At 37.8% G+C, this 144179-nt stretch overlaps 5 protein-coding genes, 1 long non-coding RNA gene and 1 pseudogene across 15 annotated transcripts; 2 read left to right on the forward strand and 5 right to left on the reverse strand.

Moving 5' to 3' along the window:
* Nucleotides 1–19813: 19813 nt before the first annotated feature.
* On the reverse strand, nucleotides 19814–25786 carry LOC137244453 (uncharacterized). The gene is made up of 5 exons (XM_067773441.1): nucleotides 24068–25786; nucleotides 23830–24008; nucleotides 23641–23774; nucleotides 21511–21899; nucleotides 19814–21451 (listed from the first exon to the last, which is right to left on the reverse strand). The coding sequence occupies exons 4-5, from the start codon at nucleotides 21656–21658 to the stop codon at nucleotides 21291–21293; spliced, it is 309 nt and encodes a 102-aa protein (XP_067629542.1). The 5' UTR covers nucleotides 21659–21899; nucleotides 23641–23774; nucleotides 23830–24008; nucleotides 24068–25786; the 3' UTR covers nucleotides 19814–21290.
* A 4245-nt stretch (nucleotides 25787–30031) lies between these two features.
* LOC137244452 (T-complex protein 1 subunit eta-like) lies at nucleotides 30032–31399 on the reverse strand. The gene is made up of 3 exons (XM_067773440.1): nucleotides 31273–31399; nucleotides 30875–31217; nucleotides 30032–30821 (listed from the first exon to the last, which is right to left on the reverse strand). The coding sequence occupies exons 1-2, from the start codon at nucleotides 31292–31294 to the stop codon at nucleotides 30904–30906; spliced, it is 336 nt and encodes a 111-aa protein (XP_067629541.1). The 5' UTR covers nucleotides 31295–31399; the 3' UTR covers nucleotides 30032–30821; nucleotides 30875–30903.
* On the reverse strand, nucleotides 31398–31970 carry LOC137244454 (uncharacterized). The gene is made up of 3 exons (XR_010951012.1): nucleotides 31842–31970; nucleotides 31551–31777; nucleotides 31398–31490 (listed from the first exon to the last, which is right to left on the reverse strand). It is a non-coding gene; the product is annotated as an uncharacterized lncRNA (long non-coding RNA).
* A 3696-nt stretch (nucleotides 31971–35666) lies between these two features.
* LOC137246035 (T-complex protein 1 subunit eta-like) lies at nucleotides 35667–103423 on the forward strand (annotated as a pseudogene).
* LOC137246713 (uncharacterized) lies at nucleotides 49108–50811 on the reverse strand. Of its 2 annotated transcripts, none has more exons than XR_010951661.1 (2): nucleotides 50358–50811; nucleotides 49108–50261 (listed from the first exon to the last, which is right to left on the reverse strand). XR_010951661.1 is itself a non-coding variant. In XM_067777720.1 (2 exons), exons 1-2 carry the CDS (start codon nucleotides 50503–50505, stop codon nucleotides 50138–50140), a joined length of 309 nt encoding a protein of 102 aa, XP_067633821.1. In that variant the 5' UTR covers nucleotides 50506–50811; the 3' UTR covers nucleotides 49108–50137. The 2 variants fall into 2 exon arrangements, 1 of the variants encoding a protein (XP_067633821.1); XM_067777720.1 differs by having other exon boundaries at nucleotides 49108–50298.
* LOC137244455 (T-complex protein 1 subunit eta-like) lies at nucleotides 59907–73517 on the reverse strand. 9 transcript variants are annotated; one of them, XR_010951013.1, is made up of 9 exons: nucleotides 72427–73517; nucleotides 72152–72361; nucleotides 71862–72090; nucleotides 71466–71805; nucleotides 71137–71412; nucleotides 70899–71063; nucleotides 70709–70843; nucleotides 61509–61833; nucleotides 59907–61447 (listed from the first exon to the last, which is right to left on the reverse strand). XR_010951013.1 is itself a non-coding variant. In XM_067773449.1 (8 exons), the coding sequence occupies exons 5-7, from the start codon at nucleotides 71282–71284 to the stop codon at nucleotides 70752–70754; spliced, it is 405 nt and encodes a 134-aa protein (XP_067629550.1). In that variant the 5' UTR covers nucleotides 71285–71412; nucleotides 71466–71805; nucleotides 71862–72090; nucleotides 72152–72361; nucleotides 72427–73517; the 3' UTR covers nucleotides 61853–63818; nucleotides 70709–70751. The 9 variants fall into 9 exon arrangements, 7 of the variants coding, with proteins under 7 accessions (XP_067629550.1, XP_067629545.1, XP_067629549.1 ...); XR_010951014.1 differs by having other exon boundaries at nucleotides 70899–71067; nucleotides 72427–73514; XM_067773449.1 differs by lacking the exons at nucleotides 59907–61447; nucleotides 61509–61833 and adding an exon at nucleotides 61853–63818.
* Nucleotides 85210–86514, forward strand: LOC137246714 (piggyBac transposable element-derived protein 3-like). Its single transcript, XM_067777721.1, has 3 exons — nucleotides 85210–85293; nucleotides 85484–85659; nucleotides 85749–86514. Exons 1-3 carry the CDS (start codon nucleotides 85280–85282, stop codon nucleotides 85991–85993), a joined length of 435 nt encoding a protein of 144 aa, XP_067633822.1. The 5' UTR covers nucleotides 85210–85279; the 3' UTR covers nucleotides 85994–86514.
* Nucleotides 103424–144179: the final 40756 nt, after the last annotated feature.

Below are 144179 nucleotides of genomic sequence, written 5' to 3' on the forward strand. Positions count from 1 at the left end.
AATCTTCAAATGAGCTAATAAGGCATCTAGATGTCGGGCCTCAACATCTAGGGTGGCGTCTCTAGCTTGGAGGACCACGTTTCTTTCATTAGTGGTAGTCAGTATTTTGAACCAAATTGAGGACAGCAAGATAAATTCGAACTTGTTGATGTACTAGAGAATGCCGGTAACATCTCCGTATGCTTGCGCAGTCAAATTTGGCTTTTGTCGGAAAAACTATGAAGAGAGCTCGGTACATTTTTTTTGAGGATGTCCTATCGTTGTGGACTGCTGCTGAAAATAGTGAAACATTTTTGTACAACTCCGAAGAAAGTAATTGCAGCCGTACAACATTCTGCAGCATCAACACCACATAAATTTAGACTGTGGGTTGCACAAGGCGAGTAATCAGCATTCGAGTTTTCGTCGAGAATGCGACGTAGTGCTCCATTGTAAGCTCCTTTCATATTGGCGCCGTTATCGTACCCTTGTGAACGACAATCTTTTAATGGAATTTCATGTTTACCTAGAGTATGGCAAATTAGATCAGCGATTTTCTGACCAGTTTTTTGGTTACAATTCACGAAAGCCAAAAACCGTTCTTGAATTGTAAAATTTGTTGCATTCGAACTGAAATGGAGTTAGCGCAAAATGAACGTATTCAATGTGACTAGCATCAGGCATAGCATCAACGATAATAGCAAAATACTTGGCTTTCTTGCTTTGATCTAATATAGTTTCCCTCACGTGCTTTGCACAAATTTCTATAAACTCGTTCTGAATGTCTGGGGAAAGATAGTGAACTTGTAAACGTTTGTGCTGCTGTTGTGAAATCCTAACTTTCTCCAAATGATTTCTAAGTATCGGATCATAATGGCTTATGAGATCTTAGATGCCCAAAAAATTTCCATTGTTTCTTTCACCAAGATATATACTTTCGCCTTTGAAAGCTAGGCCTCTTTCACCCAAAAATAAAATAGTGTCCAAAATTCTATAAAAAATTTCTTTCCACTTTTGAGTTTCAGTGATTAGCTGTTCATTGATAAGTGTATCGATTGCAGCCTCTTTTTGAATTAGATTTTGTAAAGATCGCCATTGAATATAACATTTAATGTGATCTTGAATTTTCGTGTGATGGCAGTTTATCGTATAGCTTCCTCCATACCAGGAATTTCGAATATCCGCACAACAAGATTTTATTTCGATTTGATGTATTGGTGCTTAACAGACGACATGGTAGGAAATAAAAAGCATTGCTACTGGCACTGCACACTAACCAGTCACGCTCCACTTTCTCTCCATTTGGCAAGATTCTGTTTAACAACGAGGTAGGAAATGCCTCCTCATAACAATCACGTGGAAAAATAAGTCGTATAAATAATCTGGACTTTGATGAGTTGGTGGTATTGTTGGAAGACTTTTTGAAGATGAACCTTCATCAGTGTCACCACGAAAACTTTACGATTTCGGATTCTTGTAAACATATATTTTTGTTTGATGTTTTTATTGTCTCCTCACTGTTCGAAGGCCCAGGCAAAAAATCATTATCAATATTCGTTGCTTTTGAAATTCGGCTTAAAATTTGCACATGGAACAACTAAAGACTCTCCTGAATTAAAAAAAAAATGTCTTGGTACCTCTAAATCGCGGGCCCCCGGAGAAACCACGGGCCCGGGGGAATCCCCCCATTCCCCCTCCCCTCTCATCGGGCCTGCGACCCGGTGTGTCTGCTTCTTATGGGAAAAAAAACTATAAGTCCGTGTTTTATTGTATACATTTTTTTATTCATCTACCGCACTTTTACGAATATGTTTATAAGTTTCGCTTTTATTCACTCCTAAAATAAACACACTTTTTATCACCGGCCTTAAATGAGCAAATATCCGGAAAAATAGTAACAAAGAATGGGACAACAAAAAATTAGGCTTCATCGCCATCTGGCGAGGAGAAATAATAAGTGGATTTATAACAGAGACAATATCCGGGTATCAATAGAGATGGGATTGTACCCGGTATTTATCATGTTTTTATTATACATTCATATATGTATACACTAGCCTTTACCCGCGGCCCCGTCCGCTAGGAGAAAATGACCCTGACGGATCCTGAAATGATCTCATAACGGTCCCCAAATTATCTTGAAATAGTCCAGAAAAAGTCAAGAAATGACCCCGACGGGATTCCGCAAACCGTCCAGAAAGTATCCCTCAAGGATCCCCAAATGACCCCGGAATACTCTCGAAAAAGTCCCAAAATAACCCCGACGGGATCCCGAAAACTATCCAGAAATTATGTCGGAATGGTCCTAAAATGATACCCCAATAGTCCCGAAATGACCCTGACGGGTACCCGGACGGATCACGACAATCGTCCATAAATTATACCGGAAGAGTCCCCAAATGATCCTGAGATAACCCTTACGGGATTCCCGAGCGATCCCGAAAGCTATCCAGAAATGACCTGACGGGATCCAGAAATGCTCCCGGAAGGGTGTCCCAAAATCGTCCCGAAATAGAAGGATCCCCAAATGAACGCGGAAAAGTCTCGAAATTACCCTGGCGGGATCCCGGACGCATCGCGAAAATCATCCAGAAATGATGCCAAAAGGGTCCCAAAATGATCCCGATATAGTGCCGAAATTATCCTAACGGGTACCCGGACGGATCCCGAAAATCATCCAGAAATTATACCGGAAGAGTCCCCAAATGATCCTCAAATAACCCTTAAGGGATCCCCGACCGATCCCGAAAGCTATCCAGAAATGACCTGACGGGATCCAGAAATGCTCCCGGAAGGGAGTCCCAAAATCGTCCCGAAATAGAAGGATCTCCAAATGAACGCGGAAAAGTCCCGAAATGACCCTGGCGGGATCCCGGGCGCATCGCGAAAATCATCCAGAAATGATGCCGGAAGGGTCCCAAAATCATCTCGAAAAAGTCCCGAAAATACCCTAACGGGATCCCGATAACTATCCAGAAATGATCCCGAAATAGTGCCGACGGGACGCCGGACGGATCCCGAAAAGCATCCAGAAGTGATCCAGAAAAAGTCCCGAAATTACCCAAACGGGATGCCGGGCGGATCCTCAAAACTACCCAGAAATGATCCCGTAAGGGTCCCAAAAAATATCGAAATAGTCCCGAACAAGTCCCGATATGACCCCGATGGGATCCCGAAAACCATCCAGAATTGATCTCTGATGGGTACGCAAATGATCCCGAAATAGTCCATAAATATTCCCGAAATTACCCCGACAGGATGCCGGACGGGTTCCGAAACCCTTGCAGAAATGATGGCGGAAGGGTCCCGGAATAGTCCCGAAAAAATCCCAAAATAACCCCGACGGGGATCCCGAAGAATATACAGAAATGATCCCGGATCTGTATGAGGCAGATACCAAAAATTATTGATTTAGGAGACAATTTACATTGAGTTATAACAATTTATAGATTTTGCACCAGAGAGGACAGGAGGAAGGGAGGGCGCAGGGTATCACTGCTCACTTTGTAAGCCCTCGACTTATTTGACCCATTGATTTTGTAATATTGGTGAAGGTCAGTATACGTAAAGTTATGTGTAAAAATTGATAAAAAGTAATTATTCGAAGGGGTCGTGGGACCGCCTCCCCCTTTCCATGTTCGAAAAAAATTCGCCATTAGATTATTGTCTCTGTCCCAAATTTCATCCGTGTAGCCGTTCTGGCATGATTCAGTCACAAAGACGAAAAAATACAATAATTAAATTACGAGTATAACTGTTCCTAGGGGGCGGGGGGAGGTCCCAAAAAATATAGCTAGTAAATCCTTCTAGACTATTGGCTATATGTGTCACCGAATCACGCCAGAACGGCTACACGGATTTTGATGAAATTTGGGATACAGACAATATTCTACTAGCGATATTTTTTCGAACATGGAAAGGGGGTGGGGGTCCCACGACCCCTTCGAACAATTACTTTTTAATAATTTTTACACATTATAACTTTACTTATACTGGCCTTCATAAATATTACAGACTCAATGGGTCAAATAAGTCGAGGGTTTACAAAGTGAGCAGTGAAACCCTCCGGCCCCCCTCCAATCCTTCTCTCACCCTCTGGTGTAAAATCTATAAATTGTTATAACTCAGTATAAATTTTCTCCAAAATCTATATTTTTTGGTATCTGGCACATACAGATTCAGATCTAAATAATTTTGGAAAACGATCAGTGGTCCGCTCCTTCTCCTCCCGCCATCCGCCCTCCTTCAATTGTTTTTATTAACACACTTTTATTAGCTTTACCTGTATGTTTGTATGTTTCTTTGTAACTCTTCATTCGCTCCAACGCGCCTGCTGCCTTATTAACATGGTTTTATAATTAGCTTCACCTTATCTGTAATCTCGTTAGGGTAATATCGAAACCCTTCCGGGATCATATTTTTTGGTATCTGGCACATACAGATTCAGATCTAAATAATTTTGGAAAAACGATCAGTGGTCCGCTCCTTCTCCTCCCGCCATCCGCCCTCCTTCAATTGTTTTTATTAACACACTTTTATTAGCTTTACCTGTATGTTTGTATGTTTCTATGTAACTCTTCATTCGCTCCAACGCGCCTGCTGCCTTATTAACATGGTTTTATAATTAGCTTCACCTTATTTGTAATCTCGTTAGGGTAATATCGAAACCCTTCCGGGATCATTTCTGAATGGTTTCCGGGACCGTCCGGGATCCCGCCGGGGTCATTTCGGGACTTTTTCGGGACTATTTCAGGATCATTTTGGAACCCTTCCGGGATCATTTCTGTATGGTTTTCGGGATCCGTCCGGGATCCAGTCGGGGTGATTTTGGGACATTTTCGGGACTATTCCGGGATCATTTCGGGGCTATTTCGCGATCATTTGGTGACCCTTCCGGCATCATTTCTGGATGGGTTTCGAGATCCTTCCGGAATCCCGTCGGGGTCATTTCGGAACTTTTTCTCGACTAAGACGGGATCATTTGGTGACCCCTTCGGCATCATTTCGGGACTATTTCGGGATCATTTAGGATGCCTTCCGGCATCAGTTCTAGATGGTTTTCGGGATCCGTCCGGGATCCCGTCGGGGTCATTTCTGGACTTTTTCTCGACTGATACGGGATCATTTGGGGACCCTTTCGGCATCATTTCTGGATGGTTTTCGGGATCCCCTCAGGGCCATTTCGGGACTATTAGGGGATCATTTGAGGACCTTTCCGGCATCATTTGTGGATAATTTTCGGGATCCCGTCAAGGTCATTTCGGGACTATTTTTGGATGATTTGGTGTACCTTTTGGCATCATTTCTAGATGGTTTTCGGGATCCATCCGGGATCCCGTTGGGGTCATTTCGGGACTTCTTTGCGACTAATACGGGATCATTTGGGGACCCTTTCGGCTTCATTTCTGGATGGTTTTCGGGATCCCCTCAGGGCCATTTCGGGACTATTAGGGGATCATTTGAGGACCTTTCCGGCATCATTTGTGGATAGTTTTCGGGATCCGTCCGGGATCCCGTCGGGGTTATTTTGGGAAATTTTCGGGACTATTCCGGGATCATTTCGGGACTATTTCGCGACCATTTAGGGACATTTCCGGCATCATTTCTGGATGGCTTTCGGGATCCGTCCGGGATCACGTCAAGGTCCTTTCGGACTTTTTCTCGACTAATACGGGAATATTTGAGGACCCTGTAAAGTGGCTCGTTTGGAAGCCACTCATTTTCGGGCAGGTAGCTCCACTCACCCAAACGCCTCTCTACTTTCCTTCTCTATTGAAATTAGTGCTCTCGGTTTAGGTTTATGTTTATTTAAAATTACACACTTTATTTAAATAATTTCTTTAATATGTATTTGTATAGTTCCTTTTATTAAACAGTTTAGTTTCACCCTTTTTAAACATATAGGTAATGTCTTTTATTTGTCACTTAACTTTAAATAGATTAATTTTAACTTTTAATAATTTTACTTCTGTTTTTGTGTGTGCGTCGCCAAGTCCAAATTTTTAATTATCATTCTGCCAGCCGATTTGCTCTGTGATCAAGTTGTTCCACACCCGTGGGTAGACAACGGGTGTTGCAGCAACTTGAACAAATTGTGACATTTTATTATTTTTATTTATATATTTATAATTATTTTTGGGGAAAAGAAGAATTGACAAAGTGATCAGTTTTGTCACATTCTTCTTTGGCCATAAACTTATAAAAATTGTTGCGATCAAACGAATATATATTTATATTAGGGTGTACCTCCCCTTTTTAATTCGTTGGTTCGGAACCATTTTTATTATTAATTGAAAAAAAGAACTTAGAACTAAAAGACTTGAATTTTAGTTACATTTTTGTTTAAAATATTCTGTTTGTTGTTTGTGTTTTTTTTGAATTTTTCTTTGTACAATATGTATATTTTAATATCAACTTAAGGTTTTTTTTTGTTTATAAAGTATTAATTTGTTACATGTAGAATATGTTTTTGTTTGTAGCTTGGTAAATACAATTTGTTCGATAATAGGCTAAGCTTTTGTTAAACGTTTTTTTTTGCTTGTACTATAATTTTGATAGGTTACTTTTTTCATTTGAATGTACAAAATTTTTGTGAAATTTTTTTTTTTTTGTTTTTAACAATTTTTGTTGAGCCTTCGTGGCTGCTTAAATGCTAGTACATACTAAAAAAAAATTTGGATTTATTTTTCAATCAAATTTAAAGTTTTATCGAAGTATTAAAGTAATGTTAATTTACTTTACTTAGGCGTTTTTTATGTACTACTTTTTCTTTGTTTTTAGCTTCATCGAAAATAGTTACGTTAGGTTCGTTAATTTTAGTTATTGTAAACGGACCTTGATAAATATTTTCGTGTTTATGATGTGGTTCTTTTTGTAAAAGTACTTTATCTCCGATTTTTACAATTAAAGGTCGTGCCATTTTATCGTACAGACTTTTACTTTGTAATTTATTTTTATTAATTAGATTTTGTGCCATTTTGTGCGTTTTCTGCATCCTAAATTTAACTTCTTTGGCATAGTTATCGACATTATAGATCGGGTCAATTTTTTCTTTACTTAATTCATTAGGCAAAGTTGCCTTTTTCCCAAAAACTAACTCGAAAGGCGAAAATTGGTTGTCGAAAACTGTGCTACTCGTAGTATTGTGTAGGAAAGTTAAGTATTTTAAATAAACATCCCAATCAGAAAAAGTATATTTTAGATATGCACGTAAGTATTCATTAAAAACCCTATGATTACGTTCAATCGTGCCAACAGTTTCGTGATGGTATGCAGTTGAAAAATTATGTTCAATATTTAGAAGTTTAGTTAATTCTTCGAATAATTCATTTTTAAATTCTGTACCTAAATCTGATTTTATGGCATTCATTGTGCCGTAAGTTAAAATGAATCCTTCAAAAATTGCTGAAGCTATTGTTTTTGCCGATTTGTCTGGCACAGCGACTGTTACCAGGTATTTAGTCATGTCGCAAATCATGGTAAGTGCGAACTTATTACCATATTTGGACTCAGGTAGGGGTCCAATTGTGTCAATTACTAGTATATCGAATGGTTTACAAGGAGTTGGTGTTAAAACAAGTTTTTCTTTTCTTTTAGGTTTAACCTTGTTTAAGAGACAATCTTTAGATTTTTTATATATTTCGAAATATCACGAGTCATGTTCTTCCAATAAAATTTTGTTCGCAATTTTGCGTAAAGCCTTTTCATTCCGCAATGTCCACCAGAAATGGGGTCATTATGATAAACTTTCATAAGTTTTAATTTTGTATCTTCATCTGTTACTGTCTCCACTGGATCTGTTAGTATAATTTCTAAAGATTTTAAAATTTTATTTCCAATATTTTTGAAATTTGTAATAGTATAATGTTCGAACAAAATATCGTTTTTAGGCCATTCAATCTGCTTAATTTTGCGTTTGCCGGCTTCTAATTCAAGCCTCGAAAGTAATTTCTCTAAAGTCATTATTTCGTTAACAAGCTCAAAACTAAGTAACTCGAGTTTCTTATGTTTAATATGCGCAAAAATTCTTGAACTTGTTGTTTTATTATTTTTATCGTAAGTAATTTCAGATTTTATTTGTGGAACTTTTTTCGAAAACTTAAATAAAAATTTGTCGTAGACATATAAAGTAAGTTGTCTTTCGTCGTTTTTATCTGTCTTAATATGAAGATTATTGTCGTTTTGCCGTTTTGTCATTGATCTTGTCTGAACTGCTGAAATTTGTTTGTTCAATTCCTTAATCTCATCGATTGTAATACGCGATAGTGCATCAGCACCAACGTTTGATTTGCCCTTTATATAAACTATAGTAAAGTTATATTCTGCTAGTTCTAATCTTATTCTTGAAAGTTTTGAAGATGGGTCTTTCATATTGAATAAGTATACTAGAGGTCTATGATCTGACTTTACAATGAAATGGGTGCCATAAACGTATGGTCGAAATTGCTTGATTTTAAAGTAAATAGCTAAAAGCTCTAATTCTATAATGGGTTTTTTCTGTTCTGCTTTATTAAATGTTTTAGAAGCGAAACAAATTGGTAAATCACTACCTTGCTGTGCTTGACTCAAAATAGCGCCACATCCAGTTATGGAAGCATCAACGGTAATAATGAATTGTTTAGTAAAATCTGGATATTGAAGTAAGGTGAAAGTAACGCTGCTTTCAAAGATAAAAATGCTCTTTCGCACTCAACATTCCATACAAATTTAACTCTTTTTCTGCTTAATCGGTTCAGAGGCGCTGCCAGAGACGCAAAATTAGGTATAAACCGTCTGTAATAGTTTGCAAACGCGACGAATCGTCGTACCGCGCCTTTATCAGTCGGTTTTGTATACTTTTTAATTGCGTTTATTTTAGAGTCGTCTGGCAACGAACCTTTGGCTGAACATTTGTGACTTAAAATGTAATTTCTGGTCGTAAAAAGTTGCATTTATTTGGGTTAAGTTTGAGATTGAAAGACCTACAAGTATCAAAAACTTTTGAAAGATTTTTAATGTGGTGTGCTTCACTACAACCTATGACGATAATATCATCGACGTACAAAAATGCGACGTTGGGTGGTATACCCGAAAAAGCTGTTGTCATCATTCGTGAGAATGAATTTGGTGCTATGTTTAAACCGAATGGAAGCACTTTCCATCTAAATGCGCCCCGGTCAGTGCTGAAAGACGTAATGTCACGAGAGTCAGGATGCAAGGGGATTTGATGAAATCCTGAAAAAAGATCTAATGTGGAAAAATACTTTGCTCTACCGAGATTGTCTAAAATATCGTCAACTCTAGCTAGTGGGAATTGATCAGCAATGAGTTTTTTGTTTACCGCGTGAAAATCTACGCACATACGATATGCTTTTTGACCATTGGTATCTTTCTTTGGGACTACAACCAAAGGACTATTGGAATTCGAATAACTGGGTTCAATCAAATCATTGTCTAATAATTTATTTACTTGGCGTTTTATTTCTTCACGTTGAGAGTATGGCAATCTATAGTTTTTAACATATACCGGCTCGTTGTCTGTCAATCTTAATTTTTGCTCGTAGAAGTTATTTAAAGTCATTTTGTCCGTGTCAAGAGCGGAAATGTCGGCATAATCAATGCAAAGGTCAAGTAATTTACTTGGAGCATGTTGAGGTATTTGATTTTTTAAAATCGAAATTAGTTTTTTCGTACGTTTGTCTTCTGTTTCTGTCTTGTTAATTGTATAAACATTATAATTTGAGAGTTTTTCAGCCCTAATACTTTTTCTTTTCACATACTTTATATCATCCGTGGTATTTATGACTTTAATTATTGGGTTACTGGAATTAACAATGCACCTAGCTGTGAAAACACCTTTTTCAATTTCTTGCGAGTCCACGAAAAGTGGTTCGGGTGAATCTCCTAAATCAAAAAGCCTGAATATTTCACATCTTGGAGGAATGATACAACTGTCGCTTTCTGTTCCGTGCAGGATTGATATCGCAACTTTTTCATTACCTACCCAAAAGGAAATACTATTTCTTTCATAATTAATAATGCATTTGTTAATTTTCAGAAAATCTTTACCCAGTATGCCATCGGATGGAATATTAAAGTCTTCATTTACTACATGTAAGGTATGTTTAATAGAAAAGTTAGAAAAATTTGCTGTAATTTTACCTAAAGTAGAAACTGAATTATAAGTGACACCGGTAATGTTAATAATGTCGTTCGTATTTAAGGATATATTTCTGTCTAAACATGATATCTTTATTAAAGAAATGTCCGCTTGAGTGTCTACTACGAAAGAACAAAATTTTTGTGACTCGTTAAGTTGTAATTCAATGAAATCAGAGTAATTTAAATTTAAACAATAGATGGCTATTGGTGAGGGAAGTTCGCTCACTCGCTTAATTCGTTCTCCCTCAGTGTTCGCCCCTGAGGGGCGCTGGCGTTTAAAGCGCGAACGTTTGCGTTTCAACCTCTACCGTTTGAAGATCTTGAATTGTTGCTTCTATTGTTACTATTATTTGTATTTGAATTGGAATTTGTATTTGGACGCGTATTATTACTGTTGTTATTCTGGTATCTATTTCCGTTATAATTCCTGTATCTTTGATTAATATTTCCGTTATAGTTGCTGTTGTATGCAAATGAATTATTGTTTCTATAACCAGTATAGCCGCGGTTTGGGTAAAAACCTCGATAACTACCACTTGAATTTCTGAATGTGTTCTTACCACGTGATCGAAAAGCTAAAACCTGACGTTCAGTTGCTTCGTTGTTTTGTTCTAAAATTAATTTTGCTACCACGTCTTTCGGATCTGTAAATGCCGTTGAGGCTAAAATGGTTTTTACTAAATTGGATTTTGCGTTTAAAGGACACACGTTAACAGTTTGTTCGACTGCCATTTCATGAGCTTTCGCCTGAGTGATCCCTTCAATAATAAGAGACCGCTCAAGTGAGTCAGCTAAATCTTCGACTTTTTTGGCAAAATCTGTATAATTGTTACCGTTAACGTGCAACGCTGCAATTCTCCCTGCTACAACTTTCGAGTTGTCTGGTTTGATCCTATTACGTAGAGCTGTTTTAATTTCTTTGACTGAAGTTACTTGTGTTGGTATTGCTTCACGGGCTTTACCCTCTAATTTTGATTTTAAGAACGCTATAAAAGTATCAGTTAAATCTGAAGTAGCGAATTGTTCAAGTAATGCGATTTTGTCTATAAAAGAATCAAGTGCTAGAGGATCACCACTGTAGTTTTCTCTAATTGAATTAGCACATGTGTTAATGAAAATTCTCTTTTCCTCAGGTGTCGCCATGATTTGATCGTTAAGATCAGGAGCTGAATTAGCAGAAGGTGAGGCCACGTTTGTACTATTTGGATCGTTAAGATCTGATTTTAAAGTAGAAGAAGTTGAAGTTAATATTTCACTATTTGAATCGTTAAGATTTGAAACTAAATTAGAAGTTAAATTTTTACTGGAAGAATCTTCGAAGCCTGGGAAATCTGCTGACAACGATAATTTATTTTCCTGTTTGGCGACTTTATCGGTCGAAGATGAAGTTAAACTTTCGTAGCTTGAGGCTGATTTATCGGAATCGGATTCTGAATCTGAAGTTTTTTGCACTTGCTTACCACTTCTAAGGTTGTACATATGAAATTATCAGAATAGCACAGATAATTCAGTTCAAACTTTGAAATTAATGAAGTACTTATTTGAACGTCTGAATTTATATTTAAGCTGAAATATTGAGGAAAAAGAAAAAAAAATTGTAAAATTGAACTGATTTACAGGTGAATAGTCGCTAAAGAAATATTTAAGAATTTATTTGTAGAATTAATGAAAACTGCAATATACTTGTATATAAAAATCTTTAAGAAGTAATTGAATTTAAACTTTGCACAAAAGTATATAGGTATAAGTTGGTAAAAATTTCAAAATTGTTGTAACTTGTTCAAAAAAATCCATTTATATTCACATACGCACCGGTTTGTAAAAAATTCATATATTTTCACGGATGCACCGCTTTATATAAAACAATTTTAATTGGTTTTTAACGGAACCACCGCATATTTCAAAAAAATTTTAATTGGTTTTTAACGGAACCACCGCATATTTCAAAAAATTTAAATTGGTTTTTAACGGAACCACCGCATATTTCAAAAAAAATTTTAATTGATTTTTTTTGTTTCAAACACCGTTTATATTGTAACGAATTTACTTGCAAATCCTCTTATTTGCAATCCTCTGCTAAGTTCGAATCACTAAACTGTTGAATAAATAACTCCAATTTGTAATAATGCAAAATGGCCTTTATTAAAGTACTTCACAATAACACTCAAACTGTGCAACGAATAGCTTGCTTAATAACCAAACTGATTGATAGCTCAAATGAAACTCTACTATTCAAAATAATACTGCTCTTGCTCGCTAGATAGCGTCTTAGTCGAAACTGCTTGACAACTCAAATCAAACTGAATTCCAGCGCCTCTACAATTGCCGCCTTTTATACTCTTGGATTTCAACGTTCGCATCTTCTAGGCTCTTCCAGAATCTACTAGTCCAGCAGCTCTCAAACTTCTCAGCTGTAACTACAATTGCACAATTTTATAGTTTTTATCATTGCATACTTTCAGGAGTATCTCAGATATATGCATGTGTTTGTGCATTGACTCCGCTGCTCGTATACGTACATGGTACATATGTATGTGTAGACGCAATTATTGTTTCGTTTATGTAGATACATAGTGATTGATCTATGGATGTGAATTCACGTCACTGCTTAGCATCGGCTTAGAGACGATAGCATCGCTCAGTGCTGCTAACATTCGTTACAATATCAAAATTCCGAAATTTACATGTTACAAACTACTTATCAAGTTCAACAGTCTTCGAAAATTTAAAATTGTTGGAAACCGAAGTAGTTAAATGTAGAACGCACCACTTTAGAAAAATCCAAAATGTATATATATTATAACGCACCGCATAAAAGAAATTTACTGTTTTCTATTCATACATATATGTTATATAAAAAAACCCGTAGGCAAAAATTTGTTAAATACATATATATATTATAGTTATGACTGCTGCTGCTCCAACCGTAAATGCCTTCGCTGCCGACGGTGGTTGCTGCTGCTAGGATCTGCTGTTGATGTTCGCCGCTGCTGGTGTTCGCTGCCGCTGGCGGTGGTACAGTTTATGATCCCGTTATTGGAGTGGCGTGGGTTTTCGCATGCCGTTATTATATATGTTAGTTAAATAATTGGAAATTTTGTAGAAAGTAGAATTTATGTAGTTATTTTTATTAACTCCGTAGTTTTAGATAATTTGTTGTATTAGAAAATAGTATTTTGTAGACTTTTTGTTATTTCCGAATTTTAAAATTGTAAAATTGTATATTTTTATTATTTCCGCATTTTTAGTTTTTAGAAAATTGTTGTATTAAGTTTGGATTATTTTATTTTGAAAACTGTCTTTAATAATTTTCCACACCGCACGCACTTAACTTACTGTACCACCACCTAAGACACCTAAAGTGGCTCGTTTGGAAGCCACTCATTTTCGGGCAGGTAGCCCCACTCACCCAAACGTCTCTCTACTTTCCTTCTCTAGTGAAATTAGTGCTCTCGGTTTAGGTTTATGTTTATTTAAAATTACACACTTTATTTAAATAATTTCTTTAATTAAACAGTTTAGTTTCACCCTTTTTAAACATATAGGTAATGTTTTTTATTTGTCCCTTAACTTTAAATAGATTAATTTTAACTTTTAATAATTTTACTTCCGTTTTTGTGTGCGTCGCCAAGTCCAAGATTTTAATTATCATTCTGCCAGCCGATTTGCTTTGTGTTCAAGTTGTTCCACACCCGTGGGTAGACAACGGGTGTTGCAGCAACTTGAACACAGGGTGACATTTTATTATTTATTAAGGCTCTGTTACAACCATTTCGGCATCATTTCTGGATGGTTTTCGAGATCCGTCCAGGATCATTTCGGGACTATTAGGGGATCACTAGAAGACCTCTCCGGCATCATTTCTGCATAGTTTCCGGGGTTCGTCCGGGATCCCGTCGGGTCATTTCGGGACTCTTTCGGGTTCATTTGGGGTCCCTTCCGGCATCATTTCTGGATGGTTTTCGGGATTCATCCGGGACCCGTCGGGGTCATTTTAGGACTTTTTCGGGATCATTTGGGGTACCTTCCGGCATCATTTCTAGATGGTTTTCGGGATCCCGTCGGGTCATTTCGGGTCTTTTTCGGGATCATTTGGGGTATTTTTCGGCATCATTTCTAGATGGTTTTCGGGATGCGTCCGGGATCCCGTCGGGGTGATTTCGGGACTTTTTCTAGACTAATTCGTGATGATTTGGAGACCCTTTCGGCATCATTTCTCTATGGTTTTCGGGATCCGTTCGGAATCCCAGCAGGGTAATTTCGGGACTATTAGGGTATCATTTGGGGACCTTTCCGGCATCATTTCTGGATAGTTTTCGCGATCCGTTCGGGATCCCGTCGGGGTCATTTCGGGACTATTTCGGAATCATTTGCGGTACCTTCCGGCATCATCTCTAGATAGTTTTCGGGATCCCGTCGGGGTCACTTCGGGACTTTTTCTCGACTGATACGGGCACCCCTTCGGCATCATTTCTGTATAGTTTTCGGGATCAGTCCGGGATCCCGTCAGTGTAATTTCTGGACTATTAAGAGATCATTTGAGGACCTTGCCGGCATCATTTCTGGATAGTTTTCGGGATCCGTCCGGGCTCCCGTCGGGATCATTTTGGGACTTTTTCGGGACTATTTCGGGATCATTTGGGGTACTTTCCGACATCATCTCTGAATGGTTTTCGGGATCCATCCGGGATTTGCTGTCCCTTCCGGCATAATTTCGGGATCATTTGGGGAGCCTTTCGGTATCATTTGTGGATGGTTTTCGGGATCCGTTTGGGAACCCGTCAGTGTCATTTCGAGACTTTTTCGGGACTAATACGGGATCGTTTAACGACCCTTCCGGCATCATTTCTGGATGGATTTCGGGATCTGTACGGGAACCCATCAGGGTAATTTCGGGACTATTTCGGGATCATTTGGGGACCCTTTAGGGGTTATTTCGTGACTTTTTCTGTATTATTACGGGATCATATGTGGACCCTCTCGGCATCATTTCTGGATGGGATTCGGGATCCGTCCGGGATCCCATCAGGGTTATTTCGCGACTTTTCGGGATCATTTTGGTACCCCTGCGGGATAATTTCTGGATGATTTTCGGGTTCTGTCCGGGATCCCGTCAGAGTTATTTGGAGACTTTTTCGGGACTATTTCGGGATCATTTTGGGACCATTTCGGGATAATTTCTGAATGATTTTCGGGATTCGTCCGGAAACCCATCGGAGTTTTTTCTGGACTTTTTCTGGACTATTTTGGGATAATTTGCGGCCCCTTTAGAGATCAATTCTGGATGGTTTTCGGGATCCATCCGAGATCCCGTCAGTGTCATTTCGGGACTATTTCGGAATCATTTTGGGACTTTGATAATTTCTGCATGATTTTCGGGATCTGTCCGGGATCCTGTCGGAGTTATTTCGGGACTATTCCGAACTATTTCGGGATCATTTGCCGACCCTTCAGAAATCAATTCTGGATGGTTTTCGGGATCCGTCCGGGATCCCGTCAGTGTCATTTCGGGACTCTTTCGGAATCATTTTGGACTCCTTGATAATTTCTGCATGATTTTCGGGATCTCTCCGGGATCCCGTCGGAGTTATTTCGGGACTTTTTTGGGTCTATTTCGGGATCATTTGGAGACCCTTTAGGGTCATTTCGTGACTTTTTCTGTATTATTTCGGGATCATTTGGGGACCCTCTCGGCATCGTTTCTGGAAGTATTTCGGGATTCCGTCCGGGATCCCGTCAGGGTAATTTCGGGACTTTTTCGGGACTATTTCGGAAACATTTTGAGACCCCTCCGGAATAATTTCTGGATGATTTTCGGGATCTGTCCGGGATCCCGTCGGAGCTTTTCGGGACTATTCCGAACTATTTCGGGATCATTTGCCGACCCTTCAGAGACCAATTCTGGATGGTTTTCGGGCTCCGTCCGGGATCCCGTCAATGTCATTTCGGAACTTTTTCGGGACTATTTCGGAATCATTTTGGGACCCCTCCTTGATAATTTCTGCATAATTTTCGGGATCTGTCCGGGATCCCGTCGGAGTTATTTCGGGACCATTTCGGGATAATTTCTGAATGATTTTCGGGATTCGTCCGGGATCCCGTCGGAGTTATTTCGGGACTTTTCTGGGATTATTTGGGTATCCCTCCAGATTCATGGATGGCTTTCGTGATCCCGTCAGGGTCAAATCGGGACTTTTTCGGGACTATTTCCAGATCATTCGGAGACCCTTCCGGCATTATCTCGGGATGTTTTTCGGGATCCATACGGAATCCCGTCAGCGTACTTTAGGAACTTTTTCAGGGCTATATCGGGTTCCGTCAAAAACATTTTGAGACTTTTTTGGGAGTATTTCGGGATCATTTGAGGATAGATATTTCAGGGATAATTTCTGGATGATTTTCGGGATTCCTGCAGGATCCCGTCAGGATCATTTTGGGACCCCTCCGGGATAATTTCTGATTCGCATTCGGTATCCCGTCGGAGTTATTTCGGGATTTTTTTCTGGATTATTTCGGGATCATTTTGAGACCCTTCCGGGATAATTTCTGTATGATTTACGGGATCTGTCCGGGATTCCGTCGGAGATTTTTCGGGACTCTTTCCGGACTATTTCGTAATCATTTGCGGACCCTTCAGAGATCAATTCTAGATGGTTTTCTAGATCCCGTCAGGGTCATTTCACGAATTTTTCAGGACTAATTCGGAATCATTTTGGGACCCCTCCTGGTTAATTTCTGGATGATTTTCGGGATCTGTCCGGGAATTTTATTATCATCTTGGGACCGTTCCGGGATCATTTTAGGTCTCTTCGCAACCGGTAGGTCTGCACACATGCCTTTTTAAATTATGAGCTTTTATGGCCGTGGATTTGCTGCTAATTATTCGTAATTAAAATTCGGTATGTTTTATCTTCAATCTAACACAGCTTTTTCGTTCTATTTTTGAGTATTTTAAATGAATCGTGTAACGAACTGTTATAACTATAATTACACTTTTTGTAATATACCCGAAAAAGCAACACTATTTTCATCTAAAAAATTCTCTTTGGTTTTAACTAATTGTACTTTCACTCCTTTGTTCTATGAGTAGCAATTCTTTCACCCCTCTCATATCAGTTAATTTAATTTAAAAACAAAATGTATTTTTTTTTATTCGAAAAAACTGTATTGTACTATTCAAGAAAGCGTGCCTTTCATCTTATCTTCTAATTTAGTTCTTTTTTTTTACTAAATTACAAAAATAAAATACATTAGACAAAAATAATTTTTAAACAGATAACTTGATAAGCAGGCTAACGTGAATAGCATATATATTTTATTTTCTCCTTGCGGACGGGGCCGCGGTTAAAGGCTAATTTATAATATATATTAGATTAGATTAGATATTAGATATTAGATTAGATACGCAGTAGACAGTACAATTATTATATATTTGCACATGGTTTAACTATATGGTTGGCTCATGTGTACAAAACCAAATATGTTAATTCAGATTGTCAAAATCTGCGTGTTGGTGTTATGCGAATGGAATGAAAACAAAAAACTTACCAGTTTGTGTACCTATGTTGTAAGAAAATGTTGCCAATGTGTTGGTTTCATTTTGAGTTTGCCATCTTTTGACAATCCCATCGACCATGCAATGAAAAAAACAAAATCAGCTGATGAGATGAGCCTACTATATAATTGAGCCATGATATTTGCAATACATTCTTAAATTTTCGAATGAAAGGCGTTGACATATATAAAGTCACGGACTTACTGCCATTGTTATACTTCTGTCATTACAATAATTGTTGAGTAATGATATTTACCCCTATTCTGCATTTCGATTACGTTCCCGTTCTACGCTCCGCTTAAATCGAAGTTGGGTATTCTGCATTACGACGGAATCGTAACGAGAAGAGGAAGAACAAATGATTTTTCGAAATCAGCTGTTTGTACGGAATGTGTGAACATTGGAACTAAATAAATTAGAGAACATTTGTAAAAAACACTGAAAAATGTTAGTATTTTATTATCCAAGGCATTTTGTACAAAGAAAAGGAATAGAATATATTGCCGCCGTGTTATATTTTTTTGAGTGAAAAGCTTTCATAATTGTGTGTTTTGTCCAATTCCCTGCCGTGGCCACCAAGTATTGTTAAAACGGATTCCTGCACGAATATAGTTGACATTTTCTGAATTTTATGGATGCTAATTTCATTGCAGTGGCCTAAAATACTTTATGAAGATTTATTTATTCTTTCCGCAAATTTGAATCTGTACCAACCCATGCTGGTAGCTGCCTTCAGCAAAAAAACCTCAAAGCAGCCATTACGCGGTTAATTGCTGTTAAGGAAGTCAAAGCATTTCTCGGAACTTATGCATCAAATATATCTAAGACATACTTAAATGCGTCTTTATTCAATCTAAAGTTTTTGTTGAATCTAAAAATATATGACATATATGAAGGTTTATCACTTTCAGCACCAACTTACAATTCATCGATCATCCTGAATGGATCACTGATGTCCCTCAATCTCCGTCTTTCCACTCTCACGTCTACATTGTGGGACGCATTGTCCTCCTCTTCAATTAATGTTTCCATAATTTATTTTTGTTCAATATTCACTAATTTATAAATTTTTCACAAATATTTCTTTATTTTGTTGTGTTCTAATTTCATCAATCTCGCTGATTTCGAAAAATCATTTGCTCTTCCTCTCCTCGTTACGATTCCGTCGTAATGCAGAATTCCCAACTTCGACTTAAGCGGAGCGTAGAACGGGAACGTAATCTAAATGCAGAATAGGGGTGATAGAGTAATATTCACCCCTATTCTGCATTTCGACTTGGATTGGAATTTTTTCGATTTGGCAAATTTAGTATTCTGTGTTCCAATCTCTTCCGATCCAACTTGGAATCGTTCGATTTTGTGTATTCTGCATTTCGATCGTACCCTGCAAAAACGCTCCGCGTCATTTCACTAGTCATTTTACAGTCATTGTGACTTTGTGTGTGTGCGGTTATATTCACAGTCACATTTGCATGGGCGTGAATAGGTTTTGTGACCAAATTTTCTGTTTCATTCCTATTAATGTGATCGTGCATTCCGCTCCCACCTATAGGATGTGAGCATAGTACTGTGCTGCTCACACACGTAACAATGCTCGTCAAATGGCGGTCATATTCTCCGTCATTTCACTCAACATTTTCGAATCATTTGACAATCAATTTTACTGCGGTTTTACCGCCTATCACACCGTATGCCCTGGGTTCAACTCCCGGGCAGAGCAACATCAAAATTTTAGAAATAAGATTTTTCAATTAGAAGAAAATTTTTCTAAGCGGGGTCGCCCCTCGGCAGTGTTTGGCAAGCACTCCGGGTGTATTTCTGCCATGAAAAGCTCTCAGTGAAAACTCATCTGCTTTGCAGATGCCGTTCGGAGTCGGCATAAAACATATAGGTCCCGTCCGGCCAATTTGTAGGGAAAATCAAGAGGAGCACGACGCAAATTGGAAGAGAAGCTCGGCCTTAGATCTCTTCGGAGGTTATCGCGCCTTTCATTTATTTATTTTTTTTTATATACATGAATTTTACCTGCAGATTTGCTTTACCTGGAGCAGTCATATGATTAAAATATGAACCAAAAAAATTGAATTTTCAATATTTATTATTTTCAATATTATTATATATGTACATGAAATTGGAACTTATATTAATACAGTTCATATAAAAAAGAAGTAAGTACTTTAATAATAAATAAACTCGCTTAATTGGTTTTTGTTTTCCAATTGAAATCTTTTCTAAGCGAGCAGAAAATAATTTTAAGCTTTAGAAAAAACTCCAATTATTTGAATAATCTACAACTTAAAGCTTAGTAGAAATTCAGATTAGGTTTGCTTTATTTCAGATCAAGAATATTCAAAGGTGTCGTGGAATCAGATTGCTGTCATAATTGAATTTGAAAGTAATAAAGTAAAGTAAAATACGAATTTAAAAATGTACGACAAGTAATTGAGTCAGACTTATTATTGTTCTAAATCTAATCATTCAAGCAATAATTCAAGTCTAATTCCGACAGGAATCGGACACGACATACCTTATTATATATTTACATGAAATTGTAACTTAAATTAATACATTTCATATAAAGAAAAGTAAGTATTTTAATAATAAATGAATTAATACATTTCATATAAAGAAAAGTAAGTATTTTAATAATAAATGAACTCGCTTAATTGGTTTTCGTTTTCCAATTGAAATCTTTTCCAAACGAACAGAAAATAATTTTAAGCTTTAGAAAAAACTCCAATTATTTGAATCAATTTAAATCTACAACTTAAAGCTAATTAGAAATTCAGATTAGATTTACTCTTTTTTTTTCAGATCAAGAATATTCAAAGGTGTCGTGGAATCCGATTGCTGTCGTAATTGAATTTGAAAGTAATAAAGTAAAGTAAAATATGAATTTAAAAATGTAGGACTAGTAATTGAGTCAGACTTATTATTGTTCTAAATCTAATCATTCCAGCAATAATTCTGCAACCCTTAGCAGAAGTATTGATTGGTTTCAAATCTAATTCCAACAGCAATCGTACCACGACATACTTTATTATATATGTACATGAAATTGTAACTTAAATTAATACAGTTCATGTAGCGAAAAGTAAGTATTTTAATAATAACATAAACTCGCTTAATTGGTTGATATAAAAAAGAAATAAGTACTTTAATAACAACATAAAAAATATATTAATTGCTTTGAGCTATATTGTTGCAGCGTCGTCTAAGTGGCCAGCACTGTACATAGCAAAATATTGTTATATTACATTATATTATATTCATAATAATTAAATGCTTGCAAAGCTTAAGCGTTTTTTGGTTTAAACTTACTATCAAATTAAAATTTTAATAAATTTCACACTTCAAACGTCGCCGCAACAGCCTACACTAAACCAGTAAAAAAATTCATAATCCTTTTTTAAGTTCAAACAAAAATTGTTTAAGCTCTCCTGCGGCAGTCAAACGTTCTTTATCTATAATGCGCCGTCATCTTGTTGGTCAATCGCGCGCCGCAATAGCTATTGGTGGGAATTGACATTCATCATAAATTAGCGAAGGCACGGTCCTGCGTAAGCACACCGCTCACCTGTGTTGGCAAAAGATATGATGATACTGTCTTAGATAGTTAGTCGGAACAGCCGCTATTCGGCGAATAGAGAGTTGTGTCGGTGGCAGCAGCTACAACAGCAGTTTCTGACTTTGCATCATCCGTACAGTGTGATGAATGCTTCTCTGCTTTTTCCAATTGCCTGGCGGCAGCAATTTTTGCTACTTGTAAAGCTAAAGCTGTAATGCAAATAAATAGATGGGTTAAAATGGTTTTCGTATGTTATTCAATAACTCACCGTCTAATGCCATCATCACAGCCTTTTTACCGATTTTGAATATGTTTACTGTTTCAGTATTCAGACCCAGTTCGTTTGGTGCAATATTTTTGATTTGATGAATATGTATACTATCCGTTAGGCAGACAATTAGGTGCGTTCGATTCATTCATATACTGTGGGTATTTGAGCCGTAGACGCAATGGCAGATATTTTGATTCTTTTTGAAGTGTAACATTTGTAAACAGTTGGGTTTCTCTGCTGTCACCATCACCACTCGAGAGCTATTGAAGAAACGCTCCACCAAGATAATATGTTGCGATTTACGCGCATAGATTTCTTCCACCTTGTCACAGTTATTGATGGAGAAAATGCGAAAGCCATATTTACCATCCAATACCGAAATGGAACTGTAGAGGAAGAAACATTTTATAAAATTTAATAAAATCAAAAAATGATAGTTGTGCTAAAATTGGGTAACGTATTGTATGTTAAAGTATAGCGAAGTCTCAGCGGCTTTGTCCTGGTCAAAATTGAGTTTGAATAGGTTTTATTCTTCATCCTTAGAAACATGTACGAAGGTACCTGGTAAGATAATAAAAATCTGCATCGCTTTTTTGGCAATAACTTAAAAAAACTCATATTCAAACTTCTGCTTAACTTCTACATATCAATAGCTACCTTTACCACCAGGAGTCACTATTGCTTCTACGCCTATGCTATTGTTTCCTACATCGACGAGCTTTGTAATAAAAAAAAAACAGCTATCTTCCCAATCTCTCCAGTTTTGTCGCCTCGCGAAACCTGATATTGTCACCAACCAAATCATCGGTGACCTTATTTAAAACACGACCGCGCCAAATGTCGACCATATGACAATACCCTACCGACTGTCTTACACCTTAAAATTTTGGGTATGACTTTCGATCAGGATCTACATCTTGGAGAGAATGCACTAGTAATTGTAACGAAAATCCAGAGCTGTAACAAATATTTAATATAATTCGATAAATCGGCTGTACTTGGGGTAAATATAAATAGACGTTTGCATGGTACGCGTCTCCGATATGGTCGCCAAGCCTAAAGGTTACTCACTGGAAGAAAATACAGGCCTGCCAAAATGCTGCCCCAAAACCGCTACGGGCTGCCTTCTTATGTCCTCGGAACACCACCTGCACAATGAAGCGAGAAAACTCCCAATAAGGGAAATAAATGAAATGCTTGCTACCCAAACAGTTTCTGTAGTATACTCAGAAACCCGGGCATCCCAACAGACATCTGATTGTTGATCCAACACCGCTTAGGGGCTTAAAGAGTAATCTCCGTAAGCATTATGAGCAAATACGACACCTGAGAACTCAGCCGTATGAAGCAAAAAAACACAAGCAGGTCCTCAGTGAACTCCACAAACAGGCGTCGTACCTTTATGCTAGGAATTGCCCGGTGAATCCAGTACTCAAAGAACAGTACCCAAAACTTGCGGAAGAGGACTGCATACTACCCAGGGAAAAGCGAGTCACTCTGGATAGTTGTGATAGTTCTGGATACTGTCACAGGTTAAACTCTTACCTATCCAGAATCAACCCCGACATACAAAATGTATGCCCCGCTTGCAATGTGTCCCAACATGACACCAACCATCTCTTTAATTGTAGGGTAGAACCAACGCCTCTAACACCCCTTTCATTATGCTCCATCCCTGTTGAAACAGCAAGTTTCCTTGGACTCCCGTTAGAGGATATCGGTGACAATTTGTGATCGGTCGCACCTATTAGGTGGGGCGAAGCACTGCTACAACAATAACAACAATCTCGGGAACGATTAATATCATCACTTTAAACCTTCTAAGCCATCCCGCCGCACCCCCTATTTCCACGAGGAACTTGGGGTCGCCATTACACATTACACTGAACGAGCCCACGGCGACGTTACTGATCAGTTAAACGCCTTACAGGTAGTTGGCAAAAGAAACGGCATATACGACCAGAAGGCACTCGAAGACGATGCCTCAAAACTACAACCAAAAGCAATAATTATCATTTCACTGACACAAATTTTATAGTTTTTTCTTCCGGAGTTGGACACAATCTTTTCATAATATTACTTAACAATTTAAGATTAGACATTTTTTCAATTTGTATTTTGACTTACCAGCAACAACAGAATCATGTTTAATTGTACGCCGCACAATCATTATAGCATCATGTAACGAAGCTAAGTTTCTTCCAAAAATTGTTCGGCACCGCCACGTAAAATCAATGTATATGTTCTAGCATTAACGCAACCTTTAAATAATTATAAACTATAAAAATGAAATTAATGTCAAACCCACTATCAAACCCTGGAAAATGCTGAAATGTTCACCACCAACTTGACGTTCTTCAAAGTAATTACATTGACCCAAAACACTTGAATTAATATCATTAGCTGTAGTCGTAACAGCACCTTCACAAGCTTTCATTGTACGTTTCAAATCTTCTTCTGGTACACTAACAGAACATTTCACTATCTGCAAAATACTGTGTACCAACATCACCAATTGGTAGTTTAGAAAACACAACATTGGCGCCTTACTTACCTAGTTTATTGTACAAGAGACGACATTCAGCAGTAACAATTTTCTGATACTCTTGGACATTGGAGGACATTGCTGTGGCAGAGCATTTTTCCAATAAAGCACTTTGTTGTTCCTTTGATTGGCGCTTCGACATGTGCAGCCATGTCATGCATAATTATAATGCTTTACGTATAGCTTTGTTACGGTCTGCTGTTATGGTCTACGGTTACGGTCCACTTGGGAGCGTTTTCGTGCGAACACACCTAGTGACTGGTGATGGGGCGAAAGTTCCGATACAAAAGTATCCAAAAACAAGAAAGAAAGACCGGCGATCACTAGCGAAAAAATTGCCACAAGTTTTCCGGCAAGAAAAAAAGGAGGAAGGTTGGTAAATTGCGTGAGCAAAATTTTTGGCGGACCTACAATTATATAAAAGGGGTTATATAACATCTAGAGGCACAACTTCAACAGCAAAGGCGTCAAGCTCAGTTAATATACTGCTTCAGTAACCTTATTGCTCACTTCAACTGCGCATCCCCAACGATACTCAACTAATCACAAAACATCCTCGCCGACTGTGCGCGTAAGCAGGTAAATGTCCAGAAACTAGGAAAGAGTCGATAGCACAAAGTACCGAAACCGTTCATTCCGACAAATCTCGTTTCTACGCGTCTATTTTGGGTGGTAATAAACCTTACACCGGTTGTGTTGTGTGGACACAAGATCCAGTTGAAGTAGGTCGGCGTCCGCAGTCACACATAGTGAGATAAACCCCTTCCTCTACATTTACGAAGAACACTACCACCTGCGGAAAAGCGTCCGACACCACCTCCGCCTCCAGGGCCAGCAGTACGCTGCAGCGTAATACAACTAACGTCAAAATGGCCAAGTAATCCGGCTCGTAAAGGGCAGCACGAAGCTTTATCGCCACCCGGTTCATTCGGTTACCTCGGCCCGAAGCGCCAACCACCACCAACGGCGCCTACTATTATCACGGGCATCACCATCGGTAGTACCTCCCCCAACCCCTTCATTAGAGCCATCCACGAGCGCAGCAACCACCAGACGTACCGCCACCACCAGTTGCAACGCACGTAGTAGGGCCGCGAACATAGGCCTACGGCCACTAATGTTAACACTGACAACAGGCGGTACCACCGACAACAATACTAGCCACAACCTTATCAGCTACGACCATAACGGCTACAGCAATACTAGCCGCAACCTTATCAGCTACGACCATAACGGCTACAACAATACTCGCCGCAACCTTATCAGCTACGACCATACCGGCTACAACAATACTAGGCGCAACCTTATCAGCAACGACCATAACGGCTACAAGAATACTAGCCGCAACCTTATCAGCTACGACCATACGGGCTACAACAATACCAGCGTAACAATACCAGCTACAATAACCACCGCAGGGCAGCGAACATAGGCCTGCGGCCATCCCGATTACGACAACGAATATCAGCGGTTAAAGCAGTGAGTTTGTTCCGATACTGACTAAATATACGTATTTGTAGCCTCAACCTTGTTCTTTCATTTTTTTTATGACTCTGCAACAACATATAGTATTAATATACCAACATATTCAAATTTAAGGCTACAACCCTAGTATAGAATCTTAACATGTAATACATACATACATGTATATACCTAAGTTAAAGAGAGCAAGCAGCACCCACTTGTAGTAAAGTTAAAAAAGTAGACGTAACGTAATGTTAAGTTAAAGAGGTTTAATTAACTTAGAAGCAAGAAAAAAAAAAACAAAACAATACCAGCACTGACTGGTAAATGCAAAACAGTTTACGTTTTACTTGAACATGTAAAACGATTCCGTTAATTTTACTATAAATTTAAAAGTTTACGTTTTACTCGAATATGTAAAACAATTTCGTTGACGAGTATGATTTACTATGAATTTAAAAGTTTACGTTTTACTTGAATATGTGAAACGATTTCTTCGAGGAGTATGATTTACCCCAAATTTAATCTTAATTGCTTTTATAACAAATTTTCTTAGTACATATTACATATTAGTGTCATTATACTATACGTTATACCAATTTGCTATTTTGTTAAACTCAAAATAAGTTCTACTACAATAACATAATAATTTTGTAAGGGGCCCCAATTATCGGAATTCGTATCCAAACTTTATAGCCCTAAAATATGTTTTGTGAATAGCAAAAGAAAAAAAGGGCATTAAACCAAATTTTTACTTTGTATGTAGTATATTTATTATCCATAAGCACATTTAATTACATTTTTTTTTCTCACACCAAGCGTTTAGAACCCTTATCAAAAAAAAAGGGGGTGACATAAATATAGGTATAGCTTGAAATATTACGAGCAAAAGTAAGAGAAAAGAAAGGAACCCCCAACAGGACAAACTTAGCCAGACTTAAATATTCATATTAGATTTCGTTTTCAATTTCGGCCCAATAAAGTGGGAATCTGTTGGATCATTTTTTTTCTCTCCCTTTATAGGCTACACGCACTTACATACATTTTCATAGCGTAAATAGCTGCTCGTAGTTCAACATTTTTTTCTCGTTCTGAAGTTGTCTTGGGACGATGCTATAAGCAGCCTTGTTTTGGCTTTAGAGCCTAGGCGGTAGCCCTGGTTAAGAAACCTGTACTACCGTAAAATTTTTTTTGTAGCATACATACGTTAATAATAATGAAATTTGAATAAACTTTGTAATTAAAATGGGAATGCTGGTGTTCCCTCTATATATTCGGTCCTTTTCCCCTTTTCTTTACTTTTCAGCTTTTTTTTGTTCTTTTGAATTTCAGCTTTAGTAACCGGCCATGTCCGGTTCGGTAAATTTTTTTTGCGGTTATTTTTTTTGAATTTAAATTTTTTGAATGTTAACGGTCTGTCCGTGACATCCGGTTCGTCCGGATGTTGTTTTATTTTGAATTATAAGCGTTTTGAGTCGTATCTGCTTGGACGGATCAGGGTGTCCGGAGTGATCATTGTCTCCGGTAGCTGAGGGATCCACGAGACTTAACGTCAGTTCTCCGGATTTTTGCATTCACCCGATGAGGCAGTGCTGAACGCACTTAGTTTTTTTTTGTAGTTGGGATTTTACGTTGCCGGAATGTTGTCCGTAGTCGGCGTTGGAATAATTTTGTCCGCTAATTGGGTTTTTTTTTGTAATGTTTAAATTTTTTTTATATATAACTTTTTCTTTGCCGAATTTGTGTTGTCTGGTGTGAGTGTGTGAGCGAATGGTAGGACCCCAGCTCAGCCCACGTCTCAGGTGGTACCGCAGAATATCACCTGGATTGTGACGGGTTGAGCTGGGATTCAAAGTGACACCCTTCCCTGTCCCACCAGTCTGGGGAGCGGCCCTTGAAGCCGCTCCACCCATAGCGGCGGAGGCAGGAGGGGTGTCCGGGTGAATGAACGGGAAGCCTCAGCACCCCCAGCCAGTCCCACTAGCGTCAGGTCTTCGAAGCGAAACAGGTTTGTTACGGTCTGTTGTTATGGTCTACGGTTACGGTCCACTTGGGAGCGTTTTCGTGCGAACACACCTAGTGACTGGTGATGGGGCGAAAGTTGCGATACAAAAGTATCGAAAAACAAGAAAGAAAGACCGGCGATCACTAGCGAAAAAATTGCCACGAGTTTTCCGGCAAGAAAAAAAGAAGGTTGGTAAATTGCGTGAGCAAAATTTTTGGCGGCCCTACAATTATATAAAAGGGATTATATAACATCTAGGGTCACAACTTCAACAGCAAAGGCGTCAAGCTCAGTTAATATACTGCTTCAGTAACCTTATTGCTCACTTCAACTGCGCATCCCCAACGATACTCAACTAATCAGAAAACATCCTCGCCGGCTGTGCGCGTAAGCAGGTAAATGTCCAGAAACTAGGAGAGTCGATAGCACAAAGTACCGAAACCGTTCATTCCGACAAATCTCGTTTCTACGCGTCTATTTTGGGTGGTAATAAACCTTACACCGGTTGTGTTGTGTGGACACAAGATCCAGTTGAAGTAGGTCGGCGTCCGCAGTCACACATAGTGAGATAAACCCCTTCCTCTACGTTTACGAAGAACACTACCACCTGCTAAAAGGCGTCCGACACCACCTCCGCCTCCAGGGCCAGCAGTACGCTGCAGCGTAATACAACTAACGTCAAAATGGCCAAGTCATCCGGCTCGTAAAGGGCAGCACGAAGCTTTATCGCCACGCGGTTCATTCGGTTACCTCGGCCCGAAGCGCCAACCACCACCAACGGCGCTACTATTATCACGGGCATCACCATCGGTAGTATCTCCCCCAACCCCTTCATTAGCGCCAACCACGAGCGCAGCAACCACCAGACGTACCGCCACCACCAGTGGCAACGCACGTAGCAGGGCCGCGAACATAGGCCTGCGGCCACTAATGTTAACACTGACAACAGACGGTACCACCGACAACAATACTAGCCACAACCTTATCAGCTACGACCATAACGGCTACAACAATACTAACCGCAACCTTATCAGCTACGACCATAACGGCTACAACAATACTAGCGGCAACCTTATCAGCTACGACCATACCGGCTACAACAATACTAGCCGCAACCCTATCAGCTACGACCATAACGGCTACAACAATACTAGTCGCAACCTTATCAGCTACGACCATACGGGCTACAACAATACCAGCGTAACAATACCAGCTACAATAACCACCGCAGGGCAGCGAACATAGGCCTGCGGCCATCCCGATTACGACAACGAATATCAGCGGTTAAAGCGGTGAGTTCGTTCCGATACTGACTAAATATACGTATTTGTAGCCTCAACCTAGTTCTTTCACTTTTTTTATGACTCTGCAACAACATATAGTATTAATATACCAACATATTCAAATTTAAGGCTACAACCCTAGTATAGAATCTTAACATGTAATATATACATACATGCATATACCTAAGTTAAAGAGAGCAAGCAGCATCCACTTGTAGTAAAGTTAAAAAAGTAGACGTAACGTAATGTTAAGTTAAAGAGGTTTAATTAACTTAGAAGCAAGAAAAAAAAAAACAAAACAATACCAGCACTGACTGGTAAATGCAAAACAGTTTACGTTTTACTTGAACATGTAAAACGATTTCGTTAATTTTACTATAAATTTAAAAGTTCACGTTTTACTTGAACATGTAAAACAATTTCGTTAATTTTACTAAAAATTTAAAAGTTCACGTTTTACCTGAGCATGTAAAACGATTCCGTTAATTTTACTATAAATTTAAAAGTTTACGTTTTACTCGAATATGTAAAACGATTTCGTTGACGAGTATGATTTACTATGAATTTAAAAGTTTACGTTTTACTTGAATATGTGAAACGATTTCTTCGAGGAGTATGATTTACCCCAAATTTAATCTTAATTGCTTTTATAACAAATTTTCTTAGTACATATTACATATTAGTGTCATTATACTATACGTTATACCAATTTGCTATTTTGTTAAACTCAAAATAAGTTCTACTACAATAACATAATAATTTTGTAAGGGGCCCCAATTATCGGAATTTGTATCCAAACTTTATAGCCCTAAAATATGTTTTGTGAATAGCAAAAGAAAAAAGGGAATTAAACCAAATTTTTACTTTGTATGTAGTATATTTACTATCCATAAGCACATTTAATTACATTTTTTTTCTCACACCAAGCGTTTATAACCCTTATCAAAAAAAAAGGGGGTGACATAAATATAGGTATAGCTTGAAATATTACGAGCAAAAGTAAGAGAAAAGAAAGGAACCCCCAACGTGACAAACTTAGCCAGACTTAAATATTCATATTAGATTTCGTTTTCAATTTCGGCCCAATAAAGTGGGAAACTGTTGGATCATTTTTTTCTCTCCCTTTCTAGGCTACACGCACGTACATACATTTTCATAGCGTAAATAGCTGCTCGTAGTTCAACATTTTTTTCTCGTTCTGAAGTTGTCTTGGGACGATGCTATAAGCAGCCTTGTTTTAGCTTTGGAGCCTAGGCGGTAGCCCTGGTTAAGAAACCTGTACTACCGTAAAATTTTTTTTTGTAGCATACATACATTAATAATAATGAAATTTGAATAAACTTTGTAATTAAAATGGGAATGCTGGTGTTCTGGCTCATTTAGAAGGCACGTAGGGTTACCAGGTAAGGGGCCACCGAAAAATAAGTGCGTCGGTGGCCATGGATTTTGAGGGTGGGCATAGCACCGGGCGTCGCAACACCACCCGCGGCGCCCCTCTATATATTCGGCCCTTTTCCCTTTTCTTTACTTTTCAGTTTTTTTTTGTTCTTTTGAATTTCAGCTTTAGTAACCGGTCATGTCCGGTTCGGTAAATTTTTTTTGCGGTTATTTTTTTTTAATTTAAATTTTTTGAATGTTAACGGTCTGTGCGTGACATCCGGTTCGTCCGGATGTTGTTTTATTTTGAATTATAAGCGTTTTGAGTCGTCTCTGCGCTTCTTTCAGTTTATTTTAAATTTGACAGCTGCTAGTTTGATAGGCATGATAGGAACTTTTTTCTGCTTATGGCGCAGGAACAGTAAGGTTGGCAAGGACCCGCCCCAGCCGAGAATGACTAGCCACTGTGCACCAACACATCATGCCGACCGCCTTCCTTACTGCTTCCACCGTAGATGCGATTCCATAACAGCTTTAATGATGATACGTGCATGCACGCCTCCTCAACATATGGTTTAACTTGTTTTAAGATTTCAGCTGCTTAAAGTACTACTGAGGTGGTGCCATCGCCGACCTGCTAAGAGAAACATTTTTATTCTACACATTCTAATATAACAAAAAACTTACTTCAGCATCTTGAGATTTGGCGATGTCTATTAGAGTTTTACGGCTGGATGCACAATATCCAATAGTTTCATAATGGTTGCACCATCATTTGAAATTGTGGCCTTACCACTGGAATCAACAATATGCTTGTCCATACTGCGTGGACCCAATGTAGTGCGTACAGCGTTCACAATTGATTGCGAGGCATTGATGTTGGATATGAGTTGAGGTTTACCTTGAGAGCTATCTGTACCCACACATTTTTTACACAAAAACTCATATGTACCCAATACAAGTTCAGGACGTTCATATTTATCGACACGCCGTCCGGTGTGGCCCAGATGTTGCAAATATACAGTTGGCACTGTTGAAAAAAAATATGGATCAATGAAAACAAGTAAAAGTGAAATATTTTTTACCATCTGTTGTTACTTTACACATAAGACATTGGTAACGACGACCAGCATCTACAAATGACGTATGAGCCTTACAACGATTACATCTAATTGGACCCAATTCACCAAAATTTACAATGGGTGGCTCAACCGTTCGTGCCATTGGTTAGACGGTAAGTGTAATGGACAAAGCTGTTGTTTTTAATAAATCAGCTGTTGCAGGTATGCAATACAAAGAGGACCTGCAAAGAAGAAAAATCAATGTAATTGCCAAACAAAACATTAATTTCGAATAGCGATACCTAACGTAACGTAGCGAGGAGTTACCCTGATCTTCTACCACATATTTTGTGGTCACCAATGGTGGTAATAAACCCTGTTCATTAGTAATAAAAGCACCACCAGCGCTATTTTTATTTTCAATGATAACGCTTATCGGATTTGGCATCTGATCGGGATCTAAACGGCGTTGGGCTTGATCATACTGTTGCGGCTGTTGATATTTGCCAGTAACAGGTGCAGGTGGTTGCTAAAGAAAATAACACAAAAATAATCATCAGCAAATTTGTAAATTATTAGTTGTATTAGCATACATTATAACCAGGACGTCCGGACGTGTCCGGGTATTGGGGGTTGACCCGGCTTGGGTGGTTGACTGAGCATTGGCGTCTGCCCAGGTTGTGTTGGTGGCATAATTTGACTCATGTAACCACGTGGTTCACCTAGTTGTTTTAGAGGATAACCTGGATGTTGAGGTTGTGGTGGATAGCCTGGATTTTGTGGCATTGGCAGATAGCCAGCCTGGGGAGGTTGTTGATGCTGCTATCGTGGCATTGCATAACCCGGTTGCTGTTGTTGTATATACCTTGGTATAACTGGATGTGGTGTCATTGCACCACCTGGTCCAGTTGATGCGGGCGGCATACCTGGAGGACCATGTTTCTCATGGCCACCAAATGGCTGGTGCATATGTTGTTGAGGTGGCATTTGACCGGATTGTGACTGCATTAGACCAGACTTTCGTGACATTGGACACGATTGCGGTGGCATTTGCTATTCACCTGTGTGCTGGTATGGAGCTACAACACCGCTGTACTTGATGTTGTTGGTGTAGCTGAAACTGGTGGTTGACCAGTCTAGAAAAATAACAAAAATTTATTAAACACAAAGTATGAGGCAAGCCAGGTATATTTGCCCTATTTATAGTCATCTGATTGGGACCACCAGGTACAGCTTTCCCTAGCGTCGTCGTTGCTTGAGGCGATGGTGAATCCATGGAAGTAGGCGCATTGGCTTGAGGCGGCGGCTTAGCTGTTTCACCATATTGACCAGCTATAAAGTTATTGTTCGGTTGTTGTTGCTTGTTGTTTTAATTTAATTTAATGCTCAAAAATTCGCGGAAAATGGCGGACTCGCTGAAAATTTTTTTCCACACAAAAATGACATATTTCACAATACCTATGAATATAGTAGGTGCGAGAGAGCACGATACATTGTGGCAAAGCTAAATTTGTCAACATGCAGGGTAGTTTCGTTTTTCTAAGTTGTAAATTAGTTGGCGGAAAAATATTTTCTTCTTATTTTTTTTATTAATTTATAACAGAATTTTTACAAAAGTGTAAGTAAAACTTGTTAAGAAACGAAGAAGGCTTGATAATGATTGTTTTTTATATTTTTCCAGGTCAAAAACAACATGTCGATGTCGAAGTCCTTGGACGTATTTGCCCCGCAATATCTAACACACACTTGAAAGCATCCTTATTAAGTTTTTTTGAACCTAAATAAGAAAACAAGTCATTAAACTTTACCACTTTTAAGTTCAATTTCTTACAATTCGTCACTCATCTCAAGCGGATTACACAAATCTCGCAATATTTGCCTTTCCATTCTCGCCTGGCCATTTTCGTATGCGTTGCTTTCCAACTCCACAAATAATGCCCCGGCTATTGCCCAGCAAAAATCTAGTGACCGAAAATGGCGACCAACAACAAAATTTCCCACATTGTTCCACAACTGTTAGTATGACAGAATGAGATGGCCTAATTGAAATGTCCGATCCATATATGCTTGCCTTTTCTTACATGATATGTACCCTCAAATACGTCACAAAAATTTTCTGCGAATCCGCCATTTGTTATTTTGAGCTTGAAACACAAGCGCAGCAATAGAGTAATAAAAATTTATTTACAAATAATTTCGGATATAATAAAAACTAAATTTAAATAAAGTGTTGTGTGCGCTACGGTATTTGCATTTTATATTAATAATATATTTATATTTTCCACAAGAGAACCAAAATCAAGTAAGTTTTAATGGATGTAGGTTATTGCATTTTTGGTAGCATCTGCGTACAGTGAATAATTCAATTCGTGCATGCAATTTCTTTTGTGATTGTGGAAAAGTTGTTGTGGAAAAAATGTTTTAATTTATGTTGTCTTTTAATGCATGTTTATTGGAAAGCCAAGAAAAAATAGTCGCTCAGCATCAGGTGGGGTAATTTTGTTTTTGTATGTAAATGAACATTGCGAAAAATGTGACTATCGCTGCTTTGATGAAGGTGGTCTTTGCGAATATTTTTCCCCATGGTAATAATCTAGTTGAGGGGTCCACTTCTAATACGCTACCAAAAATAACGAAAGAAGTGTCAGAAGACGCGTATTAATCTCGAGAATAATCCGAAGGCGGTAAATAAAAATGGTATCTCTGTCCGGAGATATTTGTAGTTGAAGTTGGTGATTTTCATGTGGTTGTTGTTGTGTTCGTGCCCACAAAAAAAATTGTGCATCACCGTGGCGGTAGCCACGGTTATACCACACCCCCGGACTTGGCATGGCGTAGCCCAGGGTTATTTTTTATAAGCGCGGCCGAAGGCCGCCAACGCAGAAAGTTGTTTTGCGCAAAAATACTATGGATTCCTCCCCCCGTTACGGAGGTACCCGCGGGTCATTTTTCGGTTTTTCGTTAATATCTTTTGAACGAGTTAAAATTTTTATTTTCCGCCTTCGGATTATTAATACTGATATCAAGACGCGACGTTTGGACGCGTATTAGCAGTCGACTCCTCAACTAGACTATTACCCAAATAAATATTGTTCTTCCGCCTACTTGTTTATTTGGAGGGTTTCGTTCTGACTCTCCACCACCAGCTGAGATACGCGAAGTACACCCCAGTGGGTTAGGGGCTAAGAATATACCCATTTCGGCCACTAGATTTTTGCTGGGATGGTTCCTATTCTAAGCTAAGGCGGAAATTCAAAATTTTATTTCGTTTCGGAGAACGGCCTCAGCACCCCCTGGTCAATATGGTGAAACAGCTAAGCCGCCGCCTCAAGCCAATGCGCCTACTTCCATGGATTCACCATCGCCTCAAGCAACGACGACGCTAGGCAAATATACCTGGCTTGCCTCATACTTTGTGTTTAATAAATTTTTGTTATTTTTCTAGACTGGTCAACCACCAGTTTCAGCTACACCAACAACATCAAGTACAGCGGTGTTGTAGCTCCATACCAGCACACAGGTGAATAGCAAATGCCACCGCAATCGTGTCCAATGTCACGAAAGTCTGGTCTAATGCAGTCACAATCCGGTCAAATGCCACCTCAACAACATATGCACCAGCCATTTGGTGGCCATGAGAAACATGGTCCTCCAGGTATGCCGCCCGCATCAACTGGACCAGGTGGGGCAATGACACCACATCCAGTTATACCAAGGTATATACCACAACAGCAACCGGGTTATGCAATGCCACGATAGCAGCATCAACAACCTCCCCAGGCTGGCTATCTGCCAATGCCACAAAATCCAGGCTATCCACCACAACCTCAACATCCAGGTTATCCTCTAAAACAACTAGGTGAACCACGTGGTTACATGAGTCAAATTATGCCACCAACACAACCTGGGCAGACGCCAATGCTCAGTCAACCACCCAAGCCGGGTCAACCCCCAATACCCGGACACGTCCGGACGTCCTGGTTATAATGTATGCTAATACAACTAATAATTTACAAATTTGCTGATGATTATTTTTGTGTTATTTTCTTTAGCAACCACCTGCACCTGTTACTGGCAAATATCAACAGCCGCAACAGTATGATCAAGCCCAACGCCGTTTAGATCCCGATCAGATGCCAAATCCGATAAGCGTTATCATTGAAAATAAAAATAGCGCTGGTGGTGCTTTTATTACTAATGAACAGGGTTTATTACCACCATTGGTGACCACAAAATATGTGGTAGAAGATCAGGGTAACTCCTCGCTACGTTACGTTAGGTATCGCTATTCGAAATTAATGTTTTGTTTGGCAATTACATTGATTTTTCTTCTTTGCAGGTCCTCTTTGTATTGCATACATGCAACAGCTGATTTATTAAAAACAACAGCTTTGTCCTTTACACTTACCATCTCACCAATGGCACGCGCGGTTGAGGGTGAATATGAGCCACCCATTGTAAATTTTGGTGAAATGGGTCCTATTAGATGTAATTGTTTGCAAGGCTAAAATGCAATTTGTAGATGCTGGTCGTCGTTTCCAATGTCTAATGTGTAAAGTAACAACAGATGGTAAAAAAAATCTTTCACTTTTACTTGTGTTCATTGATACATATTTTTTCTCAACAGTGCCAACTGAATATTTCCAACATTTGGGCCACACCGGACAGCGTGTCGATAAATATGAACGTCCTGAACTTGTATTGGGTACATGAGTGTATAGAAAATATTTGGGTACCGATAGCTCTCTAGGTAGAACCTCAACTCATATCTAACATCAATGCCTCGCATTCAATGGGGGATGCTGTACGCACTACATTGGGTTCACACAGTATGGACAAACATATTGTTGATTCCAGTGGTAGGGCCACAATTTCAAATGATGGGGCAACCATTATGGATATTGTATCCAGCCGTGAAACTCTAGTCGACATCGCCAAATCTCAAAATGCTGAGGTAAGTTTTTTGTTATATTAGAATGTGTAGAATAAAAATGTTTCTCTTATCAGGTCGGCGATGACACCACTTCAGTAGTACTTTAAGCATGTGAAATCATAAAACAAGTTAAGCCATATGTGGAGGAAGGCGTGCATGCACGTATCATCATTAAAGCTATACGCAAAGTATTACAATTATGCATGACCAAAATATGACATGGCTGAACATGTCGAAGCGCCAATCAAAGGAACAACGACGTGCTTTATTGGAAAAATGCGCTGCCACAGCAATGTCCTCCAAACTTATTCATCAACAAAAAGATGTCTTTTCTAAAATGGTTGTGGACGCTGTACTTTTATTTGGTGGATCCAACGTCATACCAAAAATATAAAATCGCAAATTAAAATATAGAATTGGAATTCAAGGCTGAGCGTGACAATGCTGAAGTACGTATTGATAATGTTCAAGAGTATCAGAAAATTGTTGATGCTGAATGGCGTATTCTGTACAATAAACTAGCCAAGTACGACGCCAATGTTGTGTTATCTAAACTACCAATTGGTGATGTTGGTACACAGTATTTTGCAGATCGTGAAATGTTCTGTTAGTGTACCAGAATAAGATTTGAAACGTACAATGAAAGCTTGTGGTGCTGCTGTTATGACTACAGCTAATGATATTAATTCAAGTGTTTTGGGTCAATGTGATTACTTTGAAGAACGTCAAGTTGGTGGTGAACATTTCAACATTTTCCAAGGTTTGATAGTGGGTTTGACATTAATTTTATTTTTATAGTATATAATTATTTAAAGGTTGTGTTAATGCTAGAACACGTACATTGATTTTACGTGGCAGTGCCGAACAATTTTTGGAAGAAGAAGAAGAGCTTCGTTACATGATGGTACAATGATTGTGCAGCGTACAATTAAACATGATTCTATTGTTGCTGGTAAGTCAAAATACAACTTGAAAAAAATGTCTAATCTTAAATTGTTAAGTAATATTAAGAAAAGATTGTGTCCAACTACGGAAGTGTGTATTCTCTCAGCATTCTTTTAAAAAATTGTGATTTGTTGGTTCCATATTTTAAATCTCCATTCCTGAATGGCTCAAAACAATTTAACTCAAATCTAAAGTGTGTGTGTTATTGAATGGCAAAATATAATTCAAAATAGAGTGGGAATGTAGGAACCATTCCCAATCTTTAATGAATGCAAACTTGAAATGAATGCACACTTTTTTTCCATTCTGTACTAAATACTTTTTCCCTAGGGTTATTTTTTTGTATACTTTCATTGCCATCAGATATGTTAAACCAATTTAGGAGTTGGGTGCAAAAAATGGCGTAAAATTTATCTATAGAAATAATAGCCCCTTCTAATTATTCAAGTAGTTTAATATTTAAGAATTCATGAGCTTAACACCGGCTTATAATAAATGAATATTCAACCATTATTTTTGAAAAGAAAGAAAAATTTACTGGCACACTGCGATTTTAACAAAGGCTTCACTGATATTCGAACCGCGAATCATACGGTGAAACTGTAGTTGCCTTAAATCATGGAAATATGCCAGTAAATGTTTCTTTCTTTCCAGTTTCTCTTTAAACTTTGCAGACAATCTATTGCTTTCTTGCTATATGTCAAAATGGTTCTATATGTCCTACTTATTTTGCTGTTGTAGTAAAATGGATATTGCAAATGAATACTTTGTGCATTGACCAAATAGAGTAAATTGTGGATATTTTTTGCCGATAATATAACAAAAACAGATACTTGAGTTTAAGTCGTTTAAATTTAGATACATCAAAGTGCATAGGTCTTTCAGCGATTTCGTTGGAGCTTCCTAATTTCGATAAATATATGTATAATTCCATGGCATCGTCCTACAGGGATTCAGGCTTTTTCTATTCACCTGAGTCACCTTCCCAGTTTTCCTTCATATGTGCCATTTAAGTTCATTTATAATTTAAGTTCAATTATAATTTTCTGAACTACAAACAGAAATTCTGAACTTCAATTTTAATTTTCTGAACTACAAATAGAAATTCTGAGCTTGAATTTAAATTTTCTGAACTTCAATTGTAACTTTCGAACCTCAATTGCAGCTTTCTGAACTAAAATAAAAAAGGCATAGCATTAAAATTGGCGAATTACAAGTCAACTTACCCAAATTGTGAATTGCCTACTCGCGATTTGATGGTTTACTGCAACCAATAGTTCTGTTAGTTCTTCTCTTTTGTTTTCTATATCATTAATTAATTTATTTAAGTTTCCCTTAACTTTGTATGCATACAATCGCATACAATAAAATTTGTATTTATGGGTCACCAACAAGACTGAAAAACTATTCCTTCCTTAAGACTTATAGTTAATAATTTACAACTATTATAAATAATGTAATATATTATAAAGATGTTGAATAAAAGAAATGTTAATAGATTTGAATTATAGAAATTTTTTATTTATATAGCAGTATGATCCAAGTAAAAAAACGGTCATAATACTAGTGAAACGGTGGTCATATTAACGTAAAAATACTGTAGAAATACTCGTAAAGCTACAGGTATATAACTTAAAAAATGGCTGCCACAACGTGAATGTAAGAACAGTACAGCACTATAGTTTGTTTACATTTCGATAACGTAATACCGTATATGTGTGAGCAGTATGGAGATTCACATAAATAGGTACGACGGAATGGACTGGTCACAAAAGTGACGCCTGCCCTGTGCAAATGCTACTTAACGATTTACGTGTTCCATAGACACAGATATTAGTCATTTTCCTAATCAATTTACGGGCACATTTTTGCTGAGTGATTCCATTATAATAGACAGCTGTAATTTGTGTCTGTTCGTTGGGTCCAGTTATATGCCAAAGCAAGCTTCCGGAGTAGAGGAAGGTGAAGCGAAAACGTAAACAATTCTTGCGGAAAGAATAAATAAACCTTTATAAAGTATTTTAGGCCAGTGCAATGAAATTAGCATTCATAAAATGTCAACTACATTCGTGCAGGAATCCGTTTTAACAAAACTTGGTGGCCACGGCAGGGATTTGGCCAAAAGAACGACAAAAACACACTTACAATTATGAAAGCACTTCACTCAAAAAAATATAACACTGCGGCAATATATTCTATTGCTTTTTGTACAAAATGGCGTGGATAATAAAATATAAACGTTTTTCAGTGTTTTTTACAAATTTTCTTTATTTGATTTTGTTCCAATGTTCACACATTCCGTACAAACATTGCTCTTCCTCTTCTCGTTACGATTCCGTCGTAATGCAGAATACCCAACTTCGATTAAAGCGGAACGTAGAACGGGAACGTAATCGAAATGCAGAATAGGGGTGATTAATTCCCTTCCTTTTCTTGCCAGAATATCTAGTATCTGGTCATGAGTAACATCGATATCACTGTGAATATTCAACAGTGCAAACGTTCTTCTCCAGTTTTATTACGCAAATAGGTTTTTACTCTCCGTAAAGTAGAGAATGAACGTTCCCTTGAAGCTACCATAACTGGCAGTGTAGCAGCTATACTGAGAAAACTGTGTATTTGTCTGTCAAACTGCATATCACAAACGTCCAGAGCTTCAATAAAGGTGTTCGGCCTGTTTTCTGCAGGTACGTTCGAACAGAACCTATAATAAGTAACTGGTCACAATTTTTGATATTCGAATGAATTAATATATATTATCTTCTCCACATTTTCAAATCTGACTTAAACTCTTGAGTCGACTCAGTGACTTCATTCGGCCACTCTTTTTCGAAGATCTGAATGGTCTTATCCAACTCCTCGTCCTTCATTCCTGCACACCTTGCTGGAACAATGTTCTCTATTCTCGATGCTCCAAAAGTCTTGACTCAAGCTCTGCTGAGTACTTATCCAGGAATGGGATAAAAATAGAACGCCCATAGTACTCCTCAGGATTTCCGTCATAATTATCACGATTCGTCTGACGAACCGCTCTACGGGGAACAGTAAACGCAGTACCGATCAAATTTGCAATATGAGTAGCCGATTTGAACATCTCTTCCAAAATTTCGTCAGCTTTTTAACGCATGATCTTGATTTCTTCATAAATATCATTCGCGTATTGGACACATCGGCTCAGGTCATAATCTTCTTTTTGCAAATTAACGCTTAATCGAATAGTCAAGCAGAATATTGGCTGCAGCGCTGTCAACGAAATAATGAATGGATGGAAGCGAGCAATTCATTCCGCTGTACATCATCTGATCTGGCTTTAAGAATGTCCATTTCTTCAAGCGCTGAATCGATAAATATCAAGCAATCATGGAACAAGCTGAGTGTTGCCAGGAGTTCAACCCAACGCGTTTCACAGAATTTCAATATTCGGTTCTGTTTAGCATCAGGTTTTGAAGCAAGAATGTGTTCTTTAAGCAGATTTCAAGCCCTGTTTGATTTACGAAAAAAATTCACAATCTTTTTTACTGTTCCTAAAGCTGTATAACGCCAGAGAAATTTACATACTTAACCTATAGAGTAATATTAATTTTCCTTCCTTTTCTTGCCAGAATATCCAGTATCTGGTCATGAGTTTTATTTACTTTATTTTTGCTTGGATTCCAAGATAAAAAAACTGACGAACCTTTATCGGAACTTCAAAACACAAAAACAATTTCTATCATGAAAAAGCGAGACCACTATTCCCCCATAATTAGTGAGTTTGGCATGTTTTTGTTTGTGTATTACATTTTATTTTTACATTAACATTTGTAACAATAAAAACAATGCAAATAACACGCGAAAAATATTTCGGTCTCTAATGGTTCACTTTTTCACAAGATTTTAATTGTGTTTTTATGCACCAAATTTTCAAACTACAAACACAATTTTCATTTGTCAGAAAAAAATAAAGAAAAAACGGCCGAATGACAAAAAAAAACCTATCGAAAAACAAACTGGCTCATTTGTTTTTAATGAACTGGGTTGCATTTTTCTTGTATTTCGTTAGTTTTTTGAAATATAGTTTGCACACTTACACCAGTACTGAAGCCGCATTAGGAGGGAGTGCGACAAAAAATTTAAGATAAAATACAAGAAAAAAATACACGAAAATAAAGTAGTGTCATATAAGTATAAGCAGTTTCGGATCGGTGGAATGTCACACGCGTGGCAGATCGCCTGATTTAGATTGTGATTGGCACAATGCAGGTAGGGGAAATTCAAACCTGACTTTCTCACAATAGCCACTTTGAATTCTCCACTCATCGCTCTAACTCAATCATACCCTAAAAAATCCTAATTATAATAATTGCTTCCATAGTAAGAGAATACATGCTCCGGTGCCACGTTTCCACTCAAAGACCGAAAATTATCAAGTTACCCATGTAAAACAAAGATCTATATATGTAGGTCTCGAGTAGATCTACATAGATCTCCAAAAATGTATATCGAAGAGGTGTACGTATGTAGTTCTACATGTAACGAAAAGATCCGAATAACTTTCAGAAAAAGATCTACATTGATCTTGGGGAAAATCCATCTAGATTTTGAGGAGATCGATTTACATCTTCAGAGATCTATTTTAGATCGCGATCTTGTAAAAATGCAGGCCTAAATTGATCTGTACGGGCAGATTAACGCGAGATCTTTGTAGATCTACTCTTTTCTCTTGATAAAGCGAGTATAAGAATCGAAAGGGCTATGAAATTATGATTTGAATAGACACTTACCTCGTCCTTTCATGTACTTATTTTGTATGCCAAGCTTCCGTAATGTTGTCAGCAAAGTATTTGCCAGACCCGCACCGCTTACGTCAACAACAGGAACCAAACATAAGAAGTCTTCGCGAAGGTCGTGTTTTTTCATGATGGATTGGCCGTATCGAACTCCAATTGTGAATTGCTCGGCTTCACTAACATCACTAGTTTCATCAGCAGTGACTGAGAAGCACTTTGATTTATTGACCCGTCTTACTATCTCTTGCGTTATAATTTCAACGCCAGCCGCTATAATCTTATTTTGCGGTTTATATCTTAAATGCGTCGCATTAGCTTCATCAGTCTCCAAATGTCTTTTAAGAGTCAGATCTCCGCTTTCTCCGGCAAAACGAATAAGAGCTCCGAAATTCCCATCGTTTTCTTTAAGCATGTCAATAGATAAAGCACCATCATCTCTATGTCCCCGGAGGGAAAGCGCTTGTCTACAGCAAAATAAGACCGGGCGGATGATTGCACCTAGCTTTTGACAACTGCACTCGCCAATATCACTATCGATGTCTGCTTTCTTTTTTTCGTATATCAGTTGGAAATTTTGTGTATCTAAAGAAGCGTCTGTATGATACATTTTTACCTGATGCTCTCGAAATTTCTCCAGGGTCTTTTTCCAAACTCTTAAGCCGTTTGTTACCAGCGATTTTACATTTGTAGTCTGTCATATTAAACGACTGAGCTTCTATGATTCTAATTAACGAGTGCCTTTTATTGCATCATCATTTTTTAGAAGTTCGTATGTACATACATAAATTTTAAGAAAGAGATGAAATATATCTTTAAACTATGTGTACTATATGTTAAAATGAATACACCACTCCAGCGACGGCAACAAAAGAAATGGGATAATAAATAAGAAATTTAAATTAACGGATTACGCTTCCTTATTTACTTTAGATATATGTCCCTGCAAAAACGCTCCACGTCATTTGTCATTTTACGGTCATTGTGACTTTCTGCAGCGGTTATATTCATAGTCACGTTTGCAGGGGCGTGATGAACTTTTGTGACCAAATTTTCCGTTTCGTTCCTATTAATGTGATCGTGCATTCCGCTCCCACTTATAGGATGTGAACATAGCACTGTTCTGCTCACACACGGCACAATGCTCGTCAAATGGCGGTCATTTTTTCAGTCATTTCACTCTACATTTTCGAGTGTTTTGACAATAAAGTTTACTGTGATTTTACCATTTATATAACCGCCATATAACTTGAATTTTACCTGCCGATTTACTTGGAACAGCCACATGAATTAGGTAGGTAGGTTGAACTGGCCGGTCCATGAGGACCTCACATAGACTGATTGAGTCCGTAGTGTTACCAGAAGTTTGTTTTAACGACCAAACTGAAAAACCCTATCAAAAACCAGGACCTATGTTATAAAATAACTCCGTCCTCTTGGCAAATACTAGAAGCTTCCTAGGACTTAAGCCACTTGCTGCTTCTAGATCTGACAGCTGTATCACTCCTAATAGCTGGAGTCTTAGCCTGGCAAGTGCAGGGCACGAGCACAGAACGTGCTCGATCGTTTCCTCCTCCAACCCGCACTTCCTACACCTGCTATCACTGACCAAGCCTAATTTAAAGGCATGTGACCCCAGAAGACAGTGTCCAGTCAGAATACCCGTCATGAGTCTACAGTCCTCTCTTTTTAATGATAGAAGCAACAGTGTTAGTCTAAGGTTGTAAGACCTACACATAATCTTCGACACTTTACAGCCCCGCGCTTGAACCCACGCCTTTTCTGCTTGGTCGATCATGTGCACCTCTCGCATTCGCTTAATCTCGCCCAATCTAATTGGGACGTCTACGGAGCAAGCTTCAAGGGATGCGCCCTTTTTAGCTAATTCGTCCGCTTTTTCATTCCCATCTATTCCCATATGCCCTGGGACCCAATATAGATGTATGCTTCTCCCTGTCCCGATTCTCTCCAGAGACTGCTTACACTCTAACACGCATTTAGATGCTGTGCTATGCGAGATTATTGCCTTAATTGCTGCTTGACTGTCAATATAAAAGTTAACACGGTTGCAACTTAAGCTATTCTCTTCCAGGGTTTCTACTGCTTTGGTTACGGCTAATATTTCCGCTTGGAAAACGCTACAGTAATCCGGCAGCCTGTAGGATCTGCTTAATTCCGGATCAGCGCAGTATACCGCAGACCCTACTCCTTCCACTATTTTGGAACCATCGGCGTACACATGTATCGCCTCGTCCGCCATTTGCGCACCCTTGCGCCAACCGTCCACCTCTATTGTGGCCTTAAGATCTCCCTCAAAGTGCAGGTAGGGAATCATGTAGTCTGTTCGTCTTGTGACTGAGGACGCTATACTACTATGGCCATATGGTCGGCGCTCAAGCTGCCCCGAAGCATCGAGCCTGGTTGCGGTCGTTAACGCTTTGTTCTTTGCTACCAGGTCTACAGGTGGAATGTGCAGAATGGCATACAGTGCAGCCGTCGGGGTTGTTTTCAGGGCTCCCGTAATGCAAAGCATCGATAGTCTGCATACCCCCTCTAATTTTTTGAGGTATGTTGTTTTTTGTGTGGCTTTCCACCAAACAAGAACTCTATAGTATAGTATAGGGCTTACAATCGCTGTAAAAACCCAATGAGAAAGAGAGGGCGATAGGCCCCACGTACACCCCAGCATTCTTTTACATGCATAGAGTGCCGTTGATGCCTTCTTGACCCTCTCCTCCAAGTTGAGCTTCCATGACAGCTTACTGTCTAGGATGATTCCTAGATATTTTGTGCAAGGTTTCTCCTGTAAGGTCACCGCTCCTAACTTAGGCCTGCTCCAATTTGGGACCTTGTACCTCTTTGTAAACAAGACCATATCCGTCTTCTCCGCATTGACTTTCAGCCCGACATTAGATGCCCAGGTATGAATATCCCGAAGCGCCCGATCCATCAAAGAACTAATCGTTGGAAGGCATTTTCCACTTATGACAATTGCAACGTCATCTGCGTAAGCCGTAAGTTTTACGGGTCCCTCATCGAATTGCCCTAGCAGTTGGTTGATGACCAGTGTCCACAGCAGAGGTGATAGCACCCCTCCCTGCGGCGTGCCCCTGTCCACTGATTTCGTGGCCTCGTACAATCCCCATTGTGATGTAATCTTTCTGCAATTTAACATGCAGCCGATCCATCTGATTAAGGCAGGATGTACTTTAATGTAATTAAGACCATCCATAATCGCCCATTTTGCAACATTATTGAAAGCCCCGGCAATGTCCAAGAAGACTCCTAGAGCATACTCGTTATATTCCAGGGATTTCTCTATGCTTATTACCACCCTATGCAATGCGGTGTCTACCGACTTGCCTTTGGTGTACGCATGCTGTGTTGTGGAGAGCAGCTTTTCATCCACGTTGGACTTTATGTACACATCTATCAGCCTCTCAAAGGTTTTGAGCAGAAATGATGTTAAGCTAATGGGTCTATAGTCTTTGGGATACACGTGACCGATCTTCCCCGCCTTTGGTAGAAAAGCTACACGAGCAGTTCTCCAAGAGTGCGGTACATGATTCAGTCTTATGCACCCATCGAATATTATTTTAAGCCATTCCACGACCGCCCTACTTGAGACTTGTAGCATGGCCGGGAATATACCATCTGGGCCCGGCGATTTAAACTTAGAAAACGTCTTCACTGCCCACTCGATCTTGGTATCGGTCACCAAGCCCGGCACCACTAGCTCCGTGATCGAAGTGTGAGTGATGTCTGCTGGTTCTTCTAAACCGTCTCCCGATGGGAAATGTGTATCGAGAAGCACCTCAAGGGATTCCTCACTATCCCGTGACCATTCCCCGTTCTCTTTCTTTATTAGTCCCTGGACTATGTTTCCCTTTGCTAGGACTTTTTTCAACCGTGCTGTTTCACTGGAGCACTCTATGTCCGTACAGAAACTTTTCCATGAGTTTCTCTTCGCCCTGGTAATTTCACGCTTGTAGATCCTCAGTAGATCCCTGTACTCGTCCCGACACGCTTCGCTTTCCGCGGTCTTTGCGAGTTTAAACATTTCTTTTACCTGTCTTCTTAGAAGACTCAGCTCATTGCTCCACCATGGCGGCTTTGCTTTTCCTCTGAATCTTCTTAGAGGGCAAGCTTTGTTATACGCAGTCATAAGCGTCCTTGTTAGGAATTCATTCGACTCCTCCAGTTCCTCTACATTAGCAACCTCTTTGGGTTGTCCCAGTTTCGCTTCTACATGTTTCTGGAATTTAGTCCAATTCGTTGCCCTAGGGTTTCTAAAGGTTCCTCCCTTCTCTACCCTCTTTAGTGGGATGCTGAAGCTTATATACGCATGGTCGGGGAAGGATGGTCTATCGAGAACCATCCAATCATACCTTGATATATCACGCTCGGAGCTCAATGTAATATCCAGAACATTGCTGGTTGTTGGACCAATGTATGTAGGAACATTTCCCCTGTTGGCTATCTGCAAATTGGTTTGCAGGATGTAACAAAATAGAGATTCGCCTCTCTCGTTCGTATCTGCTCCTCCCCACGCATTGTGGTGCGCATTTGCATCTGCGCCTATGACCAACCGCCCTTTGCGCCCTTCCTCCTGTACTAGCCTTTTGCACTCCATCGGTGGAACCTCCGCAGCATGGGCAATGTTGCAGGACGCCAGGATAAATGCCTGCTTATTCTTTTGCTCAACGGCCACCGCTACAAGATCCTCGGTGGTGTAATTAGGCAGCATATATGAATGCAGCTGTTTCCTTACCATTACTACAGCTCGCACCCGTCCTTCCGTTTGTGCGTAGTAAACGCCAAACCCGCGCGCGCTAAGTCCAGAAACCTTTCCTCCCGATGAGAGCACGGCTCCTGGATCAGCGCCACGTCAAACGAACCCTCCTCAAGGGTTAGGAGGAGTTCGCTCGACGCCACTTTACTGTGTTGGAGGTTTATCTGTAGGACTCGCAGCACCATTGGGCTGTTTGTCCCCCTCCAGCACCTTCGTCTTGACGTCGTCGTCCTCCTCTTGCCCTTTTGGTTTAGAGTATTCGAGGCCCCCTTCAGCCCCTCGTGAATGTTGTGCCGTGTGTTCCTCTGTGCGAGTCACAGCACCATTTAGCGGTTGGTCCTCTTCTAGCACGTTCGTGGTGACGTCGGGGACCTCCACCTGTCTTTTTTCCCTTAGGCTTCTGAGGTCCTTTTCGACTTCGCCCACTTCCAGCGTGTTAGGATTTTTATCCTCGGGACTTCTTTTCCTGAGTCGCATGTAAATTTTGCCAGTGCCAAGGGACATTTTGCCAAGCTGCGTGTACAAAATATCCTCCGCCTGCTTGTTTATTTGGAAGATGTAGAACTGACCATCCTCGGTAGGCCGAGATACAGTAAGTACCTTCCAATCCTGTGTCGGTATGTTCGGATTCTGATTCTGCAGAAGTCGCAGTGTATCCTCCGACTTCATCACGCATGGTATCCATACCTTAACTTTTGGTACCGTGGGGATTTGCGCTTTATCCACCACCTCAAACCGCGCGTTCGTGCCTTGCCTTTGGAGGTTTGGAACGACTTCCTCCAGCCACCGCAAGCTCGCGATGTTGTCGCACGCTATCATCTTCACACCATTATACCATCCCCCCGAATCAAAGGTTGGAAGGGGCTTACTTGGTTGTTCCCGCATCATCTTAAGCATTAAGCTAATAAGCTCCCTTTCCACAGATCTCCACCTTTCAGTAGTCATTTGTCCGAACGGACTGCTACGATCAACCAGCGCCACAGTCAGTGACTGCTTTGCCACATCACTCATCTTCTCGGGAAAAGCAGGAGTCTTAGTGTTATCTCCCTTTGGAACCTCCGAGAACACCGGAGTCTTCGCGTTAACTCCCTTTAGCGCCTCCGAGAAAGCCGGAGTCTTAGCGTTATCTCCCTTTGGCTTATCTCCTACTTCCGTAGTTGGAACTTCCCTCTGACTGGCAGCTTTCGAGGTAGTTGCTACCTCGCTATTGGAACCCATCTGTCTTACAGCTTTGGGCCTACTTGTCTTGTCTATGCGACTGCCCTGCCTCGCGGCTCTAGGACTGGGTCCTTTCTGCCTCTGGAAAGCAGGCTTGTCGCCTTCTGCCGAACGTTGCCTCTTCATTCTGCCATTCGACGCTTCTTCCTCCTCGTACCGGTTCCAGAACCGAGGATTTCTCGCAGCAAACCTTTTGAACTGCTTTCGACCTACTTCTACCGCTTCATGGGCCCATTCCAAGCGCTCGATCTCCACTTCTGTTGGGTCGACCACTGCTCCCAAGCGTTGTACAATTCTTAGTGCTGCACGGTACTGCGAGAGAGCTCTTTTACTTCCTCTGCTCCGTACCCTTCTCCACTCTTCTACTCCGTTTTCATTTGTGTGCTTCTCCAACACGGAGTACATTGAATCAGCACTACTCTCGCTCCCCTAGTCCGACGCATCGCTTAATTCGTATTTGTCGTCCTTGGATTGCGACTCAGTCCTCCTCTTTACATCCTCCTTATTACATTCAGGTAATGAGTTGTTCATCTTGGTCGTACGACCACCTGCCCGACAAGGCGGGCTCAGCGGTCCAGTATTATATACGGGGAAATAACCGTCCGCTACAGCAGCGCCCCTTACTGCGGTAAGGCCATCAATACTTCCCGAGATGGCCCGGTATCGGGAAGGCTCCGTTCGAATACAGCCGAATTTATCCCCTGGCTGCAAATCGTCCAATAGGCACGGTCCGCATAACACCCTGGATTATGAATTAAATATGAACCAAAAAAATTGAATTTTCAATATTTATTATTTTCAATATTATTATATATGTACATGAAATTGGCACTTATATTAATACAGTTCATATAAAAAAGAAGTAAGTACTTTAATAATAAATAAACTCGCTTAATTGGTTTTTGTTTTCCAATTGAAATCTTTTCTAAGCGAGCAGAAAATAATTTTAAGCTTTAGAAAAAACTCCAATTATTTGAATAATCTACAACTTAAAGCTTAGTAGAAATTCAGATTAGGTTTGCTTTTTTTTCAGATCAAGAATATTCAAAGGTGTCGTGGAATCAGATTTCTGTCGTAATTGGCGAACTTAAAAATGTACGACAAGTAATTGAGTCAGACTTAATATTGTTCTAAATCTAATCATTCAAGCAATAATTCAAGTCTAATTCCGACAGCAATCGGATCACGACATACCTTATTATATATTTACATGAAATTGTAACTTAAATTAATACATTTCATATAAAGAAAAGTAAGTATTTTAATAATAAATGAACTCGCTTAATTGGTTTTCGTTTTGCAATTGAAATCTTTTCCAAGCGAACAGAAAATAATTTTAAGCTTTAGAAAAAACTCCAATTATTTGAATCAATTTAAATCTACAACTTAAAGCTAATTAGAAATTCAGATTAGATTTACTCTTTTTTTTCAGATCAAGAATATTCAAAGGTGTCGTGGAATCCGATTGCTGTCGTAATTGAATTTGAAAGTAATAAAGTAAAGTAAAATATGAATTTAAAAATGTAGGACTAGTAATTGAGGCAGACTTATTATTGTTCTAAATCTAATCATTCCAGCAATAATTCTGCAACCCTTAGCAGAAGTATTGATTGGTTTCAAATCTAATTCCAACAGCAATCGTACCACGACATACTTTATTATATATGTACATGAAATTGTAACTTAAATTAATACAGTTCATGTAGCGAAAAGTAAGTATTTTAATAATAACATAACCTCGCTTAATTGGTTGATATAAAAAAGAAATTAGTACTTTAATAACAACATAAAAAATATATTAATTGCTTTGAGCTATATTGTTGCAGCGTCGTCTAAGTGACCAGCACTGTACATAGCAAAATATTGTTATATTACATTATATTATATTCATAATAATTAAATGCTTGCAAAGCTTAAGCGTTTTTTGGTTTAAACTTACTATCAAATTAAAATTTTAATAAATTTCACACTTCAAACGTCGCCGCAACAGCCTACACTAAACCAGTAAAAAAATGCATAATCCTTTTTTAAGTTCAAACAAAAATTGTTTAAGCTCTCGCTGCGGCAGTCAAACGTTATTTATCTATAATGCGCCGTCATCTTGTTGGTCAATCGCGCGCCGCAATAGCCATTGGTGGGAATTGACATTCATCATAAAGTAGCGAAGGCACGGTCCTGCGTAAGCACATCGGTGACCTGTGTTGGCAAAAGATATGATGATACTGTCTTCGATAGTTAGTCGGAACAGCCGCTACTCGGAGAATAGAGAGTTGTGTCGGTGGCAGCAGTTACAACAGCAGCTTCTGACTTTGCATCATCCGTACAGTGTGATGAATGCTCCTCTGCTTTTTCCAATTGCCTGGCGGCAGCAATTTTTGCTACTTGTAAAGCTAAAGCTGTAATGCAAATAAATAGAAGGGTTAAAATGGTTTTCGTATGTTATTCAATAACTCACCGTCTAATGCCATCATCACAGCCTTTTTATCGATTTTGAATATGTTTACTGTTTCAGTATTCAGACCCAGTTCGTTTGGTGCAATATTTTTGATTTGATGAATATGTATAATATCCGTTAGGCAGACAATTAGGTGCGTTCGATTCATTCATATACTGTGGGTATTTGAGCCGTAGACGCAATGGCAGATATTTTGATTCTTTTTGAAGTGTAACATTTGTAAACAGTTGGGTTTCTCTGCTGTCACCATCACCACTAGAGAGCTATTGAAGAAACGCTCCACCAAGATAATATGTTGCGATTTACGCCCATAGATTTCTTCCACCTTGTCACAGTTATTGATCGAGAAAATGCGAAAGCCATATTTACCATCCAATACCGAAATGGAACAGTAGAGGAAGAAACATTTTATAACATTTAATAAAATCAAAAAATGATAGTTGTGCTAAAATGGGGTAACGTATTGTATATGTATATGTATATATATGTATGTATATATGTATATGTATATATGTTTATTAAGTCTATGATCGAAAAGAATCTTACAGACTAGATACAAATGAATAGAAAGATATAAAAACTATATAGTCAAACTTATACATATATTAATTACCGTGTAAATAATAAAAAAGAAAAAAGATAACAATGAGAGAATAAATAATAAAAATAAATTACAGCCACAAATCCAGAGAAGACTTGAACGTACTTCTCGACAAAGAGAAATCAAGAAGGAAACTCCCTGAGAGTCTATTAAATACGGTAAGTACGCGGAAAATCGGGTCAAACATGCAATAGTTAGCTCTACCGACACGCAAGTAAAAGGGCAAGAAAGTACGAAGACACCTATTAGGTACATTAAAATTAACTTTAGCTAGAAGAGGTGAACAATCCAAAGAGCCAGTGATGAGATCATAAACAAACATTAGTAGATGCGCAGCTCTCCGGATTTCAAGAGACTGGAGATTGACAAGCATGCATCGCGAGTAATAGGATGGGGTTGGATCGTCAAAGTTAATAGAAATTAAGCAAAATCTAATGAATTTTCTTTGAACCCTCTCTATTCTGGCAGAGTGGCCACTATAGATGGGATTCCAGACAACTGAGGCATATTCTAATTTTGAGCGAACTAAAGAGATAAAAAGTGCCTTCCTGGTATAGGGATCCTTGAAGTCTTTTGCATATCTGCGAAGGAAGGCAAGGTTTATGTAACATCACTAGTTTCATCAGCAGTGACTGAGAAGCACTTTGATTTATTGACCCGTCTTACTATCTCTTGCGTTATAATTTCAACGCCAGCCGCTATAATCTTATTTTGCGGTTTATATCTTAAATGCGTCGCATTAGCTCCATCAGTCTCCAAATGTCTTTTAAGAGTCAGATCTCCGTTTTCTCCGGCAAAACGAATAAGAGCTCCGAAATTCCCATCGTTTTCTTTAAGCATGTCAATAGATAAAGCACCATCATCTCTATGTCCCCGGAGGGAAAGCGCTTGTCTACAGCAAAATAAGACAGGGCGGATGATTGCACCTAGCTTTTGACAACTGCACTCGCCAATATCACTATCGATGTCTGCTTTCTTTTCTTCGTATATCAGTTGGAAATTTTGTGTATCTAAAGAAGCATCTGTATGATACTTTTTTACCTGATACTCTCGAAATTTCTCCAGGGTCTTTTTCCAAACTCTTAAGCCGTTTGTTACCAGCGACTTTACATTTGTAGTCTGTCATATTAAACGACTGAGCTTCTATGATTCTAATTAACGAGTGCCTTTTATTGCATCATCATTTTTTAGAAGTTCGTATGTACATACATAAATTTTAAGAAAGAGATGAAATATATCTTTAAACTATGTGTACTATATGTTAAAATGAATACACCACTCCAGCGACGGCAACAAAAGAAATGGGATAATAAATAAGAAATTTAAATTAACGGATTACGCTTCCTTATTTACTTTAGACCCAGCAAAAATCTAGTGACCAAAGATGGCGACCAACAACAAAATATCCCACATTGTTCCACAATTGTTAGTATGGCAGAATGAGATGGCCTAATTGAAATGCCCTATACATATATGCTTGCCTTTTCTTACATGCTATGTACCCTCAAATACGTCACAAAAATTTTCTGCGAATCAGCCATTCCGTTTACCATAGTTGCACGCAACATCAATTGATAATCTTCCAAAAATTGTATGCATAAATTGTACAGATAATTTGCAAGCAGCATATAATTTCAAACAAGTAAATTGTACAGATAATTTGCAGGCAGCATATAATTTCAAACAAGTAGCTCGTCGTTCAGATGAAGAATTTAAAAAATTGTCGGCTAGGCAGAAAGTGGAGACAAAATTAATTTATGCTTCTGCTGAGACTTCTAATGCTTTGCAGGTAAGTTTGCTAAGGAATTTCTTTCTTGCAAAAAAATCTATAATCAAAAAACAATATTTATGTGATCAAATGAAAATATAGACAACAAACTAGCATTTGAAGCACAAAATAGTATGCCGTATCAGCGGAGAAACGGAAAATGATACTCACACCGAGCTCTCTATCGTTATGCCACTAACATCGCTGGATTCAGTTTATTACATTGAGAAAAAGTTGGACTCAGATGATTATCAAGAATCAATGGTATTTTTGAATATTTTTTATTGTGTTTCATAACTTAAATTGGTGGTTTTCATTTAGAAATCATATATCTTTATGCTGAAAGGTGCATCATTAGACATTATTGGAGTAATGAGAAAACTTTTCTCTGACAACGTTCTTTTCAATTTTAACTGGGACGGAGTACAGGGCAAACGATCTTTATCTAAACTGAAACTCGTGAACAGCGTACTTTTTGGTAGTGTAATTTAAATAGTTTAAAATGTTATTACTAACATTGTCCATTCCTATTAATTTAGACGTTTTCAAACTGCAAGGCAGGATCGACTTCGAAGACAGCATGAGACGGTGTTTAACGCTGAGCCACAATCGGCATAAACAAAGGCGGTATCTGACCCATAAATCCAGCTCTGAAACAGCATAAACCTACCTACAACAAACGAACAAGACACACTGAAATAATCTTGATTAAAAATTATATAAGAACCTAATAATTCTTTTTTTCCTACGTTCCTATTCTAAGCTTTTTATGCTCTTATTAAAATAATATTCAACAATCGCACAAAGTTTGCGAAGATTCTTAAAGCAATTTAAATGCAATGTATAACAAAAAAGTATTTTGACTATAAATATTTGTGATGAACTTAACTGAAATAATTCTAAGTTTTTTCCTACGTTACTAAGCTTTTTATGCTCTAATTAAAATAATACTCGAATTTCAGAACCTGCCTGAATTTTCAACAATCGCACAAAGTTTGCAAAGATTTTTAAAGCAATCTAATTGCAACGAATTTGTCAATAATTTTTAACCAAAATTTATAAAATAGATGTATAACAAAAAAATATTTTGAATATAAATAATTGCTGATGAATTTAACTGACAGTACCAATACCATCAACTAAATAGTCCTTATAAATATTGTAATCACATAATTCAAAACAAAAAATTACTATGAGTACCTACGTTTATTATTGCAAAATCACGAAGAAAGAAAATTGCATGAAGTACATTCAATCTAAAATTATGCCACAGAATGCATATATCGCATTTTAAACTAAAAAATATGAAAACTTAAAAAAATTTCAGATCGGTATTTAAGTGTAAATCGATCCATGAAAGCATCGTGAAATAACTTTTTTTTTGGTAGTTAACGTTATCGTTTAGCCTGGTTTTGTTACCAATTTTGTTATTTTCGTGGTATAAATCAACATTCAACACAAATCTTCTCTGATTATGAGTTGAAATACTTTTTGGTTTAGGTTGTGATATGTAAAATTACATATTTTTGTACACAGTTCTAAAATGTAAAGGGAAAAAATTTATATTTGTGTATTAATTGAATTATTAAAAAGATATTGTTATATTAATGATATAGAGAAGCGCCAATACGAATGTAAGTGGTTTCAAACCACTGGTAGGCAACTCACCAATTTAACTGTCAAAAAAATGTTAAATTGTTCATTTTATGTAAACAAAATTTGAAAGTTGCAATTGAAGTTCTGAAAGCTCTGAAATTTCAATTGAAGTTCAAATAATTACAATTGAAGTTCACAATTTTCAATAGAAGTTCAGTAAATTATAATTGAAGCTCAGGAATTTCAACTGCAGTTCAGCAAATTACAACTGAAGTTCAGAAAATAACAATTTAAGTTCAATTATAATTTTCTGAACTACTAACAGAAATTCTGAACTTCAATTTAAATTTTCTGAAATACAAATTGAAATTCTGAGCTTGAATTTAATTTTCTGAACTTGAATTGAAATTTTTGAACTTCAATTGTAACTTTCGAACCTCAATTGCAGCTTTCTGAACTAAAATAAAAAAGTTATAGCATTAAAATTGGCGAATTACAAGTCAACTTACCCAAATTGTGAATTGCCTACTCACGATTTGATGGCTTACTGCAACAAATAGTTCTGTTAGTTCTTTTCTTTTGTTTTCTATATCATTAATTAATTTATTTTTTTTTTATTTTTTTTTAATTAATTTATTTAAGTTTTCCTTAACTTTGTATGCATACAATAAAATTTGTATTTATGGGTCACCAACAAGACTGAAAAACTATTCCTTAAGACTTATAGTTAATAATTTACAACTATTATAAATAATGTAATATATTGTAAAAATGTTTAATAAAAGAAATGTTAATAGATTTGAATTAAAGAAATATTTTATTTATATAGCAGTATAATCCAAGTAAAAAAACGGTCATAACACTAGTCAAAAGACGGTCATATTAACGTAAAAATACTCGTAAAGTTACAGGTATATAACTCAAAAAATGATTGCCAGAACGTGAATGTAAGAACAGTACAGCACTATAGTTTGTTTACTTTTCGATAACCTAAAACCGTATATGTGTGAGCAGTATGGACAATCACATAAATAGGTACGACGGAATGGACTGGTCACAAATGTTACTGCTGCCCTGTACAAATGCTACTTAGCGATTTACGTGTTCCATCGACACAGCTGTTAGTCATTTTCCTAGTCAATTTACGGGCACATTTTTGCTGGGGATATATGTCCCTGCAAAAACGCTCTACGTCATTTGGCTAGTCATTTTACGGTCATTGTGACTTTCTGCAGCGGTTATATTCATAGTCACGTTTGCAGGGGCGTGATGAACTTTTGTGACCAAATTTTCCGTTTCGTTCCTATTAATGTGATCGTGCATTCCGCTCCCACTTATAGGATGTGAACATAGCACTGTTCTGCTCACACACGGCACAATGCTCGTCAAATGGCGGTCATTTATTCAGTCATTTCACTCTACATTTTCGAGTGTTTTGACAATAAAGTTTACTGTAGTTTTACCATTTATATAACCGCCATATAACTTGAATTTTACCTGCCGATTTACTTTACTTGGAGCAGCCACATAAATTAAATATGAACCAAAAAAACTGAATTTTCAATATTTATTATTTTCAATATTATTATATATGTACATGAAATTGGCACTTATATTAATACAGTTCATATAAAAAAGAAGTAAGTACTTTAATAATAAATAAACTCGCTTAATTGGTTTTTGTTTTCCAATTGAAATCTTTTCTAAGCGAGCAGAAAATAATTTTAAGCTTTAGAAAAAACTCCAATTATTTGAATAATCTACAACTTAAAGCTTAGTAGAAATTCAGATTAGGTTTGCTTTTTTTCAGATCAAGAATATTCAAAGGTGTCGTGGAATCAGATTTCTGTCGTAATTGGCGAACTTAAAAATGTACGACAAGTAATTGAGTCAGACTTAATATTGTTCTAAATCTAATCATTCAAGCTATAATTCAAGTCTAATTCCGACAGCAATCGGATCACGACATACCTTATTATGTATTTACATGAAATTGTAACTTAAATTAATACATTTCATATAAAGAAAAGTAAGTATTTTAATAATAAATGAACTCGCTTAATTGGTTTTCGTTTTCCAATTGAAATCTTTTCCAAGCGAACAGAAAATAATTTTAAGCTTTAGAAAAAGCTCCAATTATTTGAATCAATTTAAATCTACAACTTAAAGCTAATTAGAAATTCAGATTAGATTTACTCTTTTTTTTCAGATCAAGAATATTCAAAGGTGTCGTGGAATCCGATTGCTGTCGTAATTGAATTTGAAAGTAATAAAGTAAAGTAAAATATGAATTTAAAAATGTAGGACTAGTAATTGAGGCAGACTTATTATTGTTCTAAATCTAATCATTCCAGCAATAATTCTGCAACCCTTAGCAGAAGTATTGATTGGTTTCAAATCTAATTCCAACAGCAATCGTACCACGACATACTTTATTATATATGTACATGAAATTGTAACTTAAATTAATACAGTTCATGTAGCGAAAAGTAAGTATTTTAATAATAACATAAACTCGCTTAATTGGTTGATATAAAAAAGAAATTAGTACTTTAATAACAACATAAAAAATATATAAATTGCTTTGAGCTATATTGTTGCAGCGTCGTCTAAGTGGCCAGCACTGTACATAGCAAAATATTGTTATATTACATTATATTATATTCATAATAATTAAATGCTTGCAAAGCTTAAGCGTTTTTTGGTTTAAATTTACTATCAAATTAAAATTTTAATAAATTTCACACTTCAAATGTTGCCGCAACAGCCTACACTAAACCAGTAAAAAAATGCATAATCCTTTTTTAAGTTCAAACAAAAATTGTTTAAGCTCTCGCTGCGGCAGTCAAACGTTATTTATCTATAATGCGCCGTCATCTTGTTGGTCAATCGCGCGCCGCAATAGCCATTGGTGGGAATTGACATTCATCATAAAGTAACGAAGGCACGGTCCTGCGTAAGCACATCGCTGACCTGTGTTGGCAAAAGATATGATGATACTGTCTTCGATAGTTAGTCGGAACAGCCGCTACTCGGCGAATAGAGAGTTGTGTCGGTGGCAGCAGTTACAACAGCAGCTTCTGACTTTGCATCATCCGTACAGTGTGATGAATGCTCCTCTGCTTTTTCCAATTGCCTGGCGGCAGCAAATAAATAGATGGGTTAAAATGGTTTTCGTATGTTATTCAATAACTCACCGTCTAATGCCATCATCACAGCCTTTTTATCGATTTTGAATATGTTTACTGTTTCAGTATTCAGACCCAGTTCGTTTGGTGCAATATTTTTGATTTGATGAATATGTATAATATCCGTTAGGCAGACAATTAGGTGCGTTCGATTCATTCATATACTGTGGGTATTTGAGCCGTAGACGCAATGGCAGATATTTTGATTCTTTTTGAAGTGTAACATTTGTAAACAGTTGGGTTTCTCTGCTGTCACCATCACCACTAGAGAGCTATTGAAGAAACGCTCGACCAAGATAATATTTTGCGATTTACGCCCATAGATTTCTTCCACCTTGTCACAGTTATTGATCGAGAAAATGCGAAAGCCATATTTACCATCCAATACCGAAATGGAACAGTAGAGGAAGAAACATTTTATAACATTTAATAAAATCAAAAAATGATAGTTGTGCTAAAATGGGGTAACGTATTGTATATGTATATTTATATATATGTATGTATATATGTATATGTATATATGTTTATTAAGCCTATGATCGAAAAGAATCTTACAGACTAGATACAAATGAATAGAAAGATATAAAAACTATATAGTCAAACTTATATATTAATTACCGTGTAAATAATAAAAAAGAAAAAAGATAACAATGAGATGAATAAATAATAAAAATAAATTACAGCCACAAATCCAGAGAAGACTTGAACGTACTTCTCGACAAAGAGAAATCAAGAAGAAAACTCCCTGAGAGTCTATTAAATACGGTAAGTACGCGGAAAATGGGGTCAAACATGCAATAGTTAGCTCTACCCACACGCAAGTAAAAGGGCAAGAAAGTACGAATACACCTATTAGGTACATTAAAATTAACTTTAGCTAGAAGAGGTGAACAATCCAAAGAGCCAGTGATGAGATCATAAACAAACATTAGTAGATGCGCAGCTCTCCGGATTTCAAGAGACTGGAGATTGATAAGCATGCATCGCGAGTAATAGGATGGGGTTGGATCGTCAAAGTTAATAGAAATTAAGCAAAATCTAATGAATTTTCTTTGAACCCTCTCTATTCTGTCAGAGTGGCCACTATAGATGGGATTCCAGACAACTGAGGCATATTCTAATTTTGAGCGAACTAAAGAGATAAAAAGTGCCTTCCTGGTATAGGGATCCTTGAAGTCTTTTGCATATCTGCGAAGGAAGGCAAGGTTTATGTAACATCACTAGTTTCATCAGCAGTGACTGAGAAGCACTTTGATTTATTGACCCGTCTTACTATCTCTTGCGTTATAATTTCAACGCCAGCCGCTATAATCTTATTTTGCGGTTTATATCTTAAATGCGTCGCATTAGCTCCATCAGTCTCCAAATGTCTTTTAAGAGTCAGATCTCCGCTTTCTCCGGCAAAACGAATAAGAGCTCCGAAATTCCCATCGTTTTCTTTAAGCATGTCAATAGATAAAGCACCATCATCTCTATGTCCCCGGAGGGAAAGCGCTTGTCTACAGCAAAATAAGACAGGGCGGATGATTGCACCTAGCTTTTGACAACTGCACTCGCCAATATCACTATCGATGTCTGCTTTCTTTTCTTCGTATATCAGTTGGAAATTTTGTGTATCAAAGAAGCGTCTGTATGATACTTTTTTACCTGATGCTCTCGAAATTTCTCCAGGGTCTTTTTCCAAACTCTTAAGCCGTTTGTTACCAGCGACTTTACATTTGTAGTCTGTCATATTAAACGACTGAGCTTCTATGATTCTAATTAACGAGTGCCTTTTATTCCATCATCATTTTTTAGAAGTTCGTATATACATACATAAATTTTAAGAAAGAGATGAAATATATCTTTAAACTATGTGTACTATATGTTAAAATGAATACACCACTCCAGCGACGGCAACAAAAGAAATGGGATAATAAATAAGAAATTTAAATTAACGGATTACGCTTCCTTATTTACTTTAGATATATGTCCCTGCAAAAACGCTCCAGGTCATTTGGCTAGTCATTTTACGGTCATTGTGACTTTCTGCAGCGGTTATATTCATAGTCACGTTTGCAGGGGCGTGATGAACTTTTGTGACCAAATTTTCCGTTTCGTTCCTTTTAATGTGATCGTGCATTCCGCTCCCACTTATAGGATGTGAACATAGCACTGTTCTGCTCACACACGGCACAATGCTCGTCAAATGGCGGTCATTTATTCAGTCATTTCACTCTACATTTTCGAGTGTTTTGACAATAAAGTTTACTGTGGTTTTACCATTTATATAACCGCCATATAACTTGAATTTTACCTGCCGATTTACTTTACTTGGAGCAGCCACATGAATTAAATATGAACCAAAAAAATTGAATTTTCAATATTTATTATTTTCAATATTATTATATATGTACATGAAATTGGCACGTATATTAATACAGTTCATATAAAAAAGAAGTAAGTACTTTAATAATAAATAAACTCGCTTAATTGGTTTTTGTTTTCCAATTGAAATCTTTTCTAAGCGAGCAGAAAATAATTTTAAGCTTTAGAAAAAACTCCAATTATTTGAATAATCTACAACTCAAAGCTTAGTAGAAATTCAGATTAGGTTTGCTTTTTTTTCAGATCAAGAATATTCAAAGGTGTCGTGGAATCAGATTTCTGTCGTAATTGGCGAACTTAAAAATGTACGACAAGTAATTGAGTCAGACTTAATATTGTTCTAAATCTAATCATTCAAGCAATAATTCAAATCTAATTCCGACAGCAATCGGATCACGACATACCTTATTATATATTTACATGAAATTGTAACTTAAATTAATACATTTCATATAAAGAAAAGTAAGTATTTTAATAATAAATGAACTCGCTTAATTGGTTTTCGTTTTCCAATTGAAATCTTTTCCAAGCGAACAGAAAATAATTTTAAGCTTTAGAAAAAACTCCAATTATTTGAATCAATTTAAATCTACAACTTAAAGCTAATTAGAAATTCAGATTAGATTTACTCTTTTTTTTTAAGATCAAGAATATTCAAAGGTGTCGTGGAATCCGATTGCTGTCGTAATTGAATTTGAAAGTAATAAAGTAAAGTAAAATATGAATTTAAAAATGTAGGACTAGTAATTGAGGCAGACTTATTATTGTTCTAAATCTAATCATTCCAGCAATAATTCTGCAAACCTTAGCAGAAGTATTGATTGGTTTCAAATCTAATTCCAACAGCAATCGTACCACGACATACTTTATTATATATGTACATGAAATTGTAACTTAAATTAATACAGTTCATGTAGCGAAAAGTAAGTATTTTAATAATAACATAAACTCGCTTAATTGGTTGATATAAAAAAGAAATTAGTACTTTAATAACAACATAAAAAATATATTAATTGCTTTGAGCTATATTGTTGCAGCGTCGTCTAAGTGGCCAGCACTGTACATAGCAAAATATTGTTATATTACATTATATTATATTCATAATAATTAAATGCTTGCAAAGCTTAAGCGTTTTTTGGTTTAAATTTACTATCAAATTAAAATTTTAATAAATTTCACACTTCAAATGTTGCCGCAACAGCCTACACTAAACCAGTAAAAAAATGCATAATCCTTTTTTAAGTTCAAACAAAAATTGTTTAAGCTCTCGCTGCGGCAGTCAAACGTTATTTATCTATAATGCGCCGTCATCTTGTTGGTCAATCGCGCGCCGCAATAGCCATTGGTGGGAATTGACATTCATCATAAAGTAGCGAAGGCACGGTCCTGCGTAAGCACATCGCTGACCTGTGTTGGCAAAAGATATGATGATACTGTCTTCGATAGTTAGTCGGAACAGCCGCTACTCGGCGAATAGAGAGTTGTGTCGGTGGCAGCAGTTACAACAGCAGCTTCTGACTTTGCATCATCCGTACAGTGTGATGAATGCTCCTCTGCTTTTTCCAATTGCCTGGCGGCAGCAAATAAATAGATGGGTTAAAATGGTTTTCGTATGTTATTCAATAACTCACCGTCTAATGCCATCATCACAGCCTTTTTATCGATTTTGAATATGTTTACTGTTTCAGTATTCAGACCCAGTTCGTTTGGTGCAATATTTTTGATTTGATGAATATGTATAATATCCGTTAGGCAGACAATTAGGTGCGTTCGATTCATTCATATACTGTGGGTATTTGAGCCGTAGACGCAATGGCAGATATTTTGATTCTTTTTGAAGTGTAACATTTGTAAACAGTTGGGTTTCTCTGCTGTCACCATCACCACTAGAGAGCTATTGAAGAAACGCTCGACCAAGATAATATGTTGCGATTTACGCCCATAGATTTCTTCCACCTTGTCACAGTTATTGATCGAGAAAATGCGAAAGCCATATTTACCATCCAATGCCGAAATGGAACAGTAGAGGAAGAAACATTTTATAACATTTAATAAAATCAAAAAATGATAGTTGTGCTAAAATGGGGTAACGTATTGTATATGTATAGGTATATGTATATATATGTATGTATATATGTATATGTATATATGTTTATTAAGTCTATGATCGAAAAGAATCTTACAGACTAGATACAAATGAATAGAAAGATATAAAAACTATATAGTCAAACTTATATATTAATTACCGTGTAAATAATAAAAAAGAAAAAAGATAACAATGAGATGAATAAATAATAAAAATAAATTACAGCCACAAATCCAGAGAAGACTTGAACGTACTTCTCGACAAAGAGAAATCAAGAAGGAAACTCCCTGAGAGTCTATTAAATACGGTAAGTACGCGGAAAATCGGGTCAAACATGCAATAGTTAGCTCTACCGACACGCAAGTAAAAGGGCAAGAAAGTACGAAGACACCTATTAGGTACATTAAAATTAACTTTAGCTAGAAGAGGTGAACAATCCAAAGAGCCAGTGATGAGATCATAAACAAACATTAGTAGATGCGCAGCTCTCCGGATTTCAAGAGACTGGAGATTGATAAGCATGCATCGCGAGTAATAGGATGGGGTTGGATCGTCAAAGTTAATAGAAATTAAGCAAAATCTAATGAATTTTCTTTGAACCCTCTCTATTCTGTCAGAGTGGCCACTATAGATGGGATTCCAGACAACTGAGGCATATTCTAATTTTGAGCGAACTAAAGAGATAAAAAGTGCCTTCCTGGTATAGGGATCCTTGAAGTCTTTTGCATATCTGCGAAGGAAGGCAAGGTTTATGTAACATCACTAGTTTCATCAGCAGTAACTGAGAAGCACTTTGATTTATTGACCCGTCTTACTATCTCTTGCATTATAATTTCAACGCCAGCCGCTATAATCTTATTTTGCGGTTTATATATTAAATGCGTCGCATTAGCTCCATCAGTCTCCAAATGTCTTTTAAGAGTCAGATCTCCGCTTTCTCCGGCAAAACGAATAAGAGCTCCGAAATTCCCATCGTTTTCTTTAAGCATGTCAATAGATAAAGCACCATCATCTCTATGTCCCCGGAGGGAAAGCGCTTGTCTACAGCAAAATAAGACAGGGCGGATGATTGCACCTAGCTTTTGACAACTGCACTCGCCAATATCACTATCGATGTCTGCTTTCTTTTCTTCGTATATCAGTTGGAAATTTTGTGTATCTAAAGAAGCGTCTGTATGATACTTTTTTACCTGATGCTCTCGAAATTTCTCCAGGGTCTTTTTCCAAACTCTTAAGCCGTTTGTTACCAGCGACTTTACATTTGTAGTCTGTCATATTAAACGACTGAGCTTCTATGATTCTAATTAACGAGTGCCTTTTATTGCATCATCATTTTTTAGAAGTTCGTATGTACATACATAAATTTTAAGAAAGAGATGAAATATATCTTTAAACTATGTGTACTATATGTTAAAATGAATACACCACCCCAGCGACGGCAACAAAAGAAATGGGATAATAAATAAGAAATTTAAATTAACGGATTACGCTTCCTTATTTACTTTAGATATATGTCCCTGCAAAAACGCTCCACGTCATTTGGCTAGTCATTTTACGGTCATTGTGACTTTCTGCAGCAGTTATATTCATAGTCACGTTTGCAGGGGCGTGATGAACTTTTGTGACCAAATTTTCCGTTTCGTTCCTATTAATGTGATCGTGCATTCCGCTCCCACTTATAGGATGTGAACATAGCACTGTTCTGCTCACACACGGCACAATGCTCGTCAAATGGCGGTCATTTATTCAGTCATTTCACTCTACATTTTCGAGTGTTTTGACAATAAAGTTTACTGTGGTTTTACCATTTATATAACCGCCATATAACTTGAATTTTACCTGCCGATTTACTTTACTTGGAGCAGCCACATGAATTAAATATGAACCAAAAAAATTGAATTTTCAATATTTATTATTTTCAATATTATTATATATGTACATGAAATTGGCACTTATATTAATACAGTTCATATAAAAAAGAAGTAAGTACTTTAATAATAAATAAACTCGCTTAATTGGTTTTTGTTTTCCAATTGAAATCTTTTCTAAGCGAGCAGAAAATAATTTTAAGCTTTAGAAAAAACTCCAATTATTTGAATAATCTACAACTTAAAGCTTAGTAGAAATTCAGATTAGGTTTGCTTTTTTTTCAGATCAAGAATATTCAAAGGTGTCGTGGAATCAGATTTCTGTCGTAATTGGCGAACTTAAAAATGTACGACAAGTAATTGAGTCAGACTTAATATTGTTCTAAATCTAATCATTCAAGCAATAATTCAAATCTAATTCCGACAGCAATCGGATCACGACATACCTTATTATATATTTACATGAAATTGTAACTTAAATTAATACATTTCATATAAAGAAAAGTAAGTATTTTAATAATAAATGAACTCGCTTAATTGGTTTTCGTTTTCCAATTGAAATATTTTCCAAGCGAACAGAAAATAATTTTAAGCTTTAGAAAAAACTCCAATTATTTGAATCAATTTAAATCTACAACTTAAAGCTAATTAGAAATTCAGATTAGATTTACTCTTTTTTTTCAGATCAAGAATATTCAAAGGTGTCGTGGAATCCGATTGCTGTCGTAATTGAATTTGAAAGTAATAAAGTAAAGTAAAATATGAATTTAAAAATGTAGGACTAGTAATTGAGGCAGACTTATTATTGTTCTAAATTTAATCATTCCAGCAATAATTCTGCAACCCTTAGCAGAAGTATTGATTGGTTTCAAATCTAATTCCAACAGCAATCGTACCACGACATACTTTATTATATATGTACATGAAATTGTAACTTAAATTAATACAGTTCATGTAGCGAAAAGTAAGTATTTTAATAATAACATAAACTCGCTTAATTGGTTGATATAAAAAAGAAATTAGTACTTTAATAACAACATAAAAAATATATTAATTGCTTTGAGCTATATTGTTGCAGCGTCGTCTAAGTGGCCAGCACTGTACATAGCAAAATATTGTTATATTACATTATATTATATTCATAATAATTAAATGCTTGCAAAGCTTAAGCGTTTTTTGGTTTAAACTTACTATCAAATTAAAATTTTAATAAATTTCACACTTCAAACGTCGCCGCAACAGCGCAGTGGCAGAGTGGCCACTATAGATGGGATTCCAGACAACTGAGGCATATTCTAATTTTGAGCGAACTAAAGAGATAAAAAGTGCCTTCCTGGTATAGGGATCCTTGAAGTCTTTTGCATATCTGCGAAGGAAGGCAAGGTTTATGTAAGCCTTCGGAAGGACATAACAGATATGACTAACGAAGGAGAAAGAGGTGTCGAAGACAACACATATATCAATAACTTCTTTGACAGAAGCCACTGGAACACCTGAAATACCGTAGGGCGTGGTATGCAGGGTAGACGACTTGGAAAAAGACATTTGAAAGCATTTTTTGACATTTAAGTAGAGACTATTGGCATTACACCAAGCAACAAGACTATTTAGATCATTTTGTAGGAGCACTGCATCTGACGGGCCATTAATTCTACGAAAAATCTTAAGATCGTCTGCATATAAAAGGAAATCAGACGAATTAAAGCAGGAACCAATGTAGTTAATAAAGAGCACAAATAAAAGAGGCCAAGAATGCTACACTGAGGTACCCCGGATGTTGCCAAGAAAGGTTGGGACGTACAGTCTTCAATTTCGACGCACAAGGACCTATTCGACAAATAAGATTTTAACCATGATAGGAAAACAGAGTGAAATCCAATGGATTCCAGTTTAAATAATAAGATTTTATGCGATACTTTATCGAAAGCCTTCGTGAAATCGGTGTATACAGTATCTACCTGGCAACCGTCCTGAAATGCAGAGATGCAGAAATCAGAAAACGACACTAGGTTCGTAACAGTCGAGCGACCAGCCACAAACCCATGTTGGCACGGCTCAATGACGCTTTTGATGACAACAGTTAGCTTCTCTTTTATAATTTTCTCAAAAAGCTTCGAGCAAACTGTTAGTTTGGGGATAGGCCTATAATTAGAGACGTCATTTTTATTGCCAGCTTTAAAGATTGGACAAATGGAACTTTTTCCACCTATCGATAAAAGTTCCGGAAGACAGGGATAAATTGAATATATGCCGAAGAGGTATGCACAAAGATAAACTACAGAACTTCAGGACAAAGGCACAGAGGCCGTCACTGTCACATTTTAACGAGGGTTTAAGGGAGGACATAGCATTGCTGACGTCATCGCCGGAGATCACGAGGGAGCCAAACTCTAGACCATCATAGAGCCCGGATCGCGAATAAGAGTCATTCAGATCTACAGTAGCATCATCAAAGTTTGATTTAAAGAAATCAGCAAACAGCTCAACTGTTTCTGGTAGGGACTGGGAGCGTACACCATTAAAGCTCATGCAGATCGGTATATTCGTCGAACCACGTTTGGAACGGATAAAGTTCCAAAAGGCTTTGGGATTTTCTTTAAGCTCATTTTCGAGCCTACCCATATAGCGATTGTAAAGGAATTTGTCAAGGACATTAAATTGACGCACACTGGTAGTGAACTGTTCTCTGAGAAGGATATTATCTGAATCTGCCTTGAAAAAGTTATTGAGTTTGTTACGCTTATTTTTCAACCTCTTAAGAGTTTTATTATACCATGGTAATTTATGAAGCCTGGGCCCAAAACGAGGCACTATACTTTGAAATGTTTCAGTCAAATTCGATAAGAAAATATCATAACAAACACTGACGTCATTAGAAGGAAATATGTTTTCCCAGTTAATTTCAAATAATACATTGTTCAGGTCGCCGAAATCAGTAGATCGAAAGTTGAAAGAGGAATTATCTAAAGCAGGTGATGTAGGGATAGCATCAAAGTTATGTAGATGAATAGCTATTGGTATATGATGCCTATCAGATAGACATACAGGAAAAGTACTCTCAGAGAGTTGATATATTAAATTCTCGTCGACGAATATAAGATCAAGTAACCTCGAGAGAGTATTAAATAAATTATTGATTTGAATCAAATTACAACTTAAGGTATTATCTATGAGGCTATTTTCATTAGAACGCGTGACATTGGTAGGTGTCAAAATTCCATTATATTGAAAATCTGACCAGACAATATCTGGTAGATTGAAGTCTCCAAGTATACAGAAGTTGGCATCAGTATGAGTTTCGCATAAATTAACGATGTTCTCCACATGACCATTATATAAGCAATCACCACTATTGGGCGGTATATACGAGCAACAAATGAAAGTAGAGCCAGACGAACTGGAAACACAGACACACAGCTGATCGAGCAGCGTATCCTGATTATGTAGTTGAAACTTTAATGAATGCAGGCTTCTGTTAACTGCAATTAGGACACCACCACCTTTCTTTTGACCGGTGTTCGCGAAGTCTCTGTCTTTACGGAAAGTTAGGAATAACTTAGGGTCAAAGTACTCTTCATCAAAGAAGCCTTCGTTGAGCCACGTTTCAACGATGACGTATACGTCGTAGTCCAAACGAGACGTAGCTAAAAGAAAGTCTTTAGATTTGGTGCGCATGCCACCAACATTTTGAAAGTAGACTCTCAGAGATGCACCCGAGACGAAGTTTGGGATGTCATAAGTGTTGCAATACATATCACTAGGTAACCCTACGACACTATTTGGTTTCCTCCGTTTTTTGGAAAAAAACGAAAAGGCTTTACAGTGACGTTAGAGGGCCACAAAGCAGCGTCGAATAGCTTGTTATAATCAGCTGATAGCACGCGCACTTTAAAAGAAACCCTGACCAAGGAGTTGATGTCAGCATCCCGCCTCACCAACTTAAAACAAGCCAAAGCAGAGGCATCGATTTTAATGTGTTCAGATATGTATTTGACAATTTTCTCCTCTGTAACTGAAGGCTTGAATGAAGATAAATGAATCCACTTGTATGGTACAAAGACATCTAACTCAGCATTATTGTTATTGCCACTAACTACTGATGAATACACGACTTTTTCTTTTGGTGCATTTATGCTAGGCTTCACTGTAATGTGGGCATTTGATGGCAGAGGTGATTTATTAAGAGCGCTGGCAGCAGCATTGGCGTATGATGTAGCGGAAGAAGAAGAGGGCACGGTGCTAGTATTTGATAACTCACTGTTAGTGGCAGTCGACGGATTGCTTGAATTTTTCATATTTCTTCTCTGCTTGGAGTTGGCAATAGACTTTACCTTAGTTGCTGCTGATGTGTTTGTAGGAGTATTATCGTTATTGATAGTGAGAGTATTTGACACGAGTGGTTGCGTATTAAATGCAAGTGTAGAAGTAGAAATTGTAGATGCCAATGTACAGGTAGAAGTAGAAATGTTATTAGTGAGAGACTTTGATGATTGTGTTTGTTCATTTGTATGTGTAGGTGTGGATGGATGTTGAGAGATTAAAACAGTAGATTGATTACTTGAGAAAGCGTTTAGCATATCTGATTCGTTAGAATAAGTAGATGTAGACGAAGAAGAAAATGTAGGCAGAGCACGACTATTGTTGGAAGAAAGACCGTTTGATATTTGCAGAGGATTTGATTGCAAACTGGCGACACATGAGTTGTTGTTGTGTATGATAGGACTAGACGGGGAAGTTGACGCACTGTTTTTGTTGTTGACATTCGGAGAACTTTCAGCAACGTTCAGATTGTTGTTGGATGATTTCAACGAGTTCCTTAACAATTCTTTGAGATAATCAAATTGTTTTGAAAAATTAAAAAATTTGTTATCAATAGCACTTGAGATGAGTTCAAAACCAAGTTTTTGAGCAGATAGCACAGAGTCAAGTGATTTGCAGAGCTTATCCGGCATATCAACGCACTCCTCACACAAGTAGAGCAAGTGACGATTAGATTTGATTAGTCTCACATCATAATCCGATATATTTTTGCAACATGCACGATGAAATAATCTTTTGCAAAAACCATTACACGGCACGATATTAGAGTCAGATTTCGAAAAGCATTTATTGCTCTTGGCACAACAATCGTCCATTATGACAAAATAAAATGAAAGTAAACAAAATAAAACGAGAGAGCGGTAAGAAACACGTCAGCACACAACGACGACTCGTTGTTATGTTAAAGTATAGCGAAGTCTCAGCGGCTTTGTCCTGGTCAAAATTGAGTTTGAATAGGTTTTATTCTTTATTCTTAGAAACATGTACGAAGGTACCTGGTAAGATAATAAAAATCCGCAACGCTTTTTTTGCAATAACTTAAAAAAACTCATATTCAAACTTCTGCTTAACTTCTACATATCAATAGCTACCTTTACCACCAGGAGTCACTATTGCTTCTACGCCTATGCTATTGTTTCCTACATCGATGAGCTTTGTAATAAAAAAAACAGCTATCTCCCCAATCTCTCCAGTTTTGTCGCCTCGCGAAACCTGATATTGTCACCAACCAAATCATCGGTGACCTTATTTAAAACATGACCGCGCCAAATGTCGACCATATGACAATACCCTACCGACTGTCTTACACCTTAAAATTTTGGGTGTGACTTTCGATCAGGATCTCCATCTTGGAGAGCATGCACTATTAATTGTAACGAAAATCCAGAGCTGTAACAAATATTTAATATAATTCGATAAATCGGCTGTACTTGGGGTAAATATAAATAGACGTTTGCATGGTACGCGTCTCCGATATGGTCGCCAAGCCTAAAGGTTACTCACTGGAAGAAAATACAGGCCTGCCAAAATGTTGCCCCCAAAACCGCTACGGGCTGCCTTCTTATGTCCTCGGAACACCACCTGCACAATGAAACGATAAAACTCCCAATAAGGGAAATAAATGAAATGCTAACCAAACAGTTTCTGTAGTATACTCAGAAACCTGGGCATCCCAGCAGACATCTGATTGTTGATCCAACACCGCTTAGGGGCTTAAAGAGTAATCTCCGTAAGCATTATGAGGAAATACGACACCTGAGAACTCAGCCGTATGAAGCAAAAAAACACAAGCAGGTCCTCAGTGAACTCCACAAACAGGCGTCGTACCTTTATGCTAAGAATTGCCCGGTGAATCCAGTACTCAAAGAACAGTACCCAAAACTTGCGGAAGAGGACTGCATACTCCCCAGGGAAAAGCGAGTCACTCTGGATAGTTGTGATAGTTCTGGATAATGTCACAGGTTAAACTCTTACCTATCCAGAATCAACCCCGACATACAAAATGTATGCCCCGCTTGCAATGTGTCCCAACATGACACCAACCATCTCTTTAATTGTAAAGTGGAACCAACGCCTCTAACACTCCTTTCATTATGCTCCATCCCTGTTGAAAAAGCAAGTTTCCTTGGACTCCCGTTAGAGGATATCGGTGACAATTTGTGATCGGTCGCACCTATTAGGTGGGGCGAAACACTGCTACAACAACAACAACCATCTCGGGAACGATTAATATCATCACTTTAAACCTTCTAAGCCATCCCGCCGCACCCCCTATTTCCACGAGGAACTTGGGGTCGCCATTACACATAACACTGAACGAGCCCACGGCGACGTTACTGATCAGTTTAACGCCTTACAGGTAGTTGGCAAAAGAAACGGCATATACGACCAGAAGGCACTCGAAGACGATGCCTCAAAACTACAACCAAAAGCAATAATTATCATTTCACTGACACAAATTTTATAGTTTTTTCTTCCGGAGTTGGACACAATCTTTTCATAATATTACTTAACAATATAAGATTAGAAATTTTTTTCAATTTGTATTTTGACTTACCAGCAACAACATAATCATATTTAATTGTACGCCGCACAATCATTTATAGCATCATGTAACGAAGCTCAGTTTCTTCCAAAAATTGTTCGGCACTGCCACGTAAAATCAATGTATATGTTCTAGCATTAACGCAACCTTTAAATAATTATAAACTATAAAAATGATATTAATGTCAAACCCACTATCAAACCTTGGAAAATGTTGAAATGTTCACCACCAACTTGACGTTCTTCAAAGTAATTACATTGACCCAAAACACTTGAATTAATATCATTAGCTGTAGTCATAACAGCACCACCACAAGCTTTCATTGTACGTTTCAAATCTTCTTCTGGTACACTAACAGAACATTTCACTATCTGCAAAATACTGTGTACCAACATCACCAATTGGTAGTTTAGAAAACACAACATTGGCGCCATACTTACCAAATTTATTGTACAGGAGACGCCATTCAGCATTAACAATTTTCTGATACTCTTGGACATTGGAGGACATTGCTGTGGCAGAGCATTTTTCCAATATAGCACTTTGTTGTTCCTTTGATTGGCGCTTCGACATGTGCAGCCATGTCATGCATAATTATAATGCTTTACGTATAGCTTTAATGATGATACATGCATGCATGCCTCCTCAACATATGGTTTAACTTGTTTTAAGATTTCACCTGCTTAAAGTACTACTGAAGTGGTGTCATCGCCGACCTGATAAGAGAAACATTTTTATTCTACACATTCTAATATAGCAAAAAACTTACTTCAGCATCTTGAGATTTGGCGATGTCGATTAGAGTTTTACGGCTGGATGCACAATATCCAATAGTTTCATAATGGTTGCACCATCATTTGAAATTGTGGCCTTACCACTGGAATCAACAATATGCTTGTCCATACTGCGTGGACCCATGTAGTGTGTACAGCGTTCACAATTGATTGCGAGGCATTGATGTTGAATATGAGTTGAGGTTTACCTTGAGAGCTATCGGTACCCACACATTTTACACAAAAACTCATATGTACCCAATACAAGTTCAGGACGTTCATATTTATCGACACGCCGTCCGGTGTGGCCCAGATGTTGCAAATATACAGTTGGCACTGTTGGAAAAAAATATGGATCAATGAAAACAAGTAAAAGTGAAAGATTTTTTTACCATCTGTTGTTACTTTACACATAAGACATTGGTAACGATGACCAGCATCTACAAATGGCGTATGAGCCTTACAACGATTACATCTAATTGGACCCAATTCACCAAAATTTACAATAGGTGGCTCATATTCACCCTCAACCGTTCGTGCTATTGGTTAGACGGTAAGTGTAATGGACAAAGCTGTTGTTTTTAATAAATCAGCTGTTGCAGGTATGCAATACAAAGAGGACTTGCAAAGAAGAAAAATCAATGTAATTGCCAAACAAAACATTAATTTTGAATAGCGATACCTAACGTAACGTGGCGAGGAGTTACCCTGATCTTCTACCACATATTTTGTGGTCACCAATGGTGGTAATAAACCCTGTTCATTAGTAATAAAAGCACCACCAGCGCTATTTTATTATCGGATTTGGCATCTGATCGGGATCTAAACGGCCTTGGGCTTGATCATACTGTTGCGGCTGTTGATATTTACCAGTAACAGGTGCAGGTGGTTGCTAAAGAAAATAACACAAAAATAATCATCAGCAAATTTTTAAATATATTAGTTGTATTAGCATACATTATAACCAGGACGTCCGGACGTGTCCGGCATTGGGGGTTAACCCGGCTTGGGTGGTTGACTGGGCATCGGCGCCTGTCCAGGTTGTGTTGGTGGCATCATTTGACCCACGTAACCACGTGGTGCACCTGATTCTTGTAGAGGATAACCTGGCTGTTGAGGTTTTCCATTTGTGCTCGATTTCCAGGCAACGAAGCGTATTGTGTTGTTGATTTCATTTGTTGGAGACGTGCACGAAGTGCAACAATTGTTTTCTGGAAAAATATTAGAATTTGTAATATTGTACAACAACAAACGTAAATACATATTAACTTTCCAAACACTTACATCCAACATCGCTATGTTATTTTAATTTTATTTAATTCAATGCTCCAAAATTAGCACAGGTCTGCAGCTCAATTCGCGGAAAATGGCGGACTCGCTGACAATTTTTTTCCACACAAAAATGACATATTTCACAATACCTATGAATATAGTAGGTGCGAGAGAACACGATACATTGTGGCAAAGCTAAATTTGTCAACATGCTATTTCATTTGGAGAATTTTTCATTCCAAATCGTCACCCTGTCAAAAATTCGTGTGGCTGTGTGCGTTTTTGGTCACACGATTTTTGCAGGGGTATTAACCTTGTGGTGCACACTTATCTATTATACTTAAGGCTCCATTACTGATACTTAGCATAGACTTGACTTGACTTGAGAACTGTCACATACAGTTCTGTTAAATGAACATTGCATGTTACTGATTACTCAAAACTTAGCAACACTTAACTTGACTTAGTCTGTTGAATGTTGATTTTCTATGTAAGTTTCAAGTGACGTTTATATTTTGAGATGCATTTGTTTGTTTCCATTTTATTTTGACATTTTTTAATACAAATTGACATTTATTGATTATGATGCCAATTGTATGCGCTAAGTGGAGTATAATCGTGGCTAAGTTGCCAAGTTTACGCCAAGTCAAGTCAATTCTATGCTAAGTATCAGTAATGGAACCTTTAGGTTATATTGCTACACATTTTCGTGGGTTCCCTTGCCAACCTGTTTAATGCGATACAAATTCTACAAAATGCAGAATCTTTAGCAGCTGAGTATGCCAGCCAGCCAAAGCGCAGATCAATTATTTTATTTGTTGATTAGCAATTCACAAATAATTGTGCATATCCAGTGACAAAATAATGCAATTGAATAAAAATGCGCTGGATCGTGTATAGCATAGCAACTAACAAACTAAAAAACAACCAGACTAACAGAATAATGGAAAATGGCCAAGGTGGTCCCGCTACTAAAGCCTGGGAAACCAGCTAACATAGGGGAGTCATATCGCCCGATATCTCTCCTATCGCCAGTAGCCAAGACGCTTGACGCCATTTTGCTCCCCTACTTCAAAGCAAATTTGCAGCTAGCCTGTCATCAGCATGGCTTCAGAAAACTCTATAGCACCACCACCGCGCTAAATGCCATTAGCACCCAGATAAATTGCGGTTTAAATCAAAACCCCCACCATAGAACAGTACTCGTTGCGCTAGACCTATCAAAAACTTTTGATACGGTCAACCATGGCACGTTATTGCAAGACGTGGAAGGGTCTACCCTTCCCCCCTGTTTTAAAAGGTGGACCGCAAATTATCTGGGTGGTCGGCAGGCATCGGTGCAATTTAGAAACGAAACATCAAAACCAAGAAGAATTAAACAAGGGGTGCCACAGGGAGGTGTCCTGTCCCCACTTCCACATATCAAAGGTACCTTCGCCACCAGAAGGAGTTACTATCGTTTCCTACGCCGATGACTGCACAATAATGGCCACAGGCCCACGCCCACAGATCGATGAGCTTTGCAGTTTTTTCGCCTCGCCAAACCTGCCATTATCACCGACTAAATCCTCCGCGACCTTATTTACAACATGGACGTCGCAAATGTCGACCATTTTGAACATCCACGTCGATGGCACTACGTTACCGACTGTCCTACACCCCAAAATCTTGGATGTGACGTTTGATCAGGACCTACATTTTGGTGAGCACGCAGCCGCAATTGTACCGACCTCTGAAGTTGGCAAGACAACTTTTATGGGGAAAACAATTACCTATTGGGAAAATTGCCGTGAATTTGCCGTAATTTATCCATGAAACAAAAAAATTTGCCGTGCCCACGTGAAGTTGGCGTGCCACCCTCATGTAAAGTTGGCGTACCACCCTGTAATTTCTAAAATATGGCCGCGGCAAATCTTTTGTTCACGGCTAAATTACGGCAAATTCACGGCAATTTTCCCAATAGGTAATTTTTCCCACGTAAAAGTTGTCTTGCCAACTTCAGAGAGGTATTGTACCTAAAATCCAGAGCCGTAATAAAATCCTCAAATCTCTTGCTGGCGGTACTTGGGGAAAAGACAAAGAAACGCTTATTACCACATACAAAGCAATTGGCCAGCCGATTGCATGCTACGCGTCCCCTATATAGTCGCCAAGCCTAAAAACTACTCACTGGAAGAAGCTACAGGCCTGCCATAATACTGCTCTCAGAACCGCCACGGGCTTTTTTCTTATGTCCCCAGAACACCACCTACATAATGACGCGAGAATACTCCCCATCAGCGAGAGAAATGAGATGCTAACTAAACAGTTCCTGTTGAATACCCAGAAACCTGGACATCCCAACAGACATCTGATTGATGAGCCAACACCGCCCAGGGGCTTAGGGAGTCATCTCCGTAAGCATTATGAGGAAATACGGCACCTGACAACTCAGCCGTATGAAGACAAAAAACACAGGCAGGTCCTCAGCGAACTCCACAAACAGGCGTCGGACCTTTATGCGAGTAATTGCCCGGTGAATCCAGTACTCAAAGAATAGTACCCAAAACTTGCGGAAGAGGAACGCATACACGGAGAAAAATGTTTTACTTAAATCTAGAAAAATATTTTATTATTCCAAAAATTTAAGATATAATCTTGGTTTTTACTTGAATTGACAAAACGACTATCCTGAAATAAGAAATTTTGTTTCTTATTAAAAAACAAAAACAAAATACAGGAAGAAAAATGTAAATAAAAAATAATTAAAAAAAAAAGAAAATATTTCTTAACATTTACTTAATTTGATAGAAGGGGTTTACTTATATTAAGAAAAAATTAGGCAAACGACTTTCTTGCTGCCAAACAACAACAAATCTGTATGAAGAAAAACGGTTTAAAACTGTGAAAATTACACTGGATCTCAAATTCCAACTTTTTTTCTACACCAGAGACGCCATTATGAAATTGCTATGTAAAATCAGCCCCTGATGCCGAAAATCAAGGTTATTTTTAATTCTATGGTAACGTTTTTGAGATATTTACGAATAACCGTTTTTTTCACAAAAAACATATATATCTCAAGAACGAATTAAGCAATTCCAAAACGGTTTGAAGCTTTTAAAAGGTAATAAAATTTGCTATAAACTGTGCATACAACACTCTTTGCTAGGCCCTGCAAATTCAAAGATAACGAACAATAATTGCGGATTTTTTCAATTTTTTTTGTAAAAATGTAAAAAAATGTGTACTTTGCGAGGAAGGACCTCGAAAACTTTTTATTTTTTTGCAGATTTTTTTTCGCTCTAAACTCTAAGCGGCCGCCGTGGTGTGATGGTAGCGTGCTCCGCCTACAACACCGACTATCCTGGGTTCACACCCAGGGCAAAGGAACATCAAAATTTTAGAAACAAGTTTTTCAATTAGAAGAGCATTTTTCTAAGCGGGGACGCCCCTCGGCAGTGTTTGACAAGCACTCCGAGTGTATTTCTGCCATGGAAAGCTCTCAGTGAAAACTCGTCTGCTTTGCAGATGCCGTTCGGAGGCGGCATGAAACAAGTTGGTCCCGTCCCGCCAATTTGTATGAAAAATTAAAGGAGCACGGCGCAAATTGGAAGAGAAGCTCGGCCTAAAAGCTCTTCGGAGATTATCGCGCATTACATTTATTTATTTTAAGCTCTGTTTTATTAAAAAAAAATAACCTTTTATTTAACAAAATCGATGAACTAATACAAAAGTTATAAGCATTCAAATAAATATATCCATAAAGTAAAACTTAAGTACCCTCCAAGTAATAGCATATGTACATATGATTCTGTCTTAACTCTGTGATCTTATTTTATAATTGAAAAAGTTATGTGTCTTGTTTTGACGCTTATTTAGATTAGGATCGGTTTCTCTTATGAGAAACCAACTGTAGTCATCCATCATAGCGACATCCCAGAACCCGATCCCGACTTTCAATCATTTTCATTTGCTGGTGAAACCTTTCGACATGCTCGTCACTTTCGTCGCCAAGATTTTACGGGAAAAAATTTATATGGGAGTATAGAAAATGAATTTTTAAAGACATATTTACTCCTGAAAGAAAATAAAAAGTAAATTAGATAAATACATAAGTGACACATCAGTATATAATTTTCTTAGGCTGGATTAATCTTTCAATTCAGAACAAATTTTTTGTTTACATTTTTCTCGTTCTTGTTTGTTCGGAACTGGACGATGAATTCAAATTTAGGGCTATATATTTCCATGTAGATTCAAAAATTTTCATACAATTTTTTTGTTTATCGGGCAGATAGGTTTTAAAGTTAACTGAGAAAACGGTCTTAAATATGTTTTTTTATTTACCCATTTCCGCATAGTTTTTGATTAAGTTATTCACTATCATCTCGTAGTTAGGACTTTTGTGTTTGCCTAAAAAAGAAGTAAAGACCTTATCAAAATAATTCCTTCGTATTTACAGCATGTGCGATCGGGATAGATGGCTTTTGGTTGCCAATATGCAATAATACGGCCTTTAAACTTAATTTATTGCCGTCTATGAACTATCGCCACTCTTTTGAATCATATGGTTCACCAAACTGTTTGAATAGACCAGCAATGTCTTTGCAGTAACAAACACTGTCCTCCTTCGTATAGTTCTTGGAAATTGTTCGTGACGAGTGCTATAATATGTCACCTTAACATCGGATGAAACAAATTTAAATTGTTGCATACGAGAGGCGTGTAGTTCGGCCTTTTCCTTTGACAATTCCGAATCCCTTATCCAATCATTGAGTTGGGCTTGTGACAAAGAGTTTCTTTCGTTTTCGGTTTGAAATCCAGCACAGCGTGTAATCAGATACTGCTGTTGACAATGAAACTGGAGCCGGAACTAAAGTTAAATTTGATTCTGGCAATGTAGCTTCCATTGAATTTAGTTCTGATAATGACACTATAGATACGCTCGCATAGGTTACTTTTCTTGACTTTTCAACCCCAAGTACTTTTCTAGTACAAATATAGCAGTCCGTTGAATGGCAAGTTGGTTCCCTCCACTTCATTGGTGTAATAAATTTCATATGTCGCCTAAATAGATAGTTTCAGAAATAAGTCAGCTATGCATTAAAAGGGAGCAAATTCCTAATTTTTACAACGCACCTTTTTGTTCCGGTTTCCGATAAAATCAATTCGACTCGACATGTGGTGCACAGTATTCACTGTCCATGGTTTTTCATTGTTTTTAGGCTCAATTCCAAAATTCTTATAGTATTGTAACGAATTTAGTGCAATTCCGCTTATTTGCAACTTACTGCTAACGTTCGAATCACAAAAATGTTGAATAAATAACTCGAATATTCGATAATGCAAAATGGTCTTTATTATACTACTTTCAAAATAACACTTCTATTGCTCGACAGATAGCGTGCTTAAATCGAACTGATTTTCGTGCCTCTAGTGTTGCTGCTTTTATACTCTGTGATGTGTCGCTCGTATACTTCTAGGCGTTTCTATTTCTAGAATCTACTACTTATTTATCAGCTATAACTACAGATGCAGATGATTTTATAGCTTCTCTCATAGCCCATACGCGTGTATATGTGAGTGATACTTGCACAATTATTGCATACTTTCGGGAGTATCTCAGATATTTGCGCTGCTTCTCCGCTGCGTGTACGTACATATGTGTAGACATAATGATTGATTCGTTTATGTAGATACAAGTGACTGTCTGCTTTATTGTTGCTGTGGCTTCATTTACTTAGCATCAGACTAGTGATGTGAGTATCACTTAGTGTCACTAATATTCGCCACACTGCCCTCCACCTAAGTCTGATTGTCCCGATCAGACAATTCTCTCCATCTAAACGCTGCTATCATCTCCAAACGAACCACCCTTCTATTTCTTGGTTTCCTAATTGTTTGTATGCGGTAGATGGTATCACTGACTTCACAACTTTGTACGGACCTTCCCAACTGCAACGAATTTTGGATGGAACACCTTTCCTTCGGTGAGGGTTGTATAGCAGTACCAAATCTCCCACCAAGAAACCTTCCGAATTATAGTTCTTGTCGTACCTGCGTTTCATCCTACTACTCATTACCCTGGGCCGTTCCCTCACACTCTGTTCTTTGGCCAATGAACTACTTCGCAGAGCTTGCGCTTGACGGATTGGCTTCGCATAATCAGTATCGTTCCCACGTTTCACAACTGTAATGCGCCCTGGCTTGAAACTACCCTCGCATTCCTTCTGAGAAATTCTTTCCTTCGTTTTCAGGCGACCCTTTGGTTTTGTCAATGCCAGTGTTTCTCTCGCAGGTACTTTTGATTTCGCTTTATTTGGCCCATTCGATCCATCAACCTTTACCTTTGACTTTCGTGGCCTTTGTCGAGTCTTCTCCACCAGTACTCGATTACTGCTGAACCCTTTCTTCAAACTAAAATTAGGTGGTATATCCTTGTTCTTATAGCACAAAAAATCCTTCTTTGCATGTCTATCCTGATGTCATGTTCAACTAAGAAGTCCACTCCAAATATGACTTCATCAACGATCTCTGCCACAACGAATTTGTGTAGAACCATTACCTTCCCAATTAAGACTTCACAGATCACTTCTCCCCGGACTTGGTTATACTCGCCAGTGACCGTACGCAACCTTGCTCCAGGTAATGGCTTTACTCTCCTGTTGACTAAATCAGATCGGATTAAGGAGTGACATGCACCCGTATCTACAGTCAGTACACGCTTCTTGCCATCCATCTTTCCTTTGACGGCAAGACTGCTCGATTTTCTTCCAATTTGCGAGATATATATCACAGGACATTCAACAGCTGGAGCTAGCTCTCGATCTTTACATCTGGCACGCTCTTGCTCATCTCCTCCAGCTTTGCGTTTACGGCCACCCAAGTTGGAACTACCAGGACCAAGATCGCAATGTGACCGGGCTTCCCGCATTTGATAACTCTTTCACTCCGCTTTTGCGATCCTTTCAGCGCCTCCAATATTGCGTCTACCCACTCTGGCCTTTCTACTTCCACACAGCGTGCTTTGAAAACTGGCTTATACAGAAGCGAAGCTGTTTCCTGAATCAGAGCAGGTGATACCGTTTCTGTGAATGTATATTTTGGGTTTGCGTATGTTGCTCGCTTCGTTTTCACGCCCCGTATGCCATTTATAAACCTCTGGATTTTTACCCTTTCGGTGTATTCCACGGGTGCGTCCGAATTCGCTAAATGAGCCAACCTTTCAACATCCAAAGCAAATCTTGCAGTCTCATTAGCTTTTTGGTAACGGTTTTGCAATTCTATTTGATATATCTGTTTCCTGTGTTCGCTTCCGTATCGCCGTTCTACAGCAGCCATCAATGCTTCAAACTGTTACGTTCGTAGTTTGGGATGGTCTGTAATATCTCAGCAGCTGGTCCTTTTAAAGCCACGAACAATGCAGCAACTTTATCTTCAGCATTCCAGTTGTTCACTGCTGCGGTCTTCTCAAATTGTAACTTAAACACCTGGAAAGGAACAGAACCGTCAAAGGATGGTGTTTTTACCTTTGGATTACTCGTTGAAACTGCTGGGCGATTTAGTTGCAACTGCTCGATACGTCCTCCCAAAGCACCCACCTCGGCCTCGATTTTTTTCTCAAACTGTACAATTTTTGTATCCTGGGCCTCCAGCTTCGATGATACCCTTATCTCCTGTGCCACCAGCTGCGATGATATGCGGGCCTCCTGTGCTTTCAACTGCTCAGTCAACTGAGATGTCATATATGTTTTCTGTTCTTCCAGTTGAGTTTCCATCCTGGATGTAATCTGTGTCGACATTTGTGAAATACGCGTTTCTTGTGCTTCAATCTTTGATATTATGCGTGTCTCCTGTGATTCTAGTTGAGATGCCAGTTGAGATATTATATCTGTATTTTGCGATTTCAGTTGGGATGACATTTGTGACGACATTTGTTTCAACACTGCTAGTATCTCGTTAGTGTCACCACTTTAGTCGCTCCTCCATTTTAGTCGCTGGCTCTTCCACATCAGGATAAAAGACATACTCATCTACATTAATTCCTTACAACTGCAATACCTCTCGTAGCCGTGCTTGAAGTCCGATCTTATTGCCGGTTGTATTCAATCCACGGGCTTCCAACCCCTTTTTCAGTCGCTGGATCCTTAATTCACTTAACTTCGCCATGTCCTTGTTGTGCTTGCAATTCTGGAATTTATTCAACAATTCCTCTTCTGACACCAATTGTAACGAATTTAGTGCAATTCCGCTTATTTGCAACTTTCTGCTAACGTTCGAATCACTAAACTGTTGAATAAATAACTCCAATTTTCGATAATGCAAAATGGTCTTTATTAGACTACTTTCAAAATAACACTTCTATTGCTCGACAGATAGCGTGCTTAAGTCGAACTGATATTCGTGCCTCTACTGTTGTTGCTTTTATACTCTGTGCTGTGTCGCTCGCATACTTCTAGGCGTTTCTATTTCTAGAATCTACTACTTATTTATCAGCTATAAACTTATCAGCTATAACCACAGATGCAGATGATTTTATAGCTTCCCTCATAGCCCATACGCGTGTATATGTGAGTGATACTTGCAAAATTATTGCATACTTTCGGGAGTATCTCAGATATTTGCATGTGGTTGTGCGTTGCTTCTCCGCTGCGTGTACGTACATATGTGTAGACATAATGGTTGATTCGTTTATGTAGATACAAGTGACTGTCTGCTTTATTGTTGTTGTGGCTTCATTTACTTAGCATCAGACTAGCGATGTGAGTATCACTTAGTTTCACTAATATTCGTCACAGTATGTAACTTTCAAAGGATTTGAAAACACACGTCGCATTCTCTTAACAATAAATTGACGGCAGATGAAACAGAACATGCAATTATAAACTGAACAGTATCCGGCGAGCCTTGCAGATATTATGAAGGAACAAGGTGCATGTACTATTATTTATACTTAGATCAAGTAAAAATTCAAGCCTACCTAGACAAAAAGGCTCCCTAGTTCTACAAAGAAAGCACTACCTGCCTTAAAAATATGATCTTGCTTGAAATGTACCTGGGTTTGAGAAAACACAAAAACAGTTTTTTGTATCTAATAACCCTTCGAAAATCTACCTGCTAACTAACTGATACACGAATACTAACACATATGTACCAGTAGGGCACTTAAGTATTAAATGGATATATTTACTTGAATGCTTATAACTTTTGTATTAGTCCATTGATTTTGTTGAATGAAAGCTTATTTTTTGTCATAAAACAGAGCTTAGAGAGAAAAAAATAAAAAGTTTTCGAGATCCTTCCTCGCAAAATACAATTTTTTTATATTTTTACAAAAAAATTGAAAAAATCCGTAATGATTGTTCGTTATCTTTTAATCTGCAGGGCCTAGCAAAAAGTGTTGTATGCACAGTTTATAGCAAATTTTATAACCTTTTAAAAGCTTCAAACCTTTTCGGAATTGCTCAATTCGTTCTTGAAATATATATGATTAATTTTTTATTTTTTGTTTTTTTGAATAAACGGTTATTCGTAAATATCTCAAAAACGTTACCATAGAATTAAAACAAAACTTGATTTTCGGAATCAGGGGGTGATTTTACATAGGAATTTCATAATGGCGTATCTGATGCATTTTGGCTGTAAACCAGTGTTATCAAGAAAACATTTACTTAATGTTGCTTAGTTTGAATCTGGATACAACAGATTGTAGCAGAAGCTTGCAAATAAATAAGAAATGTTTTCTATAATGAAGAAACCCGTTTCTTGGTTTTTTTGCATCGCCTACCAAGTTTCTTGGCCTCTCATTGGCTAATAAGATAAACGAAACCAGACATAATAACGGGATCTTTTAAAAATAAAATATTATTGGCACCACAAGCACACAAAAATATTCAGTTAGTGGTTGCATTTTAAAGTGAAAAGACGTTTTTCATACCAGTGAGTAAATAATAAAACAAGAGAAGTAATGGCGGATATTTTGTTGAAAACACTTAGCGAGTAATTGGACATGTTATTTGGGCATCTAAATTGTAAGTAAATATATTTAAAACAAAGCCTACACATAAAATGCATAAATGTAAATAGTTTTAGCAAGTTATTTCAAGAAACAAATATTTTATGCACTGCTAAAAGAATTTTCCATTTCGTTTGTGTTTCAAGTTTTGGAAAATATTTATAAGCAAGTAAGCACTTTGAGTTCTAAAACTTACATTTATGCTTTTTTATACTAATCGCCATGCACATATTCCAATAATTCAATGTTTTTAAAAAGCTTTTGGAATTGGTGATCAAGAAAAGCTGTTATATTTGACATTGAGAAAATCTTTAGAGACGACTTTAGCACAAAATTTAAATTTCAATCGAAATTGAAACAGTTGCAGAAACAAAACGTAATATTTGGAAGCATGGTGACTTTATAGCAAATTGTTTTCACTTAACATTTAAGGATTTGGAAAGTTATTTATGTTCCAAGACCAGAGAATGAGATATGGAAATATGTCTGCTCACTTGAAGAAATGGTACGTCTGATTTTATCAAATAAATTCACTTTTGAAAACATAAGAAAATTCGAAGACGTAATAAAGTTGCATCATACTCAATAGGGGGACTCATGTAACCGTATAAATGCCTTATAAAGTGTGTAAACGTATAAATTTATCTAGTTTACGCACGAGCTGTCAAATTTTGTATGAAAAATCATTTACACAATTTGTATAAATTTACGCGCACATTTCATTGTGTAAACGCGGTAAACTCAAAGGAATGCAACCTTGCAGACATTACAGCAGGCATTTTCATCAAAAATCTCCAACATCAGCAAGTAAAGGCGTTTTAGTTTTGATTTTTCACTTAATCTTTGTATTTTTTAATTTGTATAACAATCAAAAAAAATTTTTTCGAAATAATACAGCTGTAAAACAATCAAGTTTATCAAGAGTATTACTAGGTGCGTTCATATAACCGCGTGTGTAAATGGATATAATTTTACACCTTATAAGTTTATATGCTATCATGAGTCCCCCTAATATATTAATGTATTCCATGATTCTTTAAAACCGCAACACCATTTATTGTTGCATTATCCCTTGATTGTTAGAAAATGTGGTCAATTGAAAAATCTATGGTGTATGCGGTTTGAATCCAAAAATAAAAAAATTGTTAACTCATGTAACTTGTTCGAGAATAAATTTATTGTATTTTCTAGGAAAAAAATTTTGCTTTATATTCACAAATATTATTTTAAACTATACTTCTGAACCTAGATCAACATTTAATTTGTCAAAAAATTTAAAAAAATTGTCCTACAATTTCGATGAAATGTTTGATGAAATGATTGTAATATGTCCTGAGCATGGTGACAGTATTATATTTAAAAACACTTTGTATAAACTAAATGATAATTTGTACTTCGGAGATAATCTTTATAACATATCCGATATTGTTAGAATAAGTGGCAGTGTATACTTTATACTAGAGACAATCGAAATATCTACTAGGGATGACCATTATATGTGCTATTATATAAACAAACATACTACCTTGTTTAGAAAAATAAATATTGAAATATTAAAATGTAAGCCCCTACAAAAATTTCGTTTACAAAATGGTAAATCGGCATTCAAACTTCATATTTTGTGAAATAGGTAAAATGATTCATTAAATTTACTCAAGTAAACATAAATTTTTAAGCATTTCTGTACATATGTTCATGTAACTCATATTACTTTAAACACGAATTCACTTGTAAACTAAAAAATGTCAATAAAATCTGTACCAGCCAAATTGGGTATAAATATATTTCTGTGTTTTATTAGGAAAAGGGTTTACTGGGTTTAGGAAAAATTTTGCTTGGTTATTTCCGTCAACATTAAGGAAATATTTACTAAATTTTAGGTGAAAAAGTTTTCTTAATTCAAGAAAGGTCTTTCTTAGTAATTGATATTTTAGTAAGCAAAAAATGTTTCAACTTGAGTATACATTTTCTTATTTTTGCAGCTTACGCAAGAAAATATGTACTTCACTTAAGGAAAAAATTCTTAACTATTTAAGTGGTTATCAAGACGGAAATAAGTAAATATTTTCTTGTTAATTGAAAAATTCAAAAATTCCATTTTTCTTAATAACAAGAAATTATTTTCCAAGTTGAAAACATGCCTAATTTTACTTGTTTCTGCTTTGGTTTAAGTAACAAATTCTCTCCGTGTACTCCCCAGGGAAACGCGTGTCACTCTAGCTCAACTTCGAGCTGGATACTGTAACAGGTTAAACTCTTACCTATCAAGAATCAACCCCGACATACAAAATGTATGCACCGCTTGTAATGTGTCCCCACATGACACCAACCATTACAGCGACCGATCGTTAAAAAGATCAAAAAATTCTTCGAAGTTACCTTCAGCATAATACCAGTAACGCTCATATATTTATTGTTTATTGTTTACAGATCGTCGAAGTGATTGTTTAGAATTGTTTCGGTGCATACAAATTTAATTTGAGATTTTTATTTCGTAAATCATATACATTTTAATTCAGATTGGTGGAATTGAAGTTTACTATGGATACGAAGCGGTAAGTTTTTGTTAAATTTCTTGTAGTAGAAATGTATTTTGTGCACATAATTTATAAATTCATAACCCGCCTAACAAACCAGTGAAGCAAAGTTTGATGTTTTATACATTTTTTTTTTAATAAAATTATGTTAAACTTCTTGATCGTTAAAAAGATCGGTAGTAATATGGGGATGTATTTTTACTTCAAGCTCAAGGCACAGTAAACCTTTGTCGCTCAATGAAATCATTGATGAATTGGAGAAATTAGATGATGATAGTCCATTTCCAAGAAATGTAACCATCTTTCCACCGGACAACGCCAATTTTGAACTTACCGATGAAGATTCCGGTGATGAGGAGATAGTAACATTGAGCAATCTTCCAGGTTTGATATAGATATTATATAAATGTTTGAGAGTTTATTGTGTGAAATATTATTTTATATACCTAACATCGTTATTTTTATGTATGTAGGTACTCAACTAAGAGCTCCGGCAGAGATTGAATGCATGTCCTCTGACAGTGATGATGACGATGTACCTTTGTCTTTTTTGGCTAAAAGGGGTCGAATAACCGAGGAACACATAGCTGAACAACGTGAATCAGAGCTTCCTCCACCCAATTTAACTACAACAGCCATTCCTTTCGTTGGTCCAAAAGTATCCAACAAAGATAAATATACTTGGAGAAATCGCCACAATCCCTGCGGCCAACTATAATGGGGAGAAATTCAGGGGGCACGATACCCTCAAAGTCCATTATATTATTTTGATTGTATGTTTGGCGATGGCGTAATAGATCTTTTGGTTACATACACATATAACTTCTTCACGAATTAGGTGAAAGAGGACTCAAAGCCATAGGAACAATTCGCGAAGACCGTACAAAAAACTGTCCTTTACCGTGCAATAAAGATTTCAAGAAAACAGAAAGGGGCACATTCAAGTACAAGTCAAGTCAACATGGAGATATTTTGGTTTGTAAGTGGAATGACAATAGTGTGGTGACTGTGGCATCAAATTCAGAAACAATAGAACCTTTACATAAAGCTTGGACAAGGCCACACACAATGCATGGCAACTTTACAAAAGTAATGGAGGAGAGTACGATCATCTCTTATTCCGGAGAACTGTCGCCAGAGGTATCTTGGAAACACATAAAAAGAGTGAAAAACGCGGTCCCTGCCCCACTCCTAGAACTTATAGGGAAACTTCACGTTACGATAAGATTGATCATTTAATACAGTACAATGACTCAGCTTCGATGTTGGATTTGCAAAAAAAATACAAACTTTACTTGCCAAAAGTGTAAAATTCATTTGCACCCTATATCATGTTTTGTAGCATACCATACTCCTATATAGATAAACTGGGTACTAACTTTTTCTTGAAATAAATTAAAAATAAAGTGAATTGAAATGAAAATGAAATAAAATAAACCATTTTCAGTAAAAAAAGTTGTTTCTTTGGTTGTAATAGGGTAAGATCGACTAACTTGTACTTATATGGGCAGGTACCTACCTGCTTATTACTACTGATCGTTATAAAGATCATCATTTTCCAAGCTTTTCAGAAAACTCAGATTTTTTTTACTATTTTTCCTTGTTTACTAGATGCATTATGGTAATAATATTAAAAAATCACGTTGTAACTAGACAAAAAATAGCTTTAGTAAGAACCGGGTTAATTGTAATGTGGAACCAACGCCTCTAACACCCCTCTCATTATGGCCCGCCCTGTTGAAACTGCAAGTTTCCTTGGACTCCCGTTAGAGGATATTGACAATTTGTGATCGGTCGCACCTATTGAATGGGGCAAAGCACTGCTACAACAACAACAATAACTAACAGAATAATTATTTCGTAAAAAAATTTTTTAAACAACTCACACATCGCGAAATGCTTAAGGAGATAAAATATGATCATGCGCATCTGTGCACACATGCATATAATTTATCAATTCACGCTTAAAAAACTCATGAAACTTTCATGGATATAACTGGTGATATGACGAAAGTGTTCTTGCAGGCGATATCAGCTGTTCGAAATGTTGCTTTGCTCATTGCATTTCCAATGCAAATTTTGTAATGCTTGACAGGTGCATAGTGTACCTATATAAGTGTGTCAGATAAGCGATAAACGTCAAAACTACAAACAGCCTCGCTCACCTGATGCAGATCTCAGGTCTAGAGTTGCATTTTTGGTCCGCAAGAGTACTTCAAGCTGAGTTGCATTTGATAGTTAAATAAAACTTTGTAGTATTTACAGATGAAATAGTTGCATATATTTCCGCGGAAATAAGAATACTAGAAGATTTGTAGCCTGCAACAATGCGGAAACATACGGAAAGCAAAATTTATTTAAATTAGAGTCAAAATATAAAGCGCCACACGTGTAAAATGGAAAAATTTCACTTCTAAGGCTGTTTACACCAGGGATGCACCTTAATGTTAAGCTAATCGTTTATCAAAAAATTTCCACCGTTTCCGTTGAAACACTTCGAAATATTATCGATAAAGGAATTATCAAGATAAATTGTATCTCGTTTTTAACCGAAGCGAAAAGCTTTCGTCAACGTGAAAAACGTTAACAAAAACGTGATACTTTATGTTAGAATTGTGCTGGCAATGCTATAGCCATGGTGAAGCCGTAGGGTGGTAATGGCGAGCGGACATACACACAAACTCCATGCAATTTGTTTGTGTAATTCGTTGGTGGTAATGTCAAAAATACTCTGAGAAATGTTCGTACTGTCAAAATTCATGAGAAAAGTTGCAATCAGCTTAGCTAATGCTTTCACCTTTAATGACTCCGCCATCAATCAGCTTTGCCAGCATAGTTTGAAATTAATAATCAACATAAACGATTTGATTTCGTTTTGATATGGCAGAAATTAATTATAGCAGAATTAATTAATTTGACGTTCTTAACGTTAATAAACGAAACGAAATGACCCTGTTTCGTTTATTAACGTTAATTATCGTAACGAAATGATATCGGTTCGTTGGTTAAGCAAGCCTGGTTTACGCAAATGCATAAGGGTTGTCAAAGCGTAGGCACGCAACCAAAGCATTTATGTAAATTTTTCGATACTTCGCCCGACAGATGAATTAATGAATGCAACACAACCAAAGAGTCTGTGTAAATCCGCCTTAATTTGTGTAGCTGTAAAAGTATCCTGCAAATAAAATGGTGCTGTAAGTGCAAACAAATCAAACTCCTATATGACACTACTTTATTTTCTATGTATTTTTCTTTTTCTCGAGGGAGCCAATAAGGTTTCAGTGCTGGTGAGTGTGAACTATATTTAAAAAAACTAACGAAATACAAGAAAAATACAACGTAGTTAATTAAAAACAAACAAGCCAGTTTGTATTTCGATAGGGTTTTTTGACATTAGGCTGTTTTTTCTTTATTTTTTCTGACAAATGAAAATTTTGTTTTTAGTTTCAAAATATTGTGCATAAAAACACAACTAAATTCAAAGCGTAAATTGTGTGTGCAAATGAGTTTTCAATAAGTGTACATTTTTCAGTTTCTCATAGTTAAGGAATTGACCTCCAGATTCTTGTGTTACACAAATATAGTGAACTTGGGTACAGAAATTCAAATTAAAAAGTTTTTCACAATAATTTGAAGAACTCTACGTTTTCTCTGCTTCTTACACTTAAAGGAGTAACCCTGGGTAATAAATTAAACTTTTAATGACAATCAATAACTCTGAACTGAACACTTTTCGCCATGATATAAAATTAAAATGCTGTGGACCAGGAGCAACACTTTTGTGACTACATAAACCCTGTTTCAATCGTTTACATCTCTGCACATAACCCTAATTGACCGTTTTCAACCGAAACAACAATGGCAACCCAGATTTTCCCGTTATGCTCACTTAAGCGAGTGCCTGTCAGAAAGAAGTCAACACACTTGTACTTGTACACTATGGACAGGTGCATATGCGTGTACTTTGTTTTTGTATTATAATGGTTTGCAATTGAAATATGCTTTGCAACGATGCAAGACCAAGTGCACCTGATCGTGAACTATAGGATAAGGATAGGTCAAATACATAAAATCCTGAACTCCCTAACTTAGGGTATATAAGTGTACTTTTTGGTACTTTCCGTAATTTCTGCCCCATTTTAACAGATAGAAGCTTCGAATTTCAAACAATGCTTATATATATTACAAAAAATGTTGTCTACAAAAATCATACAGACCAATTCTAAATATTCTCGCGGATTTTTTTATTCCCGCGGAAAAATTCCTCCAATTCTGTTCTCCTAGGGAGAACAATAATTGGGGAATAGGAGTTTTGAATTTTCGAAGTCAGCTGTTTTGTCAATTGAAATTTCGTTGCACATTTCTTATTTTGTTTAAAAAATTGAAAAGTTTAATTACTGTTGCAAATTTGTTGCAAATTAAGAAATAAAATATAAACAATGCACAGTATTTATTGCATTTCATGTGGTATTCACTGAAATGAGTAATGAATTGGTGCCACAGCAACATAAACAGCGGAACATAATACGCCAATTATACGGCTCAAGTATCCTTGTGCCAATTACCAATTTGCACAAGGATTTGCCCGGTGTGTGCACTGGTTGCGCTATTTGCGCAGAGAACTGCGCTAAAATCAAATCGATTTTGATATTAACGCATGTCTGCAAATATTGCACATGCTTTTTTCTTCGTGTGTGGTGAATCTTACACAGTTTACCCGTGGTTCCTGATAATATAAGATCAGTAATTATTGCTTAAAAATGTTAATATCGAAGGCGCAAGGACTATCTCTAGCTTGTAACAGGAATTCACATAAATTCAATAATAAATAATAATTTTTTATACAATTAGAACACATGTTTCATTTGTTGCGCTAGTTGAAAAATGAATATTGCGCAGTGCTGCAATGAGTTGAGCTGGGCTTGCAATTAAAATATATATTTTATAAATACAATGGAAAATAAACGCTTCTGTGCGCGTGAATTACCAGCACTGTGGAAAATAGTGATTTTTTATACAATTAGTGCCTTTTTTATACAATTAAAATACATGTTTCATTTGTTGCGCTACTTTAAAAATTAATATTGCGCAGTGTTTTTGAGCCGTGTATGTCAAAATTTTCATTTGCACAAATTTCGTCGTTTTATATTTGCGCATGGTTTTTGTGTCATGTATGGGCCGTATAAGAAGAAGACGGCCGCATAACACAAATCTGCCGGAGTTGCCTGATTTCATTCAGCAAAGCAGTTTTCTGGCGGCCAAGTTGAGTTGAATTCGTCCTTCGTCATATGCCAAACTCTATTTAAGACTTCTTAAAAATCCTTGCGCAATTTCTGGATGGCTGCATCAAATATACGAAGAGCTCTTCCGTTGCTTATGATATACTTTTCGACTTAAAATAAAGAATATTGTGGTTGTAGTTGTTGTTGTATTAACAGTGAGAATATTGTGGTAGAATGTACATACATATTTTAGCACAAATTTGTACAAATAAGTGTTCTTTCTTAAAAGAACTAATTTCCTTTAACTATTTTGATGCATTCCCTTTAATTTAACTAGTGAAAAAACTCCTATGAAATGGCAGAGAAATCTCCCTCTCGCTCACATTCATAATACCTACTTTTCTCCCATAACCGGTTTCCGCTTTTTCGACCATTGTTCAGAATAGGAGGAAAGGGAGAAGTGAAAAAACTCACAAGGAATTTTTATTTAGAATACGAGGAATGGGAGAAGGGAAAAAACTACCACGGAATTTTGGTTTAGAATTGGGCTGATAATCTCTATGAGATCTGTCATATGTATAACTTATATCACATGTTTGCAACGCATCAACAAAAATGAGGTTGCTTATTTGCCATGACGTAGCAAATGCAAAGCCGTATATAATTTTTTGGAGAATGCAATGCTAAATATCTATTGTTTTTAGAATGCAATCCACAAAGCATGTTTTTTGATCCAAATTGTGTGGTATATTTACAGGCGCGCATCAACAGAGTCTAGTTACATTGGATTTTTAGCAGCGCTTTGTCTACTACTTACTTACTTAATAGGCGCTTATTTTTTATATGTTGTAGAATTGTTACTGTTTTCGACTTACTTCTAGTTTAGTATGGGTCTCCTCTGCATGCTTTGGCCGCTTCGCTAGTGTTGATTCTTCCAACTGATTCCACTGTTTGTTCTGAATTTTGTGATTTACGGCTTGAAAAATGATGTTATGACAGGTGCCATGTCTATGCTGATTACGCAATACGGTTTTAAGTTGTAAACATTAAACAACGAATCAATCGTTCGCGAACACTATGGGTCTGACATTTTTTGGTAATACTATACGACAGCATGACACTCTTAATTCACGTCCAAAAATCGGAAATACAATTTTTTGCTTCTGTCAAAAGATATTTCCAAAAAACCGAAAAATGGCCCCGGAGCGCTCCGAACCCGGGGGTGGCATCCATAGTATTTTTGCGCAGAACACCTTTCTGCATTTGCGGCTTTCGGCCGCACTTATAAAATATTACCCTGGGTTGGATTATGTGCGTCTCTTGCATATTTCGGGAATTTGGAAAAGGATACAGCTGAGATAATCACTTTATGGTTCATACAACGGTCATTACTGATAGAGGTGAAATCTCGTAGTTAAAGTTAGTTGCAGCTTTTTTAATATATACTCCATAGGAAATTACATCTAAAAGCTGTAACTAACTTTAAGTACCGTTTACAGCTCAACTCTGTTTCAGTTGAAATTTTGCAATTTAGTATTACAGATTGCAACTCAAAAAAAATGTCGGTTGAAGTTGTCTAGTCTAACAATTCTTTGTGGCATTGCCGTTTACAACCTTATGTTGGTGTAATTGTCAAAGACATCAAAATCTGACAACTGATTACTATCAATTGTCTCATCAATTTTGCAGTTGTTTGGAAAAAAGGTAACGTTTTACAAGACGGTTCACCACCTAATTTTTAACAAACATTTTCAAAGCTCGTATCAAAAGACACGATTCGACCTCCGTTTATAGAACCCGAAAGCAAAAATTTAAAATTTCATTTCTGTCATATCATTTCGGTTCAAATTTTCATGTGGTTGTTGTATTTTGCCAGATTTTTTGTACACATTAATGCAGAAAGGTGTTGGACCCACCCAAGGTTATTTTTACAAATCGCGGCCGCAAGCCGCCAACGCAAAATGGTGTTCTGTGCAAAAAAACTATGGATCGGGCCTCATATTTCGGATCCTCTCGGAGCCATTTTATGGGTTTTTGTAAATATCTTTCGATAGATATAAAAATTTTAATTTCCGCTTTGGGATTCTTAATACGGATTTCGAAACGTGTCTTTTGATACCACCTTAGATACTTTTTGAAAAAACTTTCTTGTAAAACGTTGCCGGAAAAAAATAAAAAAAAATGGAAAGCGAGTAATTAAACCTTTTTTAAATTAATTTAAACAAACTTTATAATAAGCAATTTTGTACACATTTATAGAAAAAAACAAGTTTATATTTAAGAATTCATGAGCTTAACACCGGCTTATAATAATTGAATTTCAATTATTATGTTTTCTAAGAGAAACTGAAAAGAAAGAAACATTTACTGGTATATTGCGATGGACCCATTTCGAAAACCGCCAACGTAATCATCATCAGGCAATTTTGTAATGTTATCAAAGGTTTCACCGGGATTAGAACCGTGAATCACATGGTGAAACTGCAGTAGCCTTTAACCACTAGGCCATCCTGCTGGTATTTGTTTTCATGCTTAATTCAGTTTTTCTCATTTCTACACTAACAACACAATTGAGACATTTTGTCTCTATATTGATTTGTGTGCCATGTAGATTTGTTTTTGTGAAGTTCTTCTTCGTTGCGAATGAGAAGCTTTGTAAACTCGGGCTCAGTTGTACATATTTATGTATGTTTGTTTAATGGTGTGTTCAGTTTATACTTATATTTAAGAATTCATGAGCTTAACACCGGCTTATAATAATTGAATTTCAATTATTATGTTTTCTAAGAGCAACTGAAAAGAAAGAATTAAGCATGAAAACAAATACCAGCAGGATGGCCTAGTGGTTAAAGGCTACTGCAGTTTCACCATGTGATTCACGGTTCGAATCCCGGTGAAACCTTTGATAACATTAAAAAATTGCCTGATGATGATTACGTTGGCGGTTTTAGAAATGGGTACATCGCAATATGCCAGTAAATGTTTCCTTCTTTTCATTTTCATTTAGAAAACATAATAATTGAAATTCAATTATTATAAGCCGGTGTTAAGCTCATGAATTCTTAAATATAAGCATAAACTGAACACACCATTAAACAAACATACATAAATATGTACAACTGGGCCCGAGTTTACAAAGCTTCTCATTCGCAACGAAGAACTTTACAAAAACAAATCTACATGGCACACAAATCAATATAGAGACAAAATGTCTTTTAATTGTGTTGTTGGTGTAGAAATGAGAAAAACTGAATTAAGCATGAAAACAAATACCAGCAGGATGGCCTAGTGGTTAAAGGCTACTGCAGTTTCACCATGTGATTCACGGTTCGAATCCCGGTGAAACCTTTGATAACATTACAAAATTGCCTGATGATGATTACGTTGGCTGTTTTCGAAATGGGTCCATCGCAATATGCCAGTAAATGTTTCTTTCTTTTCAGTTTCTCTTAGAAAACATAATAATTGAAATTCAATTATTATAAGCCGGTGTTAAGCTCATGAATTCTTAAATATAAGTATAAACTGAACACACTGTTAAATCACGAGCTGATTTATATTTTAAATTCAATGATTGCAATTTATTCACAAACTTTGGCCTTAGTCTAACAAAATTAATTTAAAGTTACGTATTCACTTTCAGTAGTTTATCAAATTGTTCAATTATTTACAAAATTAAATTGCTATGTAATTCTTTAAAGCAATTCCAAATGGAACTTTAATTTACGCAAAATAAAGGGATTTAATAGAATTATGTTGAATACTTATGTATGTTGATTGTAGTTGTTGTTGAGTAGGATCCCGTGTCGTTACGGGAGATGCTCCGTCTTGTGGATTGGTGATGAAAAAAGAGAGGGAAGTGGCAAAGCGCCCAGCGCTTATATAACCTTTTGGACATTGGAAGCCCGTTCCAATGAGTTGTCAAATAGTGACGAGTGCATGCAGGGATGCATTATGCACATATGTGTGACTGATGTGGGGAAAACTGCGGGAACGTGAGTCACCACAGTACTCGTAGACTCTTCACATGAGCGTGAGTCATAGAAGAGTGGTTTAAGTGGAGAAACTCACTTAAACACACACCATTAAACAAACATACATAAATATGTACAACTGAGCACGAGTTTATAAAGCTTCTCATTCGCAACGAAGAAGAACTTTACAAAAACAAATCTACATGGCACACAAATCAATATAGAGACAAAATGTCTCAATTGTGTTGTTAGTGTAGAAATGAGAAAAACTGAATTAAGCATGAAAACAAATACCAGCAGGATGGCCTAGTGGTTAAAGGCTACTGCAGTTTCACCATGTGATTCACGGTTCGAATCCCGGTGAAACCTTTGATAACATTACAAAATTGCCTGATGATGATTACGTTGGCGGTTTTCGAAATGGGTCCATCGGAATATGCCAGTAAATGTTTCTTTCGTTTCAGTTTCTCTTAGAAAACATAATAATTGAAATTCAATTGTTATAAGCCGGTGTTAAGCTCATGAATTCTTAAATATAAGTATAAACTGAACACACCATTAAACAAACATACATAAAAACAAATTTACATTGAACAACTTTTTGATCTTCTGGAGCGACATCCCGAAGTTGGACGAGGCAAGGCGCAGTTCGGATGCAGCCAAAATAGGTGAAATTATGCGAACGTGAGTCCCATCGATACTACCCACTACTCCTGGGAATCCTGTTTTAGAGTAAAATGCGGTTTTTGTAGCACTTTGCTCTGGAGTCATTTGGGTTTTAATCCACTTCGCACAAACATAATCCTCAATATCTAAAACCTCTTAACCACTAAAATTTGATAGCTGCCGTCAGCAAGGAGTGTAGTTTTATAATAGGGGTACAGCCGTCCGTCGAGCAATATTCTTCGTTACTTAACCGAAAATAACTTATAAATCTGCAAAATAACTTCATTAGAAGCTCATTATTTGTCACTTAAACGTTTTCTTAGTTCCAAGGGATTGGAGTGATCATGAGAATTTTTTCCGTTTTCGTCGTTATAAAATAAGTCTAATATTATTTAATTGATGTCCCTTTTGCTATTAATAAAAATATCACTTTTACAAATGCTTGAATTTCCGCCACAAATCGATCAGCTGTTAATTTATCTGTCTAGTCGTCATTTTTTTAGGTTGGCAACATCAATTCAACTTCAACTGAAATAAGTTGTAATTTGTAATACCAAACAGGAGTTGAGTTGCTTTAATTACATACATTCTTGTAGGTTACACATGCGCCGTGGTCATGGAGAGAATGTGGAACCGGAGTGTTTCAAGTAGAAGCATGACGGTAATTTGGTATGAAAAAGTCATAATTTGTTTCTGTCATCACGCATCATGTCGAAATCACTTCTAGTGACTCGAGTTTGATATAAAATACGTTGAAGCTTTTTCAAAAGGCGGATATTTCGTCGGGGCGGGGGTTGTCCAAACCAACTGGACCCCCACCCGATTCGTACCATTCTTACAGGTGGTAACTCAATTCGATGCCGGTTTAAATCTAGTGGTAGAAACTGCTTGATAATGCCACTGTTTTGAATGATTTTTACTCTATAGACACTGAACCGTTTTTAAATGAATTTAACCAGGGTAACCACATTTTTAGTTTCAAAAATATATATATCTGTGAAGCCTGATTTCCTAATGCCTTTATAAGGGGGTAATTTTTAGATCTAAAAATCCAGGTTGATTTGATTTTGACATCGCTTATTTGGGATTTGCCCAGGCACGCATATTAATCACTCTTATATAACAGAAAGAATGTGCACTGCAGTTGATGTTTCCAAAAGGGTAAAAGTTGAATCAATTTTCCGTCATGGCTTGTCAATTTTGGTATATAATCAAACCAGTTAAGAGGTGGTGCCATCTTCTATGCGTTTTTGCGCTCGAATGTTCAAAGGTGGCGCAGTACCGAAATCAGTCTCTTAAAATTGTACCGAGGTAACCTAAAACAAGTAAGGAAGGCTAAGTTCGGGTGTAACCGAACATTACATACTCAGCTGAGAGCTTTGGAGACAAAATAAGGGAAAATCACCATTTAGGAAAATGAACCTAGGGTAACCCTGGAATGTGTTTGTATGAAATGGGTATCAAATGGAAGGCATTAAAGAGTATTTTAAAAGGAAGTGGGTCATGGTTCTATAGGTGGGCGCCATTTCGAGATATCGCTATAAAGGTGGACCGGGGTGACTCTAAAATGTGTTTGTGCGATATGGGTATCAAATGAAAGGTGGTAATGAGTATTTTAAAAGGGAATGGGCCTTAGCTCTGTAGGTGGACGCCTTTTCGAGATATCGCCATAAAGGTGGACCAGGGGTGACTCTGTTGTTGTTGACTCTAGTATGTGTTTGTACGATATGGTATTAATGGGGGTTTTAAAAGGGAGTGTCCCTCAGCTGTATATGTGAAGGCGTTTTCGAGATATCGACCAAAATGTGGACAAGGGTGACCCAGAACATCATCTGTCGGGTATCACAAATTTATTTATGTATGTAATACCACGAACAGTATTCCTGCCATGATTCCAAGGGCTTTTGATTTCGCCCTGCAGAACTTTTTAATTACTTCTACTTAATATGGTAGGTGTCACAGCCATTTTACAAAGTTTTTTCTAAAGTTATATTCTGCGTCAAAAAACCAATCCAATCACCATGTTTCATCCCGTATTCGTTCGTATTTGGTATAGAATTATCGCATTTTTTTCATTTTTCGATATCGAAAAAGTGGGCGTGGTCATAGTCGGATTTCGCCCATTTTTAATACCAAGATAAAGTGAGTTCAGATAAGTACGTGAACTAAGTGTAGTAAAGATATATCGATTTTTGCTCAAGTTATCGTGTTAACGGCCGAGCGGAAGGACAGACGGTCGACTGTGTATAAAAACTGGGCGTGGCTTCAACCGATTTCGCCCATTTTCACAGAAAACAGTTATCGTCATAGAAGCTATGCCCTTACCATAAGGATTGGAAAATTTTTGTTCGACTTATGGCATTAAAAGTATTCACGTCCATTTTGAAATCTTCTTTTATTTTTGTATTTTGTTGCACAATATCATTACTGGCGTTGAATGATGACATAATTTACCCATATACTGTAAAGATATTCAATTTTTGTTATAATTTGACTTTAAAAATTTTTTTTAAAGAGTGGGCGTGTTCGTCATCCGATTTTGTTAATTATTATTTAGAACACATATAGTAACAGGAGCAACGTTCCTGCCAAATTTCATCATGATATCATCAACGACTGCCAAATTACAGCTTGCAAAACTTTTAAATTACCTTCTTTTAAAAGTGGGCGTTGCCACGCCCATTTTCCAAAATTCTACCAAGTTTCATCGCTTTATCCATCTTTGGTAATGAATTATCGCACTTTTTCGGTTTTTCGAAATTTTCGATATCGAAAAAGTGGGCGTGGTTATAGGTCGATTTCGTTCATTTTAAATAGCGATCTGAGATGAGTGCCTAGGAACTTACATACCAAATTCCATCAAGATTTATACTCAAGTTATCGTGTTTACGGACGGACGGACAGACGGACATGGCTAAATGAATTTCTTTTTTCGCAGATCATTTTGATATATAGAAGTCTATATCTATCTCGATTAGTTAATGCCTTTACAGGGTACCGTTATGCGAACAAAATTAATATACTCTGTGAGCTCTGCTCAGCTGAGTATAATTAGTTAAAACATTGGTTTTTCTGCCGAATTTTTACATTTGTATATATTTGTTTTTTAAAATGAATAAGTTTAGGGTAATCACAGTTTCCATCTGGCGTTTCCAGCGTAATAATGCTTTGACCATCTGTGTTTTGTGGTTTAATATTTTATTTAAGAAATTATTTAATTTTCGCTTATGGAAATCGCCCAATTTTACTTTTTTTCTATAACTTCTTCTTATATCCGATACATATATATAATATTCTAGACAGCATGAAACTGTGATTGCCCTAATAATTGTGGCTTATTGCAAAAAATTACACAAAACCATAGCGACCTATCCTAGTAGAAAGATCGTAACTTAAAAGTGTTGTTAACGAGGACGTGTCTCAGAAGTTTCGTCAATGAGGTCGCGAAGACATTAATAAAGTCATAACTCAGTAGACCGGTTAAAGAGGTTGAGCTAAAGAGTACTCCCCATTAGGGAGAGAAATATTTCTGTTGAATACCCAGAAACCTGGGCATTCCAACAGACATCTGATTGATGAGGCTAAACTTTAAACTCTTACCTATCGACAATCAACCCCCACATACATTCCCAAGGCAGCCGGTTCTACATATGTACCGGAGCGACTCAGGATTTTTCCCGACCAAGAGCTGTCATTTCAGTGTAACCCCATTTAATTTCTAGCGTCCTTGGTCGCACCTATTGGATGGGGCGAAGCACTGCTACAACAACAACAACATACAACCAACTATCTCTTCAATTAAAATGTGAAATCAACGGCTCTAACACCCCTCTCATTATGGTCCACCCCTGTTGAAACAACATGTTTCCCTTGACTCCCGTTAGAGGACATTGATGGCAATTTGTGATTGGTCGCACCTATTGGATGGAGCGAAAAACTGCTTCAACAACAACAGGTTGAGCTAAATAAATAAATTTTGTGACAAGAGATACAAATTTGAATTTACTGATTTACTTAATTCCTTTTCACAATTCATAAAGAACTTAAACCAGTAAACTATGCTAATGCAGACATACAAAGCTATGAATATTATAGTTTACCAATTAAAATCCTTCGCGAATTTTGAAATGGAAATATATTAAGTTAAATTCAACCTCTTCTGACAGACAATTTATTTTTTAGTCACAATCAAGGCGAATTTAGTAGAAGGTGGTGTTATCCCATCAGCAGATAGCTTCTTAGTAATAATTTCCAGTCAATGCCTTAGGTCAGCGATGTCAGTTAATCGAAATCAATTCAAAATCTCTTTCGGCTGGACATTCTTCTGCACGGCGAATTGGTCACAATCACATCCCTGACATACGACCTTATTATCAGAATGCGGGAGATATGTCCTTCATAACAAAATCTTTTGACCTATACGACCTTTCTTTTGGGATAGGGCGATACATATTTGCATAAAACATAAAATTACACTCATAAGCAATCTGCTTGATTACACAAATAGTAAACTTGATCCTGAGCATGTAACATGTTAGTTGACGGAATATAAAAACAAGAATTATTCAAATATACAATTAACTTTGTATGCCAACTGTATGTTCACATGTAGTTTTTTGGTACTTAAATGCCTAAAAGGTAACATAATAGTAGTTTTTTACACAATTGTGTACTAATACTTAATTTGCTGTGACTACCGCAAATTTGTATGCGTCTTAAGATGTTTCTTTAGATGATCACTGCGCTTAAACCCTCGGTTACAGGCCACACACAAATACGGTTTCTCCCCAGTATGTGTTCTGAGATGACGATTGAGATCATCTTGGCGTTTAAATTTTTTCGCACACAGATTGCATCGCCAAGGACGGTCATAAACATCTCCTTGCTGCTCAATCCCTGGCCAATCCAAAAGCGTCCGGTCAGCAGGTAATACATGTACGCTTGCATCAAGCGTGGTATCCTCTTGTTTTATAATAGGTATTGGTATCCCTAATTGACTCATAACAGCAGAGGAATCTGTTTTAGCGGGTGTATCTGGTTTTACGACATGATACTCACCGCTGTTTTCTGGTCTTTCCAACTTTATCTTTATAGGCCTATGGTCTAAAAGAGGCTCATATTTTTTTACAGTATCTTTCTCATCGTAAATTTTTGCTAGCGACGCCATAAAGTGCATACCATTTCCAGCATCGTATTCTTCTAGATCTCGTTGTTGTAACATATCTTGTTGATCTTCTGACAGATCGTGTTGGAGTTGTAGAAAATCTTTTTGTTTTTCTTGTTTTGTGTAGTCTTCTGGGCATTTGGTGTCCTCTAAACAAGCTTTTGTGTCGGACAAATCACATAAATTCACATAAAGCTCTTTGCTTGCATTGGTAGCGTATGATTCTTTACGTGGTTTTTTAGTACCGTCATATATATTTTGCATTTGCTTCACATGAGTGGCTAGATGTTTTGTAAGGTGATCACTGCGAGAAAACTTTTTCGTACACTGAAAAAATATAAATATTTATTTTAATATGAAGTGAATATACTCCTTGCTTTTTGAAATTTGATATAATATCTGGGATTGTTTTATCCCACTACGAGGTAATTGGTAATATGTGCTTTACTTCTACTCACAGCTGCTAATACACTAACTATACTAAATTTCGGACCCAGAATCGCGGATTCCACAGTGGAAACTAAAAATTTCGCATACGAAAAGTTATTCCCAAACAACCGAAAATTACCCCGGACTGCTCCGAAGTATTTTTTCGCAGAACACCTGTCAGCATTGGCGGCCTTCGGAAGCATTACTCTGGGTGGGTCCAACACCGGCCAAATTCTTTTGACACCTCTCCTTATAATTTTAGACTTGTATAGCAGTTCTGAGCTAAAGTCAAGGCGAATTCAGTACCGGTGGTGTTATGCCATCAGCTGATTGCTTCTTCTTGATATTTTCCATACAACTCCTTGGTACAACAATAGGCGATTTTTTGCAAGCTAGTGGAAATAAAACGCTAGGCAGGTTTCACAGAAGGCAACAACACAAAGTAAGATAGTTGAATTTAAGCGGTTTGAGATGAAATCGCTAAGCAACAGTCGACCAAAAATAGGCACTATTGTGAAAGAGCAATTGAAGTGTATGTACATTAGCGACCGCAAGTTATGTATATGGACAAATTTTTTTTCGTATTTTCACTTGGAAAACCCCTTAGATTTATTCCAAATAAGAAAAAAATTAGATGAAAACAATTTTAGATCGTTTGCATAATTATTGGGCGTGCCTTGAGCCCACAAATTTTGCTAAACATGCTATTTTTCTCACTATGGCTCGCTTTAATTGCCTTAACTTCAGTAATATTTATTTTATAGAAAAACTTTATTCACAAATATTCTAGGGACATATCTGATGAACAATGTTGCTCTGTATTAGTTTTCTTTAACATTAATATTTAATCCAGAAAAAACCAAATTAAAAAATAACAGCGAAATTTTCACATATCTTCGCATTCTTTGCATACGAACATATTTTCATATAATTATTTGCAACACATAATTAGTGCAACAGTTTACCGTTAGTTCTTACTGAGTAGCAGAGCAGCATATTATTTTTGTTGGTACTTAACGACGACTACATTTCATTTATTGTCGTGCATTGAAAGTAATTAGCCATGTCATCAAGGATTTTGCGTGAAAAATTTCATTTGTTAGGCTATTTTTCTCTTTTTAAGTGGGTGTAAACTACCTTCTAACAAAGAAGTATGAAGGTATTATTTTTTAATTTACGAGCAGTAAAATTAAATTTACGCGAGAATGTTAAATTAGTGGTCGAAGAAGTGAATATTTTTTGGGATAAAGGTCGAATCCCCACTAGAACCACGCAACACTGCATAACAAAACTTGAAGATTTATATAATGCAGAAGAAATTGTATATTATTTTTAATATAGTATAACATATATTTATTTGTACTCTCTTTATTCAGATGAAACAACTGAACTTTCTTCCTGCAGTGAAGAGAGCGATATCAGTGAAATCGCTGCTAGCTATGAGGTAAGTTCAAGGTTATAAATTACAAGTAAAACGTGAGAATGAAATATATATAAAACGTAGATGAGAAATAATTGAAACACACAGGGTTACCTTACAAAACTATAACCAGAACACTTAATTCTTTTTTAGCAGGTCTTGGGAGCAGAAGCTGTAATGCCAAAGCCAGCCAAAAAAATGAGAGGATTTAAAAATATAATGACTCCAAAACTTGCAGCCGCTTTAGATGTTTGCAAGGCCAGTGACCGAAAAGCCGTTACCAGCTCTTAGTGGGAATCAAAAAGTTGACAGACTTCCAATCATAATTTCATGCGGGCGTACGTAGCAACTACTTGAAGTGCCCGCACTTAAAAGTGGAACTGGCAGAGAGCAGGCGTCTGCTGTTTGTAAAGCTATATTTGAATGAGGACTTCAAGATCATATAAAAGCCTTGGTGTTAGACGCAACTGCCGTAAATACAGCCGTTTTAATGGAACCTGTACGACTATTGAACACAGCCTTAAAAAGCAGCTTCTTTAGCTACCTTGCCGTCACCACATTTTGGAAGTCGTATTAAAAAGTGCTTTTGAAGTTAAGATGAGCAAACCCGAAAGCCAAATGTAAAAGTATTTGAGGAAATTAAAAATTCATGGGGAAATATTAACCAAAATAATTATCAGTCTGGAATGGAAGATAATGATGTCAAAAAATATTTAACAGTAGATAAAGATAAAATAATTGAATTTGTGAACGATGCGATCAAAACTAAATAGCCAAGAGATGATTACAGGGAGTTTCTTGAGCTAGCACTAATATTTCTTGGCGGGACTCCACCCATTCGCGATGCAGCTTTTCGCGCCCCTGGGGCTGTCCACCACGCGAGATGGATGGAAAAGCTATATACTGCTTAAAAGCATTTTTATTTCGACGTGAATTTGATTTGGCAGTAAAAGATAGGAAAGCTTTACGTAATATATGTTGAGATGTGGTTATCTGCCCCTTCTGCTGCACAAGCACCATACAAAGATTTCCAGCTTTTGCAAAAAACTGGATTCTTTAAAAAAAAATTGATGCTGATATATCTCAAGTTATATTACACAAATTTAAAAAACACTTATGGTAATTGAGTCCTGAATGTGTGGCTTTAGCATTTTTTGATAACAGTGTTTCTGTTGAGTCAAAAAAAGAGATGGTGAAGGCATTGAGTCGTGAGACTTTAGATGAAGACGTAAAACGCGTCTCAATTCAAAATTTAAATGTTATGCATGTTATTGGAGACGGAATGGATCAGTTCCTTTCTTCTGAGACAAACAATTTTTTATTCGCTTTAAAATCAATACAGCATTTTTGAAAAACTATCCAGGTTTATGGCCTGCGGATAGTAATTTTAAAACTGCTCTTCAAATTGTTAATGACATTCACGTGGTAAACGATACAGCTGAACGAGCCATGAAATTGATGCAAGACTACAACCCAGTGCTCACAAAAGACGACGAACGAAAACAATATATATAGCAAGTAGTCAAAAACTATCAAAAACAATTTTCTATGAGCACGAAGGAGATTTATTACAAAACTTTTTATAATTACACCATTTAATAAAATAGATAATCATCAGGCAAAGAATGCGAAGATATGTCAAAATTTCGCTGTTATTTTTTAATTTGGTTTTTTCTGGATTAAATATTAATGTTAAAGAAAACTAATACAGAGCAACATTGTTCATCAGATATGTCCCTAGAATATTTGTGAATAAAGTTTTTCTATAAAATAAATATTACTGAAGTTAAGAACAATTAAAGCGAGCCATAGTGAAAAAAATAGCATTTTTAGCAAACTTTGTGGGCTCAAGGCAAGCCCAATAATTATGCAAACGATCTAAATTAAAAAAAAAATAATAATAAATATAAGGCGCGATAACCTCCGAAGAGATCTAAGGCCGAGCATCTCTTCCAATTTGCGTCGTGCTCCTCTTGATTTTCCCTACAAATTGGCCGGACGGGACCTACATGTTTTATGCCGACTCCGAACGGCATCTGCAAGGCAGATGAGTTTTCACTGAGAGCTTTTCATGGCAGAAATACACCCGGAGCGCTTGCCAAACACTGCCGAGGGTCGACCCCACTTAGAAAAATCTTCTTCTAATTGAAAAACCTTATTTCTAAAATTTTGATGTTGCTTTGTCCGGGGTGTGAACCTGGGGCATACGGTGTGGTAGGCGGAGCACGCTACCATCACACCACGGTGGCCGCCAAAAATTTTTATATATAATTTTTTTCTAATTTGGAATAAATCTAAGGGGTTTGCCAAGTGAAAATACGAAAAAAAAATAACGGTCACACTAATGTACATGCAAGAGGATTACGCCGATCACTTTATCGGCGGCGGTGTAGGATCTATAATATACTGGCAGCGGCGCCGGCGCCGCTTACTAACTATAAGTAACTTTGTTTTCTTATTTAACAAAGTAATATTTGGGAACGGCTTTGTTTATATTTTATTTATTAACATATATATTCATCCTGACACAACAATTTTGAAAAAATTATTTAACAGTGCCAGTCACGTATGATACAATAAGGTATTCTGACAATTAAAAATACTTAACATAAAAAAGGGGAAAAGTAAGAAAATGAGAAATATGGATACATTATAAAATGGAACACAAAGAGGAGAAAGAAAATGAGGTACAAATATTTTGAAAAAAGAAAATATATAGAAGTTCACATTCAATAATACATATAGAATATACATATACAATCATTGTAAAATTAGTGTACACACAATTAAAAGGGTTACCGATGGGGTCACCACCTTCCCCAGTGATAGCCGAAATAATAATGGAAAAACTTTTAGAAACTACATTAAGAAAACTAGGCCAGAAACCACGACTAGTCACAAAGTATGTCGATGACTTATTCGCAATAGTGAACGTAAATAATATTCAAAACACGCTCGAAGCGCTTAACTCCTTTAATAGACATATTAAATTCACAATCGAAGAAGAACAGGATGGAAAATTGGTATATTTGGACTCTGTAATAAATATATATGGCAATCAACTAAAATTAAAATGGTATAAGAAGCCGACGTCATCAGGACGAATAATCAACTTCAATTCCAAGCACCCGAAGTCAGTGATAATGAATACGGCAACGGGCTGTATACGAAGGATGATGCAGACTTCAGATGAAATTTACCATAAAGAAATAGAGAAGGAAATAATGGATTTATTAAGGAACAACGACTTTCCAGTTAAAATAATCAAAACATTGTTAAGGAAATATAAAAATAATAACAGTCAAAATATACCAAGAAACCCCATGATCTATAAGTCGGTATCATATATACCCAAATTATCAGAGCGGCTAACTGCATCGGAATGTTATGACAAAGAAAAAACAAAAATAGCACACAAACCAACGAATACTTTAAAAAAAATTTTCAATCAAACAAAATCAGCGGTACCGTTAATAGAAAAATGCAATGTGGTGTATGAAATTCCATGCACCGGTAATAACGACGAATCTTGTCAAAGTATACACGTAGGAACAACAAAGTCCAAACTAAAAACTAGGATATCACAACATAAATCCGACTATAAATATTGTCACCAAACTAACAACCACAAAACAGCACTTATGGCCCACTGTGCAAACACCCGGCACGAGCCAGATTTCAACAACACAAAGATTCTACAACAAGAGCAACAATACAGCAAGCGCTTCACTCTCGAGATGTTGCATATTATAAATACTCCAACTAATAGACGATTAAACTATAAAACGGACTTCGATCATCATTCCGCTCACTTATACAAACATTTACTGACAAACAGACAGTACACAACTCCACGTCACGCAGTGCAGACGTGTAAATGAAATGTATGTAAACATTATTTTTGTTTTAATGTTGATTTTTATTATTTGTTAAAATTTAAATATATTATTTGTTAAAAATGTGATTTTAATTATAATTTAAATGTTTTATGTTTGTCAACAGTCTGCCCTGAAGACGGTTACCGGTGTGTAGCCGAAATATATTGGAGATAAACAAAACCATATGTGTTTTATTTAACATTGACCTAAAGCCGGAAAAATAAATAATTGTTTAAATCATTGTAAAAGTTGATACTTTATTTCTAAATTGCAGCGTATTAGTAATAAACCTTAAACTGATTGGAAGTGAGTTCCAAAGACGTACCGCGTTGATAAAAAATTGACGTTTAGATGTCAGAGTTTTGTGTCTAGTGTAAATAAGCAGTGCCGACCTTGACGATTAGGGAAACTGAAGCCTCTGGTATAAATAGTTTGGTTCCTTCGTATGAATAACCTTAAGTATGAACAACACTGTTCTGAATTTTAACAAATTTTCAAAAGAAATATTTAACAACGGCATACACACATGGTCAAGTCGTTGTAGCCTAAATACGTATCTGGCAATGTTGTTATAAACAACATTAAGCTTGCTTTTACATACAGGATCATAATTAACATAAATCTCACAGCCATACAGTAGGTATTAAGTACGCTTTTGCAAAGAAGTCTAGTGTGTAAAGGAGTGAAATAAGTACTGTGTTAGCAATAGTGTACGAAGCATTCCACACACTTTACGTACTGTACTAATGATAGGATTATTCCATGTCAGAGTTTGATTCAATACCAAACCAAAGTTGTTCGCTGAGTCAACATATTCAATAACTGCACCATCTATCATTACCTTGTCTAAGTTTTGTGTATAGAAGGCTTTTCTGCGAATGACAATACATTTAGATTTGGGAGGATTAATTTATAAACCATTCGCAGATGCACATGCGTCAATTCAGAGTTAATATCATTAATACACATGCCAACACGATCAAGAGGACAGCACACATATAGTTGAACGTCATCAGCATAAATATGAACATTACAATATCTTAGCGCATTAGGTAAGTCATTAACATACAACACGAACACCAAAGGGCTCAGGATTGAACCTTGCGGAACACCCCTGAGCACGGGTACAAAATTAGACCTATTGCCACCAACATACACAGCCTGAGATCTCTGCACGAGGTAGGACCTAATTAAAGCAGTGGTATGAGCAGAGAAATTAAGAAGATTTTGTAGCTTGCGACATAGAAGCTCATGATCAACTGAGTCAAACGCCTTGGAATGATCGACTAGAGTTAGAAAAGCAAGATTATTTCCATCAATTTCCATGCTGATGCTTTCTATAACATCCAACAGAGCCGAAGTGCAACTTCGCCTCGGATTGAAACCGGACTGACGGTCTGTTAGAAGTCTGTTATCATGCACATATGACATTATTTGCTTATGAAGGATACGCTCAACAACTTTAGACAAAAATGGTAGGATAGCAATTGGTCTGTACTCGTAATTTTTCTTATGTACAGCAATGATTTTAGCAACTTTCCAGCACCTGGGGAATACACAGGTCGTTAGTATGAAGTTAGCTAGATGGGTCACATGTGACAGAATCTTTGGCAATATAATTTTGAGAAACTTCGCACTGGTTCCATCAAAGCCAATAGCGTTTGACTTCACTGAGAGTATGGCTTGCACAATATCACAGTCATCAACACACATAAATTCAAGAGGACTGACACCAACATTTACACGTTCACAGTAGTTGTCAAGACTAACACGAGGATTTGATACAGGCAAACTAGCAAAACTAACGTTAATTTCATCTAAGTCGGAGTAAATAGGTAAACTTTCTTTGGCTTTTCCCACGCCCATCGTCCTTATGGTATTCCAGGTTTGCCGCGAGTTCATTGCCAGACTAAACTTTTCATCATAAAACAAACTTTTGGGTCTTTTAATTGCTTTGGCAGCAGTAATTCGAGCCGATTTAAATTGGTTATACGTATCTGCGGTACGGTACCTTTTCCACCGCGAATATGCTTTATTACGCACATTGATTAAATGTTTAATGTTAGCATTAAACCAAGTCCTACTGCACCGATTGACTGCCTTAGTAGTCGAAAAGCCAGTTGCAGAAAGCGTGTTTTATCTTCAACAGATATGAAACTCCGGACTCCACTCCACCAACTCCACTGCAGCAGTAAGCGACTCATAATCACAGGAGTGGTTGACTGAAAGTCGTAAATCATGAAAATTAAATCGTGTTTTGAGAAACTTGAGGCAGACAATTGGTTATAGTGGAGGGTTTTTTGGAGGTCACTGACAAAGAATAAATCAAGGAGAGTGCTATTTGTATGAGTGAAGTGAGTAGGAGAAGAGGTGTTTGTCGGATATAGTCCAAGAGATTTCATACTTAGTTTTAAACTGCTATCCTCAAGCAAATTGCTGCTGCAATCACCGGCAATTATGATATTACTGTAGTTGCCTAGTAGTGATGGAATGAATTCGGTGAAATCAACAAATTCAGCTGTCGATTGGGTCGGTATACACATCCAATAAGAAGCTTATCATGATTAGAAACTATTTCAACAAACACATATTCAACAGAATCACTTTCACTAGAAACACAACTTAATCTACAGGACAAGCTTTCCTTTACATAAATCGCAACACCACCACCATGACCATAGCGATCAGCTCTGTAAAGTTTGTAACCATTTACTTTCACCAAACTGTTACTATGGCGTAAGGTAAACCATGTCTCAGAAACACATAGAACGTCGATTGCCGAATCTTCAAAAAGGTATCTAAATTCGTCAATCTTTTTAAATAAACTTTGAGCATTTATATGAATTATATTAAGCCCACTTGCTTGGTTGCCAAGGAGACGCAACATAGTATAAGTAGAGTCTTGGGAACTCATAACATTAGAAGAGGACATAGTCATTAAAATGACTTAAGAAAAGGAACATTAAATTTACACTGCTATGCAACTAAAAGTATGAACAAAAAGAACAAATGAATACGGATATATAAAATATATAAAAAATGTTTACTGAAGAGATTTGTCAAGCTCCTGGTGATCGTCGCAAGTGTTCGGCTCAACGCGAAAGAAACGGTCCCTGTCCGGATTATTGTTTTCTAGCTCCTTAAGCATATCAGCAGAGTGTAGTAGACAAGGACCGGTGTTATTAGAACATTTTATATAAAGGTAAAAACAGATACAACTTGTTTTCGTTTTTTAAGGCTCAGTGCTGATTTGAATATTTCGTGGCTGCTCTTGCTCAGTGACTCGTTGACGTAGATGCGCATCGGAATTTACGGCGTTATTATGTATAACGCAAAGCGACGCGAGGAGTCACTTTCACCCAAGTGAAACCAAATTCGTATCATATAAGAGCATTCATTCACTTCGGTGACTATGGGTGACTGCAGGTGATTGTCTTACGTTTTTTCGTATTATATAGTGGCGCAAAGTGTCACGATCACTCATTTTTGCTATCAAAATATTCACTTGCTTATGGGTCGCGTTTGCTTCATTCACTTGGCGTTTTTATTGTCGTTTTTTACAATTTTTGAGTAAAAATTGAGAATCTTAACATTTCGTGAAAAAAATTGATATTTTCCATATACAACCGATAAAGGTTATATACAGAGCTTCGTTCAATGTGTATGCATATTTCGTCAAATTTTACAGGAATTAAAAAAAGCGAAACCTATAAAAATTATAGCCAGGGACCCAAACTGTTATTCCTTTTGTAATAAAAGTCCTTCAGAAAAAATTATTGGTGGTATGGCCTAGAAGGTTCAATGTGGTCATATTAAATCGTTCCCGAGATGGAGCTTGTACCTTAATGGTGTTTGTTAACGGAACATACCGCATATATATCCGGTAAAGGACCATCAACATCGATAACATTCCCTGAAACCTTCGGGGAGTTTCTTTATCGCTACAACAACAACAACAACAACTGGTTATGGTTTTTCGATAACAAGTTTCTAGTGTTAGTAGAAAAATTGTAGTGTCCCGACAGGTTTCAAATCCAGATATTTACGAGAATGGATTGGTAAAAAATTCATTTCATTTCGACGAACCGTATCTTAGTTATGGGGTCGCCCATTTATTCTTTTCTTAAAAAATAGAATTCCGGATTAAACTTTTATTTTCGGCCTTATAAAATAAATGTCCGGATTTTAGTTTTTTTTTTGTGTTTTTTTTTTTTTTTAAATGGGATGCATGATTCGTCATGAAAATGCTATGGGTATCCCCGGAATTCCATACACTTTCACCAAGGAAAAGTTTTTAAAAGGACTTTTACGAGTAAAAAAAAAACAAATACCTATGAAAATGAGAGTGAAGCTCGGCCTTAGATCTCTTCGGAGGTTATCGCGCCTTACATTTATTTTTTTTTTTTATGTCAAAAACTAATTCTGAGTAATAGGAAAATAAAAATAATAATTTTATTGTGGATTTTTTAATAACTATAATAATTATTACTCCGTGCTACTTTTTTTAAATTTTCTTATAAATCAGTGATCCTCGAACAACGTAGTAAATTAAAAGGTGTATCGCAAATTATCTGTCTCGTCGGCAAACATTGGTACAATTCAGGAACGCAACATCTAAGCCCATTAAACAAGTGGTACAACAGGGTGTGTCCTATCCCCGCTTTAATGATGTTTAACTTCTACATATCGAAGCTACCTTCACCACCAGAAGGAGTCACTATCGTTTCCTATGCCGATGACTGCACAATAATGGCAACAGGGCCACGCCCACCCATCGATGAGCTAGGTAATAAAATAAACAACAATCTCCTTATTTACAACATGGACGCGCCAAATGTCGACCATATTGAACAGCCACGTCAATGGAATCACGCTACCGACTGTCTTACACCCAAAAATCCTAGGTGAGATGTTCGATCAGGATCTACATTTTGGAGAGCATGCAACCGCAATTATCCCTACGATCCAGAGCCGTATAAAAAACCCCCAATTCTCTTGCCGGCAGGATTTGGGGTAAAGACAAAAAAACACTCATTGCCACTTACAAAGCATGGTCGCCAAGCCTAAAGGATACTCACTGGAAGAAAACAGAGGCCCAAAATACTGCCCTCAGAACCGCTACGGGCTGTTTTCTTGTGTCCCCAGAACACCATATACATACTGAGGCGAGAGTACTCCCCATTAGGAAGAGAAATGAGATGCTAACCAAACAGTTGTGTTGAAAAGTTTGTGCAGAATACCCAGAAACCTGGGCATTCCAATAGACATCTGATTGATGAGGCTACACCGCCCAGGGGCTTAAGGGGCCATCTCCGTAAGAATTATGAGGAAAAACGGCACCTGAGAACACACCCGTATAAAGCAAAGAAGCACAAACAGGTCCTCAGTGATATCCTCAAACAGGCGTCGGACCTCTATGCCAGGACTTGCCCGGCAAATCCGGTACTCAAAGAAAAATTCCCAGAACTAGCAGAGGAGGAAATCACTCTCCCTAGGGAAATACGCGTCACTCTAGCTAAACTTCGATCTGGGTACTGTATCAGGTTAAACTCTACCTATCTAGAATCAACCCCGACATACAATTTGAAAGAACATTGAGGGAATTTAATAAAATTCGAACACAAAATATTGAAAAAATAAATTAGAAATTTGGTAATACTCTAGAACAGTCGACTGCTAATACGCGTCCAAAAATATCGTGAGAGGTGTCAAACAAAAATAAAAATATTAACTCGTTCAAAATTTATAAACTAAAAGCCGAAAAATTACCCCGGGTCCCACCGAATCCGGGGGTGGCATGCATATTACTTTTGCGCGGAACACCTTTCCACGTTGGCAGTCTTCGGCCGCGCGTGGGATCGAAATTAAATGCGTGCAAAATCCCTTTGTCCACAAAATTTTTTTCAGTGCACGACATTACAACAACCACGTGAAAATTGCCAAATTCAACTGTAAATATCTACGGACAGAGAACACATTTTTATTTTCCGCCTTCGGATTATTGTTGTCGAGGTCAATACGCGTCTTTTGACACCTCTCTCTATATTTTGGACGCATATTAGCAGTCGACCCCTGTTCTGGACTTTTACCAGAAATTTTGTTTGTCGTAAAAAATTTCAAGTTTTATATTATGAGAAAGAGCAGGTTAATATTACAAACAGTGTAGCATTAACAACTGCAACGAGACTATGCCTAGGGAAGCTTGGGCACAACACAAGCCGCCATAGTTGTATGAGCTTCAAGGCGCATGGTACCAAAATTGCAGCTGTAGTGCAAAGCCGCAACAAAATCCTCAAATCGATTGCCGGCAGTACTTGGAAAAAAGATAAGGAAACATACAAAATTCAACCGTGACTCGTAGCCAGTTTGACTAAGTACCCACACTCGAAAAGGCTGCAAGCCTGCCACAACACTACCCTTGGAATTTCCACGGAATTTTCCATGTTAAACATATTTATATACTGTAACGATTTTACTGTAATTCCCCTTAGTTGCAATCTTCTGCCAACGTTCGTATCGCTAAACTGTTGAATAAATAACTCCAATATTGAATAATGAAAAAATGGTCTTTATTAAAGTACTTCACAATAACACTTATACTTTGCAACTAGCTGGCTTAATAACCAAACTAAGCTATCAAATGAAACTGACTTTCAAAATAATACTGCTATGGCTCACTAGATAGCGTCTTAATCGAAACTGCTTGATAGCTCAAATCAAACTGAATTCCAGGGCCTCTACATATGCTGCCTTTTATACTCTCTGATTTCAACGTTCGCATCTTCTAGGCGCTTCCATTTCCAGAATCTACTAGATGCCATCAGCTCTCAAACTTCTCAGCTGTAACTAAAATTCCACGATTTTGTAGCTTCTCTCATTGCATACTTTCAGGAGTATCTCAGATATATGCATGTGTTTGTGCATTGATTCTCCGCTGCTCGTATACGTACATGGTACATATGTGTAGGCACAATTATTGTTTTGTTTATGTAGATACATAATGATTGATCTATGGATGTGCATGATATCACTGTTTAGCATCGGCTTAGAGATAGCAGCACCCCTTAGTTTTGCTAATATTCGTAACACTGCCCTCCACCTAAGTCTGATCGTCCCGATCAGACAAATCTCTCGATCTAAACGCTGCTAGCCTTTCCAAATGGACCACTTTCATTTTGGTTCGTGGTTTACCGATGCTTTGTATGCGGTACACTACATCGTTGATCCGTTTTACAACTTTGTATGGGCCTTCCCAATTACACTGCAATTTCGGGGACAAGCCTTTTTTACGTTGTGGGTTGTATAACAGCTCCAAATCTCCTCCTGAAAACCTTCCGAATTAATTGCTTTATCGTATCTGGCTTTCATATTGTCACTCATTATCTTTGTTCGTTGCCTTATCAGATCACGTGTTTCTCTTAGCACTTCTTCCAAATCACTAGTGGATTTCTTGACATTTCTCTCCGCATTGGCATCTATCCCAAAATTCAAATCAGCTGGCAGTCTAAGGTCATTGCCAAAAATTACTTTTGCAGGGGTTTGGCCCGTTGTCTCATGCACTGCTGATCGGTAAGCCATCAAGAATAATGGTATGCGGGTATCCCACTCTTTATGGTACTTGTCTACTACTTTCCTTAAGTGCTCCTCCAATGTTCTATTGCATCGTTCTACCATACCATCGGATTGAGGATGCAATGCAGTTGTCCGTGTTTTTCGAATTCCCAATGATTTACACATTTCCTGGAACACAGCTGATTCGAAATTCCTGATTTGGTCAGAATGTAACTACATTGGTACAACATACCTTGCAACCCAATTGTTTATAAGCACTTCTGCTACTGTTTCTGCTTCTTCGTTTGGGATTGGGTATACCTCTGGCCATTTACTGAAATAATCCATAACCACCAGTACGTATTTGTTTCCGTGGTTGCTAGTAGGAAATGGACCTGCGACATCCATGGCGATCCTTTCAAACGGTGCACCTGAATATATGAAGCATCTGGCCATGACTTCGTGTTTTGGGCCCTTTCGCTCTGTTGCAAACCTCGCAGTTGGCAATCCACTCGGTGACCGACTGACGGCAACCAACCCAATAGAATCTCTGCTTAATTTTCTCGAGCGTCTTCGTGATTCCAAGATGACCTCCACTTGGACCATTATGCAGCTCGTTGAGCACGTCAGGAATCCTCTTTCTGGGAACAACTATCAGTTTCTTCTTGCATTTACCATCCTCACTTTCCCATACTCGATGAAGGCAACCGGATATCAATTCTAAACTGTTCCACTGTGCCCAATATGACTTCGCAATGGGACTCTCTGCTGACATCTCTTCTCTGTTTGGTCTTTCGTTTCGTTCGAGCCCTTGCATAACACGTGACAGATCTGTATCTTCTAGCTGACACTTTCTTAGCCGTTCCTTGTCCCATTCATCTGTACCTGTTATAGTCATTAGCCGGACATATATAATGTCTTCTTTAGCCTCGGCTTTTGAACAGTGCTTGCATTCCAAACTACATGGTATTCGTGACATTGCATCAGCATTTCCATGGGTACTACCTTTTCGATGCTCAATGGAAAAGTCATAGCTTTGTAGTCGCTCGATCCACCGTGCCAATTGTCCTTCCGGATTACGGAACTGCAGAAGCCATTTCAACGCTGCGTGATCTGTCCTGACGCGGAATCGCTGGTCGTTGAGGTATTTGTGGAAATGTTTAATGCACTCTACCAATGCCAACAGCTCTCTCCGTGTAACGCAATAGTTCCTCTCTGGTTTTCCAATTGAACGGCTGTAATATGCAACTACCTTCTCCTGTCCATCGACCAGTTGTGATAAAACGCTTCCTATAGCATATCCGCTCGCATCTGTATCTAGAATAAACGTGGCTCCTGGAATCGGATATGCCAACATTGGGGCAGTGCACAAACGCTCTTTCAATGTTTGGAAAGCTACTTCTTGCTCCTTCTTCCATTCAAAAGCTTTATTTTTTCTGGTTAGCTCGTGGAGACTCTGGGCTACGCTGGCAAAATTTGGTACAAATCGGCGGTAATATGTACACAGCCCAAGGAAACTTCTCAATTCATGCAGATTCTGTGGTCTTGGCCAATCCTTTACTGCCTCTATCTTTTCATTCGCTGTGCAGATGTCCTCTGTCGATACCTTGTGACCCAAATAATTTACTTCTTTTTTAAACAGCGCACACTTTTTGGGACTTAACTTCAGACCAGCGCCAGCTATTCTCTGGAAAACTTCCTCCAAGTTCTTAAGATGTTCATCAAAATTCTTGCCCAATACGATGATGTCGTCCAGGTACACCAAGCATGTTTTCCAATGTAGTCCTTTCAGTACCTGGTCCACGAGTCTCTCAAAAGTAGCTGGTGCATTACAAAGTCCAAAAGGGATCACTGTAAATTGCCAAAGACCATCACCGACACTGAAGGCTGTTTTCTCTTTATCTTCCTCTTTCACCTACACTTGCCAGTAGCCGCTTTTCAAGTCCAGTGTGGAAAACCATTTCGTACCGGATAGCGAGTCCAGAGTATCGTCAATTCTTGGCAATGGGTAGCTATCCTTTTTCGTAACGTCATTCAACTTCCGGTAGTCCACGCAAAACCTCATTTTTCCATCCTTCTTCTTTACAAGTGCTACCGGTGAGCTCCATGGACTAGCTGATGGTTCGATGACGCCGCTGTCGCTCATTTCTGGTATGATTTGACTCACAGCTTCCCGCTTCGCCAGTGGAACACTACGTGGAGCTTGACGGATCGGCCTCGCATCTCCAGTGTCAATTTGATGTTTCACAACATTGGTGCGGCCTGGTTTGGAACCATCCTGGTCAAATATGTTCGCGTACTTTAGGAGCAGTTGTTTTGCCTTACTCTGATAGGCTTCCTCTAGCCCCTGCGTCCATGCCGTGATGTCATTTGAAAGATCAGTATTACTAGATGAAACGTGTTCCTGGAGCTGTTCACAGTTAATAACTACTTCGGCCTCTTGGCATCATCCCAAAATAGCTCCTTTGGTCAAATTGAATGGTGACTTGAACTCATTGAGTACTCTTACCGGAATACGTCCATCTTGTTTTGTCATAGCCAGGGTTTTTCCTACAAGTATGTTCAGTGCTGATTTATTTGCTGCTTCGACAACCCACAATTTGTTTGTCCCACAATCTCCATCAACCTTTGCCCAGATGTTTTGGCGGTATTTGCTGACTCTCTTCCACCAGCACTCGTTTACTGCTGTAGCCTCTCTCGTAGCCGAAATTAAGTGGCACATCCATGTCTTTATATCGCATCGTCTTGCTTTGCATATCGATTTTGATGCCTTGGTTGATTAAGAAGTCCACTCCAATTATGTATGTATGTATGTATGTATTTATTTGAAAATTTGTTCCTAGCACAACAATTTTGACAAATTATTTAACAGTGCTAGTCATGAATAGCATGAGCTATAAAAATTGAACATTTATAATAATAAATTAGATTAATCAAATTAAATTAAATATAGCGGACAATAGTGAAATATTTATGTATGTAAATGTAAATCTTAAAACTAAAGAAAAGTAGTTAATAAATATTAAAAGACAGCAGTAGTGATGATAACCTTTGGCTGGTTATAGATTGAATAGTATTTAACAAATAAAGAAAGACACAGAGAAAGGAAAAGGACTTAGAAATGAACATTTTAACAACAAAAATTTGAGATCCAGTTTAAGAGTCGTTAAAAAATGATGTTAGCTCTTTTCTGAAGTGCAGAGCATTACTTAAGAGTCGAAGACTAGTAGGTAGCGAGTTCCAAAGACGTATTGCAGTAACAAAGAATTGGCGCTCAGAGGTTAGCGAGCGGTATCTGATGTGCTTAAGAAGAAGCACCGATCTTGATGATTGCAGAAAAATAAGCTTACGATATAGATAGTCAGGTTCCTTCGTGTGTATCAATTTATGGAGGAAGGACAGTGTTTTGACTTTTAAAAGATTTTCGAAAGAAATGTTTAGCAACCTTTCAGCATGTTGAGATACGTGGTCAAATCTTTTCAACCCATAAACATATCTAGCAATGTTGTTGTAAACAACATTTAGTTTGTTCTTGCACAGATAGTCACAGTTTGAGTAAATCACACAACCATGGAGTAGCGTAGGTATTAAGTACGCTTTAGCCAGAAGTAGTCTTATGTGCAAAGGCGTGAAATACTGTGTTAACCATAGTGTACGAAGCATTCCATACACTTTCCCAACCTTTCTAAAAATATGGTCTTTCCATGTCAATGTTTTGTTAAAAATTACACCTAAGTTTTTCGCCGTATCTACGTATTCTATAACGGAATTGTCGAACAGTACAATCTCTAAATCATTAGTGGGAAAAGACCTTCTATGAATAACAATACATTTTGACTTATTCGGGTTTATACATAAGCCATTCATAGCAGCCCATGAAAATATTTGATTCAAATCGTGGTTTAAGTTACTTATGCACAAGCTAGTTTGATCACGAGGACAACACGTAAATAACTGCACATCATCAGCGTAGATATGAACATTACAATACTTAAGGACATCGGGTAAGTCATTGATGTACAGAACAAATAACAGAGGACCCAGGATAGAGCCTTGAGGGACGCCTCTAAAGACATGAAGGAAGTCAGACTTTTCACCATCTATACATACTGCTTGAGTCCTATCGCCAAGATATGATCTTATAAGGGCAACTGCATGACCAGAGAAGTTAAATAGGTTTTCCAGCTTCCTACAGAGCAGAGTGTGGTCTACAGAATCGAAAGCTTTGGAGTGGTCAAGAAGTGTTAAGAAGGCAATGTAACTTTCATCCACTCGCTCACGAATTTCTTCTGTCACAGATAATAGTGCCGTTGTACAGCTCCGCTTTGACCTGAAACCGGACTGACTATCTGACAGGAGCTTGTATTCATGTACATATGATACGATTTGCCCATGTAGAATACGTTCAACGACCTTAGAGAGGAAAGGGAGTATGGCTATTGGTCGATACTCATTATTTTGTTTACGGATTGGAATAACTTTTGCAGCTTTCCAGTATATTGGGAAGACACCGGTCGTCAAAATTGAGTTTACCAAGTAAGTAATGTGGGGAAGGATTTTGGGAAGAATGACTTTTAAAAACTTTGAACATATACCATCAAGCCCCATTGCGTTAGACTTCACAGAAAGTATGGCTTGGACAACATCACAATTATCGACACAAACAAACTCGAAAGGGCTAGTGTCAACATTAACACGCACGGAGTAGTTATCAATACACACATTGTCGGCTGAGTTTGGTAGTCTTACAAAAGTATTATTTAATTCGTTGATGTCGACATCAGGGGGATGAGACAGGTCACTTTTGGGCTTACCAATTCCTATTTGTTTGATTTTGTTCCACTTTTCCTTTGTATTCAAAGCAGAACTAAACTTATACTTAAAATAATTTGCCTTGGCCAGCCTTATGGCTTTGTTTGCAATAAGCCGAGCTGTTTTAAAGCAGCTATGCGCTTCGACTGTTTTGTACCTTTTCCACCGTGAGTAGGCTTGGTTACGAAGGTGGATAAGGTGTTTTAATGTAGCATTGAACCAAGGGCTATTCTTGTATTTAGGTGTTTTTATTTTTAGTGGAACGTGATCATCGAATAACTTATTTATATTATCCTGCAGAAACTTTGTCTGGTCATCAACCGATGTTAACGTACGAATCAAGCTCCATTCAACCGACTCAACGGACTCAGCAAGGGAATAATAATCTATACTTCTGTAATCGCGATACGCGAACGAACTTGGCCTACATGATATTTGGAAGTTGTAGTTTAGGAATATCAGGTCGTGTTTTGAGAAGCAGGAGGCGGATAGTTGCGTGTAGTGAATCATTTTATGAAGATCATTGACAAAAAATAAATCTAATAGAGAAGAGTTAGTATTTGTGAAATGCGTTGGTATAGCACAGTTTGTGGGAAAAAGTCCCAGAGATTCCATGCTTTGTTTTAAAGTGGCATCCACCAGTAGGTTACTATTAAAATCTCCAGCGATGATAATATTGTCATAGTCTAATAGTAACGATTGAAGAAATTCAATAAACGCGGAAAAATCTACTAGTCGATTCGGTCTATATGCACAGCCGATAAGAAGCCTACTATTATTATCAGAAAACATATGAACAAACACATATTCCACAGGATCACCTGGACTAGAACAACAACACAATTTACAGGACACACTACTTTTTACATATATCGCAACACCACCACCATGACCACTTCTATCAACTCTGAAAAGTTGGTAGCCATTTATCTTCACCATATCATTTCTATGAAACGAAGAAAACCATGTTTCTGAAACACATATGACATCAATATCGGAGCCTTCTGACAGAAACCTCAACTCGTCAAGCTTTTTATAAAGGCTTTGCGCATTGATGTGAATAACTTTCAGCCCGTTGGCTTTTTTGCTGACTATGCGCAACAAAGTAGATAGACAGTCTTTGGAACTCGGGGACTCATTATCGGAGACCAACATTATAAAAATAATTAAGTGAATGATTTACACTGAATTTGGCTAACAACATAATTAATGATTTTGTGATGTTGTAGGTGGAGAAAAAGACAGAGAAGGAATAGATTAGAAGAGAGCAAAGAGAAATATTTATTAGCAGGGGGCTGTTAGTTAAGCCTTTGGTGGCCCTCCAGGGCGTTGTTCGCAACCGGCGTGACGTCTTCACGAAAGGAAGTATTGTTTTCCAGGTCGAGACTCTCGAGAAAACTCAGGCTGGGGACTGCTTCGGGTCGGTCGCCGAATTTTCGCTTTATATGCACCACACCCCGCATTGTGAACACCGATGAAATCTTTTTCCTCTTCTTTAGATGGATCGCAGCCTTGAAGATCTCATAGTTGTTTTTGGTCAGCGATGCATTAACAAAGATAGGCTCATTGGAATTTATTCCCACATGCACGAGTCGCAGCCCTTTGGTGTTGTTGTGGCGCCTGAAGCTCGCAATCGTTTTCAACAGCGTATTTCGGTCCGCGGGTGTGTAAAATTTAATGATAACGGCGGGATCAACCGTACCGTGGGGTAGTTTGCGTTTCGGCCGAAAAACACTTTTTAGGGGGGGTGGCTGTAAGTTTAGCGTGAAGCAGAGGTGGTGGAAAATCTTTTGTAAGTTTTCCCCTTCCTCGAAGGGAATCCCATGAACTCGGACGTCGCATGCAGCAATTTGGAGTTCTTGCTTGGATATAAAGTTTTCCTGCTTACATACTCTCTGTTTTAGTGTGGCTATTTCATTTTCGAGGTGCCCAATCCTCTCAAACATACCCTCCATGCGATTAATTCTACCACTTAACTCGTTTAACTCCTTCTTCAGGCCTTCAAATTTATCTTCCAGTTTTCTGCATGTAAACTCCATCATACGCTTTTCTGCTTCCATTATTTTATTGGACAACGAGTCATTGTACTTTATGAGTCGTTGGTCGATTGTACGGATGAGGTTAGGAGATGTATCGCTTAGACGAGGAGCCTTTTTAATTGTTTCAGCTTCATTGCCCAAGGTCTCGCCACGACGCTTTCCAGAATTTTGAGACATAGTGTTCCAAAAAAATACTCCAAAAAATAGATGAGTTGGAACCAGGTGGCAGCACAGGCGTAGATGGTATAATTTATTTTAGGCTATCAACCGATAGATGGCGCGAATGCGATTGTTGAATTACTGAAAGCTTTCTGCACAGGAATTGGCGGGAGATTTTCAGTTGTTGGTAGCTATGTATATTATCAAACTTTCTTTGTTGTACCACTGTTGTTATTGTATTATGACAATTGTGATTCTCATTAAATTCACTACAAATTATAAGTTTCAGCTGCACTCCGTGCTCCACACTTTGGGAGTTGCTAGAGATTTTGATACTTTTGAAAGTTTATCTTAAATTCTCGACAGAAATGATAAAATTTTTGAATTATTTGCGCGCTCACTTTAAAACAATACTTCACACGAACAGAGTTGCCAATCATTATGATTTCATCAAAAATACCTGCCACTATAAAATTGTGTAGTACCGTGACGTTCTCAATTGCTACTTCACATTCTACTTCTCCAATTACTTGGGTGTCCTCTCCCGTGGCTGTACGTAATCTTGCCCCAAGCAATGGTCTTATCTTCTTGTTGACTAAATCTGATCGAATGATGGAATGGGATGCACCCGTATCTACAGTCAGTAACCGTTCCCTTCCATCCACATGTCTTCCGACAGTAAGATTGCTTGACCTTCTTCCAATTTGCGAGATAGAGATTATGGGGCATTCAATTGAGGGAGCCAGCTGTCGCCCCTTGCAGCTGACTCTCTTTAGTTTAACGATTGAGTGGACTTGGAGATTTGCTGTTGTTGTTGTTGTTGTTGTAGCGATAAGGTCGCTCCCCGAAGGCTTTGGGGAGTGTTATCGATGTGATGGTCCTTTGCTGGATAAAGATCCGGTACGCTCCGGTACCACAGCACCATTAAGGTGCTAGCCCGACCATCTCGGGAACGATTTATGTGGCCACATTAAACCTTCAGGCCATTCCCCCCTCCCCACCCCCAAGTTCCATGAGGAGCTTGTGGTCGCCAGAGCCTCGTCTGTTAGTGAAACAGGATTCGCCGCGGATAGGTTAGGTTGACAATTGGGTTCGGAGAAGCTATATATTGCGCTGGCAACCTGAAGGGTTGCGTTACACAACCCCTTGAATCTGGTATTTTAGTCGCCTCTTACGACAGGCATACCTACCGCGGGTATATTCTGATCCCCTAACCCGCTGGGGCTCATCTCCTTCAGCTCTGCGTTTACGACCACCCACATTGTTGGAATTGTTAGGGTTGGTGTTGCAATGTCGTGCAATATGACCAGGGTTGCCGCACCTGAAACATTTAATAACTCCGGCATTTTTCTGTTGTGATCCCTTCAGTGCTTCCAAAATTGTGTCTACCCAATCTGGTCTTTCCAGTTCCACACTTTGTATGCTGGTTTACTCAATAGTGAGGCGGTTTCCTGAGTCAATGCATGTGATATCATCTCTGTTGGCTTTGGGTTTGCGTATGTGGCTCGCTTCGTTTCGACGTCCCGTATGCCATTTATAAAGCTCTGAATTTTTACTCTTTCGGTGTATTCCACGGGTGCGTCGGCATTCGCCAAATGTGCAAGTCTTCCGACATCTGACGCAAACTCCTGCAAAGTCTCATTAGCTTTTTGGTAGCGGTTTTGCAACTCTATTTGGTGTATCTGCTTCCTGTGTTCGCTTCCGTATCGCCTATTTAGAGCGCTCATCAATGTTTCGTAGTTGTTCCGCTCTCCCTCGGGAATAGTCTGTAGGATTTCAGCAGCAGATCCTTTCAATGCCACGAATAGTGCAGCAACTTTATCTTCCGCACTCCAGTTGTTCACTGCTGCGGTCTTCTCAAACTGAATCTTAAACACCTGGAAATGAACAGAGCCGTGAAAAGATGGAGTTTTTACCTTCGTATTGCCTGCTGAAACAACTGGGCGAATTAGTTGCAACTCCTGTATACGACCTCTCAAAGCATCCACCTCTGCCTCGAATTTTTCTTCAAACTGCGTTATTTGCTCGTCCATACGCGCTTCGAGTTTTGATGATATACGCGCCTCTTGCTCTTTCAGTTGTGTTTCCATCTTTGATGTAATCTGTGTCGACATTTCTGAAATACGTGTCTCCTGTGATTCCATCTTGGATGTCATATATGTCTTCTGCTCTTCCAGTTGAGATGACATTTGCGATGACATTTCTGAAATACGCGTTTCTTGTGCTTCAATCTTTGATGTTATGCGTGTCTCCTGCGATTCGAGTTGAGATGCCATCTGTTCTTCCATCTTGGATGTTAAACGTGTCTGCTGCGATTCCAGCTGAGATGACATGTTGGTGGATATTTGTGATGACATTTCGGACATTTGTGCCGATATTGCAGCCAATATCATGTTCAGGTCTGTGTTCGCCATTGTCTGCGGTGTTTCATTTTTCTCTTAAATTTTTGCTGTTGTCTCGTCCCCATCAGGATAAAAGACATACTCGTCCACATCAATTCCGTCTGCTTCCATTGCCTCTCGTAACCGTGCCTGAAGTTCGAGTTTAACGCCGCTTGTATTCAATCCACGGCTCTCCAACTCCTTCTTTAGTTGCTGTATCTTCAATTCACTGAACTTTGCCATGTCCTTGTTGTCCTCTGGAATTTATTCAACAATTCCTCTTCTGACACCAATTGTAACGATTTTACTGTAATTCCCCTTAGTTGCAATCTTCTGCCAACGTTCGTATCGCTAAACTGTTGAATAAATAACTCCAATATTGAATAATGGAAAAAAGACCTTTATTAAAGTACTTCACAACAACACTTATACTTTGCAACTAGCTGGCTTAATAACCAAACTGATAGCTTAAATTAAACTGACTTTTAAAAAAATACTGCTATGGCTCACTAGATAGCGTCTTAATCGAAACTGCTTGATAGCTCAAATCAAACTGAATTCCAGCGCCTCTACATTTGCTGCCTTTTATACTCTCTGATTTCAACGTTCGCATCTTCTAGGCGCTTCCATTTCCAGAATCTACTAGATGCCATCAGCTCTCAAACTTCTCAGCTATAACTAGAATTGCACGATTTTATAGCTTCTCTCATTGCATATGTTACGTGGCTGGCTGTTTGGGTGGTGAGGAGCGGCGGCAAGCAGGTATGCTTGCGGGCCCAGGCTAGCTCGTCGTCTTGGGAGGAGTATTGCACCACCGACCTCACCCGCAGCCACATGAACAAAAAGGGTCCATACCTGCATATGTATAGGAAAGGAAGGAGAAAGAGCTGAAAAAGATGGAAACATACGTGAGGGGCAGAGTTAAAAGGGGTAAAGATGAAGGCCTGTCCTGTCAGGTGGAGTCTTCCCTCCCTCTGCAGTGCAACTTGCACCGCACCGTGGGCACTGTGCTGACTCCTGTTTACCTTACAGTGCCCCCAAACTTGACATAAGCCTGTCCGTCCGTCAATAAGTCATTTCCCTATCACTCACCTTCACCTTACCTTGCCACGCACAAGAGCAGCACCAACACCAAAAGTGGGAATTTAGCCCTGCATTATGAAAAGGTCTAAGATTTTCATCCAAACATAATTCTTATAATTTATTTACAAAGTTCTTGGTTTACAAATTAGCAAATACCACCCTACTACTAGTTCAATGATTTCTACAAAAAAAGGGAACTTTAAACTCAGAGTTTAATACAAAATAATGTGACAATGATTTCAAAAGGCTTAGCTACTAGGATCACTTGCAAAGTTTCTATTTACTCAAAAATTAAAAAAAAAAAATGCTTAAATTTAATGCTAAACTTTATTAATTAAAATTGCAAATTCAATTCAATCGATTCTGAATTCAATTCAATACAGAATACTTACGACTAATAGACCCAATGTTTGAACTCAAATGGAAAAAAATTAAGACTTTTAGGGCCACCCTAATGCAATATTATTAATAGGATCTAATTCTAAATCCTAAAGATACAAATTCGAACAAAATAAAATAAGAGGGCGAACAAAAAAATTCAAGTGCCCTAATCCCTGACCTATCGCAACCGCTCAAGTAAATATAAGATCAATTTTGATAAAACAAAAGTAGGTCACCAAAGTAAAGCAAAAAAAACCAGTTTGGCATATTATAAACAAAAGGTGTGTATGTTTGTAGTTATGTATGTACATATATTCCTAAAGTTTAGGTTTCCTTCTTCTATTTTTTTAAGAAGATCAGGCATCATATGTTAATATATGTACATACATTCAAATATGTGTATTAGCAAAAATATTGTGCTCAAATTTCACTCACCCATATACTCGTATCCCAACGGCGCCGGTGCAGTTGAGTGGATGTGCTGAATTTGCTGAAAAAAAACTCATAACATGCATACGTACGCTCACGGTAGCCACCCTCAATCACTCAACCAAGAGCACTCGCTAGCGATCTTTGGTAACGAGTGCTTTGGTAGTATCAAATCTACCAGCGTGATGATTAAATGCGAAAATAAATATTCGACAGAAAGAAAAATGTCTTTAGTGCTGAAGGCACAAAATCATGTGTAATCTCGGGGTGTAATGTTGCGATTGATTTTGCCAATAATAAAAGTAAGTACAAGAAAAAAATAACAAAAAAATTATGGCAGAAAAAATTCAAAATTCGAAGATTTTGAGTTGATGTAGTATCATAGGTAGCAGAAAACATGTGCAAAAAAAAAGTGTATATGGTAGAAGATAATGATATGAAAATATCTACAAAAATTAAACGTCAAACCGAAGAAGAAAAGTAAAAAAGGAGAAAATGAAGAAACGAAAAGGAAAAAAATGATGGAGGCAAAAGTGCCACCATTAACTTATAAAATATGTGTCCGAATTTTATATTTGAACAAAAAGATGCATAGCACCGGAAATAGAATCCGCCCCTTTTTTCCCGTTTCCTATGAACTAATTATGCCCCTCGTGACAATCTACAGATAATACAGGTAATAGTATGTAAAAAATATATGAATGCAATAGTATTCATCCGCGATACTGCCGGAACGCTCCTCCCTCCGCTGGTGTTTGTTGTTGTATTTTTTTTTTTTTTTGTTGTGTATGGGGTAGTGGCTGTTGTTGTTGCGGCTCAATGCCGCCGGTGAAAATTGCTATACTCAATGTTGCCAATTTCTTGTAGTTGTTGTTGATGTGTGCGTATGCAACGAATTAAATATAATGTAGTGTTTGTGGGTGTGTGTGGTACTTGTTGTTGGGCGGTGTATCGCCAACAAAAAATAGGCAATGGCTGTGGTTGTTGCTGTTGTAGCCCGACACCACCTGTGCATATTTGAATCTCGGCGACGTACCGTCCAACAACACGTATATGCATCTTAAATAACCATAAGCACTACACTATAATTTTGTTTGCCGGCGCTCACCACAACAACAACAACAACAACAACAGAACCATCTACAAGAACTTCGTTACGTTGCATATACAATTTTTACCAGCGGCGTTGAGCCGCAACAACGACAGCCACGACACCACATACAACAAAAATAAAATAAAAATATATATACACGCTGAGTTTGGCAAAGTGGAAAACAGGAGCAAATACACTAAAGGAAGACACCAGCAACAACCACAACACATTTTTGGCGACAGATTTGGTGCATTTTTGAGCCGGCGCAATTAATCCTGATCCATAAACCACGATCAACGCAGGCAGAGGGAGGAGCTGTTCCGGAGTTATATGAGTTTGGATATACTATTATTTTTTGTATATTTTTCATATTATTATATTGTTTTTATTTAAGTACTATAATAGTGGTAGGAAACGGGCAAAAAAAAAAGGGGGGGGGGGGGGGGGAAGGCACTCTGAGTTTCACGCTCACACCATACTTTATAAGTTTATAAGTTTTTCTTTCTTTTCGTTTCTCCATTCTCTTGTTTTTTTTTTTCTTTTTTTTAATTTTGTCTACTTCGGTTTGACATTAAATTTTTCTTGGTCGTTTAATACCTTTCTTTATAATACACACATTTTTTTTGCACGCGTTTTCGTCTACCTATGGTAGTACCAGCTCAAAATTTTCGAATTTTGAATTTTGCTTTTTATTTTTTTACACCTATATTTTCATGATTTATGGCCAATTCTAACATACCATACCTTTCTATTAGCCTCACACCCCGGGATTCTACATAATAACGTGCTTTCAGCACTAATAATAATTTTTCCTCGGCTAATATAATTTTTTTGTATTGTTACATTTAACCATCGCGCTGGTAAAATTAATACTATCAAAACACTCAATAACCAAGATTGCAAGCGAGCGATCTGGTTGAGTGATTGAGGGTGGCTACCGTGAGCGTATGTATGTATGTTTTTGACTCTTGTTATTTCAGCGAATTCAGCACATTCACTCAACTGCACCGGCGCCGTTGGAGTACGAGTATATGGGTGAATGAAATTTGAGCACAATATTTTTGCTAATACACATATTTGAATGTATGTACATATATTAACATATGATACCTGATCTTCTTGAGAAAATAGAAGAAGGAAACCTAAACGTAAGGAATATATGTACATACATAACTACAAACATACACACATTTTGTTTATAATATGCCAAACTGGTTTTTTTTGCTTTATTTCGATGACCTAATTTTGCTTAGTACAAAATTGAGTTTATGTTTACTTGAGCTGTTAAGATAGGTCAGGGATTAGGGTTCTTGATTTTTTTTTTTTGCTCGCTTTCTTAGTTTATTCTTTTTGAAATACATATCTTTAAGATTGATAGAATAGTATATTAGGGTGGATCATAAATAATCATTTCTACGAAAATAAGTGGGGTATCCTTGCTACTTTTATTTATTTATATTTTTTTTCCTTTACAAACCATTGAATTAAATTGAATCGAATTGCATTGAAATTCTATGTTTTCCGTTTTGCTTTTTTTGGTGAAATTTAATTCTAAGCGGTTTCCTTTTGCATTCTATAGGATATATAGCTGCAGGGTATAGTTATAAGCAAAAATTAAATTGTTAATAAAATTTAAAATGTTTGGATGAAAACGTAGCTTTCAATAATGCAGGGCTAAGTCGAATTTTGGTGTTGGTGCTGCGCTTGTGCGTGGCAAGGTAAGGTGAAGGTGGGTGATAGGGAAATGACTTATTGACGGACGGACAGACTTATGTGAGGCTTGGGGGCACTGTAAGTAGATAGGAGTCAGCACAGTGCCCACGGTGCGGTGCAAGTTGCACTGCAGAGGGAGGGTAGACTCCACCTGACAGGACAGGCCTTCATCTTTTCCCCCTCTTAACTGTGCCCCTCACGTATGTTTCTATCTTTTTCAGCTTTCCCTTCTTTTTCTCATCATGCAGGTATGAACCCCTATTTTGTTCATGTGGCTGCGGGTGAGGTCGGTGGTGCAATACCCCGCCCAAGACGACGAGCTAGCGTGGGCCCGCAAGCATACCTGCTTGCCGCCGCTCCTCACCATCCAAACAGCCAGCCACGTAACACATACTTTCAGGAGTATCTCAGATATATGCATGTGTTTGTGCATTGATTCTCCGCTGCTCGTATACGTACATGGTACATATGTGTAGACGCAATTATTGTTTTGTTTATGTAGATACATAATGATTGATCTATGGATATGCATGATATCACTGTTAAGCATCGGCTTAGAGATAGCAGCACCCCTTAGTTTTGCTAATATTAGTAACAACACTATATATTGGAAAATAAACAAGCAACTGATTTTAAAAGCATTAACATTCAAACAATATTGCAATGTTTTCTTTTTTTACCATTGTCAGGTGTTTCGCTGGAATATTGCCAGCTCGTTGAAACGATGTTATTCCGAAAAAATTGCACTGCAAAGTTCTCCGAAATAACAAAAGTAATAAGTGGCTATACTGGCTACGTATTTGGTTTGACAGTCTCAGTGAATACGTAGTGACTACGTAAGAGGACAAACGCGAATACGTAAGAAGTTATAAAATACGAATTCTGGGTGAATGTGAGTGAATGCGACGCAAATATTCACGGTGACATACATAATACGGGCCTTATTCCCACATGCGTCAGGTGAAGGCCACCTTTCTTGTTTAGTCGCCTGAAATCAGCGACAGCTTTTAGTAGTCGATTTCTCTCTGTAGGTGATTGAAATTTAATTATAACAGCAGGGTCAACTTGGTTGCCAGGAGTAATTCGAGCTCGAAATATGCTTTTGATTGGAGGAGGCTGAAGATTTAGAGGAAAACAAAGATGGTTATGTATGTTTTGCAGGTTTTCAGAGTCTACACGAGGAATCCCGTGTACTCGGACTTCACAAGCAGCTGCGTGATTTAGATATGTGTTTAGGGAAGGGCCATTTCGAACTTCCTACGCCAACCGGTTATATACACTGGAGTGATCCGAGGTTTATGCCTGGACTGATATTTCAATGTAACGCGTCTCTCTTTCTCGCGAATGGTTCAACAAAATATCATCCCAGAAGTAGCTTCTTTCAGGACTGCCCTTCTTTCATTTACTCCAGGGAGATTCGAACCTAAACACGGTCTTAGAGACTGGTTCTGCTGCGTCTGCCGGAAGAAAATAGAAATACTTAAAATTGTCACACCTTTGTCTTTATGCCCATGCAGAGTGTAGTTTCACCGAAGGAGATGTTCTGGGCCAACTCCTAATACTCGTCGTCGACGCGATTTCCTTAAATAATTTGTGTCTCCTTGCAGTCAATCTATTAATAGTCATGATTCTCGTGGCACAGTTTTAGCTATTAGCATTAATGCTGGCCTATTGTTGATCGCGCCAAAGAGCTTACTTACTTAATTGGCGCTTAACCGTCTAAACGGTTATGGCCGTCCAACAAGGCGCGCCAGTCGCTCCTCCGCTCCGCCAACCGGCGCCAATTGGTCACACCAAGGGAGTTTAAATCGTTTTCCCACCTGGTCCTTCCAACGGAGTGGGGGCCGCCCTCTACCTCTGCTTCCATAGGCGGGTTCCGATAGAAACACTTTCTTGGGCGGAGCATCATCTTTCATTCGCATAACATGGCCTAGCCAGCGCAGCCGCTGCGTTTTAATTCGCTGGACTATGTTGTTATGTAGTCCAAAGTAGCATTTATTGGCAAGATTGATTCTTCGCTGGATTTCAGTGCTGATGTTGTTGCTAGTGTTGATGCTGGTTCCCAAATAAACGAAGTCTTTTACTATTTCGAAATTATGGCTGCCAATAGTAGCGTGGTTGCCAAGGCGCGTATGCGCTGACTCTTTGCTGGATGACAGCAGGTACTTCGTTTTGTCCTCATTCACCATCAAATCCATCTTTACCGCATCTCTTTCCAGTTTGGAGTAAGCAGAACTAACAGCGCGGGTGTTTAGGCAGATGATATCAATGTCATCAGCATATGCCAGTAATTGCACGCTTTTATAGAATATTGTTCCAGTGCGGTTAAGTTCTACAGCTAGTATAATTTTCTCGACCATCAAATTAAAGAAATCGCACGATAGGGGGCCACCCTGTCTGAAACCTCGTTTAGTTTCGAACGGCTCGCAGAGGTCCTTCCCAATTCTGACTGAGCTGATGGTGTTGCTCAACGCCATTTTGCACAGCCGTATAAGTTTTGCGGGTAAACCAAATTCAGACATAGCGGCAGCTCCTTTTCGTGCTGTCGAAGGCGGCTTTAAAGTCGACGAAGAGGTGATGTGTGCCGATTCTCTTTTCACGGGTTTTTTCCAAGATTTGGCGCATTGTGAAAATCTGGTCGATGGTAGATTTACCAGGTCTGAAGCCGCACTGATAAGGTCCAATCAGCCGGTTCACGGTGGGCTTCAATCTTTCGCACAATACACTTGAAAGGACCTTATATGCGATATTAAGAAGGCTGATTCCACGATAGTTGGTGCATTTTGCAGTATCCCCCTTCTTGTGGACTGGGCAAAGAACACTTAGATTCCAATCGTCGGGCATGCACTCGTCCGCCCATATTTTGCTAAGAAGCTGCTGCATGCGCCTTACTAACTCCTCGCCGCCGTACTTGAATAGCTCCGCAGGCAACCCATCAGCGCCCACGGCCTTGTTGTTTTTCAATCTGGTTATTGCTATTCTAACTTCGTCATAAGCAGGCGGGGTGACCTATATTCCATCATCATCGATTGCGGGATCGGGTTCCTCATCTCTGCGTGGTGAATCGCTGCCTCCATTTAGGAGACCAGCGAATTGTTCCCTCCATATTCTAAGCACTCTCTGGACATCAGTTACAAGGTCGCCGTTTTCGTTCCTACAGGAGTTTGCCCCGGTCTTAAAACCCTCCGTCTGTCGCCGCATTTTTTGGTAAAATTTTCGGGCGTTATTCCTGGTTATTCCTAGCAGCTCAAGCTCCTCGCACTCACGCCTTTCTGCTTCTGCTTTTTTCTTCCTGAAAAGGCGTCTCGTTTCCCTTTTCAACTCACGATAGCGTTCACACACTCCTCTTGTTGCACTCGCTTTTAACGTAGCCCTGTAGGCAGCGTATTTTTTTTGGTTGCAACGCGGCATTCTTCATAGTACCAGTTGTTTTTTCGTAGCCGCCGGTAACCAATTTTTTCCTCGGCGGCAGTACGAAGTGCTTTGGAGATATGCTCCCACTGCTCCTGTATTCTTTCAGGATGAGTTGTGCTCTCAGAGAGCAGGTGTGAGAGTCGAGTTGCGAAATCATTGGCAGTCTATTGTGATTGAAGCTTTTCGACGTCTAGCTTTCCTTGTGTTTTTTGTTCCTTGGTTTTAGCCGCGCTGAGGCGGGTGCGTATTTTGGCTGCAACGAGATAATGGTCCGAGTCGATGTTAGATCCTCGGATCGTGCGCACATCTAAAACACTGGAGGCATGCCTTCCGTCTATCACAACGTGATCGATCTGATTGCGAGTATTTCGCGCAAAAGAGCGGCTCCAGTTTATTCGGCTGTTTTGAAGCGCTACAATTTTCGAAGTTCGAACAGTAGCAATTCGCACCAACACCGCTACCGCGCCTCTTGTTTCTCGCACCGTATGCCACCACAGAACCTATGGGACTGCGACACAGAATTTATACCTTCGTCGACGTCACTTTTCTAGAAGCTCTAGGTGTAGCTACAAAGGCTTTCTGGTGGACTTTTTTGCCGCTTCATGTTGCCGAGCTACATAGCCCACAAAAGACTATTCGAATCACCAGAGAAACCAATTGAAACGTTAAAAAAATAAATAAATGTAAGGCGCGATAACCTCCGAAGAGATATAAGGCCGAGCTTCTCTTCCAATTTGCGTCGTGCTCCTCTTGATTTTCCCTACAAATTGGCCGGACGAGACCTACATGTATTATGCCGACTCCGAACGGCATCTGCAAGGCACATGAGTTTTCACTGAGAGCTTTTCATGGCAGAAATACACTCGGAGCGCTTGCCAAACACTGCCGAGGGGCGACCCCGCTTATCCAAATTTTCTTCTAATTAAAAAACATTATTTCTAAAATTTTGATGTTGCTTTGCCCGGGGTGCGAACCCAGGGCATACGGTGTGGTAGGCGGAGCACGCTACCATCACACCACGGTGGCCGCCAGGAGTAACTATTCGGCCAAAAATGCCGCCATTGAAGTCAAAAGTTGTCCAAGTGGATATCGTTGTTAACTCATGTGTAAAAATCGTATAATCCTCGACGACTCTACATAATTTTATTACAAGTGAGCGTTGTTCTTCTTTATGCTTAAACTATATAGGACCCTGGATAAAACGTTTGTGTTCGAAACATTTATTTCAATAACCTTTAATTACACCAAAACGATATTTTAAAGTCAAATTCGACTAATTTTAAGTTGAAAGGTGTTAATGGTTTGTGTTAGGTTAGGTTAGGTTGAACTTGAGTCCGTAGTGTTACCAGAAGTTTGTTTTAACGACCAAACTGAAAAACCCTATCAAAAACCAGGACCTATGTTATAAAATAACTCCGTCCTCTTGGCAAATGCTAGAAGCTTCCTAGGACTTAAGCCACTTGCTGCTTCTAGATCTGACAGCTATATCACTCCTAATAGCTGGAGTCTTAGCCTGGCAAGCGCAGGGCACGAGCACAGAACGTACTCGATCGTTTCCTCCTCCAACCCGCACTTCCTACATTGCTCGTATTGTTTTTGAAGGTAGGAAGAGCGTTGGCGTGGTAGCTGAATTGGAGTCTTCAAGTATGGTGAGAGAAGTTCTCCAAGATTAAAAATAAGCTGGCGGGCACATCTTTTTTGAGCGGGATCTGAGTGACGAGAGGCGTTTGCGCAGAAAAGCGCTTCTGCAACTGAAGAAAGTAGTGTTGACGGCAGACCGGAGTAAGAAGGTGTTCGTGAAAAATGACACTGTTAATGTGAACGGCAAGTGGATGTCCTTTGACAGTCAAAATGTTTTAGTGTGCGAAGGAAATCCGGCCGAAGATGTACTAGGAGATATGTATGGTGAATGTCTTGATGTCAGTCTCCTTAAATATGATGTGTTTTCACAAATGTTAAATGCTAAAAAAAAATCTAGGTAGCGATATACTAGATTTAAATTTCTCTGGACGCTCAGGCAAATGTGTTGACAGTGGACCAAGTGGAGTTTATAAATATATCTCAGTACTCTCCTATAATGTTGCAAATCTAAATAGTAAATTGAAGTTCGGTGAGTTCTTTGAATAAGTTAAGACTTTTGATATAATTTTTTTATTTGAAACGTATGTACTCAATAGGGATAGGCCATAATTTTTCCACTATTTCCATGATTACCGGGTTCATTGGGTTGATGCGACAAGGTCGAGCAGGTCGTGCCATCGGTGGTTGTCTATTTGGTTATAGGAAAGACGTTGAATATCTCGTGAACCCCAAATTTCAGGTGTCACCAGAAGGCGTGCTCTTATCAGGGAAAATATGCGAGTCAAGCTTCTGTTTTGTGCCTCAATAGATAAATTGCACAAACTGGGACTCGGATTTTAATCGTTTAGAAAACTTTCTGTGTACAATAAATCCAAGCTCCTTTTGTATCGTGGGTGACCTGAATGCTAGAACTGGTTCTTCGCAAATAATCTGTGAAAACTCCTTATCGGAGTCTCCGTGCATTTCTGTGTTGGGGTGTTGTTCTGAATGGAAGAACTCACGGGGATATGTTAGGTGCATTCACTTTTTGTGGTTCTGTTGGCAGCTCTGTTATTGACTATGCTGCTTGCTCATACAATGTTCTTCCTCTTGTTCATGACTTCCACATTGATAGCAAAGAGTACTCTGACCACTTGCCAGTTGTTATAAAGTTTAGAGTTCCGTTGTGTGCGAGCAGCCTCACAGAGCTAACTTCCCCCCCCAAATTAGCATGGAGGCCTAATAAAGCTGATAGCTATCATGAGAACATCTCAAGATCATGTGGCTTTGACTATGTTTATTCGAGCGACGCTGTAGAAGATAAAGTTTTACTTTTAACAGATAAGATAAAAGCAGCGGCTCTGTTAAAACCTTCCCGGGCTACTTTCACGCCAAAAAAAAGTTTGGTTTGACTCTCAGTGTCATAAGTTACGCGCGGAAATGTTACGTGACTTAAACAAGTATAGGAAAAGTTTCGAGAACTCTGCTAGAACTAGGTACCGTGCCTCTCGCAGGTACTTCCAACTATGTAGTGAGAAAAAAATTCAGTGGAAATGCAAAGATATCGACCTTTTAAATAGCGTAAGGAACTCAAGTTATTGGTGGCGAATAGCTAACTCCCTTAAGCGCACAACACCTGGTGTCAGTAGTAGCCTTGTACTTCAATACTTCAAGGACCACTTTAGGACGTTGCTTTTTAATCCTGGTATTGTTAATAGCTTTCAATGGGCTGCTCCGCTTATTACCCTGTTCCTCGACGCTCCTTTTGTCATGAAGGGGCTAGAGTTGACTCTCAGTAAGGCAAAAAACAGTAAAGCTCCTGGCAATGACCGCATACCATATGAATTCTATAAATATGCTCCGCAAAGCTTTCAGAATGAGGTTCTCTCTGCTTTATTTTATTTTTCTTAAAAAACAGGTCCCTACTTCGTTCTCCTCTTCTGTGATTATCACGCTGTTGAAAAAAGTCGATCCTTGTCTTCCGAGTAACTATAGAGGGCTGTCTCTGCTGGATACGTTGTATACGATATTTACCGGCATGTTATTAAGCCTAATTAATGCGTCGATTGATTGTCATAGTATACTTACAGAATGCCAAGCGGCTTCCGTAAGAACTATTCAGCCATCGATAACATATTTAATTTGACAAGTATCGTTAATTTTAACTTTGCCGCGAAGAGGAAAACTTTTGTATTTTTTGTAGACTTCTCATGTGCCTTTGATACTATCCCTCGTAGCTCGCTATTCTATAAGCTGGCCTCATATGGTCTGTGAAGTCATTTGATTGAAATCTTACGCCTTATATATGGGGATACTACGAGTCAAATATGGTACAATGGAAACCTTTCTAGCCCGTTCCCAGTCAATCAGGGTGTCCGGCAATGATGTTTACTAAGCCCGGTGCTGTTCTCCCTGTATCTCAATGATTTAATTGATTACCTCCGAGGTGGGGTTACAGTGGCGGATATGAAAATCAAGTTTTTGATGTATGCCGATGACCTGGTACTGTTAGCAGAGTCGGCTGTAGATCTGCAAAGCATGATTAATGCTTTGCATGAGTATTGGGAGCTGTGGGCATTAAAAGTTAACCTGTCCAAATCAAAAGTCCTCGTTTTTAGGAAGGGTGGCAGGGCTCCTCTGACTGTAGGTGGTTTTTTGGAAATGATCCGGTCGAAAATGTGAACGAGTATAAATATCTGGGTATAATGCTAAATTAAATTACAAGCTCTCTTTCACTAAACACTTAGACACAAAGCATGGTTGAGTTATTTAAATAACCCTCGAATCTGTATTTCGAAAAAAATCAAAATCTTTGATGCTGCCGCAAGATCAATTATGTTTTATGGTGCACAGGTAGAAAAACTCTTACGTTTCTTCATAATGAAGCTTATTTTCTTGCCTGCGAACACACCTATATGTTGCGTTTAGAAACGGGTATAGTTCCCCAGTTCTTCCACACACTTCGGGTGCACATGTTATTTATAGTACCAGAGAATTTATACACAATGAGAAGGAGTTTTTTTGGCATCCACTGGTTACGATCCATTTGCATGTGACACGTCTTGCACTTCACCACTATTCCCCAAATTCATGTTAACTTAACAGGGTGCAAGACGTAACAGAAAATTCTGTTAACGATTTTCTCTGTTCGTCTGTTACCAAAAAATTCTCTGATCAGAGCAAATATATTGCAAATTTTAATTCTCTGATTTTTTGTAAATAAATTATGATGATTGGTATTGTTTCATTGTAAATTAACTTGCCACATTAAGTAAGGTCTTAGGAGGTAATTGTTTAATAGCATATTTGGTGCAGGTGTAAAGCACTTGTATCAATTTATGTTTTCTTTTTCCAACTTGTGGTTCAAATGCCGCTCGATGTTTTATTATTTATATATTATAAAAATAAATGTAAGGCGCGATAACCTCCGAAGAGATCTAAGGCCGAGCTTCTCTTCCAATTTGCGTCGTGCTCCTCTTGATTTTTCCCTACAAATTGGCCGGACGGGACCTACATGTTTTATGCCGACTCCGAACGGCATCTGCAAGGCAGATGAGTTTTCACTGAGAGCTTTTCATGGCAGAAATACAATCGGAGCGCTTGCCAGACACTGCCGAGGGGCGACCCCGCTTAGAAAAATTTTCTTCTAATTGAAAAATCTTATTTCTAAAATTTTGATGTTGCTTTGCCCGGGAGTTGAACCCAGGGCATACGGTGTGATAGGCGGAGCACGCTACCATCACACCACGGTGGCCACTATTATATATTGGTCCCATCCATTTTACATGAATCAGGAAAGGTACCCATTTTTCCCAAAATAGCCGATTTTACCAGGCCATCAGAAAAAGGGAACAACATATTTGCTCGAATAATATTACCACAAATTCCCCATCTTCAACTAACTTTCGAATATCGAATTTCCATATTGTCATCTTCCTCACCTACAGACAATTCATGTTACCGTCTTACTCATTTGCATACAATCTGATACAATTTCCTCATTTCCATATTGTCTTGTCATCTTCCTCATCTGCATACAATTTTATTTTTCCCTCTTCCTCCCTAACGCCCCAACACACTTATTATTTAAATCATATGGTATATGGTTAAGTGCCTTATGCTGCGCGCACAACTTTTATAAACTCTGAGTTCGACTACCTCGTCGACTCCATGATTTATTTATTTTTGTATTTTTTCTGCTTTGGTGGTTGAAAATCAATCAAAAATCAATAAAAAGTTTCTTTTTATAAGCCACAGAGGAAGGCAGAAAATTTGAAAAAGAGCCCAATTCACCAGGCCATCATAAAAATTTGTAGGGTTACTGGAGTAATATAAATTGCATTGGCATCTCGAATTACTAAATGAACGTTGCTAAGTAAAAAGTACAATACAAACTAAAGAGGATAATAGAGCTATCTCCTTGTTTCCAAGTCAGAAATTACCGTTAGTTATATATATGTCCCACGCATTCACTCACCACTCACTAGATTGAAACTCATGCTTATAACTGCCTGTTAGGCTATGTAACGTTGTAAGCTATTGTGGCACAGCTGTATAGGCTACTGAATTGTTGTAAGTTCTCGTGGGTTCGAATCCCACTCAAGTTAGATTTATTTTTTTTTTTAGCTGAAATTATGAAAATGCTGATAATGCGCCAAATTAGCAAAATTTTGCCGATAAGCGCGTTTTCTTACAATGCAATATCAAAGCAAAATTTTTTGCAAAAATATAATAATGTGCTAATTGACAAAATCAAAAGCTAACCAAATTCAAACAATTGTTGAATTACTTTCAATTGTTAGAAATTGTTCTCAAAGCTAAAAAGGGCATTACAAGACCGTCGAAAGCTGGCATGGTAATAGGCGACCATATAAAATAGCAAATGTCGCTAAAATATGCAAGTATTTTTCCTAACTTCCATACCCGCCTTCGCCTCATCCACAAGCACAAAAGTCAAACCAGAGACAAAATCTTAAATTTTGATTTGGTGTCGATTCTTATTACCAACACATTCAAACATTTCGTCCGGCCTCGTACATATAGGGCAAAACTAACACAACCTTAGATTTTGGCGAGGAAATCTTACATTCCCGCCTACGTCTCATCCACAAAATCACAAACATAAGAGGAAGAACAAAAAATCGAAGTCAGACAAAATTTTTATTTCTACTTGATTCCGCTTACTAACACATTCAAAGTTTCTGTCTGGCCTCGTACATATAGGCCAAAACTACTACAACCTAAGAGAAAAACTTCCTTTCCCGCCTACTACACCTTGTCCAAAAGCAAACTTATAGAATTAATTTTTTCAAAGACATTGTAAAAATCCATCCATCTTGCCTTGTCTTCAAAGTGTAAGAAGAAGAATCATTGGACAAGAAACATTTTTATATTACCAGGCACTTATAAAAATTGGCGCGTGTGTGAAATGTATGAAAATAGTTTTTTGGCTTCCGTACGCACATATGCCATTCCTTTTACGCATGAGGCTATACCATACAAAACTTCATATTTCCATTTCTGTTCTGATATTTCGAAGTTTCGAATGAGGAGAAAAAAATCTTTTTCCTCGCCGCCTTCACCTGACCCACAAACAAAATAGCAAAAGCGAAATATTTTTGGGGTCGTTCGCACTTGCTCTGGCACTTGCAAGCGCAATGTATAGAGTTGGGTCGTTTCGTTCTGAACTTGTTCAATTGACCGGGTCTCTCAACTGAACAAGTGAACTATATCTTCGATTTCAGTTCTATTTGTTCGTTTTATCTAATGTTATTCTTTCTTTCTTCTCGTTTACGAACATTGTAAATTCATACATACATACGTAGAAAATCACAGTGAGCACGAATGTCGATGATGCCACTTAGGCGATATGTGAGTATATATTTATGAAAAACATCTTTTGTAAGAAACTAATTATTACATTCATTAAACTTGAAAAGTTCATATTTACAATATGTGTCTGTACTCTTTCAACTTCCTGGATCTTCCGAAATTTGTAACTTTTTTTGAAGTTAATTATACATATATATATATATATATGTATTGTTACGAATATTAGCAAAACTAAGGGGTGATGCTATCGTCTCTAAGCCGATGCTAAGCAGTGACGTGAATTCACATCCATAGATCAATCATTATGTATCTACATAAACGAAACAATAATTGCGTCTACACATATGTACCATGTACGTATACGAGCAGCGGAGAGTCAATACACAAACACATGCATATATCTGAGATACTCCTGAAAGTATGCAATGAGAAAAAAATCATGCAATTGTAGTTACAGCTGAGAAGTTTGAGAGCTGCTATTGAATGCCCTATGCTAGATCCAGCTATTGAATGCCCTATGACAAGTGTCGGTAAAAATGTTGTGTGGATGTATTAGTGAGAGCGCTTTGGTCGCACGAACCAATTGATTCACTGATCATTCGCTTGTTAGACTGCAACTGCTAAGCACGGAATAAACAATAAATTATTGATGCGCACAATGGCAAGCGAATATTTTATGTCGAACAACGCCTTTGGGCAAATTCAATGCGTTGTATGCTATAAAACATTTTCAGCGACGTATGTACATAACATACAACGACATTTTGAAAGTTCGCATAAAAACTTAAATAAGTTGAATTCAACAAAAAAATTAAAACTTTTTGAGGAGAAAAAGCATTTATTTTTAGAAAAAATAAAAGGGTGGTTGCCCAATATGCAATTCTCCGGCAGGGAAAAGAAAGGCAAAACGAAATTAAAGACTGAGTTATCTTCTTTAATAAGTTTTGAACTGGCGAAGAAGGGTAGACCGTTCACTGACGGTAAATTTATTAAAGACTTAATTATAAAAGTTTTTGATAAACTAAGTATGAATATAGACTTTGTCAAAGATATTCCTTTGTCTCCAAGAACTTTAGTACGTCGTACTGATGAGCTGGGGATAGCTATTAAATATCAAATGGCAAAGCTTTTGGAAGATTGCAAATTTTTTTCTATCTGCTTAGATGAAAGTACCGACATTAATGACAATTGCCAACTTGACATTTGTGTTCAACTGGTAATAAAAAAAAATAAAAAATAAATGTAAGGCGCGATAACCTCCGAAGAGATCTAAGGCCGAGCTTCTCTCCCAATTGGCGTCGTGCTCCTCTTGATTTTTCCCTACAAATTGGCCGGACGGGACCTACATGTTTTATGCCGACTCCGAACGGCATCTGCAAGGCAGATGAGTTTTCACTGAGAGCTTTTCATGGCAGAAATACAATCGGAGCGCTTGCCAGACACTGCCGAGGGGCGACCCCGCTTAGAAAAATTTTCTTCTAATTGAAAAATCTTATTTCTAATATTTTGATGTTGCTTTGCCCGGGAGTTGAACCCAGGGCATACGGTGTGATAGGCGGAGCACGCTACCATCACACCACGGTGGCCGCGAATGGTAATGGCCGAACATTATTTTCCATTGAGAGCTTTTATGGGCACGTAAATGGAAAGTCTTTATTTGATGTGGTCAATGAAAAGCTCTTCTCTTTGGTAGATTTGGGAAAATTGTCTGGAGTTTGTACGGATGGGGCTGGTACTATGAGTGGTAGGAACGAAGGCTTCGTAGGTCAGTTAAGTAAGCATGGTATTGAAGCATCAGTCCTCCACTGCATTATACACCAGGCGGCACTTTCTTCGAAGTTTTTAACAGATCACCTAGTCATGAAAACAGCAGAGGAAATTATAAATAAAATACGTTGTGGTCACCAATCACTTCCCCATAGGAAATTCGTAAGCTTTTTGAAAAGCAAAGGAGCAGTCCACAATGACCTAAAAATGTTTACGGAGGTAAGATGGTTAAGCCGTGGCGATTGCCTTAATAGGTTGTTTGACCTAAGAGCAGAAGTTCTACAATTTCTGGAAATAGATAAAAAAGAAGTTAGTTTTATATCGTTGCTCAAGGATAAACATTTTATTTTGAACTTGGCGTTTTTGTCAGACACAACGAAGTTTTTGAACGATTTCAACCTACAACTTCAAGGAAAAGGGTTAAGTTTACCGGATGCTTACAAAATCTTAAATATATTTAGGACAAAGTTGTTTTTACTTCTAAGCGATTTGCAAAGCGGTGATTATTCCAGTTTTTCGAAAACTGCAATGATTCTTTCTGACTTTAGCACGAGTAATACACATTTGGAGCATTCCTTTATTTTTCAAACGCTTTTGGAGAATTTTCAAGATAGGTTTAGGGATTTTAAAAATATGAGTCCACTAATAGAACTTTATGAAGATCCTTTTCGGTGCGATGTAACTAAATATCATTTCGAGCTTCAATGCGAACTTGTTTTTCTAAGAAGTGAAATGATTGTTCCTGATGTCACAAATATAATTGAATTCTGGAAGAATTTGGATGGCACAAACTATCCTGAGCTTAAAGAAAAATGGTTAATATGTTTGTCATTATTTCCTTCCACATATTTTTGTGAGCAAACATTTTCCGAGTTGAAATATATTTGTTCAAAGCAGCGGAGTAAATTGACTTCAACAAATTTGAACAATATACTTTTAATACGAAAGTGCCATCCAAATTTAATAAAAAAAACAAGGAAGGACGGGACTGTCTTCGGCTGTGCCGAATACTTCATACCTTTCATGAATGGGGCTGAAAAATAATCTTATCCCATTCGTAATCTCCAAATAATGGCGCTGTATAAGATAAGAAATATATAGTGAACAGATGTATATACCTAAACGATTTTTAAGACAAATGTAAAATAAAAAATGGCAAAAAACCCCCTTATTTCAACGATCGGTTGTATGGGATATATACTATATATAGCTCTTACTTACTACTTTAAATTCCACTTTTATATACAAATAGATCCCTATAATTTTCCTAATAAATACATACGTTTTTTACTATTACTATTAATATTTACGAATTTAAGACTGACACCTGATTGTTCTAGAAACAAATGGGCAACAAAACTATATATACACTAAAAAATTAAAAATTTTTATGAAAATTCGCCGAATTTTCGAGAATTTTTAGTATTATTTTCAAATAAAATTTACAGTTTCTCTATTAGATCCTGTTGCATTTTTTCATATTAAATTAATTCATATTAATAAAATGTATTTACGTAAATACGTGCATATATTTTTCGCTGCGCAACTAGCGATACCAACACTCGATGTTGACACGCCAATTGCTCATTGCAGACTGAACCAATCACTAAACAAAGAGCGCAGGCTATCTGCGTGAGTTGCTCACCATCTTAAGATGTATGAAACGCCGATGTCTGCCCTATGATATCTGTGTTGCAAATTGGTAGAAAATCGAGCAGTCTCACCGTCAGAGGGAATGTGGATGGTAAAGAACGTGCACTGACTGTAGATACGGGCGCATCTCATTCCTTGATCCGATCTGACTTGGTGAACAGGAGAATAAAACCGTTACCTGGAGCAAAGTTGCGTACGGTCACTGGCGAGTATAACCAAGTTCAGTGAGAAGTGATATGTGAAGTCTTGATTGGAAAGGTCACGGTTCTACACAAATTCGTTGTGGCGAAGATCGTTGAAGAATTCATATTGGGAGTAGACTTCTTGGTTGACCATGACATCAAGATCGATATGCAGAGAAGGGTAATACGTTATGAGAACCAGGATATACCACTTAACTTCAAGTTGGAGAAAGGGTTCAGTAGTAATCGAGTACTGGTGGAGAAGACTCGACAAAAACCACGGAAGTCAAAGGCAAAGGTTAATAGGTCGAATGGGCCAAATAAAGCGAAATCACAACCGAAGGTACCTGTGAGAGAAACACTGGCATTGAAAAAACCTAAAAGACGCAGGAAAACGATGCAACGAATTTCCAAGAAAGAATACGAGGGTAGTTTCAAGCCGGAGCGCACTACTGTTGTGAAACGTGGGAACGATACTGATTATGCGAAGCCATTCCGTCAAGCGCAAGCTCTACGAAGTAGTTCATGGGCCAAAGAACAGAGTGCGAAGGAACGGCCCAGGGTAATGAGTAGTAAGATGAAACACTGACATGACAAGAACTTTAAATCGGAAGGTTTCTTGGCGGGAGATTTGGTACTGTTAAACAACCCTCCCCAGCGGAAAGGTGTTCCAGCCAAATTTCGGTGCAGTTGGGAAGGCCCGTACAAGGTTGTGAAGAAGATCACTGATACCATCTACCGCATACAAAGCATTGAGAAACCACGGAGTAGAAGAGTGGTACATTTGGAGATGCAAGCGACGTTTAGATCGGGAGATTTGTCTGATCGGGACGATCAGACTTAGGTGGAGGGCAGTGTTACGAATATTAGCAAAACTAAGGGGTGATGCTATCGTCTCTAAGCTGATGCTAAGCAGTGACGTGAATTCACATCCATAGATCAATCATTACGTATCTACATAAACGAAACAATAATTGCGTCTACACATATGTACCATGTACGTATACGAGCAGCGGAGAGTTAATACACAAACACATGCATATATCTGAGATACTCCTGAAAGTATGCAATGAGAAAAAAATCATGCAATTGTAGTTACAGCTGAGAAGTTTGAGAGCTGCTGGACTAGTAGATTCTAGAAGCGCCTAGAAGATGCGAACGTTGAAATCCGAGAGTATAAAAGGCGGCAATTGTAGAGGCGCTGGAATTCAGTTTGATTTGAGATTTCGATTAAGACGCTATCTAGCGAGCAAGAGCAGTATTATTTTGAATAGTAGAGTTTCATTTGAGCTATCAATCAGTTTGGTTATTAAGCAAGCTATTCGTTGTAAAGTTTGAGTGTTCTTGTGAAGTACTTTAATAAAGGCCATTTTGCATTATTAAATATTGGAGTTATTTATTCAACAGTTTAGTGATTCGAACTCAGCAGAAGATTGCAAATAAGGGGAATTGCAAGTAAATTCGTTACAGTATATTAACTTATTTATTCATAACACATTTAAATATACCTACACAAAGCATTGCTGTATACACACCCCCTCTATACTTGATGACTTTTTTCGTGGGTGTGAGGGGCAGTGAACAAATTTGCTTGAAAAAAGGAACTGATGAACAAAAAGAACCAAAGAACCGAATCTCTGAAATGACCGAAAAAGCGCACCTCTAGCAATGTATTTGTAATTATACATGGTCAGTTGATAAGGTCAGAATAAGGTAATCAAAGATTTGAAACGCAAAATAGTCAAAAAGGGAAAAAATTGCCAAAAATCGGCGGACTTTTCTATGAACTTGACATTTGCACTTTGTTAGGGTAGAATTAAAAGGGCTATAAAACTGTATACTTGAAATATTATTTCAAATTACAGAAAAAAATCCACACTTAATAAATATAATTAACAAATATAATAAGCAAAATGACATCGACTTTTCGGCTTTTGCTTATCCAAAATTCGATATTTTAATGGGATTTTCCATCAAAAAAAAAAAACAAAGGAAAAAATCTACTTTATTGAGGCTCGAACCTGAAGCACTTGCAGCCTCAAACGAGTGCCAAACAGGTGCGCCAAACGTACTATAGTTTTCTTGTTGTCTTATCTGCTACT

The sequence above is a fragment of the Eurosta solidaginis genome, chromosome 3 (assembly GCF_040869045.1).
Source record: "Eurosta solidaginis isolate ZX-2024a chromosome 3, ASM4086904v1, whole genome shotgun sequence".
NCBI lineage: Eukaryota > Metazoa > Arthropoda > Insecta > Diptera > Tephritidae > Eurosta > Eurosta solidaginis.

What these genes read in the sequence shown, in the direction of transcription:
- LOC137244452 (XM_067773440.1), bottom strand. Translation starts at nt 31,294, where the DNA reads ATGTGTAAAGTAACAACAGATG. An exon ending in GTGTAAAGTAACAACAGATG is followed by an intron (nt 31,218 to 31,272) that starts GTAAAAAATATT and finishes TTTTTTCAACAG; the next exon opens with TGCCAACTGTATATTTGCAA.
- LOC137246714 (XM_067777721.1), top strand. An exon ending in AACATTGAGCAATCTTCCAG is followed by an intron (nt 85,660 to 85,748) that starts GTTTGATATAGA and finishes TTATGTATGTAG; the next exon opens with GTACTCAACTAAGAGCTCCG.
- LOC137244455 (XM_067773444.1), bottom strand. Translation starts at nt 67,584, where the DNA reads ATGTATTGCAACACTTATGACATCCCAAACTTCGTCTCGGGTGCATCT.
- LOC137246713 (XM_067777720.1), bottom strand. Translation starts at nt 50,505, where the DNA reads ATGAATCGAACGCACCTAATTGTCTGCCTAACGGATATTATACATATT. An exon ending in TGTGATGATGGCATTAGACG is followed by an intron (nt 50,299 to 50,357) that starts GTGAGTTATTGA and finishes TTTGCATTACAG; the next exon opens with CTTTAGCTTTACAAGTAGCA.
- LOC137244453 (XM_067773441.1), bottom strand. Translation starts at nt 21,658, where the DNA reads ATGAATCGAACGCACCTAATTGTCTGCCTAACGGATAGTATACATATT. An exon ending in TGTGATGATGGCATTAGACG is followed by an intron (nt 21,452 to 21,510) that starts GTGAGTTATTGA and finishes TTTGCATTACAG; the next exon opens with CTTTAGCTTTACAAGTAGCA.